Source organism: Schistosoma haematobium, chromosome 1 (genome assembly GCF_000699445.3).
Source record: "Schistosoma haematobium chromosome 1, whole genome shotgun sequence".
NCBI lineage: Eukaryota > Metazoa > Platyhelminthes > Trematoda > Strigeidida > Schistosomatidae > Schistosoma > Schistosoma haematobium.
The window spans coordinates 89,336,837-89,469,148 of NC_067196.1; the positions used below are offsets into that span (position 1 = coordinate 89,336,837).

The 132,312-nt window shown below is 35.2% G+C and overlaps 6 protein-coding genes across 11 annotated transcripts; 3 read left to right on the forward strand and 3 right to left on the reverse strand.

The window, feature by feature from the left end:
* Window positions 1-16,324: 16,324 nt before the first annotated feature.
* Window positions 16,325-24,686, forward strand: MS3_00002409 (uncharacterized protein). The gene is made up of 6 exons (XM_051209983.1): window positions 16,325-16,860; window positions 17,420-17,608; window positions 17,663-17,737; window positions 17,777-17,872; window positions 18,140-18,235; window positions 23,552-24,686. The coding sequence occupies exons 1-6, from the start codon at window positions 16,792-16,794 to the stop codon at window positions 23,702-23,704; spliced, it is 678 nt and encodes a 225-aa protein (XP_051075469.1). The 5' UTR covers window positions 16,325-16,791; the 3' UTR covers window positions 23,705-24,686.
* A 6,923-nt stretch (window positions 24,687-31,609) lies between these two features.
* On the forward strand, window positions 31,610-48,998 carry MS3_00002410 (uncharacterized protein). 4 transcript variants are annotated; one of them, XM_012943467.3, is made up of 7 exons: window positions 31,610-31,654; window positions 31,728-31,817; window positions 31,873-32,061; window positions 32,120-32,194; window positions 32,239-32,331; window positions 32,378-32,473; window positions 36,958-40,049. In XM_012943467.3, exons 2-7 carry the CDS (start codon window positions 31,749-31,751, stop codon window positions 37,108-37,110), a joined length of 675 nt encoding a protein of 224 aa, XP_012798921.3. In that variant the 5' UTR covers window positions 31,610-31,654; window positions 31,728-31,748; the 3' UTR covers window positions 37,111-40,049. The 4 variants fall into 4 exon arrangements, with proteins under 4 accessions (XP_012798921.3, XP_051075471.1, XP_051075470.1 ...); XM_051209985.1 differs by lacking the exons at window positions 31,610-31,654; window positions 31,728-31,817; window positions 31,873-32,061; ... (2 more) ...; window positions 32,378-32,473; window positions 36,958-40,049 and adding exons at window positions 45,850-45,972; window positions 46,021-46,190; window positions 46,261-46,449; ... (2 more) ...; window positions 46,780-46,875; window positions 48,667-48,998; XM_051209986.1 differs by lacking the exons at window positions 31,610-31,654; window positions 31,728-31,817; window positions 31,873-32,061; ... (2 more) ...; window positions 32,378-32,473; window positions 36,958-40,049 and adding exons at window positions 45,919-45,972; window positions 46,021-46,190; window positions 46,261-46,449; ... (2 more) ...; window positions 46,780-46,875; window positions 48,667-48,998.
* Window positions 48,999-54,145: 5,147 nt separating this feature from the next.
* MS3_00002411 (uncharacterized protein) lies at window positions 54,146-93,679 on the forward strand. 2 transcript variants are annotated; one of them, XM_051209987.1, is made up of 10 exons: window positions 54,146-54,329; window positions 54,394-54,582; window positions 54,636-54,710; window positions 54,772-54,867; window positions 54,911-55,018; window positions 92,048-92,236; window positions 92,290-92,364; window positions 92,426-92,521; window positions 92,568-92,675; window positions 93,359-93,679. In XM_051209987.1, the coding sequence occupies exons 1-10, from the start codon at window positions 54,270-54,272 to the stop codon at window positions 93,509-93,511; spliced, it is 1,149 nt and encodes a 382-aa protein (XP_051075473.1). In that variant the 5' UTR covers window positions 54,146-54,269; the 3' UTR covers window positions 93,512-93,679. The 2 variants fall into 2 exon arrangements, with proteins under 2 accessions (XP_051075473.1, XP_051075474.1); XM_051209988.1 differs by lacking the exons at window positions 54,146-54,329; window positions 54,394-54,582; window positions 54,636-54,710; window positions 54,772-54,867; window positions 54,911-55,018 and adding exons at window positions 91,644-91,717; window positions 91,755-91,983.
* On the reverse strand, window positions 67,820-74,141 carry MS3_00002412 (uncharacterized protein). The gene is made up of 6 exons (XM_051209989.1): window positions 73,471-74,141; window positions 73,218-73,406; window positions 73,090-73,164; window positions 72,933-73,028; window positions 72,785-72,886; window positions 67,820-69,579 (listed from the first exon to the last, which is right to left on the reverse strand). The coding sequence occupies exons 1-6, from the start codon at window positions 73,528-73,530 to the stop codon at window positions 69,427-69,429; spliced, it is 675 nt and encodes a 224-aa protein (XP_051075475.1). The 5' UTR covers window positions 73,531-74,141; the 3' UTR covers window positions 67,820-69,426.
* Window positions 86,867-88,094, reverse strand: MS3_00002413 (uncharacterized protein). The gene has a single exon (XM_051209990.1). It carries the CDS (start codon window positions 87,216-87,218, stop codon window positions 86,910-86,912), a length of 309 nt encoding a protein of 102 aa, XP_051075476.1. The 5' UTR covers window positions 87,219-88,094; the 3' UTR covers window positions 86,867-86,909.
* Window positions 93,680-99,383: 5,704 nt separating the features above from the next.
* Window positions 99,384-119,811, reverse strand: MS3_00002415 (uncharacterized protein). Of its 2 annotated transcripts, XM_051209991.1 has the most exons (7): window positions 119,110-119,811; window positions 118,844-119,072; window positions 118,591-118,779; window positions 118,463-118,537; window positions 118,306-118,401; window positions 118,155-118,262; window positions 114,790-117,482 (listed from the first exon to the last, which is right to left on the reverse strand). In XM_051209991.1, exons 2-7 carry the CDS (start codon window positions 118,901-118,903, stop codon window positions 117,330-117,332), a joined length of 681 nt encoding a protein of 226 aa, XP_051075478.1. In that variant the 5' UTR covers window positions 118,904-119,072; window positions 119,110-119,811; the 3' UTR covers window positions 114,790-117,329. The 2 variants fall into 2 exon arrangements, with proteins under 2 accessions (XP_051075477.1, XP_051075478.1); XM_051209992.1 differs by lacking the exons at window positions 114,790-117,482; window positions 118,155-118,262; window positions 118,306-118,401; window positions 119,110-119,811 and adding exons at window positions 99,384-99,702; window positions 100,386-100,493; window positions 100,540-100,635.
* Window positions 119,812-132,312: the final 12,501 nt, after the last annotated feature.

The window sequence follows — 132,312 nt, forward strand, 5'->3', positions numbered from 1 at the left end:
ATTCATTCTACTTGAGTCACATTCTGACCTTGTTATTTATTTGCTTATCTATCTTAACTGTTTTTATATGAGCGCATAGGTGTGTGTACATTTCTTATCTCATTACTCATCACGAATCTGTAACTTACTTTTGTGTAACTATAAGTATTGATTAACGCTTGGTTAAATGGGAGATGGCTCACCTGCCATCTCCGCTGTGCGTCCTTTCTTCTTCTCTCTATTCCACTCGCTTTATATACAAAATATATGTATTCAAAAGTCCATTCTCGTTATTTGACTTACCTAAATCGGTTATTGACTAACTTGATTTAAGTCTATGATTATATACGAGGATAGGCGACATATATATTTCAACAACAGTCATCATTACGATCATCTTGGAGTCAGATCTCGGGCCACTGAAGTGGAGAGCCCTTTCGACAACTTCTTTCGATCTAAATGACGATTAAATGACAGGTAGTTGTAACCATAAGCACAATGAATTTTGTATCTCTTTCGAAATCCTACACTATTAATTTCTAGTTTAGATTGTTTGATCTTCAGTTTTTATTATTTCTAACTGTTTTTCAGTTAATTTCATTAATAATCGTAATTCCATTCTATATGCTTGTTGAATAATCTTGTTCTTTTTTCTTTACATATCTCAAATGTTACTTCTCACAATCCCCTAGGACACAATTTACCTTCAGGCTAAATAAAAACTTATCAAAGTTTGAAGGTTACAAATTTGTCAACACATTTGAAGATGACATCAGAATGGTATTGTCTCACTTTTGATTGATTTAAGGAACATTTGGTGTTATATACGTGTATGCTATTCCTTGTTAATTAGTACTTGAAAAGGTAAAATTATTACTACAATTATTGATTATGTACAAACAGAACTGAATGTTCGAACTTATACAACATGATTCTTCAATTATTCTAATGATAATACATGGCTTTAAAATGATACACATGTAATTTATGTGTAAGTGTAAAAGGATATATGTTAACCAAATGAAACTACGGCCGATTGATAACTAATTGATTGAAATAATCAACTGATCAAATTTAGATCACTTTTGAAGAACTAAAAGCACTGGACGATCATTCCATCCAGGTTTGGGACTGCTAAACAATGCGCATCCACGATTCCACGAGCGCAAATCGAACCAAGGACTGCCAGTTTCGCGCAGGAACGTTCAACCTCTAGATTACTAAGTCGGCTTCCAACTATGCTAATGTGTAACTTAAACATTACTTGACTGTCTTACATTGTCTTTGGTGAGTAATTGTCTCCTATACAAAAATGTCTAGCTCTATTGGTCACAGATTCTCACTTGAACTAAGGAAATTGGTCGAATCTAGTTGCTAGTGAGCAAATAATAGACTAAATTTAGATATTAACAACGTTGAACGGTGTTGGTAGTCTACAAACTGAGGGTCCGTGAGTATGGCTAAAGGTCTTGAGTTTAACTTCTGCGAGCATTACTGCTGATCAGTCCTATACTCGGATAAAACAACAGTCTAGTGATCACAGGTTTTCATTGATAGTCATACTCAGATTGGAAATTTAACCATCTCCATAAATCATAGTTTAAATCACAAATTGATTTTATCCAGATTATCAATAAAAACATAGAAGTACTGGATAGTTATTTTTTCCTAGTACGGAACTTCACAGTAATCCAAGTCTACGATCTTGTAACCGGGAATCTAATCAAATACCTTTGATCTCGAACTATTAGCCTAACAAAATTCTACAATCTCCACATATCCACTTATATTATTTATCAATTAGCTGTTACACACAAGCAGCGTAAGCTGGATATACACATAAAAATTTAAAGAAGCATAGTATCACGATGTCGAAAACTTCGTGACCTATCAACATAGGCTTCTAATTAGAATATGAATTAGTTCAACTGAAAGCTGAGAAACTCAATAAGTCATATGACAATTAATTTACGTATCACTATTTCGATGGCTCATGTTAACGTTATCATTAAGTTAATGAATGTAGGCTATTGATAATTGCAAATAGGTACAGAGTACTGTTACAAATATCTGCTTGTATAATTTGTAAACAATATAACATAATTTTGAATATTGATCATTCAAATGACAATAGTTAAATCAAATAAGAAAATTTACTATATACATCAGATAAAACAATGGATATCATTATGCAGTCTGTTACTAGGCAACCAGTAAAATGTTTATTGTTCAGATAAACTGTGGTCTGTTGCTATAAATGTTTATAAATTCATTTGCACACCACTCTTGGATATATATATGACTTACGACGTAGTACACACGTTTTTGTGCTTCTCAATTCATTACAATGACCTCTCGAAATACCATGCGAATGACTTTGAAGAGTTTCTAATCACAAACTTAAATACTATATCATCGATAGAAACGGAACTAACGATGACGTCAGCGTTGACCAACTTAGAGCCACGTATTCAGTAGGGAACTGTAATAATGTTGATTTTGTTTATGTATACTTGGACAACAAGACCCACGATAATCAACAATCACAACAACTCATTGTTTTTTCCCGAAGACCGGCCGAAAGTAATGCGCTTTGGAAGAAGAGTAAGGTTTTTTAAAACACTCAAATGACTACTGTACGTAGGACACTGGATAGTATTTTATTTTATCTCGTTTGTTTGTATTGTTGCGTCTATCACATGTTATCAGTCAGCTTCTATGCCAGTTTATTTCACACGGTTTATGTATTTACGCACGTACGAGTGTACTTCGATATGTAATTACAATTTCTTTTGTTTTCTTTTCCACGTTGGCTGCAAAAGATGAAATACCGACGAAGATTACGATGAGTCAAAAGTTTCCTGACATTTTATTTTCCATTGCTATATTGTACCAATATGACCCCTTATATTACGGAAAGACGAACAGATGCTCCTGAACATGGCAAGTTATCAGAAGTGTGTCAACCGACAAAAAGCTCGTTGAGTTTAAACTTCTAGCTGGCCACATCTTACGGTTATCACTACTCCACTAGGAGGGGAATGAGCTATCACGGTAAATAAGTAGTTCTGTAAGTCATTGACATTGATGTTGACCTCGTTATTTTTACTGCACACACCTAGCTGATGGCGCTCGTTCACGCATTCACACCAGATCACGAGTGTGTACGTCGTGCAAATCATTCTTTTCAACTGTTAGCCAGTTTGGACCAAACGCTTTTCGACAAACCGATAGCTTTCCAAATATATCTTTGAACCTCTTCATTTATGACTTCTGATTTCAGTGGGTTAGCTTACTTCTATTATAAAAGTGTTACGTGTGGAGGCTTATCAAACTACGAATACCTGTGACATTTTTCGCCCTTTGAATGGTTGCATGTTATTTTAGTTCATTAAATTGCCACAAGTTTGAAGGTCATATTCCGCTCTTATAGTAAGAACTTTTGTATCATCTATGGTTGAGTAACTACTCTTACCACAAACATCAAGTTACCTGCAATTCCGTCTTCTTCCTATGTTAGCGTGGCATTTGTCGGAACTAAAGATTCTTTTGTACTTGACTGTCCGCTGATTTCGAATTACAAATATAATACGTTCATTTGTGCTCATGTACTTCTGTCTGGCTTAAATTGAACTGTTTCGAGAATTCCTAGTCAGTACACTAATTCGGATACTTCTAATAATCATATTTACGTCGCGATGGGGTCCTTGATTGAACAGTTGGATATAAGTTCAAATTGTGAAGCTTTTGACGATTATATGGATAGGTTTTAAATCTGGAGTATGACCAGGAACAATGTTAAGAATGATAAACTGTGGCTCATTTCCTTGCAGTCATTGGAAAGAATGCTTACAAACCACCAAAAACTTTTGCATTTCCAGATAGGCCTGTTTAACGTACCTACGCAACTCACGAAGAATTACTACTTAATCATGTAAAGTGTACCATTCGTTTTGCCACTAGTGATGATGATCCGTGTAATTCAGATTTCATCAAGTTAGGTGTTTCTGAAGATCATTTATCTCTATCCACTGTTTCGAAAGTTAATTCCCATATACAGAAGATATTATACACACCTCTTGATTTATTCCATGACTGTATTGTTGATACAGGCAGTATAGATTCATACCCCAGTCCAGAATTAAATGAAGCCATGTTAGCCTCTCATAACTTTGAAACTAAACTCCAACCAAAATAAACTGATGTTTCACATGATATTTGACGAAAAACGTTGAGGGACTTACTTACCTACACATATTACCCCTCATGTAGGAGCATAGACCTCTCACCACTATTCCCCGTCCAACTCTGTTCAAACCAATCCATCCCAGTTGTTTCCAGTTGCTATTCATCTCTTTAATATCTGCTTAGAATTCCCGGTGCAGTATATTCTTGGACTTCATCTTTTCCTTTTCCTTTCAGGATTCCAGGTTAGCTCTTGCTTCATGATGCAGTTTCATTTCCACAATGTAGGTCCTGTCCACTTCCAACGTCTTTTTCTAATTTCCTCTTCAGTTGGAAGCGGGTTTGCTCTCTCTCATAATAGGCTGTTGCTAATATTATCCGTTCAACGGATATTGAGTATCTAGTGTAGAGAATTGTTTGTTTATAGTTGAAGCTTTTTCGATGATGGGAGTGTTAGTTTCAGCTCCATAAAGTAGAACTGTCCTGATGTTCGTATAAAGACTCTGACCTTTAAGTTGGTCGACAGCTGTTTCGAGTTCCATATGATCTTCAGTTGTAGGAGTATTGCACTTACTTTATCAATCCTTGAATTTACATCTTTATTGGGACCTCCTTGGCCATCGATGATGCTGTCTAGTCAGGTGTGTGAAAGACCCCACCTCTTCCAGAGTTTCTTCATCAAGTGTGATTGGGTTAGTGTTCTCCGTGTAACATTTGAGGATCTTGTTTTTTTCCCTCATGTCAGTTGAAGCCTACTGATGCAGAGGGTGTTGCTGCTACACTGGTTTTCATGACCTGTATTTGTTGTTGTGTATGGGATAGAAGAGTTGAGTCATCTGTGAAGTCTAAACACTCTAGTTGCATCCAAGCTGTCCATTATGCTCCGTGCTTCTCGTCAGATATCGAGGTCATCATAATCCAGTCAACCACCAGAAGAAGGAGAAAAACGAGAGAGAGAGAGAGAGAGAGAGTAAGCAGCCTTCTCTGACTCCGGTCCCCATTTGGAATAAATCTGTCAGTTATCCTCTATGAACAACGGTGCAGTGTAGTCCATCGAACACATCGCGGATGATGTTAACGATCTGCTCAGCTACCCACTACATATTGTCGATGGGCGTCCCATGATGTTCTCCTATCCACACTGTCAAATGCTTTCTCATAACCCAGGAAGTTGATGTATAGTGATGGGTCCCGTTCAACTGATTGTTCAACGATGATCCGTGGTGCGGCGGTTTGGTCTGTGTACGACCGATACTTACAGAATCAGGTCTGTTGATCTGAAATGCGGGTGTCTACTGAGTCTTTCATTCGGCCCAGCAACTTTTTGCTTACAACCTTTCCTGGTAGAAATAGTAGTATGATGCCTATGTAATTCTCACATTTGATCACATCTCCTTTTATTGGTATCTTGATGAGATATCCTTCTTCTCAGCCCGTTGGCACTTATTCGCACTCCCACATCTTCCTGAATAGGAAGTGGGGCATACTTGCAGTTACTTCTATGTCTGATTTCAGTGCTTCAGGTTGTATATTTTTAGGTCCTGTTCCTTTACCAGTCCTGATTTGTTTGATGATCGCAATCGATTTCTTCGATGTCCAAGGGAATCAATGGACCTCGAAGTGTTCTACCCATTTGTTTCTCTGTCCTTGAATCTCAATGATTGGCTTGTGTTCTTTGTCCCTGACCAGTCTCTCTGATTTACTAAATTTTCCTAATAGTTTCTTCGTTGTGTCATAAAGTTGTTTCATTTTTTCTTCTCTTATAGCTTTTTCTACTGTCGTTGATAGGCCTTTTAGGTATTTCCGCTTATCAGCTCTGATCATCTTGTCTGCTTCTGTGTATTCGATGTGTGCTTTGATTTTCTCTGTTCTTATTCAACTGTGGATAACTGCTGTCCTCTTGTTCTTCTTTTATTGAATTCTGTCTAGGGTGTTGATGGAATCCATTCCATCTGATGATGCTGGTTGCGGTCCAGCACTTTCTGACACTTCGAAGTTAATGCTTCTTTGATTCCTTTCCAGTTGTCCTCCATAGTGTTTTTTTCTCCATTCAGTAGATCTTATAAGGCTTGTAATCTGTTGTTGAGATCGATGTTGAATTGGTCGAGTTTGTCAGTATGTCCAAGGACGACCCTTCCCCAGTTGGCCAGTGATTCTTTATTTTCAATTTCATCTTGGCAGCCACCAGGTAGACGTTGATCGGAATCTATGTCAACTCCTCTTCTGATTCTCACGTATCCCACTGACCTTGTGATATATTATTGATGCAAATATGATCGATCTGTTTCTCTGTGGTGTGGTCCGGTGAGATCCATTTAACTTTGTGCATGCGTTTGTATGGCAATATGGTAACGCCATCTATATCCAGTCTCTTGAATGCACATAGATCTGGAAATCTCGTACTATTCTCGTTCCTTTGTCCCAGGCAGTCTGTGTCGTCCCATGATATCTTCATACCCAGCATCGTTCATTCCGATTTCAGAGTTCAGATCACCCACCAGGAATGTGAGATCCTTCCTCGGGCACTTTGCTATGATTGATTACAAACTCTCGTAAAACTGATGTTCGTCGTCGCTGTTGCTATCATTGGTGGGTGCATAACATCAGATTACATTCATCGTGATTTCCTCCCTCTTTGTTTTGAAGAATGCTTTGATAATCCTGGATCCTTAAGATTCCTATCCTACATGTACTCTTCACGCTTCGTTGGAGCAACTCCCTGAGTGTGTAAAACATTTTCTTCTTTATGATCAGAGTACAGTAGCATCTCTTCCAAATCTATCCTTTACTGCCCACTTTGATTCCAATCAGTTTCACTGGTTTCGAGCACTATCAAGTTGTATCTCCTCATTTCTGCAGCTGTTGTGTTGGTCTTTCCAGTGTCTATCTGTCCTTGTGTTCATGCCTGTACCATTCGATTCACAGTTTTCCTGTTGAAGTACCAAGATATATTTGAAGTAACCATTAATAATGACCAATACAAATGAATAAACACCGAATATTTTGAGTACTTCATAATGCATATTGTTTTATGTTTGATACTTTGGATTAATTTATGCAGACTCTTAGACATACATTTCGTAGGAGTTTACAATTGTCATAATTGGATGTCTATTCAGTGGTAATATCACTGACTGTACACACTAGATAACATGGATCCCACTATTATGAACTTTTTCATCAAGACTACACAAACACCTTGTTTGATAAATTTAACCTACTTAAAACCAAAGTACAGAGATATCAACTAGTTATCTACATCTCAATGAGACTGCATAGACAGTTCAGATGTATGAATGTTTCATTGAATATCTGGTAAACATACCTACAACGCTTTTCCAATCTCATTCATGCAAATTCTCATTTTATCTATCTATATATCTACCTATTTAAGGTAAACAGGCTATTCTAATCTGGAATAAGCTTTTAATTCGGAAATTTTAATAAACATGAAAATTCAACTGAATTTCAACCCTTCAATTATTTTTACACCACTTGATCACAAAATATCATGGTAATGAGAGAAATTATTGTAAACCGTCAAATGTTAAATACTCTAATTATTTTGACTCGAATTTTAAAAAAAATTATTTACTGTTTATAAGTAATTTGTAAGCTTAATCACAGTGGTGATTAGCATTGGAATTAAGGGAGCGCATTTAGTTCTATTTAGGACTCGTCAGCTAGATGTAACTGCATCGCGGTGTTGTTGCTCACTCCGGGGCTCGAAATGAATACCATTCACTTCAAATGCCATCGAGTTATCCACTTAACTGCCCGATTGCACAAGCTAGTGGCTATCTGGACTCAGTAGCTGAGTGGATAAAGTGATGGCATTTGAAGCAAACGGTACTAGGTTTGAGTCTCAGAGTGAACATCAACTCGGAGATGCATGTACATCCAGATGACGATTCTTAAATAAAACGAGACACGTGTCCTGGATTCTAATGTTAGCCACCATCCGTCTCTGCGTGTAATGCTCGTGACTTCAGGCAATATCGAGGCAATCCTCACAGGATGCGCATATGCCAATAAGACTGATCAATTACAGCAATGGAAGATCTACACAACCAGTACAAAAAACGGTATTTAAAGCTATTTAAGCTATTTAAATAAGAATTAAGTAGTCTGTTGATGAAAGAATAAAAGTTTAGGTAGTAGAAAGAACCGTAGTTTAAGCAATCAAGTGGCGAATAATTTAAATTGATATTGATAACTGAAATATCGGACAAAGACTGATATTTGTAGATTGAGTAACTTTCGACTTCATCGAGTACGTTGATAAACCTTGCCATTGATCGTTTTTCACCAACTAAAAGTTTGAATCACTTAGGTTAACGATAATATTGTTAGCGGCGTTATTCAAATATAGACAAAATTGGGGAGAAAGTGACATATCACAATGGTAACCGCTGGGTCGCCAATTAACATAGTTAGTTTAGTCTTGCTGTAGTTTGCTAACTAACTGAAATTTACTAATAGCAATCCAACATAAAATGGAGTTCCGTTTGAGACACAGGAAGTTTTCCAAATCTGAAATATAAGGAAACAGACTTATGCATACTCACTGCTGATGTAAATTCAAGTATTTATGAAAAGAATTGTGAATGTTTAATCAAATAACTACCGTTGAGATTGACACGGTGAAAAATTTTCAAAGAGGTACATTAAGAAATGAACGAATTAGATTATGTGCTTTAGGGACTGATGACAGTAGAATTGATGAAATACTTACTTACCTACTTACGCCGGTTACTTCTCGTGGAAGAGCCTAGGCCGCCAACTAGCACTGTCCATCCGACCCTGTCCTCGGCAATCCTTTCCAGTTCTTTCCAGCTGTCATTCATCCTGTTCATATCTGCTTCTGTTTCCCGACATAATGTGTTCTTTGACCTTCCCTTAATACACTTTCTTTCAAGATTCCAAGTTGCAGCTCGCCTCGTGATGTAGTTTGGTGATTTCTACAGTGTATCTCCTGTTCACTTTCATCGGCTTTTCCTGATTTTTTCTTCACAAGGAAGCTCGTCTGCTCTCTTCTATAGTAGGCTGTTGCTGATAGTATCCGGCCAACGGATATTGAGTATCTTGTGTAGACAATTGTTTATAAATACTTGTACCATTTTCATCTCCGACTTTGATATTGGTTGAAAGTGGTTTTGAGTTGCATATGTTCTTCAATTGTAGGAATGCGGCCCTTGCTTTGCCAATCCTAGCCTTTCCGTCTGCATCCATATCCTTCTTGTTCATCGATGATACTTCTCATGTCCTGGAGCCCTTCTAGATTTACTGCCGGTTCCAAGCCACGGTAAAGGATGAAGGTTGGGCATAGGGTCGGTAACCCCATCCGTAGAAAAAACCTTGCTAAAATACGCCAATTACATTAAAAGAATGAAGTATTTAAGGAGCAGTTTAAAATTGTTGATAACAGTTATAATATGTTGTTGAGGGGCTGATTATAATAGAATTACGTAAGAGTAAAGAGGCTTGTTAAAAGTATGTAAGAACAGGAGAAAGTTTGTGGGAGTAGTCTTACTAAGCCTTGTATGACCTATTTCTGTGGATATGGCAGAGAGGGAGGATGTATGAACTTCTTTCGTGTACTATCGTCGGGTTTCTAGATGTGGATTTCAATAGCTTCAGCGAATTGTTAGAGAATACAACCATTTGTTGGCTTTTATTTAAGTTTAATCCCTATAGGCGAGTAATTTCATCACTCTTCATATAAGTGAATTCGAAGAGTTGTGATATATCACTAGATCTTCGGTAAATCATTCAAACTACAGTAAACTTGCTATCAAATGAAAACACGTTATTTTTACCTGGACTTCATTATCATTGTATGTAATATCAGTAGTCGATGATGAGTATCATCAAATATATATATTCTTTTATATAATTCTTAAACAATTAAAACTTAAAAGAATTTCAGTAAAATATTCCAAAAAGAAATTAGAAATCAATGGAAACATGGGGAAATCAAAGTTCTTTTAAGGAATAGGGACCGAATAAAAACAAATGATAATAATGATAAGTTTAGATCTAGACAAAGACAAAAATAGGACATATGTATTTTATCTACATAGATCAAGACGTTAACTCATGAGTACTCTAAACGTTTAATGATTACACGAGTGAGGAATGAAAGGAAAATCTTTGACAGCATATGAATAATACCTTGCAAGTACAGATTTTTTTAGGTTTGATTATTGTTTGATAATTTCGTTTATTATAAATCAATGTACAACTAGACAAAAGACCAAAACAAATTGGACAGACTGGATCGATTATTACTCTGAAGAAGTTCAGACAAGTTTGCTGGACGAAACGTTAGAATTATTTAAGTTTCAGTTGCTGAGATTACTTCAGTTATCTACATCTGAAAATTAGCATTCAATACAACATATAGTATATATTTTTTGATTGAGATCGTCCTATTGTGGGACTCCTCAGCAGTGCGCATCCACGATTCCGCTTGCGGGACCATGTAATCACTAGTGACTAGCTTCATGAGAAAATTCTCGGAGTTTTGGTGAGAAGCCGCGACCGGTGGAGCTAATCCGTGTCGGGTAGAAACAGGTGTCTACCTCAGTACAATGGAAGATGGTTGCGCAACTTCGTGGATTGGTTGAAGTTAGACATTAACACCACTGGATGTTGGCCCAGTGGTCTAATATGTTAGGCGTTCGCGCGTGGGACTGAAAGCCCTGAGTTCGAATCACGCGAGTGGGATCGTGGATGCACACTGCTGAGGAGTCCCACAATAGGACGAAACGGCCGTCCAGTGCTTCCAGAATTTCAATGGTTGTCTAACATCAATCGGTTCATGATCTCAATCAAAAACTTACCAATCTCCACAACCCCTAAACTGATATAGTATATACTTATCGATTTTAAACTGCTCGTATGTAAGTGAATGGAAACCATTTAAACATTTAGAGAACAAAACTTGCAATTGTTTTAATATCACCTTTGATAAACACATAGAAATGTTGTTTGTAGCGGTCCTATATACGCTTGAATGATAAATGGTTCATGAAGTGTGTAAGCATATCATGAATTCATATAAATCTATACGAGACTTATATGGTCTCATTCATGCTTGCATGCATTAATGAAATCTTTGTTATTAAATTGAATCCATATATAACCGAATGTGACGTTTCATCTATGAAACCTTTCTATGTATATAGATGCCAGCATGTAGAGATGCTTTATCATATATTGTGTTAAATGAATCATGGTATAAAAACTGACAATATATATTAATAGTGTATACCTGATCCCGAAATTTCCATTTTTTAAAATTTTCATTCATTGTTTGTATCCTCATACAAATGTATGAAATATAATCTTGCTGCATTTTATATGTAGCTTCTAAATAACAATGTGTACGAATGGGTAATCTGAAATAATCAGTATACAAATGAGATATGGCATATATGTTTATCATATGCCATCGTTATCATATGAGATATACGTCATCACCATCCAAATCATCATCATCGTCGTCATCATCACTGGTTGTTGAAATATGGCAAAAGTCACAACTTCATCTAATATTTGAGGTGTATATCTATCTATGCATTCGCATGACTTAGTCATTACAATTTTACATTAAACATAAAATAAATATTCATATCTTAATAGTAACTACAAAAGTACAGTAATAAATTTTAAGTTTTTTTAAAAATGATTAGTCCTTTATTTCAAAAAATAGAAATATTTCGGAGCATTTCAAGTCAGTGCACACATAGTTCGATATAGATCGATGGGTAGATATAGATAGATGTGTGGATAGATAGATAGATAGATAGATAGATAGATAGATAGATAGATAGATAGATAGATAGATAGATAGATAGATAGATAGATAGATAGATAGATAGATAGATAGATAGATAGATAGATAGATAGATAGATAGATAGATAGATAGATAGATAGATAGATAGATAGATAGATAGATAGATAGATAGATAGATAGATAGATAGATAGATAGATAGATAGATAGATAGATAGATAGGTAGATGGATAGTAGAACTGTCTTTACATCCGTATTGAAAATTTTGACTTCGGTGTTGTTTGATGGTTCTTTTGTGTTCCAGTCATTCTTCAGTTGTAACTATGCTGCTCATATCCTGCCGATCGGAACCTTCATATCTGTATCAGATCCACCATTTTCATCATTGATGCTGCTCAGATATGTGAAGGTTTTTACATCTTGCAAATCTTTTCCATCAATTGTGATTCGATTGGTGCATGCTGTGTTGTATCGGAGAATCTTGCTTTTCCCTTTGTGTATATTGAGACCTACTGATGCTGAGGCTGCTGCTATACTGGTCGTCTTCTCCATCATTTGTTGTTTGTGCGATAGAAGAGCCAGATCATCTGTGAAGTCTAGGTCATCCAGCAGTCCAGTTTATCCCATGCTTCCCCACAGATGTTGACGTCTTCATGATCCACTCGATCACAATGAGAAAGAGTGTGAGCAACACTAAGATAATAATCAATGTAAATCAACTATCTGGATAGCGTGAAGCCCAAGGAAACTAAATGCAGCCGAATATTTAAATACGTCAATCTTCATTTCCCACTCAAAGTAATCATATTCTGTATATCGAAATAATGTAAAGAATTTGAACCAATGTTTTTATTACCGATATCTGATTGTAAATGTTCGTATAGTGAAAAATTAAGCATAAACTTTTCGTCTATGTCAAGAAATCTTGATTATGAAGCCAATTATAAGATAAGGATGTCTCATGGGAAGTTCATTTTGTTTGAGGTATTATACAAGACAAAATTTAAAAATTTGCATTTAAATAAATCGAAATTTACATTGTAATTTCGTCAGTAGGTACTTATACTGACTCGGAACTAATTTGACTTAAAACATTCAATTGTACTTCATTGGTAAAATATATATGTACCGGAACTGCCTGTAAGAAACTCGAGTCATTCATGACAAAAACCATAAAACACTTTATTGTTTATGATTATCATTCAGGTTTCATCAGACCGATTGAAACTATTCACAACTGTGTTAAATAACATTTAATATATATAATCCCAACCAATTGGCATTTATGGTACTTTGCATCCTAGATATGAATAAGTTCAAATATTAATTAGAAGTTGAGCATGACCTTCAGATGATGTAGAGTATTTGTTACATCCGAACGAAGAACAAATGGAAAAACAAGATCCTTTAACACAACACGGAGAACAGCAATCCAGTCACTCTTGATGGCGAAACTCTGGAAGATGTGGAATCCTTCACATACCTGCAAAGCATCATCGATGAACAAGGAGGTTCAGATGCAGACGTAAGGGAAAGGATCGGCAAAGTAAGGGTCGCATTCCTACAATTGAAGAACATATGGAACTCAAAACAACTTTTCAACCAATATCAAAGTCAGCATCTTCAATACGAACGTCAAGACAGTCAGTTCTACTGTATGGAGTTGAAACATGCATAACTACTACAACCATCATCAAGAAGGTACGAGTATTTTTAAATAGTTGTCTACACAGCATACTCAACATCCATTGACCGGATACCATCAGTAAAAGCCTACTGTGGGAGAGAACAAACCAGCTTCCATCTGAAGAGGAAATTAGGAAAAGACAATGGAAATGGATAGGACATACATTGTGTAGATCATCAAAGTGCATCACGATGCAAGCCCTAACTTGTAATGCTGAAGGGAAACGGAAAAGAGGAAGGCCATAGAACACATTATGTCGGGAAATGGAATCAGATATGAAAAGGATGAATAACAACTGGAAGGAGCTGGAAAGGATTGCCCAGAACAGGGTTGGGTGGAGAGTACTGGTGAGCGGCTTATACTCCTCCAGAAAAGGGTTAACAGGAGTAAGTAAGTAGTCACATACATCATCATCGGAAAATTATAAAGTAACTACATTATCTATTTCGATATTCTTTTTATCATGATCTTTCCTGTGATCTATTAGCTACTGTTATCCGGCTTATAATTCTTAATTTTTTCCTAATCTATCGGTTACGGTGTCCCATACTGACAGCCACTCCGGGCTTGATCTTGTGTGATTATTACTTTTTATTTTATAGTTTAATATGGTCTGGTCTGCTTGTATATAAACAATCTGTGTCTGATATATACGATTCATAAAGTGAAGACTGAGATTGTGTTCTGGACTGAATGAGCAGGGCTGTTAGGTATGTTAGTATATCAGAGTTGACGCAATGCTGTTATTGTTGGTTGACATGTCATTGGTTTAGCACAAAGACAAGGTTATGTCACATGATAACTCATAGGAGCAAAAGTCATAACAATATTTATGGCCGAAAAGGAGAGATTTGGAGGTGGTGTTATTTGGGCACAGTGGTGATAAACTTTGTACTATTATCTAAATGTAATATATGGGATGATATTGAATATATTTATTATTAAAATGGGGTTTTGTGGAGATTTTAGTGATTTCATTAGTTAAATTCATGAGTTGATTTAAGCTAGATCACTATCGAAAATCTGGAATTACTGGACGGTCGTTTCGTCGTAATATGAGACTCCTTAACAGTGCGCAAGTACGATCTTGCATTCGGAGCTCGAACCTAGGATCGCGAACGTCTAAACTGTAGACCTCGTTGATCCGCCATCTAACAGTATTAATGTCTAACAAATGTAGTATAATTCGTGCCGGGTAGAGACAGGTATCCATCTCAGACAATTGATGAATGTTTGCACAAGGTCATGAATCGATAGAGGTTAGACATTAACATCTTTGGATGCCGTTTCAGTGGTCTAGAGGTTGAGCGTTCAGGAGTGGGAATGAAGGTCCTGGCTTTGAGTGCTGAGTGGGGGATAGTGGATGCGCATCGCTGATGAGTCACATAGTAGAACGAAACGGCCGTGCAATGGTTACAGGTTCTCAACATTGGACTAACATATATCGACTCGTGAATTCAGATATATTTATTGTTGAGTTTCGTATGAATAAATCGAATGTTTCATGTTCATTGTGTGGTTTTACGATAGTCGATTTAAAATCAGATGGGAAAGTATTAGATTGTTTGTAAGTTAACTAGTATAAATATGAAATAGATTATAGCAACTATCCTACAACCACTTTCGATTTCTGTTAATTTTGGTTAAACCCTTTTATTAACTTACTTAACAGAAAATGTTATTTGAATAGTAAAAATCCGTATATTTCTTTGTGCCGTTGTAGGGCCAGTGAAATGTCACTGATCCCTAGCCAAATCATCAGGATGTTGGGTCACTGAACATCGAACAGATCATCGATCTCTGTCAAGGTCAAGGGTAACCAACGCGCATCAGCTAATCATATGCCATGGGCTGGTCCATGCGGTGGTGTTATTATTTTCGCTTGTATCTACTTTAACTAATAAATTTTGTAATAACGTCCTTTGTGTTGTACAGTCTTCAAAACATCTATAATACCTTGATACGTCAATGGGGTAGTCTACGTAAGGTACTGACCACGAGGTGTGACTTTGACGTAAGCTGACTCGTCACACCATTTCCATCGAACTCGAATAGGCCTCCAATCATTCGATATAGATCATCTTCATTGGTGATTACTAGATCACATAACAGACTCTAGCTAAAATATTGATTGCATAACTATCACTCAATGATTCATCCTCCTCCCCATGTATGTATGTATGTATGTATGTACTTAAATCCTATTATTAGTCCTTGTTTTGCATTGCTGAACCCTTATACAATTTGGCTATAGATTCGCCTATGAACTTATAGCTTTTTGATCTGTGCTATCCTTTAATAAACTGTAGTTGCCAGTTCTTTTCACCTTTTGATTTTAATCACCGTTTAAATGTATATTATAACAGCTATTAAGGTGATCGATTAACGAAGCAAAACCACTACAAAATGTTTACTGATCTCTTTTATCCAATAGTTCTTTAATAGTAATTACGTAATTGTGAAATGAAAGTAAATAGATGACATTATAGAATACTCTGAAAATATACATGAAGTAAACATGTTGTTTTTTTTAATTGAACCATTCAATAATACTTCTTAAATGCTTCTGTTACTAAGCTAATTATTATTGATTTTAACTCATAATAAAAATCACTTTAACGGAATACACAAAACTACGCAAACCAATTTGATTGTTTGTTGTTTTTTTGTGTGGTTTATTGTAACATACCTACTGAAAGTACCATGTGAACAACAAAAGAGGTAAACGTTTTTTCTGTTTCTTCTTCTTCTTCGTTTTTATTTTTGCCTTAATTCACTACTAAATTTATAATTAATTGACATATTACGATACATTTACTCTCTATCTATCTCTCTCTCTCTCACACACACACAAACACATGCACACAAACACACGCACACATACTCACACATATATTAGAAAATCAAGAACATACATTTTTGGTATGTGTAGTCTGAATATTATCAATCATCATTTGTAATTTGTAAATAGTCCTTTATAGATTTGTTCATATAATTTAAGTGTAGTATTCTCCTTATAATGATTCCATCGTTATATAGTTACATGTCTATTGTTACATAACAATCATAACAGCTTAGAAAAAATAATAATAAAGAACAAAACAAGGTTCATTCATCTCATTAACATTTAATCATAAATCATGATGAAATTTCAGTTGACACAAAAATTTTGGTTCCTTGTATTCATTATATTGAATTGTTTTGTTGCCGTAAGTAAATATTTAATTTTTGTGAATATTATAGTGATTTTAATAGTTAAGATCATGAATCGATTGAAGCTAGATCATTATGGAAAATCTGGAAGTATTAGATAGTTGTGGTCTAATGGTTAAGTGTTCATGTACGAGACTGATAGGTCCTGAGTTCGAATCTCTTGAGGCGGTTTCGTGGATATGCACTGTTGTGGAGTTTCACAATAGGATGAAACGACCGTTCAGTGCTTCCATATTTTCCATGGTTGTCTAGCTTCAATTGATTTATGATCTGAATCGTTGAAATCTTTAATTATTATCCGAAAGGGGGTTGGGCAGTTTTATGGAGATTTTAATCATTTTAATAGTTGAATTCACATAATTCAATTAAAGTTAGACCACCAATGAAAACCTAGAAGTACTGAACAACCATTACATCCTAGTATAGAACTTTTTAGTACTATACATCCACAATGAAACAGTCATTCAGTACTTCTCAGTTATTCATGGTGTATTTCCTTTTTCTTTTTAAAATCTTATACTAACTTCTATTCTTTTAAATTCTGTTCTCTTCTAGATAACAAGTTTTATATTATTTGTATTAAGTATAAAAGCCGAGGATAATCTACTTAAATATAAATTAATATTACAATATACAATACCAGCTATTTATCCAACAGGAATATTTACAGGAAGTCTTGGTTTAATAACAGCATGTTTAGGATTTATTGGATTATGGAAACAAATGAATATTTTATATCTTTTAGTAAGTTTTTTTTCTTAATTTTCACTTGGATACAATCAAATTTTTATATTTTAGCATGTAATTTGTTTGTCCATAGCAACAATCATCAATCTATGTATAGCTATTGTAACATTGATAACTGATCATCAAGTTAGTTGTAATAGAATTATAACTAAATATTTATTATAGTTTTTTATAAATGCTAAACAAGCATTAGATACTACTATTAAATATTATTATAAGAATGATGAATATGCAGATGAATTTGATGAATTACATAGAAAAGTAAGTTAATTCAATGGTGGAGAAGATTTTTTTAGCTCAGACGGATAATTTTGATAAAGTTTTGTTCTCTGAACTGGATGGTTTATGTCGTGGAGCTTTCGTTGTTCTTCTACTTCAGGTAGAAATTTGTGCTGATGATGTCATTCCGAAGAAGAACGATGAAAGCTTCACGACATAAACCATCCAGTTCAGAGAGCAGAACTCCATCAAAGAGTTAATTCAATGTTAGATAATGTTTCATTGTTGTTGTTCTTTTTTTAAAAATAGTTTTTCTGCTGTGGAGTTAATTCGTATGCTGATTTTAAAAAAGCTAAAGTATTAATACCATTCTCGTGTAGAGTTGGTCAGTATGTTTATGCAAGAGTAAGTCAGTATTTATTTAATTTTTTTACATTTGTATAATAAGCTTATTTTAAATTAGACATTAACATTATTAGATAATGGCTCAGTGGTCTAGAGGTTAAGAGTTTGATCGCGAGATTAATAGTCCTGGGTTCGAATCTCGTATGTGGTATCATGGATATGCACTACTGTGGAGTCTCATATTAAAACGGAACAGTTTTCCGTTGCTTCCAGGTTTTCAGTAGTGGCCTAACTTTAATCGAATCATGAATTCAACTAATAAATTACTACAATTTCTTTTTCTCTCTCTGTATATATAAAAGGTTTTATGATGGATAGTGTTTTTTCCTGGGTTCCTCGTCAACCTTAAGAAGTGTTGAAATTAACATTATATGCTTTAAGAATTTACAGGGTCGTGAATGCGCACTGCTGAGGAGTCCCATAATAGGACGAAACAGCCGTCCAGTGCCTCCATGTTTTCCATGATTGTCTAGCTTCAATTGACCTATGATCTAAACTATTGAGATTTACAGGATGTTTCACCTGTTGGACACCGATTAAGAATGTAGCATAATAATAAATTTAAATTAGAATAAATTTATTCACTTTGGGAAGCTGACTTCCAAGCTGTCGAACGCCGCTATACATTCGGATTCTGATAATTAGACACATTTATTGAGCTCTAGTGGATATAATTTGGAAGTCATCATTCCATGAGAATCTAATTTGTATTCCGGAAATCATATGAAGTTTTCATAGTTATGATCACTTACCATATTTCATTGATGACTACTGAGATAGTTGAACCATAACTTTTTATCTATGCAAATACATTAGTCGAACCATTTAATTAACACCAACATTTTGTGTAATACTTAAAGGAAAGTACTTTTGATCACTTCCCTCATCAAGTAACAAATCAATTGAATCACATCATGAACTCAACTGAAAAAAAATCATTAGGATCGTAAATTGAATACATCAATATTGTAATTACTTTAAATGAAAATCGAGATGGTGCTAAACGTTGTAGTCTGTTCATTAGGTTAAGTGAAATATATTACAAATTAACTATGCAAACTGTCTACTTCAGCTTTGAATATAAATCCCAACAACTCACACTAAAGTAGTTAAGTCGATAAGCAAGAAGGCTAAATATCAGTTTTTAAGTGAAAAAAACAACCGAAGAATTAGTGCTCTTCACTTCTTATTGTGAATGATTTTTCATTATGTAATATGTTACACAGTTCCGGCTGATGATAAACTAATAACGCATTACTTCATATAAAAGAGAACTTGAGTTGTGTGTAACAAATGAAAACATCTAAGCAAGGATGGATAGTGGCTAGCAGTGGAATACAGGACGCGCGTTTTTCCCTGTTTGAAACTCGTCACCTGGGTGAACCTGGATCTCAGATGTTGATGTTCACTCTGGGACTTGAACTCAATATTGTTTACTTTAAATGCCATCACGTTCGTTATTCACTTAGCTACTGAGTCCTGATACCTATCTGCTTGTGAAATGGGGTGAAGTTATATTCACTTGGTATTTTTTACTTGTTATTTAGGACTGCAATTGATCGGTCACTATCCATCTTTGCTTAAAAAACTTGTGAATTAAGGCTATATCGAGGCAATCCGCATAGGATGCACACATACCAACGAGAGATTGATCAATTGCGGTCCTAAATAACAATGGTATGATACAAGTAAACAACACCAAGTGAAGAAAACATCTAAATAAATTCTAAACCTAAGAAAAGATATGATTTTTAGACATTGATTTTTAATCTAGACTGAGATACAATATCTGAACTTTTGTTATCGTTAAACACTGGTAGCAATTAGAAGCTATTGTAGCTGGTTATATTCACAATCATGCTTATACATAATTCCTTTCTTATTGTACGAGTTATTTACTTTACTTCATAAGGATGGTTGGAAGAAGGTGAGGGGCGGCCAAACTAAAACGTGGCATCAGTTGTTGAAGTCACCAACTTCTAGTCTTAGCCATGTTGGTAGATGCAGACTAATTGGTTGGGATCCGCGTGACTATCGTAACCAGTGGTTGGAGACTCTTGGTGACATGGATCAGAGTCGATCACAATGGCGTCGGTGTATACACTCTCTGTCTTCCCTTAAACTAAGAGATTAAAATCGCTTCATATCTTTCTTTCTACGAACTAATTCTTTCTTCCTGTACTATATCCTTATTGCAATCTTTCTTTTATATATCACCACCTCTGAATTAACTACTTTTATGAATCAGGTGTCCATCTTGTTGTGTTATTGAGGTATGGCAACTTGGACCGATGCATATATGTGCCTGGTCCTACGTTGTAGCTGACAGACTGACTTCATAGGGATACTTTCGACACTAATTTCCACCAAGTTTGTTAAAATTGTTATATATATATATATATATATATATATATATATATATATATATTAACAAGTCCTTCATTCTATCCAGTGTTAGCTAATAACGTTCTACAAGATACGTTGACTAAACTCAGATACAACAATATCACTGATGTATCTTATTCATGCAATTAGTAGTAATCAAGACGAATGTAAATAAACAGAAATATAGATACTCATTATATTTTATTCTGATACTCGACAAGAATATGTATTCCCATTTGATGTGCATATAGTGATTAATATAAAGCAAAATAATTAATCAGTCAGTCACAACGTCAGACCAGGCACATATAAGCATCAGTCCAAGTTGCCACAATTCATTAGCACTCCAATGGTAGTAATGCATTAAAGAAAGATTGTGTATAATGATATAGTACAGGAAGAAAGATTTAGTACGAAGAAAGTTATAAAGCAATTTTAATCTCTTAGTTTAAGAGATAACAGAGGGTGTATACACCTATGTCATTGTGATCGATTCTGAGCCATATCACCCAAAGTCTCCAACCGTTGGTTACAATAGTCACGCGGACCCCAACCAAATAGTTTGTATCTACCAACATGGCTGAGATCAGAATTTGGTGAGTTCAAACACTGATGCCACGTTTCAGTTTAGCCGCGCACCTAATTGTCTTCCGACCGTCTCCAACACTAGTCGGCATTGCGCATCGTGGTAACCAATGTTCAGGCATACGTAACACGTGGCCCAACCATCTCAGGTGAAGAAGATTCACGTCATCAACTGATTTACCATTATTCCCTAATACCTCACTATTACTTACCCAGTGATCCGAGCCGATGCGAGAAATAATACAAAATAACTATCATCTGTTTTTATTCGATAAATACAAATCTGCTGCGGAGAAATGAGCGTCTTCTGGAGTCAACATTGGCATGTTACTTAAACTAATATGAGGTTAAAATAGATCTTCAGTGGAAAAAATACTGAAATAAATCATTTTCAGTTGATCGACTATTTGGAATCAGTTTCTAATATTTTAAACAATTTCACATCTCGTACAATCTTCTTCACTTGTAAGCCTGAATAAACTTGAATTCATGTTATTCTCTATTTATTTGATGTGATTCATTAATTATTTAATATTTTTCATAAGTTAAATCATTGAATGATCTTAGCTAGACCATCAATTAAAACCGGTTAGGACCATACAGCTATTTTGTTCTAGTATAGAACCCTATAATAGTGAACAGTCACAAATCAACCACAAGGTATTAAACCTAAGATCTTGCTTTTTGAGCGCCAGTACTCAACTTCTATAAACTTCAGTTAACTGAAATCGATTAAAATAAATCAAATATCGTATTAAACTCAAATAATCGATTTTCATCGAGTGTTATTTACTTACTTCCTTACGCCTGTTACTCCTCGTCGAGGAGCACAAGCAGCCCACCAGCACTCTCCATCCAACCCTATCCTGGGAAATCCTTTCCAGCTCTTCCCAGTTGTCATTCATCCTTTTCATATCTGATTTCATTTCCCGACATAATGTATCCTTTAGTCTTCCTCTTTTCCTCTTCTCTTCAGCATTACAAGTTAGGGCTTGCATCGTGATGCACTTTGATGTTATACGTAATGTATGTCCCATCCATTTCCATCGACTTTTCCTAATTTCTTCTTCAGTTGGAAGCTGGTTTGTTCTCTCCCACGATAGGCTGTTACTGATGATATCCGGTCAATGGATGTTGAGTATCTTGCTTAGACAGTTATTAATAAATACTTGTACCTTCTTGATGGTGGTTGTAGTGGTTCTCCATGTTTCAACTCCATACAGCAAAACTGACTGTCTTGACATTCGTATTAAAGATTCTGACTTTAATATTAATCATTTAAAGATCCCCGTCATATTAAAAGACTAGTATTTGAACGAAGAATATTCTTTTCGATAAATTCACTTCAAGTTCTACAATTATATATTCAAATTAATAGTCCGAAAAATGACCAGGTTAAGGGCAAAGTACATCGTTTGAATTTAGGATTGTGATAAACAAAATACAATAAAATTGTTAATGTTAATATGACTCATATAGAAGGAGGAGTGGTTGAATACATTTCTTCTGTACGCATAGCTCCGGTTTCTTCATCCGGATGGCTACTGCTTCAGCCGTGGAGCAAGTTATATTGGTCGATGTTCTAGGAATTTACATTTTCGTGCTCGTGAACACCTTCCAGCGTGGTTAAACAAAGGTTTGATGAAGGTGAACAGCTCAATATCGGCCCATTTAGTACAAACCGTTCATAGTGCCGGTATAAACCAATCTTTTTTAATTAATAAGGTAAGTAATTTTTTGCCAAAACTGGTCAGACTTTAATATTATCAGAATGGGATTTGTGGAGAGTTTTAGAAATTTCACAGGTTGAAATAATGAGTCGATTGAAGGTAGACCACCATGGAAAACCTGGAAGCACTGGACGGCCGTTTCGTCCCAGTATGGGACTCCTCAGCAATGCGCATCCACGATCCCGCACCACGCGGGGTTCAAACCCAGGACCTACTGGCTTCGCGCGCGAGCGCTTACCCACTAGACCACTGAGCCGGCATCCAACGGTGTTAATGTCTAACTTCAACCAATCCACGACGTTTCACTGCTGAGGAGTCCCATACTGGGACGAAACGGCCGTCCAGTGCTTCCAGGTTTTTCATGGTGGTCTACCTTTAATCGACTAATGATTTCAACCTGTGAAACTTTAATATTAGTTGAAAATTGTTTTTATCGATTGTACTATTATGAAACGTTTCAATTTCTTCCAGATATTTCATCAAGATCAATATAAAATTTCTTGTTCAATGATTTTGATTATCGATTCACAATAATCATTTACCTTTTTGATCAATTCCATATGATTGATTATATATTTTTTTCTTTTTTCTTTCTTTTTTTCTAATTCTCTATCAGGGGTGTTTTGATGAATTAAGTGAATACGTACAATATTACATAACATTATTATCATCAATTTGTTTTACTACATCATTTATTTATGCTGTATTCATAGGTGTAGCAATTAGAAATCTTCGTAAATCAATTAAAGGAATAAATTCATCTTCATAATAAAAAAATCAAATATAAATTAAACTTAATGTCATTTTTTTTAATTTATAAAAAACAAAAAAAAGTAACACTCAATTGTTGCCATGACAATTAGATCACAAAAAAATTTATTTTTAGAATCGTTTACAGATTTTTCTTTTTCTTTTTTTCTTTTTTCTTTTTCGAGGGATACCAAAGTAAATTTTAAAGCAAATCATGTTAATAATCAAGTTAATTTTTTTATTCACATGTATAAGTAACCTGTGACTTTGAAATTGATAGTTAAGTTTAGTTTTCAATACAAAATCTTATATTAACAATAACAAGGTAGATAGGTTGAATACAAGAAGATAAGAAGTTAAAGAAATGATCGAACAAATCAACAACAATATAGTCAATAAGAAAATGTCCTATTTCACTGACTAGTAAATTAAGTTTATAAGCATCTAGGTGACTGGATTCAACAGATATATCCCGGAGTTCTAGTGAGAAGCAGTGACCAGTGGAGTTCAATCGGGTCTGTTGTGAGATAATAACTAACTAAAGAAAATGGTGGATGTGTCGCTCAATTTCGTGTGTATTTTGCCTACAGCTTTTTTCCTCTCATTTCTTTTTTTTCCGTACTAAATTCCATTTATCACCACTCAGGACAGCCACACCGGGACTATTTGGAACGGCGACAGTCTTATCCAGGTCTTCAGTTTCGACTAGAGGTGTATGATTGCCGATGTTAGTATCTAGCGGCACTTCACTCCTCGTTAATATTAACGGAGATTTCACTTTCCCGTCAATCGCAGTCGGGTGTTTAGCGGGTCCGGTAGCAGCACTTACTACATTGACACATTCTTCACCGTCAGTGCTCGTGTTACCAGCGCTACCGCCATCGTTTTTCTTGTAGGCCAAAGCCAATAGCCTCATAGCCTCCTGAATTAGTAACTTTTTATTTGTACAGCAGAACATACAAAGCCAATGTGAGTTAGGCTTCGAGCATCTTTTGTATGCCATAGGACTTAGGTGTGTACACATCTTATGGTACCACTTTTTACAATCATCGCACTGCATCCCTTCCTCAACGAGGAACAAGCAGTTTGGTTGTCCACATTTATGAGTCCTACCAACCATTTTAATTTTGATTAAAAAGGTTTAAAACACAAAATAATCACAATGTGTCAGTCAAGGAGTAAACAAAGGTACCACAGGACAAAGTTGAGCAAAAAATTACAAACATTAACCAAAGTTCTTAAAGTAGACCAAGAATGCTTTTTGGTGCGAGAAGTACCCAAAGCAAGGATAATCACAACAAGTACAAAAATCACTGCCCTTTTTTAAACGAGCGCGGTAGCGGAGCGGAGCGGGTTTGCTCCCTACAGGGTAAACTTCAATCGATTACAAAAACAACTATTCTAGCCCCGGTAGTTGTGCCGTGCTTCGATGTGGCCTGTTTCTATTCAGAAGGGCCTACTAAACTTCAACAACTTGTTTGACTGGAAGGAGGGGGAGAGCATTAGTTACATTCTAACCGTTTGTGATGAATGTATCATTTCAGGAATTTCAAATCTAATTAACTTCTTTAATATTTGTTCACTTATGAATTTGATTATCTCGATTAATAATGTATTCATAGATCAATATATACTAATATTTGCATCTTCTAATCTAGAACTAATGTGGAAAACAACATTGTCTAAAGATTCTAAGTTACTAACTAACTAACTGACATAAGACTTTATAATACAGAGAATTATATATACTTAAAATAGTAAACTGTTGACTTGAGAACTTAAAGTAGACTACAGAGTTATAATGTTACTTAAATCAAATAATCAGTAACATAATTTCAATATTCATTTAGATATACTTTCATTAATACATACCATATGTATTGTATATTGTTATTGGAACCTATTTGATGACGTCACTATTTCAGTGAAGAAAATAAAAACAAACATTTTCGCATAGAAATGAGTAAACAAAGCGGGAACAACTTTCGTCTGAAATTAATTGTTTTCTGAAAGAGAAAAAAGGGAAGAAAAAGAAACATTATTTTATTAATGTATGGATATTGATTATTAATTTTGAAGGGAGAAAGAACGAAGATTGGTGTAGAATAATATTACTTACATACGCCTGTTACTCCCAATGGAGCATAAGCCGCCAACTAACATTCTCCAATCCACTCTATCCTGGTCCTTCTTTTCTAGTTCTATCTAGTTGTTGTTCACTGTTCGCATATTTGTCTTCATTTCTCGGAGTAATGTGTTCTTTGGTCTTCCACTTCTCCTTTGGCCTTGAGGATTCCATGTGAGAGCTTCCTTTATGATACACTTGGGTGATTTTCTAAATGTGTATCCTATCCACTTCCAGCGCTTCTTCCTGATTTATTCCTCCACTGGAATCTGATTAATTCTCTCACACAGTTGGTTGTTTCTGATAATACAGAATAATATGAATTCATCTTATTCCGTTAGGTTATCAATAGCTGCTTATAACTTATCAGATTTAAAAATTAATGTTATGACAGGTATTGACATACTTATATATATGAGGGTGATGAAAGATGAATATGTTTATCATTAGTGGCTCTATATCTGACTCCAGTTTGAACGTTACTGATTGCTATTGAAATATATATAAACATACATTGTTAGTTTAACCAAAATGGTGACCAAATTCCTACATATTTTATTAACTTATACATTCACCAGTTTATTATTGGTAAATAAGTCACACACAAAAAATAATTTTAATAGTTGAAATCATAAGTCAATTGAAGCTAGACCACCATGGAAAACCTGGAAGCACTGGACAACCATTTCGTCCTAGTATAGGATCCCTCAGTAGTGTGCATCCACGATCCCGCCTCGCGCATTTGGAAACATGACCTATGGGTCTCACGCGCGGACGCCTAACCTCTAGACCACTGAGCCGGGATGCAACGGTGTTAATGTATAACTTCAACTAATCCATGAAATTGTGCGACACATCCACAATTGTCTTCAGTGAGTTACAATCTCACAACAGACCCGGTTGGAGTGCACTGATCACTGCTTCTCACTAGAACTCCAGGATATACATCTTGAAGCCAGTCATTAGTGAGCATATGTTGATTAGTAATAGAAAGGGGTTTGCGGATATTACAATTATTAATTGGGATCATGAGTCAATTGAAGCTAGATCATCATGGAAAACCTGGAAGCACTGGACGGCTATTTTGTCTTTATGACTGATTATGAACATAGAAAGATTCTGAAAAGTAATTTATTTCTTTCAAAAACAGTTGGGTTCGAACCTCTCGAGGTTTTCCATGGTGGTCTAGCTTCAACTGATTCATGATCTCAACTGTTGAAATTATTACAATCTCCACAAAACCCCTTCTGATATATATTTGTTTGTATTAGTGACATTTTGCAAATATACAGATAGTAGAGTTTTTTATTAGAATTTACCAATTAACATTCATGTTTGTTAATCCCTAACTAACTAATTGACAGCATTTATTGTTTTCCTATGTTTATAAACAAACTGTAAGGTACTACCAAGATTTAGTGATGTTGCTAAGTCAAATTTAAGAATAAACTTTCTTAGTATTCCAAAGCTGTTGTAATTTAAACGTATTATTTTGTACGTAATTGTATTTCCCTAATTATTGTACATTGTGATCGGGTTAGTCATCATCTATTTATTTATGTATCTTTTTACACTGATCTGAAATCGGGAAATCGGGAACCAGATCGGAATTGGGAATAAATGGAGTAGTGTTGCAGTAGACTTGTCTTCTCTCACTCGTGTGCTTGTCAGCCGATCAGGTGATAGAATAGTTTTCTTCTCTCTATCCCACTTCGAACTTACGTGTAATAACCTCAAGGTTGAGCCGGTCAGCCTATCGCGTCATGGTCTTATTCTAGATTAGCCAAGTTATCTTCAACATCAAAAGTGGGTAGACAGATAGTTTCGATTACGAAATTGACTTTGAAAAATAGTTACTTCGAAAAAAAATTTAAAGATTTCATGTGTTTGGAATGAGTTGATCAAACCTATATGATTGTACTGACATACATTTGTTATATTTCCAAGTTCAATCAACTCACTAGTTATCATGTTCATTACCCATTGTATTCGATGATATTCACCTGACAGCAAGAAATAGATAAATACTCGAGGAATTCTATCTTCAACATTGGGAATTATTTATAAGATTATTTAAAATTGAGCTAAAATGAACATAAATTAATCTGTGTTATGGATTATCTTTACAATGAACGGTCTACAAGAATCGTTTTTGATAGAAATCAATAATTTTTCAAAAAATTATCCTCATCAGATAAATTTCTTGTAACCCAAAAAATGTTTCGATAAGATGGTTGCTGTTAGTCAACTGGAAACCCTGAAACTAAGTTCCGTGTTACTTGGCACTCGTCAGCAACGTGTACCTGTAATCTTAAGAGAACTGATGCTCCCTGACGGATTCGACTTACACTAAGAAGCACCTTATATATATGACACGGATCATCACCCAATGATCAATCAATTATAAATACATGTCAATCCTACAGAAGGTCAGTCGTGGTCCGGATAGTTCAGTGGTAACGTCTCTGACAGTGAAGCTGGGTGACACGGTATCATGGAGCATCCGTTACCTCAAGATTACAGGTACACCCCATTGATGACTGCCAAGTAGCACGAGACCTAGGTCCAGGGTTTCCTGTTGACTACATCTAACCACCATCTTATCACAACATAGTGCGCATGCAACGTCGAGTCACCTAGACTGGTGGCCACATTGCAACTTGGTCGATAGGATTCGTCCTAAACTAAGAAAGACTTGACACACATGACATTGAAAAGTGTAAATTACCAATGAAATTTTACATGCTGTTTTCTATAAACGTAATGAAATTATCGATCAACTAATAAAAAAACTCAGTGATAATTTGTATGACTTAGGAACAAAAAAGTGTCAAACAGATTAACTGAGATGTTATAAATAACTTTCATAATCAAAAAAAGGAATTCCATTTGTAAATCATTAAAAAATGATAATTATGATGACGTAATATTTTGTCGCAGAATTTATTTGTACAAGACTATAATAACTCTCAGAAGGAGTTTTGGGGAGATTTTTAGAAATTTCACTGATTGAAAACATGAGTCAATTGAAGCTAGATCACCATGGAAAACCTGGAAGCACTGGACGGACGTTATTAGTGGTAATAGTTGTTAATGTAATGTGTTCCATTATAACTGTCATCATAGCTGTCCACTGTATCCCATGCTTCCCCTCAGATGTTGACGTCTTCATGATCCAGTCAGTCACTAGTAAAAAGAAAAAGAATGAGAGTCGATATATATATATATATATATATATATATATATATATATATATATATATTCTGACTATTCTCGTATATCTTTATCGACTTAATCCGCGTTGAGTAATTAACGGAATTAACGAGAATGGACTTTTGAATACATATATTTTGTAATATGAAGCGAATGGAATAGAGCGAAGCAAAACGACGTGCAGTGGAGATGGCATATAAACCAACTCCATTTAATCAAGCGTTAATCAATATTTATATTCACACAAAAATACGTTACAGACTTGTGATGAATACGATAAGAAATGTACACACATATGCGCTCATATAAAAACAGTCAAGATTGATAAGCGAATAATTAACAAGATCAAAATGTAACTCAAATAGAATGAGTAGATTGACCTGTCGGAAAGCGAGAATAAGGTATATGCGTTTAACATGTCAACCGACACTACAAATGCAAAATCAGCAATTAAGGTAGAATGATATGATTTATCTTCTGCCGCTTACAATTGTTTGCAGGAAGATTTGGGACGAAGAACAAGTATCAACAGACTGAAAAGAATAACACCTGAACAAGATATCAAAGAAAGGCGATCTCAGTAAGTGCGACAAATACAGAGGCATCACTCTCCTCTCTCAATACCAGTAAAAGTCTTCAACAGAGTGTTGTTAAACAGAATGAAGGACTCCGTAGACGCCCAATTTCGAGATCAACAGACTGAACTCCGAGAGGATCGACCAAATCGCATCACTAAGGATCATTGTGGAATAATCAATTGAATGGAATTCATCACTCTACATTAACTTCATCAAGTATGAGAAAGCATTTGATAGCGTGGATAGGACAGCACTATGGAAGCTTCTTCTACAATATGGCGTGCCTGAGAAGATAGTAAATATCATACGGAATTCCTATGATTCATAAACTGCAAAATCGTGCACGGAGGACAATTGACAGAATCGTTCGAGGTAAAGACCGGTGTCAGGCAAGGTCACTTACTCTCATTCTTTCTCTTTCTACTAGTGACTGACTGGATCATGAAGACGTCAACATCTGAGGGGAAGCATGGGATACAGTGGACAGCTATGATGACAATTATAATGGAACACATTACATTAACAACTATTACCACTAATAACGTCCGTCCAGTGCTTTCAGGTTTTCAATGGTGCTCTAACATCAATAGGCTCATGATCTCAAACAAAACCTCAATGATCTCCTCATCCTCATACCGATAATTATCATATGATCACTAGTGACTAGCTTCGTGAGGGAATTCTCGGAGTTCTAGTAAGAAGGCGTGACCAGTGGAGCTAATCTATGTCACGTAGAGACAGGTATCTACCTCAGTACAATGGAAGATGGTCGCGCAACTTCGTGGATTGTTTGAGGTTAGATATTAACACCGTTGGATGACGGCTCGGAAGTCTATAATTTAAGCATGCGCGCATGAGACCGAAGGCCCTGGGTTCAAATCACGCGAGCAAGATCGTGGATGCGCACTGTTGAGGAGTCCCATAATACTAGGACGGAACAGCCATCCAGACGTTACAGGTTTTCAATGGTGGTCTAACATCAATCGGTTCATGACCTCAAACAATAGTTATTGTTTGACTCCAAATTGATTATAGTACATAAAGTGATATACTTATTTTCATGGTAGCTTGTTACAAATTATAACAACTGATAATGAACTCTACACGTATGATAAACAGTACCGAGGTTTATAATTGGGAATGCGTTGAAAAAGAGCAAAATTATATTGTGATTTTTTGAATCAGATCATGAACCGATCAATGTTAGACTACCATTGAAAACCTGAAACATCTGGGTAGCTGCTCCGTCCTAATATGGGACTCCTCAGCAGTACACATCCACGATCTCGCCACGTAAGATTCGAACCCAGGATCTACCGGTCTCTCGCTCACTCGCTTAACTTCTAATTTCAACTAATCCATGAAATTGCTTGACCATCTACCATTTTACAGAGGTAGTTACCTGTCTCTACTCGACATGGATTAACTTCACTGGTTACAGTTTGTCACTAGAACTCCGAGAATTCCCTCACGAATCCAGTGACTACTGATCACATGATAATTATCAATATGAGATTGTAGAGATCATTAACTTTTAGATTGACATTATACATGTGATTGATTTCATTGTTAGTTAAATACAAAATTCTAACAAAATTCTTTTTTTTTTTATTCTCAATAGGCATAATTATTATAAAACAAAAGTATGCGTTTACTTACAGACATATATATACATATATTAACTTATATTACTTAAATAGAAAGAAATCATATCTGATTGACGTATAATGAATGAATTACCTATATGTATAGTAACTGCTTTATTATATTCTATTGTGTAGGCTAAAGATGATCAATTTTTTTTGTTTTTTCCTGTTCTTCTTTGTGCTACAACATAATTGTTTCCTTCATTAAAAAAAGAAGATTGACTTGACAACATATAACCATGAATAGAAAGTAAAATAATAATTCGAATGTGCATAAATTATCTCTAATCAATATGTAATACACACTTTTTAATGAATTGTATTATATATAAAATGAATCATTATTGGTTGTTGGTTCGTTCGTTTGTTTGTTTGTTTTTTTTCTGTTGACTGTAAAACATAAATTGGTTAGCAACAAGAATTATTTCATTATCAAAAAAACCCCCCCAAAAAAATTTTTTTTCGTTTTTTTGTTATTAGATAGATAAGGAAGAATAAAACATGGACAAACTTTCATTTACACCGGAATTATGGACAAAAATATTCATTGTAATCAATAGTTTATTTGTAGTAAGTAGTTTATTGTTTTTGCTTTTTTTGCTTCTCATTTCTTATCATTTTTTAGGTATTTAGTTTTATTATGTTTGCCTTAGGTATCAGTGCCTTAGATACATTACTTAAATATGGTACAATATTACAATTAGCACCACCAGCAATATATGGAACGGTTATATTTACTGGATTACTTGGTATGATAGCTGCAGCTGTTGGATTTTTTGGTTTATGGAAAAAAATGAAAATTATCGCCTTTGTGGTAAGTATATATATATATATATATATGTTATGTAATCATTTTCCTCTTTGATATTTAGCATATGATTAGTTTAGGTATAGCAACATTGGTTAATATATGTATTGGTATTGCAGCAGCAGCAACTCAAGATAAAGTTAGTTGATGAATACAATTATACTCTAATAGATCATTTTATAGTATAAAACAGATGCTCAACAATCATTACTCAGTTCTATTTCAAGTTATAATCAAAGTCAATATTCATCGGAATTCGATAAATTACATACTACTGTAGGTTATAGTTGAATGAAAAAAAACTATTATTTTATTATTATAGTTCTATTGTTGTGGAGCTAATTCATACAGAGATTTTAAAACGTATAACATGAAGATACCACCGTCTTGTAGAGTTGGTGAATTGACCTATGCAACAGTAAGTAAATAAATATTTATCAGTTATGTTCCATACCTTTTTTATGTTCCATAACATATATATGCTATGATGGTTCCATAGATTTATCGATTTTTTTTTTATCATTATCTGTTTACAATTCCTTCAATTGTGGGTACGAAGTAGATAGCTTGAGTTATTGTTAACTTTTGACCTGATTTACAAAGATCTGTATCAGCATCGACAATCAATAAACTAAAGGTTGAATCGGATTATGTAAAGTATTCATCAGTTATATGTTAAATATCAGATAGAATACTGAGTTAGAAAGTTATATCTACTGGGATATAAATTTGATTTGGTATTTCGTTTAGATAATATAATTAATTTTGTTGTAGTCATTCCCATTAACGTCAATTTGACCTAGTTTTTACTTAATTTAAATCATGCAATTCTCTATCAAATGGATTAGTATTTCAAGACAGTTATCTTAATTTTCTTATATTATCTCTTTCTAAACAATTGATATCTACTTGATGGTTTTTCAAAATATTTAATATCCGAAAAGGTTCTGTGGAGATCTTAGTAATTTTAATAGTCGAGATCATGAATCAATTGATGCTAGACGACCATGGAAAACCTGGAAGCACTGGACAGCCGTTTCGTCCTAGTATGGAACTCTTCAATAGTGCATATCCACGATCCAACTTCTCGAGATTAGAAACCAGGTCCCATCGGTCTCACATGAGAACGCTTAGCCTCTAGACTGCTGAGCCGGTATCTAACGGTGTTAATGTCTAACTTCAATTAATCCATGAAATTCAGCGACACATCCACCATTGTCTTTAGTTAGTTACTATCTCACAATTGACCCGGTTGAACTTTACTGGTTACTTTTTCTTAGTAGAACTCGATGAAATACCTGTTGAATCCATTCATTAGTGAGTATTTGTTGATTAGTATTAGAAAGGGTTTTGTGAATATCATAATAAGTCAATTGAAGCTAGAACACAATTGTACCCTCTATTTTCTACCGATTGTACAAATGTTCAAAACACTGTTCTGTATTTCGACTTCTGATTACTTCGATGATTAGCAGTAGAAAATGAAATAATTAAATGATTTGTATGAATATTTTTAGTAGACATTTTATCATGACATTTATATTAATGGTATTAAGATCTAATTAACTGAACTTTTATGATCCTGTATTGATTTATTTAGTTATTTTAACATATAGATATTGGTACAAGAAGGGACCAAATATATATATGTGCCACACAAATCTCATCCGATATGTGTGAGGGCTGTGATACTGACCGGGTGCCCAAACCGAAGCAGGAGGCCACATCCGGAGCCTTCGACCTGAAGGTCTGATCCACAAGGCAGTGGAACAACGTAAGGAGATGCAGTTCCATGGTAGCCGGTGACCAACGATTGGTTCCTACGCCATTTGTTCCCTCAGGATACTAGAGCCCATGTGAAGCATTGGTTTGGAATCAGGGTTTTCCAACCCCTCTAGGTGTACTCTCCATGTCCAACAACCCGGTTAAAGCGCCGGACATTCGCTCTTCGTCCTCTCATGTTTGTAAACAACACCCCCGCCACGAGGAGGCAGTGAGTAGGACTTCTCTGGCAGAGGCTATATACACGTGGCCATGTGAGAGCATTTCGAGAGGGAGAGCGGACTCTCCCCACTCTCAGCCGTACCAGGGCATTTGGGTGCGATCCCGTATTAGTTAGTCATTGATTATAAATCAATTAATTGGTATGTAATAATTAACTGGAAAAACTATCACTTGTTTAAACCGAATTCCTAAAATGACCTGTTAAAATAGAGTTGAATATTCATGTTTACAAAACCAGTAACTTAAATATAGTTTCTCAAAATATTGAAAATTCTCAAACTCTATTTTCATTATACCATGAGTTCTCTTCACTTCTAATGTATTAATGAGTGATCAATGAGTGATTTTGTGAATGCTTATATGTTGATATAACGGAGAAGAGTTGTACTTCAGATGGTTTACTTTAGTGAAATTTATGCTGATGACGTTAAAAAGTTCAGTAAAGGCTCCACAACTAAACTATCCAGCTCAGAGAATGAAATATGATTTAAAAAAAAGATATTTGCATACTGACTGAATTCAACTAATACAAGTATCCAATGTGAATATAATTGTTAACCGAATTAAACGTTTATAGCTAGTTATTTAAATTAGATTAAAATATACTTGTTAGTTTACTGTCTATTTTATGTATGTATGGATGTATTATTAGTGGCTTTAGTCGATATTATAATTCTGTTACAATATAGAATTCTCAACAAAAAGTATTTCAGATGGGTTTTGTGGATATTATAGTAATTTCAATGGTTAAGATCATGAGTCAGTTGAAGCTAGACCAACATGGAAAACCTGGAAGCACTGGGTTCGAACCTCGCAGGGGGCAAGGTTGTGGATGCGCACTGCTGTGGAGTCCCACAATAGGAAAAAAATATTTCAGCAAGTTTCCATTTCTTAATTCTTGATCGATCCATCCGATAAATACTAAGTGGTCTCCAGTTACATGTTAGCAGTCCAATTATTCGACATCTGAATAATGTATGTTCTTTTCGATACAGATTGCCAACAACCACGATGTCTTTGATTTGGATCTTTTGTAAGTTGTAGAACGAAATGTCGTAAATGTTTCACAAACACAGCTGAATAGACTATAAGACTAATAGGCATAATGATGTATTAAAACAAACAAGCAAAAAGAGATCTTGTTGAAATATCCAAGTGGTTGGAACAGTTAGGCTCAGATATTGAAGCAAGTGAAATTTAGCGTTTAGTTCTAGTTATGTTTCATATCAAATCCTTATTACATCTCATATGAATTGAAACCAGCCTTCATATGATTGTGATCTATTCTTGTTAAAGTAAATTCATATCAAACAGACTAAATTCAGCATTAAATCTTCTTTCTCATATTGATCTAACATAATTTTCATTCAATTTTACAGATATAAGTAAATCTGAAAGTTGACGAATTATTAAGGTGTCCTTGTTTAAACTTACAGCAATTTTACTGTACTGTAACATCTTTTAAGTTTGTTTTTTTAAACTTTTTTTGATTGAGACCACCATTGAAAACCTGGAAGCACTTTATGGCTGTTTCGTCCCATTGTGGGACTCCTCAGTGGTAAGTACTCACGATCCCGCTCATGGGGCTTGAACCCAGGACCTTCGGACTGGCGTACGAACTCATTACAATTGAACATGTCACAATCAACTATTTTTAACGAAACTTCAATAGGTCTTATCGATACGTTATGTATTCAGTCATCTTTTATTTGTCTTTATAATCATACCAAATGATTTCAACTTACCTATGGTTAGATGTTCTTTGTTAGTGTTTTTGATTTTTATTTTTATTGAAGAAGAGAGAAGGTAATTCAGTGAAGAAAATTTTCTTTTCGGCGATTTTATTCATTCAAACTGTACAATTGTATTATAACCAATTTTATTCGCTCCAACAGTGTTCTATAGTAAGATAGAAAAGTGTTAATTAACCCAACTTTTCTGACAATGTACAATACTAAAGAGGGCTTCTGGTGACTCGGAGTGACAGGAATTCATTAGATGTTCCATAATTGATCTTTTGACTAACATATAAAGGTAGTATGTATCATCAATCGAGATTGATATACCTGGAGGTAGAAAGTTAAGAAGATCAAACAAAAGAGAATGAGAATGATTGGTATGGAAACGAAAGAACAATAAAGTCTAAGATGATTGACTGATATTTCACAAATGAAATATTTACTGTATGGTTCTTAGATCTTACTAAGACATTCTATAATTTTGCATTCGAATACATTTGATTGTCCCCATTTGTCTTCTCCTTTAATACAGTAGTATGGTAAAATAAATGTCTTTCTTAGTGAAACGATATAATACCATGGAGCTAAAATACAGTTTCTATGAGACAACATTTTATCAAAGTGTTCATCATTTGATTCATTATTCAATAGCTGTTTGTTTTGACTACGTTCAACTCAGTCGTATTTCCTTCTTAGTGATCAGTTTACTGAGTTAGATTGAAATAGATCAGACTCTAATATTGAGGTCAGATAGTTACTTCTTATTCAGAAGATCATAACATTTAACACTGAGTTTTCTTCAACATTTCATGAAGAACAATTGTAGTGAAGGAGAACACTGGTGAGGACGACACCGTAGAGTTACTTGGTAAAATAGAAAAATCATACTATAATACCCAATTCACAAAATGTTCAATAATTGTCTCGGACTTCATTGTTCTTGTATTTCTATACTAATTGCATTTTATTCCCGTTCCTCCTTTCTTGGTCTTCCCAATCTTCTGCTGCCAGACATTACATTCCTGACTCGCATCATATACTACATATATCAATATAAGTAGCACGCACCACACAATGTCTAGTTCTTTTGTCTAATCAGTTTTATTACCTACATATAACTTATCAAATTTCCCTTTAAGCTTTTTTCTTATATTTACAGGGTTGTATTGAAGAAGTAACTGGCTTTGCACAAAGTTATACAACTATATTAATAGCTTTATGTTTTATCACAGCTATACTTCAAGGTGCCTATTTGGGTATTTCAATATGGATGATTCGTAAATCGGATGATGGAGTAGCTTTCGCTGCATAAACATTGTATTGAAGAAGAAAAAAAACGTTTCATTTCGTTTTGGTTTAAACAATTCAAAAACAGACTTCATTTCTAAGAAGATACCATTCACTACTTAATGAATTCACTGAAGATAATAAAGAAAAACACAAAAATATCACTTTTTTTTTATTCTCATTCGATATTGATTCTGACACCTTTTCTAGGCTGAACACATTCATAGCGGGTTGATTGTTTCTTAGTAAAAACAAAAAAAAACACAACAACAACTGGTCTTATCAACAATAAATGTAAAATGGATGTTATTTATTATTCTATCTATCAATCTACCGATGACTGAATACTATTATCATTGACTATATCATTACTACATATTCAGTGAGTCTTGATAAATACTGTGTCATTAGTATTTCTAAGTTGTCATAGTAACCATATGTAACCATTTGATTGAAAATAGCTTTTAATATATATGAATCTAAGAGAATTACCGAACATATCGATCAGGGCTTTTTTTCAAATGTTTTCTGTGACATATTTATCATTTCTATTTACTTTTATTTTCTCTGGTTAACGTTTTATTTTCTAACGAGTTAGTTTTTCTACTGGGATAGGGTTGCTAACTCCATACCCAATCCTTCTCGTTTATCTAAGCTTAGGATTGGCAGTAATCTTGGAGAGACTCCAAGCAGAGTTATTTCTACTTTCAGTATAATAAGTTTAGCATATATTGTCTTATAACTCCGTCTGGAGCCCCTCTGGCTCTACTGCCGGTCCCAAGACCTGATAAAGGAGGAGGGTTGGGCATGGGGTTAACGACTCTATCCTAGTAAAAAAATAACTAACTTGCTAAAAATAAAACGCTAACCAGAAAAATGTATTGTCTTATATTTGATGAAAGTCGAAAAATGAACATTAAAGTAAATTATGATAACGTAAGTGTTTACGTTGTTACTAATTGATTTTTATATAAACGTGTTATGAAGAATTTTTCAGTATTATCACATGATTAATTGAAGTGTTAGGCTTTCTAAATAAACAATACAGAAGTGTATTTCATTGAGATGTAACATGTTTAATTGATCTCATTGAGAATATGTTATGGTTTGATGAAGTTTTATAAATTTAGAAGAAACTTCTTGATGATTAAGATAGAATTATATGTGAGTAATTGATTTTTGATTCGTTCAATGATTCTTAGAAGTATTGAGTAATTGTTAGGTTTGAAGCTATAACGAGTTCACTTAGTCGGCGAACGAGAACAAAGACTTAGTGACCAAAGACCAGTAAGCTAGCTATTGATGCGTTCCAGCCCCTCTAACTAGAGGGAGAAGTTTAAGCTTGGAATGGGGAAGTATGTTCTGCAAGCAGCCAAAAACGAGCGATAACAACAAACGCAATTCAAAACGTATATATACAGCAGAAAACCGTCCTTGGGGAGAGGTATCAAATAGGATACTAAAAAACACAACGAACCAATAGCATTTAAAATATTTTCCAGTAGGAAATACGACATGAAGGTGACAAGATAGCCTTTGGCCCGAAAACAAAGCAACTCAAATTTTCTAAATAAATTACAAAATTAGGTCCTTTTCCAAGTGAATTCTTGGGATCTAACGTCCCCAACAGATATCCAACACATAGTATTAACACCCTTTCACATCGTATTAGTTAAGTTGAATTTTCATGATCTGTTAATTATATAAGAGTAGCATACGTATTCAAAATTGTTATCTGTGAAATTAATAATAAGTACTTTGTAGGAGAGGCAAAGTGAAAATAAGATAATAAGACTATTAAACGGCTTACGTAAGATTGGGATAAGAAATTAAAATGGTTTTGATGTCTATTCTTATGGCTTCTAATATATGTAAGAGTCGGATTCTGAAACGATCGGGTAAATTCGGTTGGATTTTATAACTTTAAACGCTGAACTTTAATCTATGTGATAATCAGTATCAACCAGATGCACCAAGATAGAGTTTGTTATTACGCCTTTTTTGTCTTTTGGTCAACCATATAGGGTAATGTTCAGAAATATGATGATGCATTTGTTTACTTGTGAGCCTAGTATAACTAGCTATGTAGGAGTAGTTTAAATTGTAAATACACGTAGAGGCAGAGGAACTAGGCAACTCATCTTTATTTTGTGAAATCATTATTAACCAACTGAAGAAAGTAGGATATTTGCTTGCCGTATTGAATGTACGTTCTAAAGCGTTTTGTATACGTGGATTTACTATTTCACTGACCATATCATCTTTGAAATGTGATTAATTATTATTATTATTATTATTGGCTTTATTCAGTGTTATATTTCTGGTACAACATAGAGTTCTCAATACAAAGTATTTCAACAAGTTTCCATTTCTTAATTCTTGATCGATCCATGCCAGTTAAATGTTATCAGTTCAAAAATCGATATCTAAATAATGTATGTTCTTTTCGATACAGATTGCCAACAACCACGATGTCTTTGATTAGGATCTTTAGTAAGTTGTAGAACGAAATGTCGTAAATGTTTCGCAAACTCATCTGAATAGACTATGAGGCTAATAGGCATAATGATGTATTAAAACAAACAAGCAAAAAGAGATCTTGTTGAAATATCCAGATGACTGAAACAGTTACGCCCAGATATTCAAGCAGCTGCCTTCGGATATAGTTAAATAGATAATCGTTCATATCTCGTAACTGTGTCTTATTTCATTCTCGTTACGTTTCGACCAAATGGGTTTTACGTGTGTTAAACCAATTTTGAATCTATCATTAAGAAGAAAACAGGCTTAAATACTGTCAATCTAAAACTGTCAATTTCAATAACAATTTAACATTAACAAATGGATAAAGTAAAATAAATGAAAAGGAAACTAACTTGTGATGTGTGCAAATTTAAAGTGAGTCATTACATATGCCAGACAATAAAAATCAGATTTTTTGAGCAAATTAAAAAAAAGAAATTCTTTATTTATCAATGTATTCTGATCAGTAGTAGTCGTAATAGCAGTGGTTGCAGTAGTAGTAGTAGTAGTAGTAGTAGTAGTAGTAGTAGTAGTAGTAGTACACAATAGAATATATGAGCACTGAAAGCCCTGGGTTCGAGTCCCGCGTGTGGGATCGTGGATGCGCACTGCTGAGGAGTCCCACAATAGGACGAAACGGCTGTCTATTGATTCCAGGTTTTCTATAGTGGTCTAACATCAATCGGTTCATGATCTCAATCAAAAACTTATTTAAGTTTGACCTTTCATAGTTCAACTGAACAAACATGACAAAGTCAAACCTACGTCAACTTAGTGATCAAACAATAGTTTCTCAACGATTGTCACTCAATTTAAGACATGAAAATTTGAGTCAGTGCAGTGTTGTCTTTCTGTGAAAATTTATTTAAATCTTAGGCATCCAAAGAATATATAGCAAAGAAGCATTTTAACAATACATGTATCAATACCAATGTTGGTCTTGATAGTTTCAAATAAATTAGGCATTGGGTATATCTCAATGAGTAGAAACATTGTATTTCTGAAGGCGTTTCGTAACTTATTGTAAGCTACTTCTTGAGGGTGACTACATAACTAACCTAAATTAATACAAGTTTGAATAGTACCAAGGAAAAAACGAGGAATAATTTTAGTACAATCAAAAGCATAATATGTTCGAACATGTCAATGTCAAGTTATTCTTGGTCAAAGTGACTTTGTGTGACCTGTCATTGTATTAATTTGTGTGTCAGAGTGTGTATATGAAAAATGTATGCATTTGTAAAATCACGTTAGTGGGGTTAAAATTAGGTGTGAAAATTAATAAGGTCAGATGCTTTTATTGGAATATATAGTTCAGGTTGGATGAATATTCAGGCCAACCACCAGCATTCTCCATCCAACTTTCCAGTTCTTTCCAGTCGCTATTCATCATTTTCATGTCTGCTCCCAATTCCCGACGCAGTGTGTTCGTCGGCGTTTCTCTTTTTTTGTTTCCCTTCAAAATTTCAAGATAGCGCCTACCTCGTGATGCAGTTTGATGATTTCTTCAATGTTTGTCCTATCCTCTTCGAACGTCTTTTCCTAATTTCTACTTTAGTTGGAAGTTGGTTTATGCTAACCCACAGTAGTCTGTTGCTGATGTTAACCTGCCATGTAAATAATTGCCACATAGGAAATATTTCGTTAGTATTAATCAGTAATTTAAAACGTTTGAAAATATTTCAAATATATTCTGCGTCACCTTTTATCAAAGCCTTCTTTAGCTAAGTCAACTTCTAAATAACTCTTAGTTAACACCAATTCATAAGTTTTAATACTTCAATATTCGATAATCTATCATTTTGAATGTATAAAAGCAACATGATAGAACACATATGTTCTTATTGGGTTATTTAGTTCAGTTCCAACCGGGAATTTTGCTGATCACAATTTTTATCACATGTAAATATGATATTTTAGTGGCCCGACATTTTGAAGTCAATTAGAGTGCACTATGTTGTCGACGGGCTCACCATTTTAGTGGCTACTTATTTATATGTCAATTAGATCGGACAATGTTGTTGACGGGCTCACCAGTTTAGTGACCCGGGATCTGACTCCATTTTGATTGCTTTTGATTACTATTAAGATACATATATTTTAAATCCTCGTAAATAATTATCGACTTAGATCGGTTAAGTGAATAACCGAATTAAATAAGCCAAATACGAGAATGAATTTCCCAATACAGTATATTCTAAATATTCATACTGAATAACTTTGAATAATGAAAGCTTAAAAAACTCAGTTACAACAACGTGTACCATTTGACTTATAATTCCTTATAACATAATGGAGAACGTTTAATTATGAGTTTATATCACGAACTGACTACGGTCATATAATTGCTGAAATCCAGGAATCTCTGAACACTTGCTTCGTTGTCGTGCAATACATCTTTTCAGTGTAGTTTCTTCATGTCACCAACTATACGATCCAGAAGCTTTGATTTCATCGTCGAATTTATTGCTGCTAGTTTAACCATATATTACCTAGATAGAATAGCTGTGCTCGAATCGCATTGCACATTACAATGGCAATTGAGTGTTTGTGTCTTGTAGATCTTCTTGGTTACTTTACCTAAACAGCAATGAAGAACTGAAGCACGTGAGCCTTTTGACTCTATGAAAAAAACACATTGAAGGTTTGACATATTTACAAGAACATCAGAATGACAATTGGTTCGAGTGACAATAATTATCTTCCACTTTGGAAATCAGTCACGCAATTTGTCTTCAAGAAGTACATCGCATCAGACTGGACTTAATATAGTTTTGGTTGCTAAGTCAAATTTAACTTCGGGCTAGTTACGATAATTCAGTAATTTAATTAGCAATACGCATTTATCAAGTTTCTCATCACCTCCCTTTTTATTTCATTCCAGTCATTTATTGGCTCCAACCAACTAAGTTTTGATAATAGTCCACAAAGTATTCAGCAACTGGTTACAAAGACACAGAAATTTTATCATATGCTCTATGAATAGTTGGGTATATATGAGAATCCTATCATAATAAAGGGTTGGAGTTCAACCAGGTCTGTTGTGAAATATCAGCTCACTGAAGACCATGGTGGACGGTGGCGCGATTTCGTGGATTGGTTGAAGTTAGACATTAACACCGTTAGATGCCGGCTCAGTGTTCTAATGGTCAAACCCTCTCTCGCGAGATTGATAGATCCTGGGTTCGAATCCAGCGGGGTGCGGGATCGTGGATGTGCGCAACTGAGGAGTCCCATACCAGGACGAAACGGCCGTCCAGTGCTTCCGGGTTTTCCATGGTGATCTAGCTTCAATTGACTCATGATTTCAATTATTGAAATTACTAATATTACTTAAATGATTTGTGACAATAAATATAATTTGAATTATATCATACAGAAATATCAACAATATTTATGCTTGAAGTGAAAAACAAGCTGAACATCATCTTTCTTTTTGTTGAAATGCTCAGAAAGCATGATGGAATTCTGGAAAGATTGATTTATAAAAACCCTTCCATGAATGACTGGATATCAGGTATCTATAGATGGGTCCTTAATGGTATGGAGAAAAAATGAATGACATCTCTTGTCATAAGAATCTTATAACTTTGTAGTTCCGAACCATTTAAGAATAATACCCATTGAAAATTGATATCTATCGATCCATAGTTTATGCAGCAAGCATTGAGTTTGTTAAACATTGTTTCCATATGAATAATGTAATCTTGCTATCCATCTATTATAGACACTATTCCTATCCCCTTGGGAAAAGTAAGACAAAGGTATTGAAACGTTGAGTGATTAGACTCAGTTTTCCAAGAAACAAGCACCCAGGCTTCGTGCTAGTCATCACTTTTCAGAAAGTCATGTCAACTATCGGTGTAATTTGATCGGTAGTACTAAAGGACTAGACAAATATACAGTTGGTTTACAATCAGTGATCAATCGATTGTGTATCTAAACTATCGGAATTTATTTATTATCATTAATTGGGTATAAAAATACCAGTAAACAAAAGACCTACAAAAACCTTGCCATAATTCTTCTATTTAAATTTATTAAGGTATACAATTGTCGGTTCAAATCCCGTAGTGGTAGAGGTAGTAAGAGTATAAGCAGTAATCGCGAAGATTAGGGTTTGGAGATGTTATTTAAAGAGTATAATCCAGTGAAATAAATTTGGAAAGAGGAAAAAAGGGACATGAAGAATTCAGAAGATTAGAATTTGGGAGAACACAATGAATGGACGCACCTAAGCTATTGCAAACGATTTTGAGCCATGTCATTCAGGGTCTCTAACCATTGGTTACTATCATCTCGTGGTCCCCAACCAGGTAGTCTACACCTACCAACATGACCCAGACCACTTGTCAGTGACTTCATGGACTTGTGCCATGTTTTGGTTTGGCCGCCCCTAGCTTTCTTCCAACCTACTCCTATACCACTGAACATCGCACGTCGAGGCAGTTGGTCGTTGGGCATACGTAACACGTGTCCCAGCCATCTCAACTGATGTAGTAAACTTAAACTGTCTAATTCTTACTGTTACTGTTGTTGTCAGTTAAATACCCTTGTGTTTCAGTTATGATCTATACTCTTGTGAATATTTCTTATTAATGTCTTATCATTCTATAAAATGCATAACCTGCGATCAGATATTTGATCTGATTTGTTATTATATTACTTAATTAATAACTTCCCATTCGATTCTTCAAATTTAGATCTAAATCAATGTTCCAAATGAATAACCAACTTTATAGTAAATACTCCTTAAATTGCTGTATGTGAACATGGAATGATTTGTAAAATGAAAGTGTTAGTGCTGAAATGATTAATATTCAATGATAATTGAAATTCATATCACTTTCCACAGTAAATAATCTTCGACTAAATACTTTATATACTGTGTAGCCACATTACTTACACTTCTTGAACCATAAAATATCCTTTTACATTCTGAATGTAATCTCACAATTTCATTTAAACGTATGAAGATCATGTTCCAGTGTCTTCGAAGGATATGTTGTTGAAACAAGTAAAAAACGGTTGAATTCTAAGAGTCAGGGATTCTCATAAGAACTCCGGAAATTTCCTCTCGAATCCAGTCAGTAGTGAACAATTCATGATTTCGTTGACTTTCCCCAATATTCCATTATTGAGTTAAAATAGCGAATACAGTACGGATGTTGAGATCATAAACATCAAGCTCTCATTGATGGTTATTCATCTATCATTGTTGTTAACTGAAACTATTTTACTAAGAATACGATTTCAGTCGATAAATGAAATATGATTAACATATCAGTAATGAATACGTTTTGTGAAGATGAGATCATTGCCTTCAATTCATTCATGCCTGGTCCTATGTTGTGGAATATGACTGCTGTTAGTCACTGACGTCCAGCATATAATACGGCTCAATCTTAACAATGAGAAAAGTTACCTGTCTGAATAAAACAACACACAAAATGGAATAACATTGGCTTCATTCATTGATCTGTGGCGAATACAACGTGTAAATCAATCTAATCTCCATTAAACTTCAACTCAATGAAAAACTATGAATCGTTCGTATCCCATCAGTATTGAGGTCAGATCATTGTGATATCAAGTTGAAAATGCTACTTAATTTCAATAAGTATCTAAGTTCAATTGTAACAATTTATAAATAAATAAGTGTCTTTGTTTTATATTCAACAGTCGTACACTGTAAAATGAAGAATTATCTATTCAACAGTTGGTTTACTTACATACTTCATGCTTGTCACTCCCAATGGAGCATAGGCCGCCAACTAGTATTCTCCAACCCACTCTGTCCTGAGCCTTCCTTTCTAGTACTATTCAATTGTTGTTCATTCCTTTCATATCTGTCTCCATTTCTTGGCGTAATACGTTCTTTGGTCTTCCTCTTCTCCTTTAGCCTTGAGAATTCCAAGTGAAAGCATTATCTATTGAAGAGATTGGTCTACCTAGAATTAAATCAATACAAAACAGGTTAATCAACCACTCACCGATCAGTCCTCATTGACCTATGCAACATGTTTCTATTTCCTCAATTTCATCACTAATCAAGTGTAGTATTGAATTGATGATTATTGTGATCATTCAAAACCACAATACATAATCAAAGAATTAGATTCCTTTTACTAGTCACATGTATTGCACCATATAGAATTAGTGAAAAATAAGCATACAATCATGTTTTGCATAATGAATTACAACAATGATTATCTACATAATACATAACAGTATGCATATCAATCTATCAAAAGCCTATTGACATTTGTTATGCGTAGGCTAAACTCACTCATTCATTTCATCTTCTTTTACTCAAATACAGGTTCATTGGCAATTCATCAACAAAAAATGACATAATCAGCAGGTATGCAGTTTAATTAAAAGTCAATTTCGAATGGAATAATCAAAATAGAAAGGGGTTTCCGTATGAAATTCATCAACAAGAATAGAGATTTCCTGAACACAACAAAACTCTTGTGGCAATTCCCCTACAAGATCATCATCCAGTTCAAAATCATGTATTTGTCAATAGTTGGACGATATTCAACAAAATTGTTCGTTTTCTTCAATTGCCTTTTTATTGTAAGCGATAATTTCTATTGATTTGTTTCTCTGTTGTTCTATTCATTTCATTCTTTATGATGCAATATAGACAATTGGCAGTATTGTGGTTGCATTCGGCATGAAACTACCAACCAATTTATTTGGATATAAGAGGATTTTACAAGCAACTACACCACCCATCTTCCTAACTGCTACTTTCTCAGGAACTCTTGGTATATTAGCTGCATGCATCGGAATATTAGCAATATTGAGTGAAAGAAACATGATCATGTATCTGGTAACCATTGAAATATTAATGCATATGCATATGCATTTTTATCCAACTTTTACGTTTAGCATCTATGTACTTTGACCATTGTAATAATTATGGAAATAGGCATAGCGTTGACATCCTCTTTAATGAAAGATCAAGTTAGTTCATGTCTGACATTGTACGTTGACTTCTAATTACTTTCACGTAAACAGTTCTTCACTGAAGCTCATCGTTCGTTAAATACGAATGTTAAACAATATTGGACAAATCTTCGTTATCAAATAGAATTTGATGATTTACAAACAACAGTAAGTAAATAAAACATCGGTAAATGTGTTAACTCTCTAAATACAGTTCCGTTGTTGTGGGGCTTATTCATCCAACGATTATCCACATATTAAACAACTTATACCGATTTCATGCTTGTCTGGAATAAAACCATATTCACTGGTAAGTAAATATTTGATTGTTGTAAAACACTCTAATTGCATATGAACCCATTGAAAGCTTCCAATTCTGAAGGGAGTTTCAACACTGAATAGGTAAATGTCTGAGGAAATGTTTGACGTAACATCTCTGCATGTTATTGTTAACAAATATAAAGCGATATCCGTGCTATAATAAACCAAGATATGTCCAAGGCTTGAAATATCCAGTTAATTTATTCAAAAGTATACATTTTACACTATGATTTAACATGCTTCCTACATATTCTTAACACATTCTATTCACAACAAATTGATTGGTCATATCTACGTAGTGAATTACTACTCTTCTCACAATTCACCTAGAACACATGACCAATGCATATTTGTAACGTTCAGTCTCAAGTTCACAGATGCTGAAAATTTACATCCTGAGATTCTCAATTCCTTGTTACATATACTTGTCATGTTAACGTTGTTCTATCCATCTTAACTTGATTTTGTGTATATTCAAATAAATATACTAGGACGGAAAGGCCTTCCAGTGCTTTCACCTTTCTAATGGTGATCTAACATTGGTCGATTCATGATCTCAATCAGAACTCAAGCATCTGCACAACTGTATACTGAAAATAAATTTACGTGAATTTATGAAGTAGGATACAGAATGAACACTGAAGAACAAGACACCTTGATTGCATGGAAGTTAATGTAAAAACACGTCTAAGAATATTGTGCAGAGAGATTTCATAGCAGTCCATAAGTTCCATTGAGTTCACATGTTGGCAATCGAAACAACATAGAAACGTCATTTGAATTAAGTATATCTAATGGAAAATTGTATAATTTCGGAATAAATTTATGGAAGATTGAGAATAGAACTATTTGAGATTTTGGTCATTTCGAAAGAACAAATGGATTATGTGTATATATTTGCAATACTGGAAGATGTTCACCAAGATACTCATCCATTCTGCCCTAGTTTCTTAATGGAAAACTGTATGTGGACAGTTAAAATGTTTCGTTCTAGTAAGAAACAGATGGTTGTCTTATTTTCGTTAGTTGTCTAATTAAATTCAGTTCATCATGTAAACTACGAAAATGAGGCTGTCTCAATACTTTCCGTAGATTTCCTTCAACAATACTAGATTTTGTGGCATACTTATCAGTTTACTGTTGGTTTAGTGTTGTAGAAGTAGCTATTGTCCTAAGTTGGAAGTTGCATACATCCAAAGCGATTCCATTTGCTGATCACTCTAAGGCTTATGTCATTTATATCGTAATGTCTGCTTTTCAAAGAAGGACCACATTTATCAATCTGGTCATTGAAAAACCTCCACCGAATCACATTATTAACATAGTCGATACAGATGGATCAGTTATGTGAACACAGCACCACACGTTTCAAAGGAAATACATTTTTTGTTTGATGTATAGAAATATTTAATTAAGAATGAATGAACATTACTTGACTTTTGGATGCAGTGCTCATATCTTACTCAATACACCTTCATAAGGAAGGATGATTAACTTGTTGTATAGATAGCTTCCAATGAATCATTTCATGCAAACTAAATTCCACAAATCACATTCAACATTTTCATCTCAAGCTTACCAGTTATTCGTCATTCACTCACTGCTTTCCATGTTTCGTAGACGAATATTGAAATCAACCAAACAACCAAACATCGTTCTCTATGGTCAGATAGATGGTTGATTCACTTGTTTTGAATATTACATGGTACTAAACATTTGTTTCTTCACAACTATTCATAATTAATTAACACTATATAGTTTCTTTATTTAACATACACAGGGATGCATTGATGCATTGAATGGATTTGTACAATATTACAAAAACATTCTGATCTATTTATGCTTCAGTTTTGGAATAATTCATGGTATCTACTTGGTGTTCTCAGTTGTGATGGTTTGTAAATCTAAACATGGAAACATTCGATCTACACAAACCTCTTGTTGAAATGAAACGAAGACTACTGATGAGGATTGAATCTCGGCCGAAATTTCGCATGAATAACACTTAATTATTGTTGATAAAATACCATTACACTTTTACATAACACTTGTTTCATCAATTTGTAATTCATACATTTCATTTATGTAATAAATCGCATTAAGATTACAGAGTTACTTGGTGAAATTTAAAAACCATAGTCTAACACTTTATTTGCAAAACGTTCATTATTTGTTTCAGACTTTATTGTTCCTGCATTACCATACCAATTGTTTTCTATTCCCGTCCTTGCCTTCTTGATCTTCTCAATCTTCTGTTGCCAGACATTCTCTTTCTGACTCGCGTTGTATACTACTTATGTCGTTATAAGTAGCACACACCATAAAACTCGTATAAATTATAATAGCTTCATCTGTACACCTATTAAAGACTGAAATATATTTTACTGTAATGATAGAATTAAACTGATAGGATGGATTCACTGATGGTAATCAGTAGTTGTGATAGCAAATATCATAATATATGGGGCCTGCTTGAGTATCTGGGCTGCCTGTTCCTGACATCTAGATATTGACTGTAATATCCAAAACTATCCAATTCATACTCTTACTTAAGAACTTACTCTTGTTACCCCCATGAATTAGCATAGGTCACCTATCAAGATTCTCCAACCAACGTTTGCACTGAAAATTCTGAGTTTGATGTTGGCTTGCAGACAGTTGTTTAGCGTTCCATATGTCCTTCAATTGTACGAATACTACACTTACTTTGCCAATCCTCGTCTTTACGCCCTCATTGGATCCTCACTGTTCATCGACCATACTGACCACGTAAGTGAATCATCCCACATCTTCCAGTGTTTCTCCATCAAGTGTGATTTTATTGATTATCCTTGTGTTGTATATAGGGATCTTGGTTTTCCTCTTTTGTATGTCGAGGCATACTGATATAGAGGCTGCTGCTACATTGGCTGTCTTCTCAAGCATTTGTTTATGTGTATGGTATAGAGGAAGTTCATTAGACAACAATACTACTCAAAAGAACTGTTGGAAAATGATTCGATAAACCATAAGCTTTTGTTTGATCCATGGTTCACTATCATTCCCCTTTTTTATTCCAAAGCTATTTTAGGTCTGCCTTTTTTAATATTCACAATATTTAGTTCATGCTTTCTGTCATGTCAAGTGAAAAGTTAGGAATTTCCCAGATTAATTTTATTTGTTTTGAATTCATTCTATCTCAGAGACCTTATTTAGCTCCTCTGAAACAAAATCAGCAAGAAATTTGCTGTCAGTTAAGTAATCTGTGAAGTGGATTGAAAACAAATAAGCAACCGTATAATTTGTAAATGTTTGAGGAACAGATAGTGCTGTGATATCTCAGAATGAAACGATTGTCGTCTAAATTCTTAAAAAGGTGTACATAACCTATAAACCAACTATTAAAGGATTATTTGAATTTATCTACTAGCCACCATCATGTCCATCAGGTTTAGTAGAATCATGAAACAATATCTGCCAACAAATAGCTAGGTTATAGTTCAGGTCAAATCTTCGTTTTCAACTAAATTTTAAAGTACTTTCATACTCACTGAATCCCAAAAATATTTGTATGCATAGATATCAGGTCTTCCTTCAATTCCTTGGAGATGACTGTGTTCTCACTATGTCTGTTGAAGTAAAATATCCCCAAGTGCTTCATCGGCATCTGGAAAACTCTGAAGACACTCCAGATAGGTTAAGAGCATACAATTACCTCTCCTCATTGCTTAAATCTAGCTGTGGGGTTAGACAGTGTTTTCAAATCCCAAACTTCCTCTTCATCTCTGCCGTCAATGACCTCCTAAAGAACACGATGGATGGATGGATGGATGGATGGATGTACCTTGAATCTTCAAAATGTGAATTATTCTTGGACAGTGGCTGAGATGTTATCAGTTTTTTGTACTGGAAGTGAGGGACACACTTGGGTTGAGACATCCAGTCATTTTAAATGAGCATTTTCTACTTCGCCATTAGCCTTTAGTGAAATGAAAACAATATAAAAATATACTTTGATGGTTTGTAATCGACGCGAATGAGGGATGACAATACTGCTAATGATTGGAGAGATTTCACAGGTTGAAATCATGAGTCATTTGAAGTTAGACCACCATGGAAAACCTGGAAGCACTGGACGGCCGTTCCGTTCTAGTATGGGACACCTCAGTAGTGAGCATCCACGATCCAGCGCCCCACGGGATTTGAACCCAGAACCTACTGGTTTCGCGCGCGAGCACTTAAGCACTATACCACTGAGCCGACCGGCATCCAACACTGGTAATGTCTAACTTCAACCAATCCACGAAGTTGCGAAGTTGGAGAGATTATTTAAAAAGGAATGGTCACACCAGCCACACGAATTATGGTAGGAATCAAACTCTTTTTCAGTATTATATGTATATTCTGATGTTTTGATATTTGTGAAGTAAAATGTGTGGTGAAATGTATGGTGAATGTGCAATATATTTGCTCCATTATTCTTCATTTCCTCCTTATACGTTAGATTTTTCTTTATCCAATGTACTACTTATGGTGCGCACTGTTGAGGAGTCCCACGCTAGGGCGAAACAGCTGTCCAGTGCTCTCACGTTTTCGATAGTGATCTAACGTTGATCCATTCATGATTTTAATGAAATTCAACAATCTCGACAACCCTTTATTAATAATTAATAATTATTATTATTCAGTTACTCATTTCATTCTGAGCATATTGAGTAGTTATTATCCGTTGATGTGTGGTATTTCCAAATACTTATATGTACCTGTCACATTCAACTAATTTATCATCCTGATTTTATCCGTTTGACGCTTTGAAGAGTTACCTTTGATTCTTTCGCAGTTATTGGCGATATATGTAGTTTTGAATCCGGTTAAACTGAGATCTGTATACTGGGTTATCGTTATATTCCTTTAAGGTATGATTTAATAAATTATGAACATTCAGAAAGAAAGACAACAAACAACAAAGATCAACTTGTTAGAATCTATCCAGTTCAATCATCATCGAACCCACTTGATTCCCTGAAACACAAGATTTTCATCATATACCTAAATCGGTAAGCATTACAATAGTCAAAACAACCAAGTACCACACACAAACATCAATAACAATAAATCATATTGGTGAGATTATAATTTATGGTCGACCCTTGAGCGACGCTAAATTGGTCTTGAGTGTGTCCACTTAATAACTAAAACCAATGTGTGTGGCGATTAGAATTATGATTTACAGTTGATGGTTAGTGTTAAGAATTAGATTTCGGGTTTTCATCACGAACTGACATCAGCTTCAATGCCAAAACTCTATTTAGTCAAATGGATGGGTGAATTTCATTAAAAATTCGTTTATTCGTTACCAGATATACAATCATTTTTCTGATGATTCCATAGACCAACTATTGCAATCAATGACGAGAAGATGGAAATACCTCTTAATATGCAAACCATGAGAGAGAACAGTGGTACTGCTCCGTGTAAAATTTCACGTTATTATTTCAATACGTTCTCTGATTTAATTCCATTTTATTCCATAGATAAGCCGAACTCCATCAAATATCTTGATAACATAGATAAGAATGAAGTGGGCAAATCAAGAGGAATACAGAAGCGTCACTTACTACAAGCAAACAGTTGTATAGCATGAAAAGCGCTTCCAATTGTTTTGTGAGAATGTTTAGTTCATATTTGTCAGTTTGATGATAATGGATCGACTATAAGAGAATGTTGACAGATATTCGATTTTAGTACTGAAATGTTATGATAGATGATGTGTGATTTGTCATAAAATATGCGACTAATTATCTTCATTCTAACTGAGATGCGTCAATGTAGTAAATAGTTGTGATGTGTGTGTAATGTTTGTTTTTCTATAACTGGAATCATGCATATTACAGCTATTTTCATCGTTTTGTTTTCCATGATGTCAATTCAAATGATGGTGGAACATTTACTGTTGTTGTTTGATGAATGTATTTGCGTTTACTTCTATGTGTGTATATACTACTAAGTAGAGAAGTGATTTCTATTTTTATATTTCACATGAGTATTCTCATGTATACGAGTGTTCAAATGAAATGAATCAGTTGATTTAATTTGTTATAACAGTAGTATAGAATATTGTAATCTCAATGGTGAAGCAAAAGTAACCGTTGACAATGATCAAGTGTATTTTATTGGCGAGAATAATCAGAAAATAAGTGAATTATTCCACACTATGTGATATACTCATGAATAAAAAGTTGTATTCACGAGGTTTTATCTCATTACAGGCTTCTTGTTCAAATCATTCATGAAATTCTGATTTTATTGGAATATCATTTCGTTATTTTGGATTGGTTTCAACAATGTAACAGAAGCTTTTGTGAAAATATCCTCAGAAAAGGTGATCCATAGTAATACAAGCTGCACTCGAGAACATCACATTGTTTGGGATATCTATTTCTGTCTACTCTTTACAGAAAAAATAGGTAGACGCTTTGATTTTCATGTACATAACATACTATACAACGCGAAGATAAAAAGAAACTTTCATGAGAACGAACGGTGTATAATATGGTTAAACAGTACGGCTTTCTACTGCTTAAGACATATCCTTATCTGAGCTATCAAATGGGAATCTAGCAAAATCATCTGAATTCTTTGAGAATGAAATCAGCTCATCTTGTTCAGTCACAGTTAACTGCCATATAAACAGATATCCCAAATTATTGTGATGTACATTTACAGCTTGTGTTCTTCAATGTTATTTTGGTCAATCATCTGAATCTATTTTGAACTATGTCGCCATGATATTGACTGAAGAGTTACCTGTCATAATTGAGGAAATACTGTTGAACTTACTGAGTATCCAACCACTCACAATGTCGATGTAAACGCTGTATAATGCATATGAATAGGAAGGATAATGAGTGGAATGTTGGAAATAAACCAATTTCAGTCTATGCCATTCCGACAAATTTATGTCTAATTCATTTTCACATGATTTTAATAGACAGCTAAATTACTTTTAATTACCGTGACTTGAATGAGTGACACTAAATCGCAGTCATCATTATGAAATGAATAAACATACATACAACACAATTTTACCTACTTACAATGACAAGTTGTATACTTTTGAATTTGATAATAAAATGAAGCCGAACCATAGTGACAATGATAATGTTGATGATGTGATTCATTAGTGCTTCTGAATTAAGTAAGTTAACTTTGTGTTGTGCATGAATTTCTATTAGAAATGCACAGTACAATGAATAAATTAATTCAGATGAATCCCAATTAATTTTACTATTTCACTTGATATTCTGTGAAAATTCACATTGAAAGTGAAAGATACATTGACTCACATTTATTACCAGTACATACAGCATACACAATATCATCATCTCAGTGAACAATATTGAAATGTTATTGTCAAGTGAATCTTGGACTAAAATATTCATCCTGTGCAATTGTAGTTTTGTAGTAAGTATCATTACATGTGTTCTCCCCATATGGTTATTCATTTCATCTTATTTATACAATCCAGGTATTCGGTGTTGTTCTGTTAACACTCGGAATTCAACCACAAATCACATTAAATCAATTCAGAACTATACTACAAAATGCGAAACCAGAGATCTTCCTGGTTGTCAGTATCTCAGGTGGTCTCGATGTACTAGGATCATTTGTTGGCATTTATGGACACTCGAAGAAACAGAAAGTGATCATATATATGGTAAGTGATATGTTCAATATGGACAAGTGTATTTCACTCATACCTCTGTTCAGAACATTTTCGTTTTGTTTATCGTGACTTGTGTGTGGATCGGAATGGCATTTAAAGTAGCTTTAACGGAAGACAGGGTTTGTTTGATATAAACTGAACCTAATATATCGTGACACACTGATCTTCATATCATTATAGTTCCTTAATTTAGTTAATAGCTCGCTGAGTTCTACTGTTAAAGAATATGAGAAACGAGTTGATTATCACATGGAGTTTGATGAATTACAAAAAAGTGTAATTTATAATCAAATCCAAAATTCTGATGACTTCTCTATAGTTTTACTGCTGTGGAGCAAACTCGGAGAATGATTATCGACATCCACAATATACTAGGTCAGTACTAACACCTGATTCATGTAAATACGACAGATTCGCATATCCTAAAGTAAGTCAATATTTTTGCAAATTTTTAACCAATTAAATTACCTGATTTCATCACTTTAACAATCCGCATAGAATATTCACTTTTGTATTAACTTACGGTTCACAACCAAATACTGAATGTTCAGCTCACTCACTAGGAACATGTTGAGTCAACTGTCATGTGGAATAATTTTATTTATTGAGTAGAATTTCAACCGCGTTTTAAGAACATTTGTTAACATGTTGCTAAGTGATTTCCAATATAGGATTCATCGAATAATGCTATTCATCTAGGCAAATACAATCATCTTGATTACGTGGTTTTCGTTGACACACATGAATATTTAAAAGAGTTCCACATTTGAAGATTAGGTGACATTAAATCCATTGAAGTTGTTGTCATTACTGACACTTCTGTTCCTCTCATCAGCACACTATAACTCAATCATATTAGTAAGTGACTAGTGGTAAAATCAAAACCATTAACTCAAACTCACCGAACTGCTCTACCGACACAACAATAGACTGTTGTCTGTGACAAGACAGTTCTGCATTGTTCTCAGTCTTATTCTCATTCACAACAACATCACAGTCTAATCACTTTCACTACGCTTCACATTTCAATTATCCATGTAGATTTATTGAATGAATGATAAACACTTCATTGTAATTCCTTATTCACTTTTTCTCATCATTTCATCAAAGGGATGTGTATCAGCGATAATTGAATATACACAAACTTATCTAAATATCATCATGTATCTATGTTTCACATTCGGGATTATTCAAGCGCTCTACTTGATATTGTCAATTATGAGAATACGTAAATTTGAAGGTGACGATTTTCTATCTGCATAATGGTCCTATTGAGACCAAATGTTAAGAAGATATTCAATGGAACCTAATGTCAATCAAACAACCGAATCATTGACTATTCATTACTCATTCTATTGTCATTTGATCTTACTTATTTGTACACCATTATACACTATTCTCATCAACTGAATAATGAATTTCTTCATTATTTTCTTTGTTTAAATCAACTTGTTACTGGGAGGTATTTCGAAAGAAAACAAACACAAAATGAGAAACGTTTATTCTCTTTAACACAATCGATAGGAAATTTCAACTAGAGTATATCAGTCAATCAGATCCGAAGTGTTCATACAACGAATACAAGGTACTTGATCGAAAGTAGATTATCATTATTATTATTATCATAAGGTATTGATTAGATTTCAAGATAGATGGTTGTCATCTCTTCAGAGTGTTTATTGTGAAGGTGTAATAGCAATGATAAATCGATCTAGTTGTGGTTATTGAGAGTTGCATTATGATTTTATGATGGAAGGTCATTGGTTTACTATAACACTGAGAGCATTGTGGATTGATTGAGCTTAAGAAGTAAAACGATAGGTGTATTTTTCTTTGAAATTCTATTTCTGACATTTTGTTACAATATCTGTTGAGCATAGTTGAAGATGTGAAAACCACTTAATATGTATACTTATTTTTCAGGATGATAGTAATACTCACTTAGTATTGTTTTGCTTGTATTTTCCTATAGAGGTTTTTAATTGGAATTGATCTGTCTGTTTGTAGCATATGTGCATACTGTGAGTATGCCTCGATATTTCTTTAATTCATAAGCTTTTATAAGCAATGACTGATAATGGCTAGCAGTTTGATGCGCGTTTAATCCTATTTGGGACTCGTCAACTGGATGCACCTACATCTCAGAGTTGATGTTCACTGATTAATAACTTCTGTTTGATATAGTGACAGCATTGAAAATGAATTCCACAAAGAGAGAAGACTTCGCTTAACCAACCTTTCATGTTTAATGGCTTATAGCTGCATTCCGTTCAAAATATTCAAAAAGGTAAAACTAAATTCCAACTAATACCATCTAATAATTACTATTTGTATGTATGTATGCATGCACATTGTGGAGGTTACCTAGGCTGTGTGCAATCTAAATTTTGAACATAGAACTATAATTCATTAGTTTAGTGAAGAATTTATTTAATGTAGAGGTAAAGATGAAGGTTGAGCGAAATCGTTACTTGGAAATTTCATCACAGTTTTACATTTTATCAAGATGTATTGAATCTTACTACTGAAATACCGATTCATCCTGTCACGTTTGATTCTATGTAAATCAGTGAGAAATCAGTGATGTTATCATTCACTCTAATTGATGAACAATGATGAGATTTCAAAATTGGCTTCCACAATGCCAAAATATCTCATAATCCATGCAGTGTGCATTGTGTAATAAAAGGCTCTAAAATTATGTAAACTAGTTGGTACTACAAATATCACAGTTCCAATTCCCTTCTCAAAGAAAATTGCATAGCACTGAATCCACCAACCAATAACATTCAAAGCAATTGGTTTATGGAATTCATTACTAATTATTGATCGATTAATATGGAATGTTGTGTTTTATTGCCTAGTTGAATGTTCAACACTTCCATAACTGACATGGATTGTAACTTGAAGAGAACACACATTCCTACCATACGTCAGTGAATTTACAATAAATGTTTCACAAACCAATCAAACAAATAATGAATAATCTTGATTGTGCTTTGAAATAGGTCAACCATATCTACAGATATTCATTCGTCACTGACTCTTGGACACAGTCACTAGTGAGTATATGATGATTATAATCTGAGAGGGTTTTTTTAGAGATTGTAGTAATCTAACAATCAAATTCATGATTCATTAGAAGCTAGATCATCATCGAACATCTGGGTTCGAATCTCGTGGGGCATGATCTTGAATGTGCACTGTTGAAGAGTTCCATACTAGGATGAAACGGCCGTTCATTGCTTACAGGTTTTTCATGGTGGTCTAGCTTCAATTGACTCATCAGTTCAATTATTGAATTACTAAAATATCGGAAAAACCCCTCTGTTTACTGAAAGATTATATTGTGTATAAAGTTGTATGAAATCGGGAAGGAATAATTAAGTGGAGTGTAAGAAAAGCAGAATAATCTCATGTTTGGTAGATGAACATTGATGTTATGTTGTTTCATATGACTACATCGAACAGAAAAGTGAAGAATATGAATCAAGCACATCAATTCATTTGATGATAGTGGGATATTTTACATATACCATCGTCAGTATGTGCATTACGATAACAATATTCCATTTCATTTAACATCAATAATCATAATTTAAACACAACTAATTCAAATACTATCGAAAACTTGTTTATGTAGGCGGGATCAGTTTTGTGACAACAAAACCATGATGTCTCGTAGTGGTTCTGACGCCATTCAGAATTCATAGAAGTTATTCAAATACAAAACTTCATTACGTCATCCCATTTCTAGGCATTCGAAACTGTCAATAAACATAATAAAATATTTCATTTATCTTAAATATTTGTAGTGCAGTGAACGAATACTCACGTGGAAAGAAACCCAATTGTTTTGTTTGATAAAAAATCATACAGTGATTTAGTAAAAAATATGCAAATCATATATTGAGTACATATTGGCACAACTTCTTTGCATTGGTTTTTACATACTGCATTATTGTTTTAATTCAGTTGTTATTTTAATTGTGATTCGTTTCCTTCCTATTCTCTTCATATGAAACTTCTTCTGATTGGCATTCCACTCCGATTGCTGCCACGTACTACTTATATCTGTCAGCCTCATTAACATACACCACACTTGTTCCCTCTTTAAACAGTCGCTCCTTCAGTCGTTCTTCTCATAGTGCACCTTTCCTCCTTGTCGCATTCTATGCCTTGTTCCTCATCGAAATGTGGATTCCGTCGACACTCTGAGCTATATAACTGTCCCCAACTCACAGACAATCTCAGTGCGATGTCCATCCTGCACTCGGAACGTCTCGCGTCTTCTCTCATCTCTCTTCTCAACAGTGAATATCACAAGCAACACCACCTCATCAGATCACTCCACTAGACGTCCACTAACTGCAACAGACAACACCAACTTAATACTCATCTCTAGACCCAACAACGGAATCCACAGTACAGCACCATCTCCACCTCCTCTTTGACAGCGACACTAAATGTTAACAATAAAAACGATAATAATTTCGTCACAGTTCCTTCCAATGAGACGACAATAAAGAAATCACTATATTCATCACGGATCATTCTCACTCTATCAACCGGTAAATCTAATATATTTACACGGTTCAAAATATCAACATATGTGGAATCGTCATCATTGTAGTCTGAACAGAGAGAAATGAAGCTCAACTTATTCATCCTAATCAGTAGCGACTAATGTTCAGAAGATTTTTACATTTGTGAGCTCAGCGAATTCGAGATATTGAGATATTCAATAGTCGATATGTATTTATGATTTCTCGTGTTAAACAGGAGTTCACATACGGACTGAACATTCATGGAAGTGAATGTGTTTGTGACTGGGGCATTTTAACGCACAATCAAGATTATTCATTATTTGCTTGATTGGTTTGTGAAACATTTATTGTAAATTCACTGACGTATGGTAGGAATGTGTGTTCTCTTCAAGTTACAATCCATGTCAGTTATGGAAGTGTTGAACATTCAACTAGGCAATAAAACACAACATTCCATATTAATCGATCAATAATTAGTAATGAATTCCATAAACCAATTGCTTTGAATGTTATTGGTTGGTGGATTCAGTGCTATGCAATTTTCTTTGAGAAGGGAATTGGAACTGTGATATTTGTAGTACCAACTAGTTTACATAATTTTAGAGCCTTTCATTACACAATCCACACTGCATGGATTATGAGATATTTTGGCATTGTGGAAGCCAATTTTGAAATCTCATCATTGTTCATCAATTAGAGTGAATGATAACATCACTGATTTCTCACTGATTTACATAGAACCAAACGTGACAGGATGAATCGGTATTTCAGTATTAACATTCTATAGATCTTGATAAAATGTAAAATCGTAATGAAGTTGGCTTAACATTCATCTTTACGTTAAATAAATTCTTCACTAAGGCACGTCGTCCGCAGCTCGTTTTATGTGTATGCAAGCAATTCGATTTCATAATATTAGCGATACGTTTGGAGTTTGCGTTACGATAGCATGCTATGTAATATATATTGTTTGAATATCGTTGAATCCTAGTTTATAATTCATAAATAGCTCTAGAATTCTATAATTAAAGCAATATGGGTCGACTGTCCAAAAACGAGCCCGGAAAAGCCACAATTCTACAGATAATAACAATTCTGTTATTACATCTACTCCATGTTCTGCTACTCCCTTTGAACCTAATAATGTTCGGAGTGGTCTTACAACACACCTGCTGCTGGATGACTCTAATTTAATAATGAGTTCCACCTCAAGATCAAAATGTATCGATAATATTAAGAGTGAATCAGACACTATCTTTAAGCAGCTAAACGACATGCGTTCTAAAGTTGAGTCACTCGCTAGCTCTTTATCAAAGCATGATGACCTGAAACAAGAAATAAAAACACTATCACCCCTTAAACTGCCTTTGTCGAAAGATATCGTTCCCGCGGAACTTGGTGACATTATAAATGCGGAATCTGTTATCGATTTTATCACTAATGAAGTTACCAACCGAATAGTCTCTCGTAATAACGTGATTATTTATAATATACCTGACAAACCCCCAATAAAACTGATAGGAATTCGATATTAAAAGCATCTGACCTTCAAGACAGTCCATGCCAATTTATTCGACTTGATAAAGAGCACCAGAAATACTCGTGTCCGGTATTGTTCAGATTCGATTCTCATATATTAGCTGAATTGTTGAAAGGGTCCGAAGTTTAGAAACGCTTGTATAGTCTCAGATAAGACCACCAAACAAAGACTTACGCAAAAACGTACCTTGAACGAAAATAAAGGTATTATTATTATTAATGGCTTTATTCAGTATTATATTTTGGTACAATATAGAATTCTCAGCACAGGGTATTTCAACAAGTTACTTAAGCAAAAAAAAACAACCGAAAAACTGTAAAACTTTTCAAATTAGAGACATGGTTATGAATGCAAGTTACTGACTAGCTTGATTCTAACAACCTGTTCGTCACAGAGTATATTTGCTAGGTAAGGTATTATAGAACTTTTATACTTTTGCTTGCGTGCATGGATTTTAGTGTAATAACGTCTCGTTCTACCAGAAGATATACAAGGAGAAAGACAAGAGTGAAGAGGATGGTTAGTATCTGATAAAATAACATCGGCCAGGAGTTTGCATGAATTCAGATGTCTATCCACAACCATATTAATTATGACCTCGAAAGATTCACCACACATCTTGCTAACTGCCTTCAGCACTCTCCGCAATACAGCAAAGTCTTTCCTCAAAAGCCCGGGAAAGAATAGTGGAGAACAGGAAAGAATAATAGGTAATATGCAAGAATTGACAAATTGTAACAGTAAATGACGAGTAATCCCAAGAGCATGCAATCTCTTTATGTAGTAGGTCAGACGGAAAACCTTCTTCGATAACAATAAAACGTGGAAAGACCAACACAGATCAGAGGAAAAGGTGACACCAAGATAATTGACCTTCGACACTGCGTTTATCAAAGAGTCTCCTATGGTACAAGCATTATGGGATCTCAAAATGGTGTTTAGATTCCGTTCATGTCTCATGCCAAAGTTAACAGCTTGATATTTAGACGGATTAAGTATGAGACCATTACCAACAGACCAACAATCAATACGAGACAAAAACTCATTCATTTCTATGGGATGAAAAGAGGAAGAGATAGGCATACATACAGTGAGATCATCCGCATATTTCACAAAAGTGTTTTCTGTGGAAGATGGCAGATCATGCAGAAAAGAAGAAAAACGAAGAAGTAAAAGATCATAACAAATCACGATGCATCAGCTGCTGGATCCACCGATGCAGCTACCCTATCTGGTGTTCTCCAGTACTCTGATTTACCAACGAAGAGTACTGATTTGCCTATTATGCATGTAGTGACATCTGGTAACCAATGTACATCTAATGACGGCACTAATCCGATATTTTCCAGTTTACCATTAGAAGCCCATAAGCAAATACCTAGTTCTAACACGACAGCTCTTAAAAACACTATCAAGATTAAAAAGTCTTTGCTACGTAAGAAGAATGTATGCACAGAACCTTCTGGTTGTAGACCAAATATTACGATGGCCCTACCAAATAAAAATAAGACAATACTTCCGACACCATGCTTTATCCTACGCATCGTAGGGGAGGCCATAAGGGCACACTTGATTCAAATGCCTCACAAGATGGTTACCGAAATCATTTTGTAAGCAGGCCTAACATTGGACAGACCACAGTGAACCAACGTGCCCCACGGTTACCCTCAAACGTTTTAAATAATAAACCTGTGAGACGTGACTATTTTCAACACTTTCCCATTGGGCAAGATGCATTACTAGGTTACTCACTATCAACCCAACACCAACTAGCAAGTGTCTTAACTGTTCACATAGTCAAGTTCAGCAAATTAATCCACTTGATCAAAATAATGATCTTTTTGGCCTTCACAAATCCCTGGTCCACTAGCAGTACAGTTTGTTCAAGCGATAACCCATATGATCAGTCAAACATAATAAACCACAGTCCATGCAAATCCAAACTACATAACATCAATAGGGAAGCTCTCGGTTTTTTTACACTCCACATCCCCTTTTTAAACTTATTACTTATCAATGCACGTTCACTTCTGAACAAAATTTCAGCCTTGAGAACATTAGCTTTTCTAGCCAAACCTTCTTTCATACTTATCACTGAAACATGGTGCTCTCAAGCAGTATCTAATTCAGAATTAAATATCCAGAACTATCGACTTTATCGCTGTGACAGAGAAACTAAGCGAGGAGGTGGTTGTATTATATATGCTTTGGATACCCCAACAACTAGTAAAGTTGAAGATAGTGTCCTGAATAGTTTACCAGAATCAGTCTGGATATCAGTCAACACCCTGAATCATAGTCTACTACTTGGATGTATATACAGAGCTACTGATAGTCCGAATAGTGGGAATGATCTTATTATCAATGCATTCATACATGCATCCTCTCTAAACCTCAATGCTAAGGTTATCACTGGGGATTTCAATTATCCTGGGATCAACTGGAGTACCGGTAGTTGTCAGTCATGTAATGGTGAGTTCTCGGCAACCATTAACATGCACTGCTGGTCACAGTGGGTTCGTACCCCAAATAGAGGCGATAGTATACTCGATCTAGTATTTAGTAGAGATGTTATCCCACTATCTGTAAAAGTATATGATGAATTTGAAAGCAGTGACCATAAGATAGTAGTTTGCGCTCTCCCTATCTATCTCTCTTATAACCCACCCATTCAAAAAACCTGTCAATATAGAGACTATAAGCATGCTGACTGGGACCTCCTGCATTCATTGATTAAACTTTCAGACTGGCATAACTTTTTTTCATGTAATAGTCTCATGGATGCTATCGACGAATTCTATCTGATCGTTAACTCTTGTTTAGATTCCTGTGTACCTCTTAAAACGTACAGGTTCAGTAAACCTCACAAATTATATATACCAGGTAAATATCGTGAGAAACCAAGACACCTACAGAAACGTTATTTCAAGTCAAACGACTTCACGGCAGTAGCACAAATAACAATAATTTTTAATCAAATCAAAGAAAAACATAGGTTCAAAGCCATTAATGAGAAGCTGTTAACACTTAATACTAACTCAAAGGTACTAAACTTAACTCTCCTTTTCAATAAACGCTCTAAAGCAACTCAAAATGTTGATATACCATGCATCCAGCATAACAGCACTTTCATATACGACTCTAAAACTATGGCAGAACTTTTCAGTGATATTTCTGAGAATGGTGTAGGAATCATAAGTGGCTCTGCTTCAAGAGTTATGTGCGTGAGTAGCAACTCAATAAAATCTATCTCCTTCATATGCATGAAAACTAATAAGGCTATAAATTCCCTTAAGCTTTCAAGAGGTCATGGAGCAGACGAGATTTCATCATTTCTCCACAAATATGGTGGTCCAGATATTCCACTTCTTCTTCTTCTTAAGTTGTTTACTCTCTCTATAGAAACTGGTTCTTACTCTTACTGTTGGAAAACCTCGTGCTTCTTACCACGTTACAAATCTGGAGATAAGAATGACATGAACAATTATCGGCCGATAAATATTACTCCACTTATCTCTAGGATTGTGGAAAACATTATAAGTGTTGAACTTTCCAACTATTTACTCGCTGGAAAATTTATCAATGATACTCAACATGGATTCCTTAAAAATAGATCTTTCATGACGTGCCATTTTGACTTCTTTAATTTAGTCTATTCTCTACGAAGCCAATGCAATCTAGTCTTAGTGGTATATCTGGACATTTCTAAAGCCTTCGACATGGTTAGTCGCCAATTTCTTATAGGTGAACTTGCATCTTATGTCGTTCAAAATCCTTTGCTATCTTGGTTTGATTCCTTTCTCAGCAATCGACATCAACTAGTTAAAATTAACTCCTCATTGTTTAACGCTGTCCCTATTAGAAATGGTGTAATACAAGGTAGTGTCTTGAGCCCTTTGCTATTTTTAGTGTTTATCAATGATATTTGTTAAGGTTTTTGTGTCGGTAAGCCCCTTCTATATTCAGATGATTTTAAAGTGGTATATTCATTTTCTGCACATGAGCTGAACAATGTACAAAATTGCATCAGCATGTAGCTTAACAAGGTAGCACAGTGGTGCTTAAAATGGCAACTGGAGCTTAATTCGGCTAAAGGTAGATGGATATGCTTCGGCGACACATCGATCAACCTAGACATTACTATAAATGTAGAAGTGTTATCTGTGTTACATACAGTAGTAGACTTAGGACTTAGATACTCCCAAGACTTGTCGTTTACAGAACAGATATTGGAACAGACCTCTTAGTCCCAACGTCTTTTAAGTTACACAACTCGAAGCCTTCATAACAATGAGTCACGTATTTTAATGTACAAAGTTTGTGTTCGACTACTTCCAGAATATTGCACGTTTATTCGTAGCAGTTCGCGCATATAGGATAAATAAGGGCTGGAATCAGTTCAGAGACGATTTACACTTCGTATTCTTGCAGCTGATTGCACCTTGACTTATAATTCTAGATGTAATAAACTTGGGTTAGACCCTTTATGGAAGAGGAGACTCAAACTAAATCTTATAATCTTTTTCTTCAAACTACTTATTAAACTATCCTTTACATCCAATCACGTGATTCAATATGCACAAACTCCTCATTATGACATCCGTAGTTCCTTGTCACTAGTGAAACGAACTTATTCTAAATCATCTCTTTATATGAATTACTTCACCTGTAAATTTTCTAGACTCTGGAATAATCTACCACAATCTATCCGTACGATAAAATCACTGCCATTATTTGTTCGCTGCATCGATGCGTACTGCTCCTCTGAAAATGCGTTGAACGTTTTAGCACCTGTGAGTGTATCTCATTCGACAAGTAATATTATAGGAAGTTTAAATATTTAGCCATTTTTATTAGTGAATTACCTGAGCAAAACCACCTACTTGTTGGCACTTTATGTTAACACCGTCCCTAGCAAGTTTGACTACTTTGAATAACATCCAACATCAACAGTATATCACTGTGTCACATGACACACGCATTTTGGTAGATCTGGTTGACTTGTTTTGGTAATTACTGCTTTGTTGTTCCATACTCTCTGTTTTCGTTTTAATTTCTCTAGTTGTAGATAATTATCACTGATTCGATCTGGCACACGAAATGACCTTAATTGCACCGTTCATAAATCAACAGGCTGTCCATTTAAGAAAAATTAAAAGTTCGCAGCTGATGTAGTGCATTGCTGTAAAATACATGTACTACCTAAACAATTACTGAACTAGTATACTTAAAACTTTCTTTTATCACATGCTTGTTCTGCACGTCTAACGTTACTATTTATATCAAATTGATCATGCTTGTAAACTGGCGTGAATTCTGTAAGTATTATTTACACAATATATAAATTATTATCATATGATTTCCTTCATCAATGTAAATGTAAAGAAATTTTGAAATCTGTTTTCTCTTTCAAGTCTCTCCTTTCCACTCACTTGTTTTCAGTTATACAATACTTTTTGACAGCTAACTGTGAAATTACTCTCGACATATGATACCTTCTAAACTAAACTGTAATAATTGGTCTTTTGGTATCAGTATCGAGACTACCCTAAACAATATGAATTGAATGTTGATGTAGAAGCTATTTCCGATACAACACAGAATGCACCAATCCAATCACAATTGACGGAGAAGATTTGGAAGATGTAAAAACCTTTACGTATTTGGGCAGCATCATTGATGAACAGGGTGGATCTGATGCAGATGTGAAGGCGCGGATCGGCAAAGCAAGAGCAGCATATTTACAACTGAGGAACGTCTGGAACTCAAAGCAACTGTCAACCAACACCAAGGTCAGGATCTCCAATACAAATGTCAAGACAGTTCTACTGTATGGGGCAGAAACCTGGAGAACTACGAAAGCCATCATCCAGAAAATACAGGTGTTTATTAACAATTGTCTACGCAAAATACTTCGGATCCATTGGCAGGACACTATTAGCAACAACCTACTGTGGGAGAGAACAAACCAGATCCCAGCGGAGGAAGAAATCAGGAAGAAGCGCTGGAAGTGGATAGGACACACATTGAGGAAAGCACTCAACTGTGTCACAAGACAAACCCTCACATGGAATCCTGAAGGCCAAAGGAAAAGAGGTAGACCAAAGACCACATTACGCCGAGAAATGGAAATGGACATGAGAAAAATGAACAAGAATTGGATGGAACTAGAAAAGAAGGCCCAGGACAGAGTGGGTTGGAGAATGCTGGTCAGCGGCCTATGCTCCATTGGGAGTAACAGGCGTAAGTAGAAGCTATTGGAATCAGATAATCTATATGAAATGATAAGTATGATTCTTTTGACGATAGACGAACTGGACTCAGTCAATTTCCTTCTCTCTACGTACTTTTATTTATTGTAACAGAACAAGTGAAGTAATTTAGAAAACCGAGAACCGATTTTATGATGGAAATGTCCAGCTCCGTTCTAATTATCTGACGTTTTCGAAGTTGATCCTCGGTAAGATCATGGGAGAGAAATATTCATGGATCTCATGCTAGGACCGAGTCGATGTTCAATATTTCTTGATTTTCAATTATTATTTAGAGAAATCATTTGCGGATATGAACTACGATTGTCGAAATGGGAAACCGATTCCTTGACGAAATCACGTTTTTCAATGTTAGTTGGATATGTATTTGTAATAGACATAGCTATTTTATCAGTTTGTACAATAGTATTTCAATATTGATGATACAACAATGAATCGGTTGGTGGTTTCATATCTTCAAATATCTGTCTTTGTATGGATCGATCGTGTTTAGACCAAATTAGGTCACTACGGCTCATCGTCGAACAATTATCTGAATTGAACTGGTCACTATACATCAACATCCATAGAAAAGCAAGAGCTCCATTCCTACAATTGAAAAGCATGTGAAACTCAAAACAATTTTCAAATAATATCAACGTCAGATACTTCACTACTAACGTCATGACAGTTCTATTGTACGGAGCTGAAACGTGGAGAATAACTATAACCATCATGAAGAAGGTACATGTATTTATGAATAGTTGTCTATGCGAGATACTCAACATCCATTGGCCGGATACCATCAGCAACAACATTCTGTGGGAGAGGACAAATCAGCTTCCATCTGAATGCGAAATGCGGAAAAGACGTTGGAAGTGGATAGAACACACTTTGAGAAAATCACCATATCGCATCACGAGGCAGGTCCCAACTCAGAATGCTGAAGGGAAGCGGAATAGATGAAGGCCGAAGGACAAATTGTACCGAGAATAGGAAGCAGACATTAGAAAATGAATAACAACAGAAATAAATGGAAAGGATTGATCAGGACAGAGTTGGACGGAGAATGCTAACGGGCGGCCTATGCTCCTCCACGAGGAGTAACGGGCGTTAGTAAGTAAGTAACTTATGTGGTTAAATAATAAGTTCTTTTAGTTCAGTTTTCAATCTGAAGTATGTTTATCAAGATAAAACTAAAATGATATCCATCACGCAGCTTAATCTTGTTGAACTAATATATCAACCTACAGGGTTCAGATGATTGAAGTGTTGTTGAGTTCATACTTCTCAGCAATTTGAGATATTTTAAGTAAATCAGATGGTTATTAAATCTCCACTCAAATAATTCGGACTGAAACAAAACACCGGTCGACTCAAGCGAAAATTAGTGATCACATTCAGTTTATGGTTCTATGTTCGATAAGTATTTCTATTTTCAAATCCACACATCTCAAGCATCTTCTACAATGTACATACCTCTGATTTTAATTTGTAATCATTAGACGGTATTGGTCGGAAGTTTGCATTACCATTCGGAATATTATCTGTCTGATATCCAGTTGTCATACAAAGCTGAGTACACTTAGAGCACCAATAATCCCAGTGTCCTTAGAACGTTTGAATTTTGGTCATCCGTGGTGTAATTTGTGAATGGTGTTTGATAGATTACAGTATTGAATATCAATGATAAGAAATCATCAACCGTGAACAATGACTTCGTACACATTAAACAAGTGGAACGATGTGTGAACTTAGTGGGTACATCGATACAACGTAAGTTATCAACGTATTTACATTTACAAATAAAATGTGTGTAGTCTAAGCCATGTTATTTCAATAGTGTATTTTCCATCGTACTGTGGTTTTCACATCTCCAACTATGCTCAACAGATATTGTAACAAAATGTCACAAATAGAATTTCAAAGAAAAATACACTTATCGTTTTACTTCTTAAGCTCAATCAATCCACAATGCTCTCAGTATTATAGTAAACCAATGACCTTCCATCATAAAATCATAATGCAACTCTCAATAACCACAACTAGATCGATTTATCATTGCTATTACACCTTCACAATAAACACTCTGAAGAGATGACAACCATCTATCTTGAAATCTAATCAATACCTTATGATAATAATAATAATGATAATCTACTTTCGATCAAGTACCTTGTATTCGTTGTATGAACACTTCGGATCTGATTGACTGATATACTCTAGTTGAAATTTCCTATCGATTGTGTTAAAGAGAATAAACGTTTCTCATTTTGTGTTTGTTTTCTTTCGAAATACCTCCCAGTAACAAGTTGATTTAAACAAAGAAAATAATGAAGAAATTCATTATTCAGTTGATGAGAATAGTGTATAATGGTGTACAAATAAGTAAGATCAAATGACAATAGAATGAGTAATGAATAGTCAATGATTCGGTTGTTTGATTGACATTAGGTTCCATTGAATATCTTCTTAACATTTGGTCTCAATAAGACCATTATGCAGATAGAAAATCGTCACCTTCAAATTTACGTATTCTCATAATTGACAATATCAAGTAGAGCGCTTGAATAATCCCGAATGTGAAACATAGATACATGATGATATTTAGATAAGTTTGTGTATATTCAATTATCGCTGATACACATCCCTTTGATGAAATGATGAGAAAAAGTGAATAAGGAATTACAATGAAGTGTTTATCATTCATTCAATAAATCTACATGGATAATTGAAATGTGAAGCGTAGTGAAAGTGATTAGACTGTGATGTTGTTGTGAATGAGAATAAGACTGAGAACAATGCAGAACTGTCTTGTCACAGACAACAGTCTATTGTTGTGTCGGTAGAGCAGTTCGGTGAGTTTGAGTTAATGGTTTTGATTTTACCACTAGTCACTTACTAATATGATTGAGTTATAGTGTGGTGATGAGAGGAACAGAAGTGTCAGTAATGACAACAACTTCAATGGATTTATTGACATTGAAAAATTCCCATTATATTACAACACAATTGTATGAATGAAGAATATCTTTTCAATAATTTCTCATCAGATTCTACAATTATCCCATATACAAGTTAATAATACATATAATTGGCCAGATTTAAGGCAGATTACATCATCATTCGGAAATTGTAATATGTGAATCAGGAATTGTTGTTTGTGATACAAACTCAAATGAAATCGTTAATGTTGGGGCTAACTAAGATGAAGTTGTTAACTTGAATCAGTTTATAAGCGAAAATTCACATTGGAGAAGGATAATAGGGGTAGAACAGGCCTACTAGATGTTCTATTTACAAGAAGGGAAGACGGGTCGCTAAGAAGAAACATAAAAGGAAAATTACCTCGATGGACCAGTATACAAACTTTGTTCCTTTGCAACACAAAAGGAACCTTATTAAGACACTGCATCATAGAATCAAGAATATATGCTCTCTGGATACGATTGAAGATGAAACAAAGGCATTATACAAAACCTTGAAGGAAAATGACTATCCCAAGAAATTTATTGATAGAAAACATAACCAATAAACGACAGCATAGAGAATGCCTAACTGTAAATTTAAATCCTCCGTATATGCGCTTACAATTCAGAGGCGATGCACCGAGTGAAATGGTAAGACTGAAGTTAAGTAGATCAATTCAAAGGACTTATAATTCAGGTAAACTACAACTAATGTTTTCCACACGTCCAATAATCACTCCGAGAATGGAAGATAATTTGCCTAGATTGGCCACCTCTTTCTGTATCCATCACTTCAACTGCTCCTGTGGAGCAAGTTATATTGGCAGATGTTCTAGGAATTTGTACATTCGGCCTCGTGAGCACTTCCACGTGTGCTTAAGCAAAGGTGTAGTCAAAACGGTTAACAGCTCCATTTGAGACCACCTACTTCAGACGAGACATACAGCCAGCATGAAGCAATCTTTCGCACTAATATATCGTGGTAACGGTAGTCTACAGAATTCCGTCAGACTGAGAATCCTACAGACGGCTGAAGCAATTGCTATTCGGATCAAAAAGCCAGAGCTTTGCATCCAAAAGTAATAACATTGTCAAACTGATTAATACATGCCTTATTTTGGCCTTTGTAATATATTATAATTATGGACTTATAACTGTAGAGCCTGATGATGAAGTTATTGAAAACAACTGTTCTCTCAAACATTCTTCAATTTCAAAAGTAATATTTTCAACCCAGGACCTATCACTCTCGCTCGCGAGCGCTTAACCATTAGACAACTGAGCCGGCCGGCATTCAACGGTGTTAATATCTAACCAATCTACTATTGAGATTACTAAAATCTCAACAAAACCCCTTCTGAAATTATTTATTACACAATTTCAGATGGTGGTTGGAGGTAGTCAACAGGAAACCCTGGACCCGGGTTTCGTGCTACTTGGCACTCGTCAGCAAGGTGTACCTGTAATCTTGAGGGAACTGATGCTCCCTGGAGAGTCACCTAGACTGGTGGCCACATTGCAACATGATCGATAGCATTCGATCTGCACTAATAAGGACTAGACAAGCATGACATTGATCACTACCCAGTGATCAATCAATTGTGATTACACAATATCGGTGGTGTTTTGTTCTCTGAGCTGGATGGTCCAGCTCAGAGAACAAAACACCACCGAAATCATCCACCTGAGCTACAAATCTTACACAATTTCATTTCACTTATAAAGTGATTCATAATAAATAAAGCAAGAACAAATATTGGTGCAGAATAGTATGAATTCATATTATTTCGAGGTTTCTCGTCAGCTGATTACAAACCAAAAAATGTGATAGAAAATTTTTACATTGAGATAGAGTGAAAACAATTGACATAGATGAGTGTAAATAACTGGGTTACAATAATAACTATATATATATATATATATATATATATATATATATATATAAAGAAACAGGTCAGAGGTCAAAAGGAATTACTTCGGGTTGGGTGGTGTAATAATAGAATTGAATGATCATGAGATAGGTTACGCAATAATAATTAAGTAGAATTTGGAAAGTTAAGATAATTTAAGAGGATCAGGTAGTGGAAATGTGTTAATAATAATGTGATTTAAGAATTATGTAATAGGGGAGGAGTATAAATATTTTAAAATAAATAAATAAATAATAAAATAAAAAAGGGTTACCAGGGTATTGATAAGTTAATTAAAGTCTCTTTTTGAATGCATAAGTCAGGTTTAAGTTTTTTGATCATAATGCCTTCAGCAAAACGAAGGGTGGTCGTACTTCTTTGTCTATTGATAACTTTGAAAGCATGAGGAATGTCGATGGTGTGCCCGGTGTCAAGTAGATGTCGAGCTATTGCGCTATTGAAAGCCTTAGTCCCTCGCAGCCTCAAGTTTTTTGGAACATGCTCAGTAATGCGGACATGCACTCTTCTCTCAGTTCTTCTAATGTATGTGTTTTGGCACGTACATGTAAATTGGTAGATGCAGTTGGAGCTACTAAGAAAAGAGGGCTTGTCGATTTTGGTTTGTCGAAGTGAGCAGTTCGTTCACCATACTGTCATAAGTTTTGCTGCAAGGTAGGTGACTCATCTATGTCAATTGTTTTCACTCTATCTCAATGTAAAAATTCTATCACATTTTTGGTTTGTAATCAGCTCACAAGACACCTCGAAATAATATGAATTCATACTATTCTGTACCAATATTTGTTCTTGCTTTATTTAAATTCATAAAGGGAACCAAGTGCATGATTTATATTATTCAGCCCCAACAATAACGATAATATTTGATTTTGTATAACAAACAACAATTCTTAATTCACATACTACAATTTACAAATGATTAAGTAAATTGGTTTAAATTTGCAAAATATTCACTTACTCTGGGAAATTCGACTTTACTGTACATACATGAAACAGGTGTTTCCAGTACTCTTTCAATAATTGGATAGTCTTTGTACGATAACGCTCCACAGCAGAAAAACTATAGACAACAGATCATCAGAGTCTTCGATTTGATTACAAATTACACTCTTTTGTAATTGATCAAACTCCATTCGATAATAAACTCGTTCCTCATATTGTTTAATAGTAGAACTCAGCGAGCTATTAACTAAATTAAGGAACTATAATGATATGAAGATCAGTGTGTCACGATATATTAGGTTCAGTTTATATCAAACAAACCCTGTCTTCCGTTAAAGCTACTTTAAATGCCATTCCGATCCACATACAAGTCACGATAAACAAAATGAAAATGTTCTGAACAGAGGTATGAGTGAAATACATTTGTTCATATTGAACATATCACTTACCAAATATATGATCACTTTCTGTTTCTTCGAGTGTCCATAAATGCCAACAAATGATCCTAGTACACCGAGACCACCTGAGATACTGACAACCAGGAAGATCTCTGGTTTCGCATTTTGTAGTATAGTTCTGAATTGATTTAATGTGATTTGTGGTTGAATTCCGAGTGTTAACAGAACAACACCGAATACCTGGATTGTATAAATAAGATGAAATGAATAACCATATGGGGAGAACACATGTAATGATACTTACTACAAAACTACAATTGCACAGGATGAATATTTTAGTCCAAGATCCACTTGACAATAACATTTCAATATTGTTCACTGAGATGATGATATTGTGTATGCTGTATGTACTGGTAATAAATGTGAGTCAATGTATCGTTCACTTTCAATGTGAATTTTCACAGAATATCAAGTGAAATAGTAAAATTAATTGGGATTCATCTGAATTAATTTATTCATTGTACTGTGCATTTCTAATAGAAATTCATGCACAACACAAAGTTAACTTACTTAATTCAGAAGCACTAATGAATCACATCATCAACATTATCATTGTCACTATGGTTCGGCTTCATTTTATTATCAAATTCAAAAGTATACAACTTGTCATTATAAGTAGTTAAAATTTGGTTTGATGTATGTTTATGCATTTGTTAGTGGTAATTGTGATGTAGTGAACGAGAACACAAGTGTATTTGAGAAGAAAATTACAGACTATCTTTTGAAAATATCTGATAACCATTACGTATATACTGCATTTGCAAAATGTCAATTCATCGTCTCAAACTTGACTGTTCCTTCTGCAAATGTCAATCAATCGTCTCAGAATTCATTGTGCTTCTGGTTCCACACTAATCAGTCTCTGTTTACACCCTCTTCTGTTTGATCTTCTCAACCTCCTGTTTCAGGTATTTCACTTTCGATTGATAATACACGCTACTCACATCTGTCAACATCACTAGCTCACACGTGTTATAGTCACACTTACATTCACATAATCAGGTCATGGTCATACAGAGATGACATGGACATTATGAGTGGTTGCATACTCAGTATGTCCAACAGTATTTCCTCAGTTATGACAGGTAACTGTTCATTCGAAATCATGAGGACATACTTCAAAATGATAAAGACAGTCGATTGACCAAAATAACGTTGAAGAACACAAGCTGTGAATGTACGTAACAATTATTTTGAATATCTGTAATTGTGGTCGTTCAGTTAACTGAGAGTAAACAGGATGAGATTCATGGGGACTAAGTGTATTTCATGAACGATGATCAATGTAATATAGAAATACTGAGAAAGGCAAATTCAATATCGACTTAATCAGCGTATTATAGTGCATATCAATGATTGTGGAGATTAAATGAAATAATGAAATATGTGAATAATGCTATACGTATTCACAGTAATATTTGCACTAACCATCTCTACAATCCCCTCAAACGGTTACGTAAACTAATGAAGGTTTTATTATCAATCCAAATAACGCATACAATTTCGTTATTGCAAGAACACCGTGTTTGAATGAATAACTACGGAACATATTCACAACTAATCCTCCAAGTATCTGTGGAAGCCAAGTCCTGAGAAATACTGAACATATTATGTACGATAAAATTTAGTACACATAGTTCCCCTTATCATTTTGAAAAGAGCAAGAACAAACATTCTAGCAGAATAGCATGAATTCATTTGATTTCGTTGGTTCTCGTCAGCTGCTCATAACCTGTGATATTTAAAATCATAATTGCATAATGGGTTTAAATTACTTACATAAAAGTTTGATTGGAAGTTATATTGAAGACATATTTGTATAGTATAGTAATGATGTAAATAAATTTAATAGACTGAATATTATAAATATATACCTTATGTGATGAAAGAACATTGTGACGACAGTTCAAACGGCTAGAAACAAGTAAACCTTGATAGGAATAAAATGAGTAGAGTTCAGTTGATAAAATAAGATAGTTGGAATAAAACTCAATGGTGTAATAAATGCAAGAAAGAGTTTAAAGAAAAGAAAAAAATATTAAGATACAACGAAGGAATATTAATCACCAAGGCAAGGAAAGATTAATAACCATCTCCTTTTGAACACATAAATCCGGCTTTTGGCGTCTGATAGCAACTGCCTCAGCGAAATTCAGAAGACTGGAGTTTGGCTGCTTACTAATCACCTTGAATGATTGCAGGGTATCGACTTGATGTCCTGTATCAAGAAGATGTTTGGTGATTGCACTATTTAGAATCTTTCTTTCTCTTGTTCTGAGGCTTTTTGGAACATGTTCGAAAAAAATCTGAGATATGCCCTCCTTTCTGTTCGGCCAATATAGCTGCTTTGACAGGTACACGTAAATTCATAAATACAATTGGCGGTAACATGAAAAGGATGCTCATCAACCTTTGATTGAGTTATTGAGCATGTTGTTTTATACAGAATTTGAAGTTTGGCCGCCAGATAAGTTCTGGCTAGCGCAGTATTCAGTCTCTGTTGATTGTGTTTGCAACCTCATCACCTTTGAAGTTAAGACTTATAGTTATTGGTTTTTTACTTACAGTAAAGATGATGAAAATGAAGTAATATTGAGTGTTAAACGTTTGATCGGATTCAAAGACAGCCTTGTTGACAGTTTACTGAGGGAAGTATGAACCGTCCTTTGAAAAATATATCAAGAATAAAGTGGTCGATCGAAGAAAAATGTTAAGGTGATTTCATTCTCAATGGTTGTAGATGATTTTGTTTGATTCCTTTTTGATAACTCGGATAATGATACGACTGAAGCTATAGAGAGAAGCATTAAAGTGTTTTAAAGATCTTCAGGAGAGGAATTGAATTAATAATCAAACATATGATGACTCGAGATCTCGAGGGTCCGGATTAACGTATTTAAATGGACTACCATAACTACACAAACCTGAGTCTTCTGTCAGAAATATCTTATTAACGATCAATTATCCATCTCTCAAACTCGTAGGATGTTTAGTGGATCAATTAGAACCCACTCGGTTTAAATCATGTGTTCATAGTTTGAAAGACGCTTCCAAGTTTACTCAGATACTAGAGAATTTTAACAGCTTTGATCGTTTCATGGTATTATCTGATATATCATCGCTATTACAGCAACCACTTAAAAGAAACAATACAAATTGTCACCATTCTGAAATACTTCCGTTACCGAAAGGCCAATTCAAGGAACTTCCACTGTTATGCACCATAGACGTTCAGTTTCAACTCAACAATATCGTATAGAGTCAGTTTGATGGAGTAGTCATAGGCGGTCTACTGAGTCGGATCCTAATAGTTATCTCCGTGGCAAACATAGAACAAACAGTAATGTGTATCCTCCTCAATATTCTGTCTCTACATGTTCATCTAATTTATTTAGGACATTTGCCGATATAAAGTATATGAACTTATTTTGTTTTACTGATCAATACTATCGGCCTATGCTCCATTGGGAGTAACAGGCGTAAGTAAACAAGCAAGTAAGATCAAAACTATGGTTATCAGTTGTAAACAGCCGAGTGGAATCCACGAAATAACTGAATTCATGTTGTTCTGCTACGATGTTTGTTCTATATGTAATCAAGCTTATAAATGGTAGAAACTGTGTGAAAATTTTCAAAGTTGTATGAATGAAAATAAAAACTAAAACTTTTATTGCGTATTTGATAAGCGTAACAATGTTTATTGGGAATTAGTAATAAACGAGCAAAATAACTAAGATCATAAATTAACAAATTTAAGTTGTAGTTGCTAAGTGTGTGAAAAGTAACAGAAGTTCTATAAAGGTTGTTAATTGTTAGAACGCGTTTGTCCAACATCAGTTTAGAAAAAAAAAGATTATAGAAAAACCATGGAAATAAAAATATAACCTTAAGGATAAAGGTTAAGCGACTGGGAGAGACGGCTTTGGAAGACCAGAAGGTACAGTGATTGTAGAGAAAAAAAAGGGAGAGAAATTGTACGGATAATTTTGACTTATCTAAGCCAGATCTGAAGGTTTCAGTTATTTGAGGAAGAGGAGATTCTGATGCACCTGGAAAATTTTTACTAACTTTGGGTGGGGGTGGATTACAGACATAAATATTCATAAAGTCGTCCATTATTAAGTTTCTAATTGGCCCTTTGTTGTTTTATAACCATACAGTTTATTGCTTATGCATTATCTTGGACTAAAATTGTGTGAAATATCCTATGTAATCAGTTGGTTGACATTAAATGGATGGCAATTATGGTTCCCTACCACCCATTTCTTTGAAGTTGTAGAGTGTGAAAAAAATGTAGGGATAGGTGATTGGTGTACTTGTTTTGCGAGTGTGTGCTGGAGTGATAGTGAACAAAAAGTTTGTCACCTTTAATCATTTTGTAATTGGTCGTAAACTGTTCATCCTTATAATCTGATTAGTTGAAATCGAAATAGCATCAAGTGCTTTGATTGGATGTCAGAATGTACATTTTTACATTTGAAATTTAATGAGAATGAATAATTCTTGTAGTGTAATGTTAGTCTTGAAAAAATTTAGACTTTTGAAGAAAAAGACATCAAATTAATTGCACTACCGTGCAATCTTACTGTTAGTGAATGTGTATTCGGACAGTTCACTGCTCGTACGTTTAGTGATGGGTCGTAAGCACAAAACGTATGAAACATTGCTTCGCAAGGACAAAAAACCCAAGCAGCTGCATCACCAGTTTCATATGGAAACACTTACCCTTTTTATAACATTGCGAACAAGGTGGATGCGACACAAGATATGGTGAGCATTGGGATACACCTGCGTGATGGCAGCAGTTATTGCAGATGAATCATCTGTCACAATGCCTACCACCTGTCGACTGTTGGTTGACCGTTGGAAGAACGACAGGAATCGGGAAATCAAAGTCGATGTCCCGCGACTTATAAATCCAATACAAACGGGTATTGCCTTAAAATTCATATCAAGGGCAACTACGTGATATAAATAGATGTTCTCGTTATTTGACTTGTACGTCCTGTCGAAACCAATGACATCAAAGAAACGAGCTGCCAAATTCATTTGATCAGAAGTCGTGAAGAAAAAAGACGACAGACAATTTTCATCGTCTAGTTCGTATTCGCAAAGCCCACCCAAAGATGTTATGTGAGCTTTTAATTTCGCGTGATCACCTATCATCTACATCATAAATTGGCGGATTGCTTACCAGGAAGGTTCGCGTATGAGAACACTTTATACCGCATATTAAATATATCTTGATCATTCAAACGTTTTCCATAAGAATGGGAAGCAAAATGTTAATGTCGAATGCTGCGGTACCGGATATCAGGAGCGGTCGCACAGTTTCAAAATCTACCTCCGTTTACCTGGGTACACAAGTATTAACGTCGTACCTCAGGGAATCGCATTCGTGATTGTTACGCACATTCCCACGTACGACAGTCCAGTAACCTTCTATCAACTTACAAAACATGAAGGCCGGACATTGAGTGTTGGTGGAAGCCCTTCGTGAAAAAATGTAATAACACCAATCAAGCTACCTCCTTCGTCTAATCCGCTGTGACGAACCGCTAGATCTTTTACGGCCATTTCTCCACCATACAAATTTCATATACGAGTTCTGATCTCTGCCCAAGTGAGAATCTCTCACAACATAATGACACTAGGTGGATCTTTCAAAAGTACTGATAGCGGACTTTAACGCTTCAACTGATTGGAAAGCTACGAGAAACAATGTAGTCAAAAATAAGTTCTCCGTTCCTGTGACAACGTGAGAAACAGCGCTTGTACATGGCACTTTGCAATCATCAATAATAATTAAAATGTACTCTGTCGACAGGTACTGACCTTTTATAACAATTTCAAGACATAACTAACCAATTAAAACGAATTTAAAACTAGCCATTTAATTGGACGAAACGGGATGAAAAAACTTTTTTAAAGGGGTGAAAAAACATCCACAATGAAGTGATCATTTAAGAGGGAATATCATTTATACTATTGATAACCATGGTCTGAGTGATGAATAGTAACGTGAAAGCTGTTGAAAAGTAGAATGAAAACTGTCGTTTTAGAAGTGACTTTCATTCACCCTTAAATATCTCCAGTTACATTATTTCTGAAGCTGATGTCAATGTGAATTACACTACTTACCAAAGAGGTTACTGATTCGTGGTTGACATTAAGCCCACGGCAATTAAGATTCCCAACCCCCGTTTCTTAGAAATTGTAGTGTGTGAAAAAAAAATTATTGATCGGTGACTGGTGTACTTGTTTTGCGAGTGTGTGCTGGAGTGATAATGAACAAACATTTTGCCACCTTTAATCATTTTTGATTGAGATCATGAACCGATTGATGTTAGACCATCACAATTGAAAACCTGGAAGCACTGGACGGCCGTAAACTGTTCATCTTTGTAATCTGATTAGTTGAAATTGAAATCGCATCTAGAGCTGTGATTGGATGTCAGAATTTACATTTTGTACATTTGAAATTTAATGATAATGAATAATTCTTTTTGTGTAATGTAAGTCTTATAAGAAATTTACACATTTTAAGAAAAAAAACACCAACTTAAGTGCAATCCTACTGTTTGTAAATGTGTATTGTGATAAATTTTTGCTTTCCGATCAAGTGATTTCATGTCAACCTTTAATTGAAGTCGTTAGTTATCTTAACACGAATAATTATGTGTATCTCAGTAAAAGAAAGTTTTTGGGAAAAAGCAATTGAAAACCGGTTTGAATATTTGATAAAAGTTATAACCGAATCAGGTCGGTAGTCAAATGTTGAATACCAAAATAATAATGAAATTATCACCAAAGTATGTGCATACGTTTTTTAGTAACACATAGTCTGTTAATTGGAAAAAGAAATCAACATATCAATAAATCATCATGATAATTTACTGATTAATAAATGTATGAATACGGCGAACGAACCGTAAACCATGGGTTAATGAAACGACTTTGACGGTATATCAAATACGTAATAATTTTTCCGCAATATGCACTGAATATTTAGTAAATGGGTTATTTTGTAAATAATCATTCTTAAATAAGTAGTTGTTTACGGTCGCTTTATAAACAGTTTCCATTAGAAAACGTTAGATTTCAATGCGGTTAATTTTCAAAGTCCATTGAAATGGTTTATTGTTTTCACTTGTGATTTATTTGTAGTTCTGTATTTTAAAATTAATTTTTTGATCGTAGTAAAAACTAGTGTGTTTAATCAGTCATATGTGAATATTTTTCGTACCTTAAGGTAACCCTCGTGCTATTGATAGAAGGAACCAGACAAGTAGTGAATAGGTCTTTATATCGATCTTCGCGCAGCCACAGTGGAGCGTGGGATTATCTGTTCAGACAAACAAAGGCTCTCAACATTCAATATAAGATAATAGGGAATATGGTCCAATGCCACTACATATTGTTAACCGTTATATGAAACCTGAATTATCTAGACATTATGAATGTAACCATTTTTGACAAGCATTTGAAATATTAGTTTCATGAAGTGTCAACGAACAAGCCTACGTCGTCTGACTGACTCGACAAATATCTATCGACATTAAACGTATAAATAAGAATTAGGTCAACTGCATCAATGAACACTTAAAATGTTATTGTTATTTATTGTCTTTATAATCATTATTATTATTATCTCAATTGACAAGATTCAATTCTCATACTATGTATTTCATTGACACAGAATTTTTTGCGTTTTCGATATTCCGATAATGCTCTTCCACTTATTGTGACTGAACGCTTTACTGCAAATAATCCAGACCTCTATTGAATGACGTTTCTAATTTGCAAATATTACAATTTGTAAGTATATATATAAATATATATATCGTAACAGATGTAAACGTTAACCATTGTTAACACATTACATTGTCAAATTCATTAATGCCATTACTTATTTTTTGGCCTTTATAAAATATTAAAATTATGGACTTATAACTATATAGTGTGACTGTACCAGTAATTAATAGTTATATAGCTGTGCAAATGAATACGTTGATATAATCAGTAGTTATGAATAACAATGAAGGCTTAGTTGACGATCAGACGTACTTCTTACGTACGCATAGTTCTGGTTTCAAGTACTTTTAATATAAAACAAGAATATAAAATTCTTAGTTGTGTATTCATGAAACGGCCAATATTCTTATTTCTTTTTACACCCACTAAATGACCTTTTATCACAATAATCATTTCAATGATGACGGCTTCAACTTGTTTTATAATGTCAGTATTTTATTCATAAGGTAGATAATTTTCTCACTTTTGTTTACTTCTCTATGAGCTTGAATCACATTCATCTTTGTAATCATTTTATTATATTCACAAATAAATGACCTAACGACAAAATAAAAATTTTCACTATTTTAAAATATTCCTATTAAAATATACTAGAATGTACTATTATTAGATAGTTTACAAATGTGTTACTAAAACATGAACGGTAATCACATTGTTTTAAATCTAAAATTGCAAGAATAGTGTTCATCAGATGACAAACTGTTGTCTACGTTTTCTTAACCTTTATATGTAATAAACGTTAGAAACAAGTTTACGAATACATGAGCGATAATCGCTTCTCCATTATTAATTACTAAGGGACATCTAAATTCATTAGACATTAATAAGTGTTTAATCACTTGACCTTTGCCACGGAAAAGAAGTGGAGAAAAAATATTGGAAATCAAATTGTGGGTGGCCCTGAAAAGAGCCTTTACTTGTTCTCGCGGTCATACGTCGTAACTATTAGTTAGGGTAAACATTTATTGCACGGCCATTTTTGTATTTTTTTTTTCGAGTGAAATTTTTTTTCGTCCCTTTGGAAAAAATTTTCATCCCCATCTTCCAATAATTTTCATTCTGTTTCGTCCAATCAAATAACTAGTTTTGAGTTCGTTATAATTGGTCGTTTATTTCTTCAAATCGATATAAAATATGAGGACTTGACGACAGAGCACATTTTCTTACAATTATTATGGACGGTAGTAACATGCAGAGCACGAGCTCCGTCGTTCCTCATGTTGTCACAGAAACCGATAACCTATTCTTGAGCACATTGTATCTCGTAGCGTTCCAATCTCTTGAAGCGTTGAAGAGCGCCATTAGAACGTATGAAAGAGCCACGTACTGCCATTATGTGGTGAGAGATTCTCATTTACATAGAGATCGGAAGTCGTATATTAAATTTGTATGTTGGAGAAATGGCCGTAGAACATCTAGCGGTTCCTCACAGCCGAGTAGACGAACGAGGTAATTTGATTTGTGTTATTATAATTTTTCATTAAGGACTACCGTGAGCACTCAATGTCCTTCCTTCATCTTTTGTAAGTTCATTGAAGGTTACTGGACTGTTGTTCGTGGGAATGTGTATCACAATCACGAGTGCAATTCCCTAAGGTACCAAAGTAATTATTGGATGCGCAGGTTAACGGAGGTGGAATTCGAAACAGTGAGACCACTTTTGATATCTGGGACAGCGGCATTCAATATTATACACTTTGTTTACCAATCTTATAGAAAGTGTATTGATCCTCAAGATGTTTTTAATATGCGCCACAAAGTGTTCTCACAAGCCAACCTTCCTGGTAAGCAATGTGCCTATTTAAATTGTCAACGTTAGGTGATTACTCCCAATTGAAAGATCACATGTCGCTTGGTGGCCTCTGTGAATACGACTTAGATGGAGATAACTGTCTGTTGTATTTCTTCTTCACAACAGCAGATCAAATGAGTTTATCAAGTCGATTTTTTGATGTTGTTGGTTTTGATGGGACCTACAAAACCAATAAGGAAAATTTATATTTGTATCAGGTTGTAGCACTTGATATGAATTTCATGGCAATACCTGTTTGTATTGCATTCATTAGTTCCGAAACATCTAGTTTAATTGCTCATTTCCTGTCGTTCTTCCGCCGATCAACTAACAACCGAGAGGTGGTAGGCATTGTAACAGATGATTCACCTGCAATAGCTGCTGCTATTATGCATGTGTATCCCAATTCCCATCACATTTTGTGTCGCGTACACATAATTCGTAATGTGTTAAGGAGGGTAAGTTTTTCGTTGCTTAACATTAAGCCATTAATCGTCATTGTAGAGGCTACGAGCAGAAACTGTACAACTTTTCTTCCGTCTGATGTTCACTAGAAATGTCGAAAGGTAAATTAAAATATGCATTACAGTCTTTTGTAGTTTCCATAGTTACCTTCCATTAATTGAAGCATCAGACGGAAATTTTTACCGATATGTGAGAGATCACTTGTTGCCTAAAAAGCACAAGTGGTCAAATGCTTTTCGACCCTCAGCGATGCTCTTGGGACAAAGTAATACGAATTTCGTTGAGATAACTCATCGGATTCTTAAATTGCATAAGCTGAACAGAAGAATACCCGTGTTGAGATCAATATTCAGTGTGCTTCTTAGCACTGGGAATTGGATCGATGCGCGAATGCAGAAGTATTATTGTGATTGTCGTAATAAAACAATAATCGGTCGGGAGCCAGTAATATGTCGTCTTCGGGAAAGACTTACTCCAGCTGCATGTCAATTGCGCACTCCTATCACTGAGGTTGTAATGTCCGTGGACTTGTCAACGGCTGTTGATGGTACAGGCACTTATACAGTCTGCAGTAATCCACTCAATTGTTCATGTGCTTTTTACATTAAAAACCGAATACCTTGTCGTCATATTTTAGCCTACTGCATACGCAGTAATAACGAAGTGAATACTCAGATAATTAGTGATAGATGGTTGCAATCGGACAGGTACATTACCAGTGTTGCGATTGACAATACCTCCCCTGTTCAAATAAGACAGACAAGTTCAAGAAGGTCGCTGTATGCCTTACTTAGGCGTATGTCCGAAGAGCAATGTACAATGGTGTATAATAATGCATATCAACTTGTTTACGGTAGGATACCTCCAGCACCGTCCACCTTACCTGCTGTTACAGAGTTTCAGATAGAAACCTCTACTTCCACTAATGTTACAATGCCGTCGATCCATCAGACAGCAGTTACCAGCTATCAACATAATGTTGATATGGATGAAACGTTAAGCAATGAAGACGAAGAAATTGTTTCGATGATCTCAGAGGAGTTCACCGAACTAGACGACGACAATGACGAAAACGCGCATGACAACAGACTTTGTGATATTTGCAATCTTGCGCAACCGCCACATGAAACTGCTGATGGAAGTACCTGGATTTTTTTGTCAATGTGATGCAATGTTTCATTTATTTTGTGCCTACGACCCATCAACACACGTCCATGGGATCCACTGTCCCATGTGCGGCGCTATAACGGAGTCATAGCAAGTCTTTGGTTCATGAAATTCGGAACTGTTAAGAGAACGAGTAAAGGCTCTTTTCAGGGCCACCCACAATTTGATTTAAATTCTTTTGTTTTAATTTCTTCTTTCCATGGCAAAGGCCAATTGGTGAAGCTATCAATAGTCATTATGTGATTATCGTCCACGTATTCGTAAACGTTTTTTAAGCTTTATCAAATATAGGGTTTAAGTAAACGATTTCCTATAGGAAATGTCATCTAATGAACACTCATCTGTCTAAGAATAGTACATGCAAAACTTATTCAAAATGTTTCAATGTTGTGTCATATAGTTAGGATAGGCGAATATAGTACTACCAGTTCACTAGTACAACGACATCATTTCTATAGGAAAGGTCAACTGAACCAACATTGATGAATTCTAATTAAGCCTTAGTGATTAAGCAATATAATCAATTGAGATTTATAAAAATTTCGTGGATTACTTGAAGTTAGACATTAACAGGTTTTTTATGGTGCTCCTCTAGCTTCAATTCACTCATGATCTCAACTATTCCAATAAAAAAAATAATACTGTCTGACTATTCCATCCCAGTTTTGATCAAAATGTTGACTTTAAAAATAAAAGCTACCGACTTTATTTTACTCAGAAAATAGAAAATAATATTTATGATTGGGTTCTTTTCCAAACAGTAATTCTTAGTACAAAAGAGTTGTTTAGTTTCGCCGGAAAATGGTGTCATAAATAAATGCAAGATTGTCAATTGTGTTATTTTGCTAATCCATTAAAAAGCGTTACTTGTTTTTAACTGTACATTCTTTGTAGTTGAGCTGTTTAAAATTACGACAAAAAGTACTTGTCTATGTAAGTAGTCATGTGAATCGATTATTGTACTCGTCAATTGGGCTTAATATTCTTAACATTCTTATTACATTTTGCATGTAACATTGTTACAGATAATTGCCACATTAATTGATATAGACATTTTATAAAACGTATAAATGTATCACTATCACGTGAAAGGTAGTCACATTTTTAGCAATTCGTAAAGTACAAACTAACCATATTATCCACCGTTCATTTTCATAAATGTTTCTTATTATTTTTGCACTGTATAGTATGTTATGTACATAATGTTTATTTAAAGAGTAGACAGAAATGAAAATATCGCAAACAATGTAGTGTTCAGAAGTGCGACTTATAGTACTATGGATCAGTATTTCTGAGGTTCTTTTCACAGAAAAATGGTATTTCAATAAAATCAGAATTTTATGATTGATTTGAACAAGGAGCTTATAATGAGATAAAGAGTCGGGAATACACATTTTTGCTCTTCAGTATATCACATGCTGTGGAATAATTCACCTATTTTCTGATTATTCTCGCCAATAAAATACACTTGATCATTGTCAACGGTTAATTTTGCTTCACCATTGAGATTACAATATTCTATACTATTGTTATAACCTGTAGTGTTAGTCATTAATTTTAGCCCATAATATATCTTATTCTAGTTTTCGGACATTCCATTCTATTCATTCTACTCGAGTCATATTTTGACCTTGTTAATTATTCGCTTATTAGCCTTGACTGTTTTTATATGAGCGTGTATGTGTGTACACTTCATGTCCCATGACTCATCACATGTCTGTAGTTTATTTTGTCTGCCTATAAATATTGAGTAACGCTTAATTAAAATGGAGTTGGCCTCCCAGCCATCTTCCATACGTGTCACTTTTGCTTTGCTATGCTTCATTCGCTTTATGTGCGAAATATATGTATTCTCAAGTCAATTCTCGTTATTCGACTTATTTAATTCCGTTTTTGGATAACGCGATTTAAGTCGACGATGATATATGAGAATCAGCGATAGCAAACATTCATACGCTCTAAATAGGAGTCAGATCCACGGGTCACTAAAAACCAATTAAATCAACTGATTCATTTCATTTGAACACTCGTATACATGAGAATACTCATGTGAAATATAAAAATAGAAATCACTTCTCTACTTAGTAGTATATACACACATAGAAGTAAACGCAAATACATTCATCAAACAACAACAGTAAATGTTCCACCATCATTTGAATTGACATCATGGAAAACAAAACGATGAAAATAGCTGTAATATGCATGATTCCAGTTATAGAAAAACAAACATTACACACACATCACAACTATTTACTACATTGACGCATCTCAGTTAGAATGAAGATAATTAGTCGCATATTTTATGACAAATCACACATCATCTATCATAACATTTCAGTACTAAAATCGAATATCTGTCAACATTCTTTTATAGTCGATCCATTATCATCAAACTGACAAATATGAACTAAACATTCTCACAAAACAATTGGAAGCGCTTTTCATGCTATACAACTGTTTGCTTGTAGTAAGTGACGCTTCTGTATTCCTCTTGATTTGCCCACTTCATTCTTATCTATGTTATCAAGATATTTGATGGAGTTCGGCTTATCTATGGAATAAAATGGAATTAAATCAGAGAAAGCATTGAAAGAATACCGTGAAGTTTTACGAGGGGTGGTATCACTGATCTCTCTCATGGTTTGCATATCAAGAGCTATTTCCATCTTCTCAATTTGGTCTGTAAACGATCTATCCCTACGGAATCCTGCCTGTTGGTCTCGGAGGTGGGCGTCTACGCAGTCCTTCATTCTGTTTAATAATACCCTGTTGAAGACTTTTCCCGGTATTGAGAGGAGAGTGATGACCCTGTTGAAGGCTTATAGGTTTCCAAATCTCTCACCATTTTCGTTCCTTCCTCCCAGTCCATGTCGTCCCATGATGTCTTCATATCCAGTGTTGTCCGTTCCAACCTTGGCATTGAAATCTCCCATCAGAATGGTCAAATCCTTTGTTGAGCACTTTTCGATGATTGACTGTAGCCTATTGTAGAATTGATCTTTAGCGTCTTCATTGTAGTCGTTGGTAGGCGCATAGCATTGGATGATGTTCATTGTGATGCCCTCTTTCTTTGTTTTGAAGGAGGCTTTGATGATCCTTGGTCCATGAGATTCCCATCCTATAAGTGCCTTTTGTGCTTGTTTGGACAGCATCAATGCGACTCCTTGTGTATGTGGGGCATTCTTCATGGCCGGAGTATAACATAGTTTCGATTATTTCTTCATGTTAGAGTTGTTTTAGCGAGTTAGTTTTCTACGTGATGGAATCGCTAACCCCATGCCCAACCCTTCTCCTTTACCCGAACTTGGGACCGGCAGTAACTCTAGAAGAGCTACAGGTGGAGTCAATGAAGCCTTAGCCATATGAAAATTCAACCCTCCTTTGTGTATTCAAAAACAGCTTGTTCTCACCTCTAACCTACCCTGGTAATATTGCCTCATTATCATGAGTGATTAGGTTTCAAATTGTGTTCCCATTATTATTATTATCCTTGTCTCCTCTTACCCCATTTCCAGTCCAGTTGACCTTTTATTTTTTTATATAATATTCCTAACACGTATATTATGTATGATCAGATTGTTCGAAATGTATTACGCTAATATATCATCATTACATAGTTCTGATAATCTTCGTCTTCTTATTTATACACTAGCGAAATTTCTCAAAGGGACTAATTGCTTTAAATCAAAAATTAATCAATCAATTAATCAATAATAATAGGGATAGGGGAATATATGACTCATCTGACACCTGTTCGACTATCTGCATGTTTGACTAAGCAGATAACCAACCAATCATTATCATTCTTGCCCACACATCACCATCCTCGCAAAGTTTGATCGTATGATTTCACTTTTGGGTCTAATTGTAAAACTGGTTTGTTTCCGTTCTCTGGATGATCTTCGGCTAGCTTCTGATTTCAACTCATTTTTTGTCATTTCAACTTGTGGTGGTAGTGGTGGCATATTAAATGTATCACATAATACTGAGTTTAGATGACACATAAACACTTTTTCTGTCTCTCAGTTCATTCATGTGTCTAATAATTAGTGTATTTTCGACCATCACTTCATACAATACCGTCTGACGTCTTTTATTTACACACCCAAATGTTTATTTTGGTTTGTCAGGACAGAAATCACGTGCATAAACTAAGTCACCTGTTTTGAATTCACGAATCTTCGGGCAATTCCATTTATTGTTTTTCTTTGTAGTTCACTCATTCTGTCTTTCGAGATCAAAACATCGAGAAATGTCCTAATTGGTCAGCCAAACATTATATCGGCTAGTGATTTTCTGTCTTGACAGTCTACACTAGGTGTAATCCTATAGAAAATTAGAATATGTTTCAGAGCCTCTTCTAAGTTATCTTCTACCATCTTAAAGAGAGTTCGCTTAAGAATATCAACACATTTTTCTGCTTGCCCATTCAGCTGAGGGTGATACAGTGGAGTTCCAATGTGTTCAATTCCATTTCTTTACAGGACTCCGCAAACCCTGTCGACGTGAACTGCGTTCCGTTATCTGAAACCAAAACATTAGGTGTCCCAAAACAACCAAACAGTTATTTGAGATATAACAGTGTTTCACATGTAGACGGTCTTCGTACGGCATAGATTTCAGTCCATTTAAAGTATGAATCTACCACCACAAAAAATATTGTCCGTTTAATGGTCCAGCCTAATCGATGTGAACTCGTTTCAAGCCATGTCTGGGATTCTACGTTCAGAGTATTCGACGATAGATACCACAAACCGAATTCATCTATCCAATCAATACCTAACACGTTGGTATTACAGTTTCCAGATACATAATATTTTCCGGTCATAGTCCTGTCACGCAATGTAAGAGGTAGCTGCATTTCCCCAAGAACAGTAATATTGGTTCCTGTTGCACTTTGAGCATTGTAATATGTAGGCTGATATTGAGGTCGACCAAGTTTTATCCAGGTCTCTCTATAAATTAATGTTATGTCAGACCCCATATCAATTTGCAGCTTAACAGGTTTACCATTTAAAAAGTTAGTTACGTACATCCTTTTAGACGAGAACCGAACACGTTTTGTGGTCAGAACAACATTCGAATTATGTGTTATCTCTCGTGATATCTGTGTTGTTTCCTTTACGGAACTTTGCTGACGGTCGGCAATCTTCGGCCTACTTTTACAACATACTTGAGCATGAACATATTTACCACATTGAAAACAAACTTTTTTAAAGTAGCAAACATTACCAGAATGACACTTACCTCATTGTCAACAAGACGTTTTGGGTTTCATATGATTTGGGATTCGTCGGGAGTACGAATCCATATTTCCGTTAAAAGATTTCCGCAGAACATTAACTTCCATATGTTCATTGTTCCTTCTTATTAGATTTGTGTCATGCTTCAAATTAACCATACTTTGAAATTCTTCAAATACTCATTGCAGACTGATATTAGGATCTTGTTCGATCTTCACTAAAATCCGTGTTCTGATATCTGCATCTACTACAGACTGTAACGCACAGACAAAAATGAGGCATTTAAACTGATATGAGGACATTTCCTGTAAACGAAACCACTCACATTCCCGGTTCCCGATGCTTGCGTACGTCATATAATCGTCCTGTGGTTTTTTTCACAAGCTGGAGGGATCGGTATCTAGTGTGAAAAACTGATGATCGTACACCAAACATACGTGTCAGGCAGTCTACTATTTCTCTGAAGATTATGTCGGTTAGCTTCTTTGGGAGGATACGATTACAGAACTTTTCATGTTCAGACACTCCGAGCTTGCGTAATAATAATCTGAGTTTCGAAACTTCGTCCCACTCTTTACACTCATTAATAAACAAATCCTCATGGCGTTTAAACCATGCCTCAGAAGTAATTTTACATTCTGGATCGAATCTAAATTAATTTATTGAATTCGCAATAGAATCCGGAGTCATAGTGAAATCAGATACATCGATCCTTGGTGATATTGACATACGTTTGAGCAATAATTCGATAACAGAATTTTTCTGTTGCAATAAAGTTTACAGATCATCCATTATATTGTTACAGAATCCACTTTAACTTAATATATAGGCGTAGATTCGTTTTACCAAAATCGCCAATGCTATAACGCTCGTGTCTACTTCGTCTACAAGTATGGGACGTCAATTTAACTTAGACGAATATCTACACTAGATTCCCTCACAGTGTCTATTCTACAGGAATTCAACGCAACTCAGACGATAAAGAACACGTGATTAGCCTGACTAGAAACTACATACATTTCCACACCGAAAGCCGACATAATCAAACAATAATGAACAATCAATCAATCACTCAATCAATCAATTATTCAATCAATCCATCAATCAATCAATAATAATAATAAGGATAAGGGAATATATAACTCATTTGTCACCTGTCAGACTATCTGCAGGTTTGACTAAGCAGATAACCAATAATTATCATTATCATTCTCGCCCACACATCAATTACATTGATCATCCTTCATGAAATACACCTGCTCCACATGAATCTCATCCTGTTTACTCTCACTTAACTGAACGACCACAATTACAGATATCCAAAATAATTGTTACGTACATTCACAGCTCGTGTTCTTCAACGTTATTTTGGTCAATCATCTGTCTTTATCATTTTGAAGTATGTCCTCATGATTTCGAATGAACAGTTACCTGTCATAACTGAGGAAATACTGTTGGACATACTGAGTATGCAACCACTCATAATGTCCATGTCATCTCTGTATGACCATGACCTGATTATGTGAATGTAAGTGTGACTATAACACGTGTGAGCTAGTGATGTTGACAGATGTGAGTAGCGTGTATTATCAATCGAAAGTGAAATACCTGAAACAGGAGGTTGAGAAGATCAAACAGAAGAGGGTGCAAACAGAGACTGATTAGTGTGGAACCAGAAGCACAATGAATTCTGAGACGATTGATTGACATTTGCAGAAGGAACAGTCAAGTTTGAGACGATGAATTGACATTTTGCAAATGCAGTATATACGTAATGGTTATCAGATATTTTCAAAAGATAGTCTGTAATTTTCTTCTCAAATACACTTGTGTTCTCGTTCACTACATCACAATTACCACTAACAAATGCATAAACATACATCAAACCAAATTTTAACTACTTATAATGACAAGTTGTATACTTTTGAATTTGATAATAAAATGAAGCCGAACCATAGTGACAATGATAATGTTGATGATGTGATTCATTAGTGCTTCTGAATTAAGTAAGTTAACTTTGTGTTGTGCATGAATTTCTATTAGAAATGCACAGTACAATGAATAAATTAATTCAGATGAATCCCAATTAATTTTACTATTTCACTTGATATTCTGTGAAAATTCACATTGAAAGTGAAAGATACATTGACTCACATTTATTACCAGTACATACAGCATACACAATATCATCATCTCAGTGAACAATATTGAAATGTTATTGTCAAGTGAATCTTGGACTAAAATATTCATCCTGTGCAATTGTAGTTTTGTAGTAAGTATCATTACATGTGTTCTCCCCATATGGTTATTCATTTCATCTTACTTATACAATCCAGGTATTCGGTGTTGTTCTGTTAACACTCGGAATTCAACCACAAATCACATTAAATCAATTCAGAAATATACTACAAAATGCGAAACCAGAGATCTTCCTGGTTGTCAGTATCTCAGGTGGTCTCGGTGTACTAGGATCATTTGTTGGCATTTATGGACACTCGAAGAAACAGAAAGTGATCATATATATGGTAAGTGATATGTTCAATATGGACAAGTGTATTTCACTCATACCTCTGTTCAGAACATTTTCGTTTTGTTTATCGTGACTTGTGTGTGGATCGGAATGGCATTTAAAGTAGCTTTAACGGAAGACAGGGTTTGTTTGATATTATTTGAACCTAATATATCGTGACACACTGATCTTCATATCATTATAGTTCCTTAATTTAGTTAATAGCTCGCTGAGTTCTACTGTTAAAGAATATGGTAAACGAGTTGATTATCAAATGGGGTTTGATCATTTACAAAAGACTGTAAGTTATATACAAATGCAAAATTCTGATGATCTCTTGTCTCTAGTTTTATTGCTGTGGAGCGTCATCGTACAAAGACTATCCATATACAAATCATGGTCAGACATCACACTTACCTACTTCATGTAAATACGACAAATTCGCATATCCTAAAGTAAGTCAATATTTTTGCAAATTTTTAACCAATTAAATTACCTGATTTCATCACTTTAACAATCCGCATAGAATATTCATTTTCGTAATAACTTACAGTTTACAACCAAATACTGAATGTTCAGCTCACTCACTAGGAACATGTTGAGTCAACTGTCATGTGGAATAATTTTATTTATTGAGTAGAATTTCAACCGCGTTTTAAGAACATTTGTTAACATGTTGCTAAGTGATTTCCAATATAGGATTCATCGAATAATGCAATTCATTTAGGCAAATACAATCATCTTGATTACGTGGTTTTCGTTGACACACATGAATATTTAAAAGAGTTCCACATTTGAAGATTAGGTGACATTAAATCCATTGAAGTTGTTTTCATTACTGACACTTCTGTTCCTCTCATCAGCACACTATAACTCAATCATATCAGTGAGTGACTAGTGGTAAAATCAAAACCATTAACTCAAACTCACCGAACTGCTCTACCGACACAACAATAGACTGTTGTCTGTGACAAGACAGTTCTGCATTGTTCTCAGTCTTATTCTCATTCACAACAACATCACAGTCTAATCACTTTCACTACGCTTCACATTTCAATTATCCATGTAGATTTATTGAATGAATGATAAACACTTCATTGTAATTCCTTATTCACTTTTTCTCATCATTTCATCAAAGGGATGTGTATCAGCGATAATTGAATATACACAAACTTATCTAAATATCATCATGTATCTATGTTTCACATTCGGGATTATTCAAGCGCTCTACTTGATATTGTCAATTATGAGAATACGTAAATTTGAAGGTGACGATTTTCTATCTGCATAATGGTCTTATTGAGACCAAATGTTAAGAAGATATTCAATGGAACCTAATGTCAATCAAACAACCGAATCATTGACTATTCATTACTCATTCTATTGTCATTTGATCTTACTTATTTGTACACCATTATACACTATTCTCATCAACTGAATAATGAATTTCTTCATTATTTTCTTTGTTTAAATCAACTTGTTACTGGGAGGTATTTCGAAAGAAAACAAACACAAAATGAGAAACGTTTATTCTCTTTAACACAATCGATAGGAAATTTCAACTAGAGTATATCAGTCAATCAGATCCGAAGTGTTCATACAACGAATACAAGGTACTTGATCGAAAGTAGATTATCATTATTATTATTATCATAAGGTATTGATTAGATTTCAAGATAGATGGTTGTCATCTCTTCAGAGTGTTTATTGTGAAGGTGTAGTTGCAATGATAAATCGATCTAGTTGTGGTTATTGAGAGTTGCATTATGATTTTATGATGGAAGGTCATTGGTTTACTATAACACTGAGAGCATTGTGGATTGATTGAGCTTAAGAAGTAAAACGATAGGTGTATTTTTCTTTGAAATTCTATTTCTGACATTTTGTTACAATATCTGTTGAGCATAGTTGGAGATGTGAAAACCACTTAATATGTATACTTATTTTTCAGGATGATAGTAATACTCACTTAGTATTGTTTTGCTTGTATTTTACCATAGAGGTTTTTAATTGGAATTGATCTGTCTGTTTGTAGCATATGTGCATACTGTGAGTATGCCTCGATATTTCTTTAATTCATAAGCTTTTATAAGCAATGATGGATAGTGGCTAGCAGTGGAATCCAGTTTGACGCGCACACAATTCTGGTTTTCCAAGATCTATGGTCATTCAAGGAAGATGCAATCTAATTGTCTTTGGAAGACTTCTACTTCCTTGTAGGTGACTTTGAATGCAGAGTCTGTCTTGATTGATTGACCTGTGTTCACAAGGTGTTCGATTATTGAACTTTTTATTGAACTGTTTCCTTCTATTCTTAGGCACGCCGACCAAAGTTCTTGAGATCTTTCGAGTAAATTACGCATCGTACGACCTATATACCTAGCTCCACATGATCAGGAAAATTAGTAAATTTATCTTTTGACGAATATTTAAGCCATTAACAATCAAATGTTTATTAAGTTCACCTCGTATATAAATGGTTCTTATACATTTGTTGATTTAACCTCACTGTCACCATATCAAACAGAAGTTTCTAATCAATATTATTATTAGAATGAACATCAACTCTGAGATTTAGGTTCTTCCAGTTGATGAGTCCCAAATAGGACGAAACGCGCATCAAACTGGATTCCCCTGCTAGCCACTATCCATCTTTGCCTATAAAGCTTGTGAATTAAAGCAATATCGAGGCATGCTCACAGTATGCACATATGCCAATAAAAGACTGATAAATTGCAGTCTTAAACCGCTATGGTAAAATACAAGCAAAACAATACTAAATGAGCATTATTATCATCCTGTAAAATAACTATATATATTAGCAATTGTATGGCATTGAAAATGAATTCCACAAAGAGAGAAGACTTCGCTTAACCAACCTTTCATGTTTTATGGCTTATAGCTGCATTCCGTTTATAATATTCAAAAAGGTAAAACTAAATTCCAACTAATACCATCTAATAATTACTATTTGTATGTATGTATGCATGCACATTGTGGAGGTTACCTAAGCTGCGTGCAATCTACATTTTGAACATAGAACTATAATTCATTAGTTTAGTGAAGAATTTATTTAATGTAGAGGTAAAGATGAAGGTTGAGCGAAATCGTTACTTGGAAATTTCATCACAGTTTTACATTTTATCAAGATGTATTGAATCTTACTACTGAAATACCGATTCATCCTGTCACGTTTGGTTCTATGTAAATCAGTGAGAAATCAGTGATGTTATCATTCACTGTAATTGATGAACAATGATGAGATTTCAAAATTGGCTTCCGCAATGCCAAAATATCTCATAATCCATGCAGTGTGGATTGTGTAATGAAAGGCTCTAAAATTATGTAAACTAGTTGGTACTACAAATATCACAGTTCCAATTCCCTTCTCAAAGAAAATTGCATAGCACTGAATCCACCAACCAATAACATTCAAAGCAATTGGTTTATGGAATTCATTACTAATTATTGATCGATTAATATGGAATGTTGTGTTTTATTGCCTAGTTGAATGTTCAACACTTCCATAACTGACATGGATTGTAACTTGAAGAGAACACACATTCCTACCATACGTCAGTGAATTTACAATAAATGTTTCACAAACCAATCAAGCAAATAATGAATAATCTTGATTGTGCGTTAAAATGCCCCAGTCACAAACACATTCACTTCCATGAATGTTCAGTCCGTATGTGAACTCCTGTTTAACACGAGAAATCATAAATACATATCGACTATTGAATATCTCAATATCTCGAATTCGCTGAGCTCACAAATGTAAAAATCTTCTGAACATTAGTCGCTACTGATTAGGATGAATAAGTTGAGCTTCATTTCTCTCTGTTCAGACTACAATGATGACGATTCCACATATGTTGATATTTTGAACCGTGTAAATATATTAGATTTACCGGTTGATAGAGTGAGAATGATCCGTGATGAATATAGTGATTTCTTTATTGTCGTCTCATTGGAAGGAACTGTGACGAAATTATTATCGTTTTTATTGTTAACATTTAGTGTCGCTGTCAAAGAGGAGGTGGAGATGGTGCTGTACTGTGGATTCCGTTGTTGGGTCTAGAGATGAGTATTAAGTTGGTGTTGTCTGTTGCAGTTAGTAGACGTCTAGTGGAGTGATCTGGTGAGATGATATTGTTTGTGATGTTCAGTGTTGAGAAGAGAGAAGACGCGAGACGTTTGAGTGCAGGATGGACATCGCACTGAGATTGTCTGTGAGTTGGGGACAGTTATATAGCTCAGAGTGTCGACGGAATCCACATTTCGATGAGGAACAAGGCATAGAATGCGACAAGGAGGAAAGGTGCACTATGAGAAGAACGACTGAAGGAGCGACTGTTTAAAGAGGGAACAAGTGTGGTGTATGTTAATGAGGCTGACAGATATAAGTAGTACGTGGCAGCAATCGGAGTGGAATGCCAATCAGAAGAAGTTTCATATGAAGAGAATAGGAAGGAAACGAATCACAATTAAAATAACAACTGAATTAAAACAATAATGCAGTATGTAAAAACCAATGCAAAGAAGTTGTGCCAATATGTACTCAATATATGATTTGCATATTTTTTACTAAATCACTGTATGATTTTTTATCAAACAAAACAATTGGGTTTCTTTCCACGTGAGTATTCGTTCACTGCACTACAAATATTTAAGATAAATGAAATATTTTATTATGTTTATTGACAGTTTCGAATGCCTAGAAATGGGATGACGTAATGAAGTTTTGTATTTGAATAACTTCTATGAATTCTGAATGGCGTCAGAACCACTACGAGACATCATGGTTTTGTTGTCACAAAACTGATCCCGCCTACATAAACAAGTTTTCGATAGTATTTGAATTAGTTGTGTTTAAATTATGATTATTGATGTTAAATGAAATGGAATATTGTTATCGTAATGCACATACTGACGATGGTATATGTAAAATATCCCACTATCATCAAATGAATTGATATAGTCGATTGATATAATTCTATCTAGATTGACGTAAATATTCATACATTAACACATCCCTGTAAACTGTTAATTGTCTAACCAACTATTCTTCAGTCGCAACCTCAACGTCAACAAATATCTCTCGTAACATATTCTTCACTTTTTTGTTCGATATAGTCATATGAAACAACATAACATCAATATTCATCTACCAAACATGAGATTATTCTGATTTGCTTACATTCCACTTAATTATTCCTTCCCGATTTCATACAACTTTATACACAATATAATCTTTCAGTAAACAGAGGGGTTTTTCCGATATTTTAGTAATTTAATAATTGAACTGATGAGTCAATTGAAGCTAGACCACCATGAAAAACCTGTTGGCACTTGACGGCCGTTTCATCCTAGTATGGAACTCTTCAACAGTGCACATCCACGATCACGCCCCACGAGATTCGAAACCAGGTGTTCGATGGTGATCTAGATTCCAACGAATCATCAATTCGATTTTTAGATTACTACAATCTCCGAAAAACCCCTCTCAGATTGCAATCATCATATACTCATTAGTGACTGTTTCCAAGAGTAAGTTACGAATGAATATCTGTCAATAAGGTTGATTATTTCAACGCACAATCAAGATTATTCATTATTTGCTTGATTGGTTTGTGAAACATTTATTGTAAATTCACTGACGTATGGTAGGAATGTGTGTTCTCTTCAAGTTACAATCCATGTCAGTTATGGAAGTGTTGAACATTCAACTAGGCAATAAAACACAACATTCCATATTAATCGATCAATAATTAGTAATGAATTCCATAAACCAATTGCTTTGAATGTTATTGGTTGGTGGATTCAGTGCTATGCAATTTTCTTTGAGAAGGGAATTGGAACTGTGATATTTGTAGTACCAACTAGTTTACATAATTTTAGAGCCTTTCATTACACAATCCACACTGCATGGATTATGAGATATTTTGGCATTGCGGAAGCCAATTTTGAAATCTCATCATTGTTCATCAATTACAGTGAATGATAACATCACTGATTTCTCACTGATTTACATAGAATCAAACGTGACAGGATGAATCGGTATTTCAGTAGTAAGATTCAATACATCTTGATAAAATGTAAAACTGTAATGCGGTTGGCTTAACATTCATCTTTACCTCTACATTAAATAAATTATTCCCTTAACTAATTTATTATGGTTCTATGTTCAAAATTTAGAGTGCACGCATCTTAGTTAACTTCGTCAATGTGCATGCATACACACATAAAAATGGTAATTATTAGATGGTATTAGTTGGAATTTAGTTTTACCTTTTTGAATATTTTAAACGGAATGCATATATTAGGACAATAAACATGTAAAATTGCTTAAGCGAAGTCTTCGCTCTTTGTGGAATTCATTTTCAGTGCTGTCGTCATACCAAACAGAAGTTAATAATCAGTGAACATCAACTCTGAGATGCAGGTTCTTCCAGTTGACGAGTCCCAAATAGGACGAAACGCCCGACAAACTAGATTCCACAGCTAGCCGCTATCCATCATTGCTTATAAAAGCTTATGAATTAAAGAAATATCGAGGCATACTCACAGTATGCACATATGCTACAAACAGACAGATCAATTCCAATTAAAAACCTCTATGGTAAAATACAAGCAAAACAATACTAAGTGAGTATTACTATCATCCTGAAAAATAAGTATACATATTAAGTGGTTTTCACATCTCCAACTATGCTCAACAGATATTGTAACAAAATGTCAGAAATAGAATTTCAAAGAAAAATACACCTATCGTTTTACTTCTTAAGCTCAATCAATCCACAATGCTCTCAGTGTTATAGTAAACCAATGACCTTCCATCATAAAATCATAATGCAACTCTCAATAACCACAACTAGATCGATTTATCATTGCAACTACACCTTCACAATAAACACTCTGAAGAGATGACAACCATCTATCTTGAAATCTAATCAATACCTTATGATAATAATAATAATGATAATCTACTTTCGATCAAGTACCTTGTATTCGTTGTATGAACACTTCGGATCTGATTGACTGATATACTCTAGTTGAAATTTCCTATCGATTGTGTTAAAGAGAATAAACGTTTCTCATTTTGTGTTTGTTTTCTTTCGAAATACCTCCCAGTAACAAGTTGATTTAAACAAAGAAAATAATGAAGAAATTCATTATTCAGTTGATGAGAATAGTGTATAATGGTGTACAAATAAGTAAGATCAAATGACAATAGAATGAGTAATGAATAGTCAATGATTCGGTTGTTTGATTGACATTAGGTTCCATTGAATATCTTCTTAACATTTGGTCTCAATAAGACCATTATGCAGATAGAAAATCGTCACCTTCAAATTTACGTATTCTCATAATTGACAATATCAAGTAGAGCGCTTGAATAATCCCGAATGTGAAACATAGATACATGATGATATTTAGATAAGTTTGTGTATATTCAATTATCGCTGATACACATCCCTTTGATGAAATGATGAGAAAAAGTGAATAAGGAATTACAATGAAGTGTTTATCATTCATTCAATAAATCTACATGGATAATTGAAATGTGAAGCGTAGTGAAAGTGATTAGACTGTGATGTTGTTGTGAATGAGAATAAGACTGAGAACAATGCAGAACTGTCTTGTCACAGACAACAGTCTATTGTTGTGTCGGTAGAGCAGTTCGGTGAGTTTGAGTTAATGGTTTTGATTTTACCACTAGTCACTCACTGATATGATTGAGTTATAGTGTGCTGATGAGAGGAACAGAAGTGTCAGTAATGAAAACAACTTCAATGGATTTAATGTCACCTAATCTTCAAATGTGGAACTCTTTTAAATATTCATGTGTGTCAACGAAAACCACGTAATCAAGATGATTGTATTTGCCTAAATGAATAGCATTATTCGATGAATCCTATATTGGAAATCACTTAGCAACATGTTAACAAATGTTCTTAAAACGCGGTTGAAATTCTACTCAATAAATAAAATTATTCCACATGACAGTTGACTCAACATGTTCCTAGTGAGTGAGCTGAACATTCAGTATTTGGTTGTAAACTGTAAGTTATTACGAAAATGAATATTCTATGCGGATTGTTAAAGTGATGAAATCAGGTAATTTAATTGGTTAAAAATTTGCAAAAATATTGACTTACTTTAGGATATGCGAATTTGTCGTATTTACATGAAGTAGGTAAGTGTGATGTCTGACCATGATTTGTATATGGATAGTCTTTGTACGATGACGCTCCACAGCAATAAAACTAGAGACAAGAGATCATCAGAATTTTGCATTTGTATATAACTTACAGTCTTTTGTAAATGATCAAACCCCATTTGATAATCAACTCGTTTACCATATTCTTTAACAGTAGAACTCAGCGAGCTATTAACTAAATTAAGGAACTATAATGATATGAAGATCAGTGTGTCACGATATATTAGGTTCAAATAATATCAAACAAACCCTGTCTTCCGTTAAAGCTACTTTAAATGCCATTCCGATCCACACACAAGTCACGATAAACAAAACGAAAATGTTCTGAACAGAGGTATGAGTGAAATACACTTGTCCATATTGAACATATCACTTACCATATATATGATCACTTTCTGTTTCTTCGAGTGTCCATAAATGCCAACAAATGATCCTAGTACACCGAGACCACCTGAGATACTGACAACCAGGAAGATCTCTGGTTTCGCATTTTGTAGTATATTTCTGAATTGATTTAATGTGATTTGTGGTTGAATTCCGAGTGTTAACAGAACAACACCGAATACCTGGATTGTATAAGTAAGATGAAATGAATAACCATATGGGGAGAACACATGTAATGATACTTACTACAAAACTACAATTGCACAGGATGAATATTTTAGTCCAAGATTCACTTGACAATAACATTTCAATATTGTTCACTGAGATGATGATATTGTGTATGCTGTATGTACTGGTAATAAATGTGAGTCAATGTATCTTTCACTTTCAATGTGAATTTTCACAGAATATCAAGTGAAATAGTAAAATTAATTGGGATTCATCTGAATTAATTTATTCATTGTACTGTGCATTTCTAATAGAAATTCATGCACAACACAAAGTTAACTTACTTAATTCAGAAGCACTAATGAATCACATCATCAACATTATCATTGTCACTATGGTTCGGCTTCATTTTATTATCAAATTCAAAAGTATACAACTTGTCATTATAAGTAGTTAAAATTTGGTTTGATGTATGTTTATGCATTTGTTAGTGGTAATTGTGATGTAGTGAACGAGAACACAAGTGTATTTGAGAAGAAAATTACAGACTATCTTTTGAAAATATCTGATAACCATTACGTATATACTGCATTTGCAAAATGTCAATTCATCGTCTCAAACTTGACTGTTCCTTCTGCAAATGTCAATCAATCGTCTCAGAATTCATTGTGCTTCTGGTTCCACACTAATCAGTCTCTGTTTGCACCCTCTTCTGTTTGATCTTCTCAACCTCCTGTTTCAGGTATTTCACTTTCGATTGATAATACATGCTACTCACATCTGTCAACATCACTAGCTCACACGTGTTATAGTCACACTTACATTCACATAATCAGGTCATGGTCATACAGAGATGACATGGACATTATGAGTGGTTGCATACTCAGTATGTCCAACAGTATTTCCTCAGTTATGACAGGTAACTGTTCATTCGAAATCATGAGGACATACTTCAAAATGATAAAGACAGTCGATTGACCAAAATAACGTTGAAGAACACAAGCTGTGAATGTACGTAACAATTATTTTGAATATCTGTAATTGTGGTCGTTCAGTTAAGTGAGAGTAAACAGGATGAGATTCATGGGGACTAAGTGTATTTCATGAACGATGATCAATGTAATATAGAAATACTGAGAAAGGCAAATTCAATATCGACTTAATCAGCGTATTATAGTGCATATCAATGATTGTGGAGATTAAATGAAATAATGAAATATGTGAATAATGCTATACGTATTCACAGTAATATTTGCACTAACCATCTCTACAATCCCCTCAAACGGTTACGTAAACTAATGAAGGTTTTATTATCAATCCAAATAACGCATACAATTTCGTTATTGCAAGAACACCGTGTTTGAATGAATAACTACGGAACATATTCACAACTAATCCTCCAAGTATCTGTGGAAGCCAAGTCCTGAGAAATACTGAACATATTATGTAAGATAAAATTTAGTACACATAGTTCCCCTTATCATTTTGAAAAGAGCAAGAACAAACATTCTAGCAGAATAGCATGAATTCATTTGATTTCGTTGGTTCTCGTCAGCTGCTCATAACCTGTGATATTTAAAATCATAATTGCATAATGGGTTTAAATTACTTACATAAAAGTTTGATTGGAAGTTATATTGAAGACATATTTGTATAGTATAGTAATGATGTAAATAAATTTAATAGACTGAATATTATAAATATATACCTTATGTGATGAAAGAACATTGTGACGACAGTTCAAACGGCTAGAAACAAGTAAACCTTGATAGGAATAAAATGAGTAGAGTTCAGTTGATAAAATAAGATAGTTGGAATAAAACTCAATGGTGTAATAAATGCAAGAAAGAGTTTAAAGAAAAGAAAAAAATATTAAGATACAACGAAGGAATATAAATCACCAAGGCAAGGAAAGATTAATAACCATCTCCTTTTGAACACATAAATTAGGATTCTGGCGTCTGATAGCAACTGCCTCAGCGAAATTCAGAAGACTGGAGTTTGGCTGCTTACTAATCACCTTGAATGATTGCAGGGTATCGACTTGATGTCCTGTATCAAGAAGATGTTTGGTGATTGCACTATTTAGAATCTTTCTTTCTCTTGTTCTGAGGCTTTTTGGAACATGTTCGAAAAAAATCTGAGATATGCCCTCCTTTCTGTTCGGCCAATATAGCTGCTTTGACAGGTACACGTAAATTCATAAATACAATTGGCGGTAACATGAAAAGGATGCTCATCAACCTTTGATTGAGTTATTGAGCATGTTGTTTTATACAGAATTTGAAGTTTGGCCGCCAGATAAGTTCTGGCTAGCGCAGTATTCAGTCTCTGTTGATTGTGTTTGCAACCTCATCACCTTTGAAGTTAAGACTTATAGTTATTGGTTTTTACTTACAGTAAAGATGATGAAAATGAAGTAATATTGAGTGTTAAACGTTTGATCGGATTCAAAGACAGCCTTGTTGACAGTTTACTGAGGGAAGTATGAACCGTCCTTTGAAAAATATATCAAGAATAAAGTGGTCGATCGAAGAAAAATGTTAAGGTGATTTCATTCTCAATGGTTGTAGATGATTTTGTTTGATTCCTTTTTGATAACTCGGATAATGATACGACTGAAGCTATAGAGAGAAGCATTAAAGTGTTTTAAAGATCTTCAGGAGAGGAATTGAATTAATAATCAAACATATGATGACTCGAGATCTCGAGGGTCCGGATTAACGTATTTAAATGGACTACCATAACTACACAAACCTGAGTCTTCTGTCAGAAATATCTTATTAACGATCAATTATCCATCTCTCAAACTCGTAGGATGTTTAGTGGATCAATTAGAACCCACTCGGTTTAAATCATGTGTTCATAGTTTGAAAGACGCTTCCAAGTTTACTCAGATACTAGAGAATTTTAACAGCTTTGATCGTTTCATGGTATTATCTGATATATCATCGCTATTACAGCAACCACTTAAAAGAAACAATACAAATTGTCACCATTCTGAAATACTTCCGTTACCGAAAGGCCAATTCAAGGAACTTCCACTGTTATGCACCATAGACGTTCAGTTTCAACTCAACAATATCGTATAGAGTCAGTTTGATGGAGTAGTCATAGGCGGTCTACTGAGTCGGATCCTAATAGTTATCTCCGTGGCAAACATAGAACAAACAGTAATGTGTATCCTCCTCAATATTCTGTCTCTACATGTTCATCTAATTTATTTAGGACATTTGCCGATATAAAGTATATGAACTTATTTTGTTTTACTGATCAATACTATCGGCCTATGCTCCATTGGGAGTAACAGGCGTAAGTAAACAAGCAAGTAAGATCAAAACTATGGTTATCAGTTGTAAACAGCCGAGTGGAATCCACGAAATAACTGAATTCATGTTGTTCTGCTACGATGTTTGTTCTATATGTAATCAAGCTTATAAATGGTAGAAACTGTGTGAAAATTTTCAAAGTTGTATGAATGAAAATAAAAACTAAAACTTTTATTGCGTATTTGATAAGCGTAACAATGTTTATTGGGAATTAGTAATAAACGAGCAAAATAACTAAGATCATAAATTAACAAATTTAAGTTGTAGTTGCTAAGTGTGTGAAAAGTAACAGAAGTTCTATAAAGGTTGTTAATTGTTAGAACGCGTTTGTCCAACATCAGTTTAGAAAAAAAAAGATTATAGAAAAACCATGGAAATAAAAATATAACCTTAAGGATAAAGGTTAAGCGACTGGGAGAGACGGCTTTGGAAGACCAGAAGGTACAGTGATTGTAGAGAAAAAAAAGGGAGAGAAATTGTACGGATAATTTTGACTTATCTAAGCCAGATCTGAAGGTTTCAGTTATTTGAGGAAGAGGAGATTCTGATGCACCTGGAAAATTTTTACTAACTTTGGGTGGGGGTGGATTACAGACATAAATATTCATAAAGTCGTCCATTATTAAGTTTCTAATTGGCCCTTTGTTGTTTTATAACCATACAGTTTATTGCTTATGCATTATCTTGGACTAAAATTGTGTGAAATATCCTATGTAATCAGTTGGTTGACATTAAATGGACGGCAATTATGGTTCCCTACCACCCATTTCTTTGAAGTTGTAGAGTGTGAAAAAAATGTAGGGATAGGTGATTGGTGTACTTGTTTTGCGAGTGTGTGCTGGAGTGATAGTGAACAAAAAGTTTGTCACCTTTAATCATTTTGTAATTGGTCGTAAACTGTTCATCCTTATAATCTGATTAGTTGAAATCGAAATAGCATCAAGTGCTTTGATTGGATGTCAGAATGTACATTTTTACATTTGAAATTTAATGAGAATGAATAATTCTTGTAGTGTAATGTTAGTCTTGAAAAAATTTAGACTTTTGAAGAAAAAGACATCAAATTAATTGCACTACCGTGCAATCTTACTGTTAGTGAATGTGTATTCGGACAGTTCACTGCTCGTACGTTTAGTGATGAGTCGTAAGCACAAAACGTATGAAACATTGCTTCGCAAGGACAAAAAAACCAAGCAGCTGCATCACCAGTTTCATATGGAAACACTTACCCTCTTTATAACATTGCGAACAAGGTGGATGCGACACAAGATATGGTGAGCATTGGGATACACCTGCGTGATGGCAGCAGTTATTGCAGATGAATCATCTGTCACAATGCCTACCACCTGTCGACTGTTGGTTGACCGTTGGAAGAACGACAGGAATCGGGAAATCAAAGTCGATGTTTCGCGACTTACTAATCCAATACAAACGGGTATTGCCATAACATTCATATCAAGGGCAACGACCTGATATAAATAGATGTTCTCGTTATTCGTCTTGTATGTCCCGTTCAAACCAATAACATCAGAGAAACGATCCGTCAAAATCCTTTGATCACCAGTCGTGAAGAAGATGGATTACTAGGTTACTCAACATCAAACGTTTTAAATAATAAACCTGTAATACGTAACTTTCCTCAACACTTTCCCATTGGCAAGATGGATTACTAGTTACGCACCATCAACCCAACCCCAACTGCCAGGTGCCTGTCTTAGCTGTCCGCCAAATCAAGTTCAACAAATTAACCCACTTTATCAAATACTGATGTTTTATAACAATCCGACAAAACATAACTAACCAATTAAATCGAACTTTTAAAACTAGCCATTTCATTGGACGGAACACGGGATGAAAAATATTGTAATTTGGGGGTGGAAGAATTTTTATATTTGGGGTGGGGAGGATTTTAAAAAAAATACAAAAATTGCCGGTCGGATAATATTATTCGTACTTGTCGACGAAGTACATTTCAATCGTCATTATGGAGGAGAGTAACGTGCCAAGTACGAGCGCTGTTGTTTCTCACGTATCAGAAATGGAGGAAGTCTTTTTGACTACCTTGTTTCTGGTTGCGTTTCCATCGGTTGAAGCGGTTGACATTAAGTGACCGGCCTATATGATTCCTTACCACCCCTTTTAAAAAAATTGTGGGGTGTGAATGAAAAATTTAGGTATCGTTGATTGGTGGACTTGTTTTGCAAGTGTGTGCTCAAGTGATAATGAACAAACATTTTGTTACCTTTAATAATTTTGTGATTGATCGTAAACTGTTCATCTTTGTAATCTGATTAGTTGAAATCGAAATCGCATCTGGAGCTGTGATTGGATGTCAGAATTTTCATTTTTTACATTTGAAATTTAATGATAATGAATAATTTTTTTTGTGTAATCTTAGTCTTGAAAAAAATTTAGACTTTTGAAGAAAAAGACACCAACTTAATTGCATTACCGTGCAATCCTACTGTTAGTGAATGTGTATTGGGATCAATTTTTGGTTTTCCGATCAAGTATACCTTGAATTGAAGTCGTTAGTTATCTTAACACGAATAATTATATGTATCTCAGTAAAAGAAAGTTTTTTTGAAAAAGCAACTGAAAACCGGTTTGAATATTTGATAATAGTGATTACTGAATGAGGTCGGTAGTCAAATATTTAATACCAAATTAATAAACAAATTATCACCAAAGTGTGTGCATAGGTTTTATTGTAACACACGGTGTGTTAATGGGAAAAAGAAATCAACATATCAATAAATCATTATGATAACTTACTGGTTGCAAAATATGTATAATTCAGGTGAAGCAACCATAGACCATCATTTAATGAACTGACTTTGACAGTATATGAAAGTAGTAATAAATTTTCCGAAATAGACACTTAATATTTAGTAAACGATTATTTTGTAAATGGTCATTCATAATGAGAATTAGACAACGTTAGAGTTGAATGTGGTTAATTTGGAAATCCATTGAAACGGTTCATTATTTTCACTTGTAAATTATTTGTAGTTCTGTATTTTAAAATTAATTATTTGGTCGTAATAAAAATTAGTGTGTTTAATCAGTCATGTGTGAATATTGTTAACCGCCGTAATATGAAACCTGAACTATATCTAGACATAACGAATGTAACCATTTTTGACAAGCATTTGAAATATCAGTTTCATGAAGTGTAAATGAACAAGCCTACGTCGTCTGACTGACTCAACAAATATTTATCGACTTTAAACGTATAAATATGAGTAAGGTCAACTGTATCAATGAACATTTACAATGCTATTAGTATTATTTATTTTCCTTATTATTATTATTATTATTATTATTATTATTATTATGTCAATTGAAAAGATTCAATTCTTGTACTATGTATTTCATTGACACAAAATTTTTTGCAGTTTCAATTTTCCTATAATGCTTAGTCACTTATTGTGACTGAACACTTTACTGCAAATCATCCCGACCTTTAGTGAATGACCTTTTTAATTTGTAAATATATATATCGTTACAGATGTAAACGTTAACCATTGTTAACACATTGTCAAATTCATAAATGTCATGCCTTATTTTTGGACTTTATAAAATATTAAAATTATGGACTAATAACTGTATAGTGTGATGATGAAGTTAATGAAAACGATTGTTTGCTAAGTTATTTTTTATTTTTGAATATTTTAAGGGAATTTTTAACTGGTACAATGTGATTGTACCAGTAATAAATAGTTGAAGAGGTGTGCAAATGAATACGGTGATATAATCAGTAGTTATGAATAACAATGAAGGCTTAATTTACGATCAGAAGTACTTCTTACGTACGCATAGTTCTGGTACTTTTAATATAAAACCGGAATATGAAATTATTGCATTTTGTATTCATGAAACAGCTAATATTCTTATTTCTTTTTACACTTACTATATGACCTTTTATCACATGAATCATTTCAATGATGATGGTTTCAACTTGTTTTCTAATGTCATTATTTTATTCATAAGGAAGACAATTTTCTTCATTATGTTTACTTCTCTATGAGCTTTAATCACATTTATCTTCGTAATGATAATCACTAATAAATGTTCTCAGAAACTTATTGACCTAATGAGCAAATTAGAATTTTCACTATATTGCAATATTCTTATTAAAATTGACTAAAATGTACTATTATTAGATAGTTTACAAAAGTGTTACTAAAACATGAACAGTAATCACATTATTTTAAATAAAAAAATTACTAGATTAGTCTTCATTAGATGGCAAAATCTTGTCTAAGTTTTCTTAACCTTTATATCTAATAAACGTTAGAAACAAGTTTACGAATACATGAGCGATAATCGCTTTTCCATTATTAATCTCTAAGGGATATCTGAATTCATGAGACATTAATAAGTGCTTAATCACTTGACCTTTGCCGCGGGAAAGTAGTAGATAAAAAATAATGGAAATCAAATTGTGGGTGGCCCTCAAAAGGGCCTTCACTCGTTCTCGCGGTCGGACGTCGTCACTATTAGTTTGTAATGGCGCCACAGATAGGACAGTGCACTGCTCGTACGTTCGGCGATGGGTCGTAGGCACAGAAGGTATGAAACATTGCTTCACATCTACAGAAAACCCAACCAACCGCATCACCGGTTTCACACGGAGGCTGCGCAAGATTACAGATGTCGCAGAGTCGATTCTCGTCATCCTCTTCTTCATTTTCTATGTCCCGTTCAGTTAACTCTTCGGAGTTAATAGAAATTACTTCCTCCTCATCGTTACTGAGCGTTTCATCCAAATCAACAGTTCCTCGTTGCATGAACGGCACTGCTACGTTAGTCCAGGTTCTTGAAAGGGTGTACGAATGCTGTTCTCCATGCAAGTTTACTGATGTTCTTGGTAGTCTACCGTGAACTATGAAGTCATGAAGTGAACTGCATCACTATTACTGTGTGTGCAGTAAGCCAATATGTGACGGCATGGTAATCCGTTTTCAATGAAGAATGAACACGAGCACCAGCTAGTATCGACGTGTACGTAGTACGTCCCCGTGGCGTCCATAGCGGTGAATAAATCTTCCGACAATGCAGACTACGTTATAGGAATGCGAAGGTGTCGCTTCAGTAGTTGACAGGCAACTGGTGTCAGTCGTTCCCCCGACAATCCATTGAATATTTATGTAATCTTGCTTCCATCCAATATCCAGTACGAAGCAACACATTGAAAATGGATCTGAGAACCGGTGTTTTTCGATTAAGGTGATACATCTTCAAGACTCGGTGACTGGTCTCGACGAAGTTCGTATTGTTCAGTTCAAAGAGAGTGGATGGCGGTCGAAAAGCAGTGGACCATTTGTGTTTCCATGGTAGAAGGTGGTCTCTGACGTATCTGCCAAACGTCCCGTCCGACATTTCGATTAACGAAAGTACGTTGTTAAAACAACAAAATCATGTTATGTAGATTTTGATTTACCTTTCAACCGTTCGAGTGAGCATGAGGCGAAAGAACAGTTGTACAATTTCTGATCGCACCCTCTACAATAACGGTTACTGAGTTAATGTTAATGAACGAAACACTTACCCTCTTTATCACATTTCGAACAAGGTGTACGCGACACAGAATATGGTGTGCATCCGGATACACCTGCGTAATAGCAGCAGCAATTGCAGGTGAATCATCGGTCACAATGCCTACCAGCTGTCGACTGTTGGTACACCGTTGGAAAAAACGCAGGAAGGCAGAAACGAATGTTGACGTTTCGCGACTTAAAAAGGCAATGCACATGGGTATTGCCTTAAAATTCATATCCAGGGCAACGACTTGATATAAATGGACGTTCTCGTTATTCGTTTTGTACGTCCCGTCAAAACCAATTACGTCACAAAAGTGACCGGCCAAATTCACTTGCTCAGCAGTCATGAAGAAGAAATACGATAGACAGTTCTCATCGTCCAATTCGTATTCGCAAAGCCCACCCAAGGATGTTATGTGAGCTTTCAATTTCCCGTAATCACCTATAGTGTACATTATGAATTGGCAAATTCCGTACCAGGAAGGTTCGCGTGTGAGAACACTTTGTACCGCATATTACAGACATCTTGGTCGGTCAGACATTTCCCATAAGATTGGTAAGCAAAATTCTTTATGTGGAATGCAGCGGTACCGGAAATCAGCAGCGGTCTCACAGTTTCAAACTCCCCATCCGTTAACCTGCGCACCCATGAATTACCTTGGTACCTCAGGGAATTGCACTCGTGATTGTGATGTACATATCCACGTACAACAGTCCAATAGCCGTCTATAATCTTACAAAACATAAAGGCCGGACATTGGGTGTTCATAGAAGCCCTTCGTTAAAAAAATTATAAAACAGTTTACCAAATTACCTCCTCCGTCCAATACGTTGTGACGAACCGCGAGATTTTATACGCCCATTTCGCCAACACACAAATTTAATGTACGATTTTTGATCTCTGCCAATATGCGACTCTCTCACATAATGACTGTAAGTCGATCTTTCAAAATTTGTGATAGTGGTCTTTAACGCTTCAACCGATGGAAACGCAACCAGAAACAAGGTAGTCAAAAAGACTTCCTCCATTTCCGTTACGTGAGAAACACCAGCGCTTGTACTCAGCACGTTACCCTGCTCCATAATGACGATTGAAATTGTGCTTCGTCGACAAGTACTGATAATTTATAACAATTTTCAAGACATAACTAACCAATTAAATCTAATTTTTGAAACTAGCCATTTCATTGGACGAAACATGGGATGAAAAATATTGTAATTTGGGGGTGGAAAATTTTTTTTTAAAAAAAATGGCCGGTCGGACAATATTATTGGGTTGAAGCGTTAAAGACCGCTATCACAAATTTTGAAAGATCGACTTACAGTCATTATGTAGTGAGAGATTCGCATATTGGCAGAGATATAAAATCGTACATTAAATTTGTGTGTTGGCGAAATGGGCGTATAAGATCTAGCGGTTCGTCACAGCGTATTAGACGGAGAAGGTAATTAGGTAAATGGTTTAATAAATTTTTTAACGAAGGGCTTATATGAACAACCAATGTCCGGCCTTCATGTTTTGTAAGATTATCGACGGCTACTGGACTGTTGTACGTGGGAATGTGCATCACAATCACGAGTGCAATTCCCTGAGATACCAAGGTAATTCATGGGTGCGCAGGTTAACGGAGGCCTAGCTTGAAAATGTGCGACCGGTGTTAATATCTGGTACTGCTTCATTCCACATTAAGAATTATGCTTACCATTCTTATGGGAAACCACTGAATGATCAAGATATCTATAATATGCGGTACAAAGTGTTCTCACAGGCGAACATTTCTGGTAAGCCATTTGCCAATTTATAATGTAAACGAAAGGTGATTACGGGGAATTGAAAGCGCACATAACATCTTTGAGTGGGCTATGCGAATACGAATTACACGATGATAACTGTCTATCGTAATTTTTCTTCACGATTGGTGATCAAAGGATTTTGACGGATCGTTTCTCTGATGTTATTGGTTTGAACGGGACATACAAGACGAATAACGAGAACATCTATTTATATCAGGTCGTTGCCCTTGATATGAATTTTAAGTCGAGAGGTGGTAGGCATTGTGACAGATGATTCATCTGCAATAGCTGCTGCTATTACGCAGGTGTATCCGAATGCACACCATAATCTATGTCGCGTATACCTTGTTCGGAATGTGATAAAGAGGGTAAGTGTTTAGTTTATTAACATAAACTCAATAACCGTACGAGAGAGATGCTACTATACTCCGGTTATGAAGAGGAAAATGCTCCACACACTCAGAGAGTTGCACGAATGCTGTCCAAAGTAGCTAGAAAAGCACTTGTACGATGGGAATCTCACGGATCCAGAATCGTCAATGCATCATTCACCCATGATTATATCATATGGTGTGGAATAATTCACTTATTTTCTGATTATTCTCGCCAATAAAATACACTTGATCATTGTCAACGGTTACTTTTGCTTCACCATTGAGATTACAATATTCTATACTACTGTTATAACAAATTAAATCAACTGATTCATTTCATTTGAACACTCGTATACATGAGAATACTCATGTGAAATATAAAAATAGAAATCACTTCTCTACTTAGTAGTATATACACACATAGAAGTAAACGCAAATACATTCATCAAACAACAACAGTAAATGTTCCACCATCATTTGAATTGACATCATGGAAAACAAAACGATGAAAATAGCTGTAATATGCATGATTCCAGTTATAGAAAAACAAACATTACACACACATCACAACTATTTACTACATTGACGCATCTCAGTTAGAATGAAGATAATTAGTCGCATATTTTATGACAAATCACACATCATCTATCATAACATTTCAGTACTAAAATCGAATATCTGTCAACATTCTCTTATAGTCGATCCATTATCATCAAACTGACAAATATGAACTAAACATTCTCACAAAACAATTGGAAGCGCTTTTCATGCTATACAACTGTTTGCTTGTAGTAAGTGACGCTTCTGTATTCCTCTTGATTTGCCCACTTCATTCTTATCTATGTTATCAAGATATTTGATGGAGTTCGGCTTATCTATGGAATAAAATGGAATTAAATCAGAGAACGTATTGAAATAATAACGTGAAATTTTACACGGAGCAGTACCACTGTTCTCTCTCATGATTACCATAACAAGAAGTATTTCGATCTTCGCGATTTGGTCTGCACACGATCTATCCTTACAGAATCCTGCCTGTTGGTCTCGGAGGTGGGAGTCTACGGAGTCCTTCGTCCTGTTTAACAATACCCTATTAAATACTTTTCCCGGTATTGAGAGAAGAGTGATGACCCTATTGAAGGCATATAGGTTTCCAAATCTCTCACCATTTTCGTTCCTTCCTCCCAGTCCATGTCGTCCCATGATGTCTTCATATCCAGTGTTGTCCGTTCCAACCTTGGCATTGAAATCTCCCATCAGAATGGTCAAATCCTTTGTTGAGCACTTCTCGATGATTGACGTTTTGTGGTCAGAACAACATTCGAATTATGTGTTATCTCTCGTGACGTCTGCGTGTTGTTTCCTTTATGGAACGTTTGCTGACGGTCGGCAATCTTCGGCCTACTTTTACAACATACTTGAGCATGAACATATTTACCACATTAGAAATAAACTTTTTAAAATAGAAAGCATTGCCAGAATGACACTTACCGGATCGCCAACAAGACATTTTGGGTTTCATATGATTTGGGATTCCTTGAGAGTACCAATCCTTATTTCTGTTAAAAGATTTCCGCAGAACATTAACTTCCATATGTTCATTGTTCCTTCTTATTGGATTTGTGTCATGCTTCAAATTAACCATACTTTGAAATTCTTCAGATACTCATTGCAGACTGATATTAGGATCTTGTTCGATCTTCACTAAAATCCGTGTTCTGATATCTGCATCTACTACAGATTGTAACGCACAGACAAAAATGAGGCATTTAAACTGATATGAGGACATTTCCTGTAAACGAAACCACTCACATTCCCGGTTCCCGATGCTTGCGTACGTCATATAATCGTCCTGTGGTTTTTTTCACAAGCTGGAGGGATCGGTATCTAGTGTGAAAAACTGATGATCGTACACCAAACATACGTGTCAGGCAGTCTACTATTTCTCTGAAGATTATGTCGGTTAGCTTCTTTGGGAGGATACGATTACAGAACTTTTCATGTTCAGACACTCCGAGCTTGCGTAATAATAATCTGAGTTTCGAAACTTCGTCCCACTCTTTACACTCATTAATAAACAAATCCTCATGGCGTTTAAACCATGCCTCAGAAGTAATTTTACATTCTGGATCGAATCTAAATTAATTTATTGAATTCGCAATAGAATCCGGAGTCATAGTGAAATCAGATACATCGATCCTTGGTGATATTGACATACGTTTGAGCAATAATTCGATAACAGAATTTTTCTGTTGCAATAAAGTTTACAGATCATCCATTATATTGTTACAGAATCCACTTTAACTTAATATATAGGCGTAGATTCGTTTTACCAAAATCGCCAATGCTATAACGCTCGTATCTACTTCGTCTACAAGTATGGGACGTCAATTTAACTTAGACGAATATCTACACTAGATTCCCTCACAGTGTCTATTCTACAGGAATTCAACACAACTCAGACGATAAAGAACATGTGATTAGCCTGACTAGAACGTAAATAAATTTCTACACCGAAACTCGACACAATCCAAAAACAATGAACTATCAATCAATCAATCCATCAATCAATCAATAATAATAATAAGGATAGAGGAATATATAACTCATCTTTCAGATGAGTTGGCACAACTTCTTTGCATTGATTTTTACATACTGCATTATTGTTTTAATTCAGTTGTTATTTTAATTGTGATTTGTTTCCTTCCTGTTCTCTTTTTTTGAAACTTTTTCTGATAGACATTCCACTCCAATCGCTGCCACGTACTACTTATATCTGTCAGCCTCATTAACATACACCACACTTGTTCCCTCTTTAAACAGTCGCTCCTTCAGTCGTTCTTCTCATAGTGCACCTTTCCTCCTTGTCGCATTCTATGCCTTGTTCCTCATCGAAATGTGGATTCCGTCGACACTCTGAGCTATATAACTGTCCCCAACTCACAGACAATCTCAGTGCGATGTCCATCCTGCACTCAAACGTCTCGCGTCTTCTCTCTTCTCAACACTGAACATCACAAACAATATCATCTCACCAGATCACTCCACTAGACGTCTACTAACTGCAACAGACAACACCAACTTAATACTCATCTCTAGACCCAACAACGGAATCCACAGTACAGCACCATCTCCACCTCCTCTTTGACAGCGACACTAAATGTTAACAATAAAAACGATAATAATTTCGTCACAGTTCCTTCCAATGAGACGACAATAGAGAATTCACTATATTCATCACGGATCATTCTCACTCTATCAACCGGTAAATCTAATATATTTACACGGTTCAAAATATCAACATATGTGGAATCGTCATCATTGTAGTCTGAACAGAGAGAAATGAAGCTCAACTTATTCATCCTAATCAGTAGCGACTAATGTTCAGAAGATTTTTACATTTGTGAGCTCAGCGAATTCGAGATATTGAGATATTCAATAGTCGATATGTATTTATGATTTCTCGTGTTAAACAGGAGTTCACATACGGACTGAACATTCATGGAAGTGAATGTGTTTGTGACTGGGGCATTTTAACGCACAATCAAGATTATTCATTATTTGCTTGATTGGTTTGTGAAACATTTATTGTAAATTCACTGACGTATGGTAGGAATGTGTGTTCTCTTCAAGTTACAATCCATGTCAGTTATGGAAGTGTTGAACATTCAACTAGGCAATAAAACACAACATTCCATATTAATCGATCAATAATTAGTAATGAATTCCATAAACCAATTGCTTTGAATGTTATTGGTTGGTGGATTCAGTGCTATGCAATTTTCTTTGAGAAGGGAATTGGAACTGTGATATTTGTAGTACCAACTAGTTTACATAATTTTAGAGCCTTTCATTACACAATCCACACTGCATGGATTATGAGATATTTTGGCATTGCGGAAGCCAATTTTGAAATCTCATCATTGTTCATCAATTAGAGTGAATGATAACATCACTGATTTCTCACTGATTTACATAGAACCAAACGTGACAGGATGAATCGGTATTTCAGTAGTAAGATTCAATACATCTTGATAAAATGTAAAACTGTGATGAAATTTCCAAGTAACGATTTCGCTCAACCTTCATCTTTACCTCTACATTAAATAAATTCTTCACTAAACTAATGAATTATAGTTCTATGTTCAAAATGTAGATTGCACGCAGCTTAGGTAACCTCCACAATGTGCATGCATACATACATACAAATAGTAATTATTAGATGGTATTAGTTGGAATTTAGTTTTACCTTTTTGAATATTATAAACGGAATGCAGCTATAAGCCATAAAACATGAAAGGTTGGTTAAGCGAAGTCTTCTCTCTTTGTGGAATTCATTTTCAATGCTGTCACTATATCAAACAGAAGTTATTAATCAGTATTATTATCAGAGTGAACATCAACTCTGAGATGTAGGTACTTCCAGTTGACGAGTCCCAAATAGGATTAAACGCGCATCAAACTGCTAGCCATTATCAGTCTTTGCTTATAAAAGCTTATGAATTAAAGAAATATCGAGGCATACTCACAGTATGCACATATGCTACAAACAGACAGATCAATTCCAATTAAAAACCTCTATGGGAAAATACAAGCAAAACAATACTAAGTGAGTATTATTATAATCCTGTAAAATAAGTATACATATTAAGTGGTTTTCACATCTCCAACTATGCTCAACAGATATTGTAACAAAATGTCAGAAATAGAATTTCAAAGAAAAATACACCTATCGTTTTACTTCTAAAGCTCAATCAATCCACAATGCTCTCAGTATTATAGTAAACCAATGACCTTCCATCATAAAATCATAATGCAACTCTCAATAACCACAACTAGATCGATTTATCATTGCAACTACACCTTCACAATAAACACTCTGAAGAGATGACAACCATCTATCTTGAAATCTAATCAATACCTTATGATAATAATAATAATGATAATCTACTTTCGATCAAGTACCTTGTATTCGTTGTATGAACACTTCGGATCTGATTGACTGATATACTCTAGTTGAAATTTCCTATCGATTGTGTTAAAGAGAATAAACGTTTCTCATTTTGTGTTTGTTTTCTTTCGAAATACCTCCCAGTAACAAGTTGATTTAAACAAAGAAAATAATGAAGAAATTCATTATTCAGTTGATGAGAATAGTGTATAATGGTGTACAAATAAGTAAGATCAAATGACAATAGAATGAGTAATGAATAGTCAATGATTCGGTTGTTTGATTGACATTAGGTTCCATTGAATATCTTCTTAACATTTGGTCTCAATAAGACCATTATGCAGATAGAAAATCGTCACCTTCAAATTTACGTATTCTCATAATTGACAATATCAAGTAGAGCGCTTGAATAATCCCGAATGTGAAACATAGATACATGATGATATTTAGATAAGTTTGTGTATATTCAATTATCGCTGATACACATCCCTTTGATGAAATGATGAGAAAAAGTGAATAAGGAATTACAATGAAGTGTTTATCATTCATTCAATAAATCTACATGGATAATTGAAATGTGAAGCGTAGTGAAAGTGATTAGACTGTGATGTTGTTGTGAATGAGAATAAGACTGAGAACAATGCAGAACTGACAGCAATCTATTGTTGTGCCGGTAGAGCAGTTCAGTGAGTTTGAGTTAATGGTTTTGATTTTACCACTAGTCACTCACTGATATGATTGAGTTATAGTGTGCTGATGAGAGGAACAGAAGTGTCAGTAATGAAAACAACTTCAATGGATTTAATGTCACCTAATCTTCAAATGTGGAACTCTTTTAAATATTCATGTGTGTCAACGAAAACCACGTAATCAAGATGATTGTATTTGCCTAGATGAATAGCATTATTCGATGAATCCTATATTGGAAATCACTTAGCAACATGTTAACAAATGTTCTTAAAACGCGGTTGAAATTCTACTCAATAAATAAAATTATTCCACATGACAGTTGACTCAACATGTTCCTAGTGAGTGAGCTGAACATTCAGTATTTGGTTGTGAACCGTAAGTTAATACAAAAGTGAATATTCTATGCGGATTGTTAAAGTGATGAAATCAGGTAATTTAATTGGTTAAAAATTTGCAAAAATATTGACTTACTTTAGGATATGCGAATCTGTCGTATTTACATGAATCAGGTGTTAGTACTGACCTAGTATATTGTGGATGTCGATAATCATTCTCCGAGTTTGCTCCACAGCAGTAAAACTATAGAGAAGTCATCAGAATTTTGGATTTGATTATAAATTACACTTTTTTGTAATTCATCAAACTCCATGTGATAATCAACTCGTTTCTCATATTCTTTAACAGTAGAACTCAGCGAGCTATTAACTAAATTAAGGAACTATAATGATATGAAGATCAGTGTGTCACGATATATTAGGTTCAGTTTATATCAAACAAACCCTGTCTTCCGTTAAAGCTACTTTTGATGCCATACCGATCCACACACAAGTCACGATAAACAAAACGAAAATGTTCTGAACAGAGGTATGAGTGAAATACACTTGTCCATATTGAACATATCACTTACCAAATATATGATCACTTTCTGTTTCTTCGAGTGTCCATAAATGCCAACAAATGATCCTAGTACACCGAGACCACCTGAGATACTGACAACCAGGAAGATCTCTGGTTTCGCATTTTGTAGTATATTTCTGAATTGATTTAATGTGATTTGTGGTTGAATTCCGAGTGTTAACAGAACAACACCGAATACCTGGATTGTATAAGTAAGATGAAATGAATAACCATATGGGGAGAACACATGTAATGATACTTACTACAAAACTACAATTGCACAGGATGAATATTTTAGTCCAAGATTCACTTGACAATAACATTTCAATATTGTTCACTGAGATGATGATATTGTGTATGCTGTATGTACTGGTAATAAATGTGAGTCAATGTATCTTTCACTTTCAATGTGAATTTTCACAGAATATCAAGTGAAATAGTAAAATTAATTGGGATTCATCTGAATTAATTTATTCATTGTACTGTGCATTTCTAATAGAAATTCATGCACAACACAAAGTTAACTTACTTAATTCAGAAGCACTAATGAATCACATCATCAACATTATCATTGTCACTATGGTTCGGCTTCATTTTATTATCAAATTCAAAAGTATACAACTTGTCATTATAAGTAGTTAAAATTTGGTTTGATGTATGTTTATGCATTTGTTAGTGGTAATTGTGATGTAGTGAACGAGAACACAAGTGTATTTGAGAAGAAAATTACAGACTATCTTTTGAAAATATCTGATAACCATTACGTATATACTGCATTTGCAAAATGTCAATTCATCGTCTCAAACTTGACTGTTCCTTCTGCAAATGTCAATCAATCGTCTCAGAATTCATTGTGCTTCTGGTTCCACACTAATCAGTCTCTGTTTGCACCCTCTTCTGTTTGATCTTCTCAACCTCCTGTTTCAGGTATTTCACTTTCGATTGATAATACACGCTACTCACATCTGTCAACATCACTAGCTCACACGTGTTATAGTCACACTTACATTCACATAATCAGGTCATGGTCATACAGAGATGACATGGACATTATGAGTGGTTGCATACTCAGTATGTCCAACAGTATTTCCTCAGTTATGACAGGTAACTGTTCATTCGAAATCATGAGGACATACTTCAAAATGATAAAGACAGATGATTGACCAAAATAACGTTGAAGAACACGAGCTGTGAATGTACGTAACAATTATTTTGGATATCTGTAATTGTGGCAGTTCAGTTAAGTGAGAGTAAACAGGATGAGATTCATGGGGACTAAGTGTATTTCATGAAGGATGATCAATGTAATTGATGTGTGGTTGATAATGATTGGTTATCTGCTTAGTCAAAAATGCAGACAGTCTGACATGTGTCAGATGAGTTATATATTCCCCTATCCTTATTATTATAGATTGATTGATTGATTGTTCACTGTTGTTGGATTGTGTCGGGTTTCGGTGTGGAAATGTATTTAGTTTCTAGTCAGGCTAATCACATGTTCTTTATCGTCTGAGTTGTGTTGAAGTCCTGTAGAATAGACACTGTGAGGGAATCTAGTGTAGATATTCGTCTAAGTTAAATTGACGTCCCATACTTGTAGACGAAGTAGACACGAGCGTTATAACATTGGCGACGTGTTTAAAAACCTTCGCCTGTAGCTCTTCTAGAGTTACTGCCGGTCCCAAGCCCGGGTAAAGGAGGAGGTTTGGGAATGCGGTTAGCGTCATCATTCCGTAGAAAACTAACTCGCTACAAAAACACTTACCAGAAAAAATAATTCAAACCATTTTAACTCTGCCCTGAGAGTTAGAAGGTCTTCTTTTAGAAGAATTATGACGCTTCATGGTGAAAGCTGAGTTCCTTCGGAAGCCACGGGGCCGATTCCCCTTCTAACAACGACATTGGAGATCAATTCTACGAACGGCTGCAGTCAATCATTGAGAAATACCCAAGAAAGTACCTCACCATTCTGATGGGAGATCTAAATGCCAAGGTCGGAATAGACAACACCGGATATGAAGATATCATGGGACGACATGGACTGGGTGAGAGAAACGAGAATGGAGAAAGATTTGCAAATCTATGTGCATTCAACAAATTGATCATAGGGGGCACTATATTTCAACACAAGCGTATACACAAGGCTACATGGATCTCACCGGACCACACTACAGAGAACCAGATAGATCATATTTGCATCAATAAAAAATTCCGAAGGACAATGGTCAATTTAATACTGAAGCTAAAGAAGAACTGGACAATCAGCACTACAAAGGTTCAAGACAGCCTTCCTTAGAGATACTGACAAACTCAATGAATTAAAGATAGCTCTCAACAACAGGTTCCAAGCCTTACAGGATCTACTGAAGGAAGAAGAAACTACTATAGAGGACAACTCGGAAAGTATCAATGAAGCATTAACTTCAACGTGTCAAGTGGTTGTTCTGGGCCTCAAAAAGAAGCATCATAAGGAATGGATCTCTATAGAAACACTGGACAAGATCAAAGAAAGGAAGAACAAGAAGACAGCAATTAACAACAGCCGAACACGAGCAGAGAAAGTCCAAGCACAAGCTGAATACATAGAAGCAAACAAGCAAGTGAAGGAAAGCATTAGAGCTGACAAGAAGAAATACGTGGAAGAACTAGCGACGACGGCGGAAAAAGCTGGAAGAGAAGGAAATATGAAACAACTTTACGATACAACGAAGAAACTATCAGGAAAATACAGTAAACCAGAGATACCGGTCAAGGACAAAGAAGGCAGGCCAATCACTGAAATTCAACAACAGCGGAACAGATGGGTAGAATACTTCGAGGAACTCCTGAATAGGCCGGCTCCAATGAATCCACCGGACATCGAAGCGGCACACACAGATCTTCCCATAGACGTCAACCCACCGACGAAGGAAGAAATCAGAATGGCCGTCAGACAAATCAAGAACGGGAAAGCAGAAGGACCCGACAATATACCAGCTGAAGCACTAAAGTCAGACATCGAAGCAACTACAAACATGCCTTACCTTCTATTCAAAAAGATTTGGGAGGAGGAACAAGTGCTGATGGACTGGAAAGAAGGACACTTCGTCAAGATTCCAAAGAAAGGATATCTGAGCAAATGTGAAAACTACAGAGGCATTACACTGCTATCAATACCAGGGAAGGTCTTCGACAGAGTGTTGCTGAACCGGATGAAAGATGCAGTAGACGCCCAACTTCGAGATCAACAAGCTGGATTCCATAAGGATCAATCATGCACAGACCAAATTGCAACACTACGGATCATCGTCGAACAATCAGTTGAGTGGAACTCATCACTATACATCAACTTCATTGATTATGAAAAGGCATTTGACAGTGTGGATAGGAGGACATTATGAAAAGTTCTTCGACACTACGGAGTTCCTGAGAAGATTGTCAATATTATCCGGAACTCATACGACGGACTACAGTGCAAGGTCGTGCATTGAGGACAGCTGACAGATGCATTCCAAGTAAGGACCGAAGTCAGATAAGGCTGTCTACTCTCTCCCTTCCTCTTTCTTCTGGTGGTCGACTGGATTATGAAGACTTCTACATCTGAAGGAAAACACGGCATACAATGGACAGCTCAAAATCAATTAGACGATTTGGACTTCGCAGATGACCTAGCCCTCCTATCGCATACACACGAAGAGATGCAGACAAAGACAGCCAGTGTAGCAGCAGTCTCTGCATCAGTAGGCCTCAGCATACACAAAGGGAAAACCAAGGTCCTCAAATTCACAGCGGAGAACAGCAATCCCAATCACTCTTGATGGCGAAACTCTGGAAGATGTAGAATCCTTCACATACCTGCAAAACATCATCGATGAACAAGGAGGTTCAGATGCAGACGTAAATGAAAGGATCGGCAAAGCAAGGGTCGCATTCCTACAATTGAAGAACATATGGAACTCAAAACAACTTTCAACCAATATCAAAGTGAGAATCTTCAATACCAACGTCAAGGCAGTTCTACTGTATGGAGATGAAACTTGGTGAACTACAACAACCATCATCAAGAAGGTACAAGTATTTATAAATAGTTGTCTACACAACATACTCAACATCCATTGACCGGATATCATCAGTAACAGCCTACTGTGGGAGAGAACAAACCAGCTTCCAGCTGAAGAGGAAATTAGGAAAAGACAATGGAAACGGATAGGACATACATTGTGGAGATCGTCAAACTGCATCACGGAGCAAGCCCTAACTTGTAATGCTGAAGGGAAACGGAAAAGAGGAAGGCCTAAGAACACATTACGTCGGATATTAGAAGCAGATATGAAAAGGATGAATAGGAACTGGAAGGAACTGAAAAGGATTGGGAAGGACAGGGTTGGATGGAGAATGCTGGTGAGCGGCCTATGATCCTTCACGAGGAGTAACAGGCGTAAGTAAGTAAGTAACGTGTTTAAAACGGATCTACGCCTATATATTAAGTTAAAGTGGATTCTGTAACAATATAATGGATGATCTGTAAACTTTATTGCAACAGAAAAATTCTGTTATCGAATTATTGCTCAAACGTATGTCAATATCACCAAGGATCGATGTATCTGATTTCACTATGACTCCGGATTCTATTGCGAATTCAATAAATTAATTTAGATTCGATCCAGAATGTAAAATTACTTCTGAGGCATGGTTTAAACGCCATGAGGATTTGTTTATTAATGAGTGTAAAGAGTGGGACGAAGTTTCGAAACTCAGATTATTATTACGCAAGCTCGGAGTGTCTGAACATGAAAAGTTCTGTAATCGTATCCTCCCAAAGAAGCTAACCGACATAATCTTCAGAGAAATAGTAGACTGCCTGACACGTATGTTTGGTGTACGATCATCAGTTTTTCACACTAGATACCGATCCCTCCAGCTTGTGAAAAAAACCACAGGACGATTATATGACGTACGCAAGCATCGGGAACCGGGAATGTGAGTGGTTTCGTTTACAGGAAATGTCCTCATATCAGTTTAAATGCCTCATTTTTGTCTGTGCGTTACAATCTGTAGTAGATGCAGATATCAGAACACGGATTTTAGTGAAGATCGAACAAGATCCTAATATCAGTCTGCAATGAGTATCTGAAGAATTTCAAAGTATGGTTAATTTGAAGCATGACACAAATCCAATAAGAAGGAACAATGAACATATGGAAGTTAATGTTCTGCGGAAATCTTTTAACAGAAATAAGGATTGGTACTCTCAAGGAATCCCAAATCATATGAAACCCAAAATGTCTTGTTGGCGATCCGGTAAGTGTCATTCTGGCAATGCTTTCTATTTTAAAAAGTTTATTTCTAATGTGGTAAATATGTTCATGCTCAAGTATGTTGTAAAAGTAGGCCGAAGATTGCCGACCGTCAGCAAACGTTCCATAAAGGAAACAACACGCAGACGTCACGAGAGATAACACATAATTCGAATGTTGTTCTGACCACAAAACGTCAATCATCGAGAAGTGCTCAACAAAGGATTTGACCATTCTGATGGGAGATTTCAATGCCAAGGTTGGAACGGACAACACTGGATATGAAGACATCATGGGACGACATGGACTGGGAGGAAGGAACGAAAATGGTGAGAGATTTGGAAACCTATATGCCTTCAATAGGGTCATCACTCTTCTCTCAATACCGGGAAAAGTATTTAATAGGGTATTATTAAACAGAATGAAGGACTCCGTAGACTCCCACCTCCGAGACCAACAGGCATGATTCTGTAAGGATAGATCGTGTACAGACCAAATCGCAACTCTGCAGATCATTGTGGAACAATTAATTGAATGGAATTCATAACTCTACATCAACTTTATTGACTACGAATAAGCATTTGATAGCATGGACAGAACAACACTATGGAAGCTTCTTCGATTCTACGGCGTGCCTCAGAAGATAGGTAATATCATACGGAATTCCTATGATAGATTAAACTGTAAAATTGTGCATGGAGGACTATGACAGACTCGTTCGTGGTAAAGACCAGTGTCAAGCAATTTTGTTTACACTTTCTATTTCTCCTGGTGATCGACTGGATCATGAAGACGTCCATATCTGAAGGTAAACGCGGGATACAGTGGACATCTAGGATGCAGCTAGACGACCTAGACTCCACAAATGATCTGGCTCTTCTATCGTAATCGCGACAACAAGTGCAGAAGTAAACGACCAGTGTAGCAGCAGCCTCAGCAACAGTAGGTCTCAATATACACAAAGGGAAAAGCAAGATTCTCCGATACAACACAGCATGCACCAATCCAGTCACAATTGACGGAGAAGATTTGGAGGAGGTAAAAACCTTTACATATTTCGGCAGCATCATTGGTGAATACAGTGGATCCGATGAAGATGAGAAGGCACCGACCGGTAAAGCATGAGCAACATATTTACAAATGAACAAAATCTGGAACTGAATACAACCGTCAACCCACATCAAGGTCAGAATTTCCGATACAAATGTCAATAACGTTCTAATGTATGGGACGGAAACCTGATGAACTACGAAAACCATCATCCAAAAGATACAGGTGTCTATTGACAGTTATCTATGTAAAATACTTCGGATCCGTTGGCCGGATACTATTAGCCACAACCAACTGTGAGAGAGAATAAATCAGATTCCGGCGGAGGAAGAAAGCAAGAAGAACCGCTGGAAGCGGATAGAATACACATTGGGGAAAACATCGAACTGCATCACAAGGCAAGCCCTCACTTGGAACTCTGAAGGCTAAAAGAGAAGAGAACGACCGAAGAACACATTACACCGAGAAAAGGAAATAGACATGAGAAAAATGAACAAGAATTGGATGGAATTAGAAAAGAAGGACCAGGACAGAGTGGGTTGGAGAATGCTGGTCGGCTGCCTATGCTCCATTAGGAGTAACAGGCGTAAGTAAGTAAGTAAGTAAGTATGTGAACTCTGCCCTGAGATTTAGAAGTTCTTGATCTAGAAGAACTACAACGCATCATGATGAAAGCCGAGTTCCTTCGGAAGCCACGAGGCCGATGCCCGTCCTAACAACCAGAGCACTCATTTACTTAAGTACATGGAACGTCCGCAGGATGTGGGAAACTGCGACGACTAGTCAAATAGCAACGGAAATGAGGAGAAACAATTAGTCAATACTGGGAATCAGCGAAACCCATTGGATCCGAGCTGGACAACAAAAGCTGGATACGGGAGAGTTGATGTTGTACTCCGGTCACGAAAAGGAAAATGCTCCACACACTCAGAGAGTTGCACGAATGCTGTCCAAAGTAGCTAGAAAAGCACTTGTACGATGGGAATCTCACGGATCCAGAATCGTCAATGCATCATTCACCCATGATTATATCATATGGTGTGGAATAATTCACTTATTTTCTGATTATTCTCGCCAATAAAATACACTTGATCATTGTCAACGGTTACTTTTGCTTCACCATTGAGATTACAATATTCTATACTACTGTTATAACAAATTAAATCAACTGATTCATTTCATTTGAACACTCGTATACATGAGAATACTCATGTGAAATATAAAAATAGAAATCACTTCTCTACTTAGTAGTATATACACACATAGAAGTAAACGCAAATACATTCATCAAACAACAACAGTAAATGTTCCACCATCATTTGAATTGACATCATGGAAAACAAAACGATGAAAATAGCTGTAATATGCATGATTCCAGTTATAGAAAAACAAACATTACACACACATCACAACTATTTACTACATTGACGCATCTCAGTTAGAATGAAGATAATTAGTCGCATATTTTATGACAAATCACACATCATCTATCATAACATTTCAGTACTAAAATCGAATATCTGTCAACATTCTCTTATAGTCGATCCATTATCATCAAACTGACAAATATGAACTAAACATTCTCACAAAACAATTGGAAGCGCTTTTCATGCTATACAACTGTTTGCTTGTAGTAAGTGACGCTTCTGTATTCCTCTTGATTTGCCCACTTCATTCTTATCTATGTTATCAAGATATTTGATGGAGTTCGGCTTATCTATGGAATAAAATGGAATTAAATCAGAGAACGTATTGAAATAATAACGTGAAATTTTACACGGAGCAGTACCACTGTTCTCTCTCATGGTTTGCATATTAAGAGGTATTTCCATCTTCTCGTCATTGATTGCAATAGTTGGTCTATGGAATCATCAGAAAAATGATTGTATATCCGGTAACGAATAAACGAATTTTGAATGAATATGATATCGAGACTATAATTTATGGGCAAACCAATCAGGTATATGATAACAGGTGTCAGATTTCGGCCCGAAATTCACCCTTCCATCTGACTAAATAGAGTTTTGGCATTGAAGCTGATGCCAGTTCGTGATGAAAGCCCTTACTCTAATTCCTAACACTAACCATCAACTGTAAATCATAATTCTAATCCTCCACACACTGGTTGATAACGCTCATTTGGTTTTAGTTATTAAGTGGATACACTCAAGGTCAATTTAGCGTCGCTCAAGGGTCGACCGTAAATTATATTCTCACCAATATGATTTATTGTTATTGATGTTTGTGTGTGGTACTTGGTTGTTTTGACTATTGTAATGCTTACCGATTTATGTATATGATGAAAATCTTTTGTTACAGGGAATCAAGTGGGTTTCCTGTCGACTACCTCCAAACCACCACCTAATCTCAATGTATAGTGCCCGCAGTGTCGAGTCATCTATACTGGTGGCCACATTGCAACATGATCGATAGCATTCGATCAGCACTAATAAGGACTAGACACGCATGAGTTTGATCGCCACCCAGTGATCAATCAATTGTGATTATAATCAAATATATTTCTGTCATGTATTCATTATCTCTAAATAATTTACATTGGTATTTGTAAAGTGTTTTTAATCATTCAGTTGTGTTACTTCATTGACTTGAATAACGTACAACGTTAATTTCTATCGAACTTTCGAACTGAACGACTGAGTTATATATAAAATTCCGAAATACGACACCTGTCTGGAATACATTTCTGTTATTTCTGACAATGCAACCAATATATATACGAACCTCAGTTCTTAATCAGATCTGGTGTTGTATATGTTGTGCATAATCAGATGCAGAAGTAAAATCAGTATGTATAGGTATGATAATTAGAAGTATTTGAATTATAGTATGAACTAAGAATCCCAGAAATAACGTAATCGGATCAAGAAGTACTGGATAACCACAAATAAATGTACTGTATTTCGAATTCGAATTCGAGCATTCAACAAGTACAAAGGCATCATCAATTCATTCAAACACCACAATAGGTATTAAAGATTATCATTTGAGTGTCAAATTCGAACTGTTAGAAATCAATCACGTTAATCTATCATTATTTATTGACAGTAAGGAAGATTCCAAGAGTTTTCTAAGATCCGACCTATCATGTTCAAGTCGATTTTGCACTTCTGATTGAAGAATAAATGAAGAATGGTTATCTGCTGAATTCCATTAACCAATAGAAAGTTTTTGATATTTTAATAACTACTATGTTTATGACAATTAGAAATGGTATACGCACTACCCTGACATTTAAAAGTGTATCCAACAGCTTTGTGTTTAAAAGAAAGCTGAAACCAGATAACAATGGGACTTACTATCCAGGTGAGTTCATCATTAGTGAAGGAAACAATATCTATAGTTCTCATGTTCATGGGCACACTTACTTATTGAAGAGTAGTTGTGATTTGGAAATTACTGTAAACATTTATGAAATAAAATGACTAAGTAAAATCAAATACCGAATACATGTCTTCCTCCATCGTTCAAATCACAGTTGAAACGAATCATAATATTGTTTTTAACTCAGTCATATTAAGAGCATACATAGTTCATTGAACTCTAAGTTCAAGCCGTCATGTGTCTCTAGGGTTCATATTTACTGATAAGAAGTACTACGGTAATCCAGATTCATTACCCAAATGCAATTTGTTTTTGTTCATATCCTAGTTTGTTTAAATTGACTCTTACATATAATTCAGGTATCTTAACACGTTATGGTGCAAGTTCTTGGGAATATAAACATTGAAGTAAAAGTCCAATGGTGAAGACAACCATTGTAGCAGTGGCCTCTAAATCAGTAGGCCTCAACATACACAAGGGAGAAATCTAGATATTCAAATACAATACGGAGAAGACCAACCCAATCAGTCTTGATGGAGAAAGTCTAGAACAGGTGGAAAGTCTCACTTAGCTGCATGAGTTTCACCGGATCACACTACAGAGCACCATATCGATCATATTTGTACCACTAAGAAATTCAGAAGGTCAATGGAAGACATGAGAACCATTAGGGGATTTGACATAGCTGGAGATCACCATCTACCTAATGTTTGTCAAGATTATACTGTGCTCAAGCAAGCAATGGACAACTGGAGAAAAAGTATCACAAAAATTCAATACAGCTTGAATATGGTTAAATGATTTGGACTTCGCAGATGATTCAGCTATTCTATACCATACAAGGAAACAAATGCTTGTAAAGACAGCCAGTGCAACAGCATCAGTAGACCTTGACATACACAAGGGAGAGAGCAAGATCTTCACATACAACACTAAGAACACTAACCCAATCAGGCTTGATGGAGAAACTCTGGAACAGGTGGAAAATTTCCCTTATCTGGTTGGCATCGTCGATGACCAATTGGTATCCGATGCAGACGTAATGGCAAGGATTGGCAAAACAAGGACAGCACTTATACAGTTGAACAAAATATTGAAACTCAAACAGCTGTCTGCAAGACAACATCAAAGTCAGAATCTTCAATATAAACGTCAAAAGAGTTATACTGTACGGAGATGAGACTTGGAGTGCTACCACAATGATCATCAAAGTATTACAAGTACTTATAAACAATTGTCTACACAAGATATTTAGTGTCCGTTTAACGGATATCATCAGCAGCAGCCTACTGTGGGGGCGAACAAGCCAACTTCCATCTGAAAAGGATGTTTGGAGTGGTGGGTAGGATATACATTAACAAAATCATCAAACTGCAAAATTGAGGCCCTGAAGCGAAAGGTAAAGCGCACCACCAATAAACACATTGCTTCGGGTATCAAGGACAGACATCAAAAGAAGTAATAGTGGTTTAAGACAATTTTAAACTAGATCGGAGAACAGCGTTTTTTGAATAATTTTGATGGATTTTCCGATAATACACTGAGTTGTATTGTTTCTGTTCGGTGTAAAAACCAAGAATCATTAATATTATTACTACAATTTTATTATTATTAGCTTTATTCAATATTATATTCTTGGTAGAACGTAAACGTTTTCAATTTCTTAACTCTTGGTCGATTCAGACGATAACATATTGAGTGGTCGCCAGTTAGAGGTTAGCATTTTAAGAATCGACATCTGAATAATGTACATTCTTTTCACTGCATGTTCTCAAAAACCGCGATGTCTCTTAATAGGCACTTTTGTAACTTTTACAGCGAAAGATTTTAAACATTTCATAGAAGCACCTGAATAGCTCAACTGATTACCAGATATAATGATGTGTTAAAACACACAAAAATAGATAACTTGTTGAAATATCTAAATGGCAGGAACAGGTAGCCCAGATTATTTATTTATTATTATTTATTTGAACATATATATATTGGTACAGCAGTGCGCCAAAGATATACGCGCCACACAAAACAATGAGAATTTAAGGGGAAGGAAAAGAAAAAAACAAGAGAGAATAATAACGAAGAGATTGATGTAATGTGGTGTAATAATAATAATGATAAAAATGGGGGAACGGAAATGTGCAATCAGAACGAATTCTTTCAGTTAAAGAAGAGACAACCACTTTTTACGAAGAAAGTAAAAAAAGGTTACAGCAGGATCGCCACTGGCTTCTATTCTGAGCCATACCTGATAACGTCTCTAGCCACTGTGTAGCACCATCACTCGGACCCCAGCCACGGAGTCGTGAAGGACCAACACAAGCCAGTCCTTCGCAGCTTTCTTTCATACAACGACACCATGTCATATACTGACCACCTCTCCGCTTTTTTCAACCAGTCCCACTGTCGGCAAATAATGCACGACGTGGAATTCTCTGGGACGACATTCGGAGAACATGTCCAAGCCACCGAAGTCGGTGTTTCAAGATGGTGAAACCAATCTCATTATCGTCTCTGTGCCCGAACACACGATGCCGAGCCTCTGCATTACTAACATGGTGTTGCCACTGGATGTTAGCAATCCTTCGGAGAAAACGATGATCGAATACAGAGTCGTCTAACGTCCTCAACTCGGAGAGACCAGGTTTCACAAGCATAGAGCAGAACTGCTCTCACCGACGCGTTGTAGATCCAACCTTTTACAGCCAGACTAACATCACGAAGGCGCCAAAGATGACCCAGATTGGCCTTCACTATACGTGCACTGATCTCATCACTCACAACCCCACCAGCACTTATGCAGCTACCCAGATACACGAACTTCTCGACTACTTCTATCTGCTCACCATCCAGGGTGAGTACAGGATTAGAATTCTGCCAGTCTTGTCGAAGTACTTTGCACTTCGAAGGTGCAAAGCACATACCAGACCTACGGACACTGATTGCCAACTGATTAAGTGGGGATTGCATGGCTTGGACATTATCGCACAGTAAGACAATATCATCCGCATACTCAAGGTCGAGAAGTCTTTCTCCAGGCAACAGATCCACACCACCATTACATACATTCACCAGAGCCGTTTCCAGAATGTCATCGATGGCAAAGTTGAAGAGGAATGGTGACATTGGGCAACCCTACCTAACCCCACTGCTCGAATGGAACAATGGAGAAAGGTGGTTGTATGCCCTCACTCTGCCTGAGGTGTTTTTATATAGGGCTTTTAGGATGTTAATAAACTTCTCAGGCACACCCTTTTTCAATAGACAATCCCAGAGAACAGCCCTGTCCAACGAATCTAAGGCAGCCCCGATGACGGTGTTCTAACATTTGGCGGAGGGTGAAGATATGATCAATACATCATCGACCAGAACGAAACCCAGCCTGCTCCTCGCGAGTCAATCTTTCTCGGGTTTTGAACAATCTACGAAGTATGAAGGAAGCCAATAGCTTGGACGCAATCGGAAGTAGAGTTATCCCCCGATAGTTGTTACAGGAACGACGTGAACCCTTTTTAAAGATAAGGACAACTATCGACTCATTCCATGACGTTGGTACACTCTCTAGTTCCCAAACCTTTGTAAACAACGTCGTCAATTCCTTAGTCAGAAAGTCACCATCATCTTTAAAAAGAGCCGGAGGTACGTCATCTGCGCCCGGTGATTTGTAGCTCTTCAAGAGCTGGAGTTCCTTGCAGACTTCCGCATCATTTGGTGGATCAGTCGTCACCGGCCATGGAGGGCAGGACAGTCTGACCGATGTTGCCGGAGCAGCAGGCCAGTTGAACTGCCCTTCGAAAAATACTGCCCATCGTCCGAGACGTCGATGAATGTTAGTGATTGGCGTTCCGTCATTCTCGTAGATTGTTTCGCTCACACCAGACTTCTTGCTGCCAGTGGCTCGGATGAGTTAGAAGAGCTTCCGGTAATTACCAGATGCAGCTGCTGCTTCCAGTTCATTAGCACGCTCCGACCACCAGGCTTCTCGGTCCTTACTCAAGCTTTGCCCAATTTCACTACGTAACATCCTTCGTTTGTGGTCAAACTCACGGTCACCCGGAGTAGACCGA

Bases quoted from the DNA above. Each gene is read 5' to 3' on its own strand.
- MS3_00002409 (XM_051209983.1), top strand. From the start codon at position 16,792: ATGATGAAATTTCAGTTGACACAAAAATTTTGGTTCCTTGTATTCATT. The intron at 17,738-17,776 runs GTTAGTTGTAAT...TATTTATTATAG, and splicing joins CATTGATAACTGATCATCAA to TTTTTTATAAATGCTAAACA. The intron at 17,873-18,139 runs GTAAGTTAATTC...TTTTAAAAATAG, and splicing joins TTGATGAATTACATAGAAAA to TTTTTCTGCTGTGGAGTTAA.
- MS3_00002410 (XM_051209986.1), top strand. From the start codon at position 46,035: ATGAAATTCATCAACAAGAATAGAGATTTCCTGAACACAACAAAACTC. The intron at 46,734-46,779 runs GTAAGTAAATAA...CTCTAAATACAG, and splicing joins TTGATGATTTACAAACAACA to TTCCGTTGTTGTGGGGCTTA. The intron at 46,876-48,666 runs GTAAGTAAATAT...TAACATACACAG, and splicing joins GAATAAAACCATATTCACTG to GGATGCATTGATGCATTGAA.
- MS3_00002411 (XM_051209987.1), top strand. From the start codon at position 54,270: ATGTTATTGTCAAGTGAATCTTGGACTAAAATATTCATCCTGTGCAAT. The intron at 54,583-54,635 runs GTAAGTGATATG...ACCTCTGTTCAG, and splicing joins AGAAAGTGATCATATATATG to AACATTTTCGTTTTGTTTAT. The intron at 92,237-92,289 runs GTAAGTGATATG...ACCTCTGTTCAG, and splicing joins AGAAAGTGATCATATATATG to AACATTTTCGTTTTGTTTAT.
- MS3_00002412 (XM_051209989.1), bottom strand. From the start codon at position 73,530: ATGTTATTGTCAAGTGGATCTTGGACTAAAATATTCATCCTGTGCAAT. The intron at 73,165-73,217 runs GTAAGTGATATG...ACCTCTGTTCAG, and splicing joins AGAAAGTGATCATATATTTG to AACATTTTCATTTTGTTTAT. The intron at 73,029-73,089 runs GTTTGTTTGATA...ATATCATTATAG, and splicing joins TAGCTTTAACGGAAGACAGG to TTCCTTAATTTAGTTAATAG.
- MS3_00002413 (XM_051209990.1), bottom strand. From the start codon at position 87,218: ATGAAGGACTGCGTAGACGCCCACCTCCGAGACCAACAGGCAGGATTC.
- MS3_00002415 (XM_051209992.1), bottom strand. From the start codon at position 118,903: ATGTTATTGTCAAGTGAATCTTGGACTAAAATATTCATCCTGTGCAAT. The intron at 118,538-118,590 runs GTAAGTGATATG...ACCTCTGTTCAG, and splicing joins AGAAAGTGATCATATATTTG to AACATTTTCGTTTTGTTTAT. The intron at 100,494-100,539 runs GTAAGTTATATA...TCTTGTCTCTAG, and splicing joins TTGATCATTTACAAAAGACT to TTTTATTGCTGTGGAGCGTC.